The sequence below is a fragment of the Pseudophryne corroboree genome, chromosome 3, assembly GCF_028390025.1.
Source record: "Pseudophryne corroboree isolate aPseCor3 chromosome 3, aPseCor3.hap2, whole genome shotgun sequence".
Taxonomy (NCBI): domain Eukaryota; kingdom Metazoa; phylum Chordata; class Amphibia; order Anura; family Myobatrachidae; genus Pseudophryne; species Pseudophryne corroboree.
Window position 1 is genome coordinate 337,078,477 of NC_086446.1, and position 121,530 is coordinate 337,200,006.

General features: G+C 46.2%; 2 protein-coding genes across 2 annotated transcripts; both read left to right on the top strand.

Annotated features, from left to right (window-relative positions):
- The first annotated feature begins 1,252 nt into the window (after positions 1 to 1,252).
- On the top strand, positions 1,253 to 27,944 carry LOC135057258 (uncharacterized). Its single transcript, XM_063963150.1, has 8 exons — positions 1,253 to 1,507; positions 16,927 to 16,956; positions 18,156 to 18,247; positions 20,828 to 20,974; positions 23,483 to 23,617; positions 24,809 to 24,832; positions 26,883 to 26,960; positions 27,794 to 27,944. Exons 1-8 carry the CDS (start codon positions 1,253 to 1,255, stop codon positions 27,801 to 27,803), a joined length of 771 nt encoding a protein of 256 aa, XP_063819220.1. The 3' UTR covers positions 27,804 to 27,944.
- A 17,554-nt stretch (positions 27,945 to 45,498) lies between these two features.
- On the top strand, positions 45,499 to 99,267 carry SNF8 (SNF8 subunit of ESCRT-II). The gene is made up of 8 exons (XM_063959595.1): positions 45,499 to 45,682; positions 48,935 to 48,985; positions 65,522 to 65,660; positions 72,882 to 72,986; positions 87,066 to 87,138; positions 87,213 to 87,354; positions 87,679 to 87,753; positions 98,685 to 99,267. Exons 1-8 carry the CDS (start codon positions 45,629 to 45,631, stop codon positions 98,820 to 98,822), a joined length of 777 nt encoding a protein of 258 aa, XP_063815665.1. The 5' UTR covers positions 45,499 to 45,628; the 3' UTR covers positions 98,823 to 99,267.
- The last annotated feature ends 22,263 nt before the right edge of the window (positions 99,268 to 121,530 follow it).

Genomic DNA, 121,530 nt, shown 5'->3' on the forward strand with positions numbered 1-121,530 from the left:
AGTTAGGAAAAAGTGGGAAAACTCGCCGATTGTTGACGCATCTGTATCCAGACTCTCAAAAAAGATAGTTTTACCTGTACCGGGTTCTACCGCCTTAAAGGAGCCGGCAGATAGGAAAATTGATAATACTCTGAAATCAATGTACACTGCTTCGGGGGCCATATTACGTCCCACTATTGCTAGTGCATGGATTGTAAAGGCTATAGTGAAGTGGTCGGCTGCCTTAATTGAGGATTTGGATACGATGGATAGGGATGACGTTGCATTGTATTTACACAACATTCATGATTCTGCAGGCTTTATGGTAGAATCCATGAAAGACCTGGGTTCCGTGGCTGCAGGGATTTCTTCCATGTCTGTTTCAGCTTGTCGGGGGCTGTGGCTCCGCCAATGATCGGCCGACGCAGAATCCAGAAGGAGTGTGGAGTCGCTACCCTATACAGGTCAGGCTCTCTTTGGGGAAGCCCTAGATGCGTGGATATCTACCGCTACAGCGGGTAAGTCTCCGTATCTTCCCTCAGCAGCGCCTGCTCCGAAGAGATCCTTCTCCTCAGCTATGCAGCAGTTCTTTCAGCCTAACAAGACCAGAAAGGCCAGATCATCCAATACCTTCTTCAGGGGAGGTAAGGTTAAATCCAAGAAGCCTGCCGTTGCAGGTTCCCAAGAACAAAAGCTTGCTCCGCATGAGGGTGGACAGGAAGGCCCGGAGGTGGGGCCTGTGGGAGCGAGACTCAGACAGTTCAGTCATGTCTGGGTATCGTCCGGCCTGGATCCCTGGGTGGTAGATATTGTATCTCAGAGATACAGGCTGGAATTTCAAAGTCTCCCTCCTCATCATTTTTTCAAGTCGGGCTTACCGACTCTGTTGGAGGACAGCACAGTGCTTCAAGACACTGTCCAAAAGCTGGTGGAGGCACAAGTCATTGTGCCAGTACCACCGCACATGCTGACATATTGGAACCTTTTCGTTGTACCGAAACCAGATGGTTCGGTCAGGCCCATTCTGAACCTAAAATCATTGAACCCCTTTCTAACGGAGTTCAAGTTCAAGATAGAGTCTCTCAGGGTGGTGATATCAGGTCTGGAAGAGGGGGAATTCCCGGTATCACTGGATATCAAGGATGCGTACCTTCACATTCCAATCTGGCTGCCGCATCAGGCTTATTACCGCTTCGCATTGCTGGACTGTCATTTTCAGTTCCAGGCCCTGCCATTCGGCCTCTCAACAGCACCGAGGGTGTTTACCAAGGTGATGGCGCAAATGATGATGCTACTCCGCAAGCAGGGTGTGAACATCATCCCTTATCTAGACAATCTCCTGATAATGGAATCGCCCAGGGAGAAGCTGCTGCAGTCCATTGTTCTCACAACGCGGCTGCTTCAGAGTCATGGGTGGATTCTGAATTTTCTAAAGTCACATTTGGAACCAACCCAGAGATTGTCATTTCTGGGAATGATCCTGGATACGGAAGTGCAGCGGATGTTTCTTCTGCGGGACAAGGCGTTGGTGATCCAATCCATGGTCCGGGATGTCTTGAAGCCACCCCGGGTGTCGGTGCATCAATGCATTCGCCTATTGGGAAAGATGGTGGCCTCCTACGAGGCTCTCCAGTACGGGAGGTTTCATGCTCGGACCTTCCAACTGGACAAGTGGTCGGGATCTCACCTCCACATGCATCAGAGAATTTGTCTGTCACCAAGGGCAAGGATTTCACTCCTCTGGTGGCTCCAATTGCCTCACCTCCTGGAAGGCCGCAGGTTCGGGATTCAGGACTGGGTCCTGCTAACAACAGATGCGAGCCTCCGGGGCTTGGGAGCAGTCACTCAAGGGGTGACCTTCCAAGGACAGTGGTCAAGCCTGGAAGCCAGCCTGCCCATCAACATTCTGGAACTAAGAGCCGTCTACAATGGTCTTCTTCAGGCGGCCCCTCTTTTAAGAAACCGGGCCATTCAAGTACAGTCGGACAAAGTAACAACAGTGGCTTACATAAACTGACAGGGTGGAACGAAGAGCAGAGCAGCAATGTCAGAGGTCACAAGAATACTCCTCTGGACGGAAAAGCACGCGCTGGCACTGTCAGCCATCTTCATTCCGGGAGTAGACAACTGGGAAGCAGACTTCCTCAGCAGACAAGATCTCCATCCAGGAGAGTGGGGTCTCCATCCAGAGGTGTTCAAGGAGGTAACAGATCTTTGGGGTCTACCCCAAAGAGACATGATGGCCTCTCGTCTCAACAAGAAGCTTCGGCGTTATTGTTCCAGGTCGAGGGACCCACAGGCAGTGGCAGTGTACGCCCTGGTGTCTCCGTGGGTGTACCAGTCAGTGTACGTGTTTCCACCTCTCCCACTAATCCCAAGAATCCTAAAGCTCATAAGGAGAACAAGGGTTCAAGCAATTCTCATTGCCCCAGACTGGGCAAAAAGGGCTTGGTACGCGGACCTTCTCAATCTACTGCAAGAAGAGGCCCCTTCCTCTTCGGGAGGACCTGCTACAGCAGGAGCCATTCGCCTATCAAGACTTACCGTGGCTACGTTTGATGGCATGGAAGTTGAGCGCCTGATTCTTGCTCGGAAGGGTATTCCGAAAGAGGTTATTCCTACCCTCGTACAGGCTAGGTGTCAGCGTCCGGAGTCTTACCGGTACGCTGGGGCCGCGGGGCTGGCTTCCTTGGCGTTGTGTGGGCAGCGGCGGAGGTGGGCTGCTGCGCCGGATCCGTGGGCAGCAGTAGCCGAGGTGAGGGGGTCCGCTCGTGGCGGCGGGACGCCGCTACAGCGGGTCGCTCTTGCTGAACCGTTGCTTGGAGACCAGGGGCAGTGAGCAATGTGGCTTTGCAAAAAGGTCTGCATTACTGGGCGCCGCCATGTTGGAGACCAAGTTTTAAGCATAGTTCCTGTTTCCTGTTTCTTCCAGCCAATCCAGGGGAAGCTCTCCCTATAAAAGGGGGCTGGTTTAGGACAGGGATGCCAGTGCTTCAAGTTACAACCCTGTTGTAGGTGCTTTAGCCTGTGCTCCCAGGATTCCTGCTGTATCTTGGTTCCTCCTGATCCTGCTTGGTCGGTTCCCTGTTGCTGCTGCAGCCCTGCCGTTTCTTGCCTGCTACTGCCTGTGGAAGCGCTCCTGGAAAACCCGGTCCAGTAAGACTCTTTCAGCACAGTCAGCCCCGGGTCTTCTGCCTCGTCTTGCAAGCCACACTCTACAGATCTCCTTCACCAGCCACGCCTTTGTACCACTGACCACAGCCTGCAGATTATTATCTTTAAGCCTCATTTACCACAGTCCACAGTCCTTGTCTCCAGCCACGTTTTCAACTACCATCCACAGTTCCACAGTTCATCATCTACAGTCTCGTCTTTCAAATCACAGTCCGCAGTTCTTCACCTCCAGCCACGTCTTTAACCATTGTGCTTCAGCCTCAGTTCCCTACCTCAGCCCAGTACATAATAAATACTTTCCATTGACTCTCAAAACCCGCCTACATTCTTCATTGCTCCGTGTCCCATGCAAAGGAACTATATCCAGCCCCCTCATCTGGTTCATTCATAGCCTGCCACCTCCTCGGGCAAATCTCAGCTGCCGGATCCTCAAACCCTGCCAGACGTGACAGTAAGCACTGGCCCAATGGATTCGACGGGTGATCAGGCCTCAGGAGGGGATTCAACTGCAGATATCTGGTCTCGCTTAAGTAAGCAGGAGGCCACACAATCTCAAATCGTGCAGTTCATGCAGAGTATGTCCGAACGTCTCGATTCTCTCTGTGTTGCCATGACGGCACCTCAAGTATCTACAGCTGCTACCACATTGGCACCTCCGGTCCTGCTTCCTCCTGTACCAGTACCACTTCCACGTTTGCATTTGCCACCTCCCAGTAAATTTGATGGGAATCCAAAACAATGCCGCGGGTTTCTTAACCAGTGCGAAATCCAGTTCGAACTACAGTCGGCCAACTTCCCATCAGCACGAACCAAAGTAGCCTATATAATTTCTTTACTTACCGGGCAAGCGTTGGAATGGGCTTCACCTTTGTGGGAGAGGATGGATCCCATCTTATCTAACTATCCAGAATTCATGGCCACCTTTCGAAGAATCTTCGACGAACCGGGCAGGACTTCTGCCGCCCCATTGTAGATCCTGCGCCTGCGTCAGGGCACGCGTACGGTCAGTCAGTACGTGATCCAGTTTCGCACCCTTTCCTCAGAACTGAACTGGAATGAGGAGGCTCTCATTGCAGCTTTCTGGAGCGGTCTCTCCGAAAAAATCAAAGATGACCTCGCAACTCAGGACGTACCTGATAAGTTGGATAAACTAATTTCTTTATGCAATAAGTTAGATCTAAGGTACAGAGAACGCTGTATGGAGAGGTTGCGGTCAGATCGCCCTAAGCCTAGAGTTGTTCTTCCACCAACACCATCATCACCAACTGTGGAAGAACCCATGCAGATTAATCGCTCCCACCTCTCCAATGAAGGACGTCAGAGACGGCGACAAGGGAACCTCTGCCTGTATTGTGGTGCATCTGATCACTTTGTTAAAACTTGCAGTCTACGTCCGGGAAACGCCCGCTCCTAGTTTGTGCTGGAGAGGTCAAGCTAGGAGAATTCTCAGAATTACATACCAAGAAAGAGTCTGTCCTGTTAACCCAATTTGAGCTCCCTTCTTCTTCTCTTCTCATCCCTGCACTACTTGACTCCGGAGCCGCCGAAAGCTTCATTACGTCAGCTCTGGTCAAACAATCTGGAATACAAACGGTTCCTTTGGATCGTACCATTTCTGTTACCGCAGTGGATGGAAGTTATATCCCAGAGGGTATTATATCCTTTCGTACTATTCCTCTCAAGATGAAGGTCGGAGTTCTCCATTCAGAAAAAATCTCTTTCCTTGTAATTCCTAAAGCCTCTCATGAACTAATCCTAGGGTTTCCATGGTTAATCAGACACAATCCCCACATAGATTGGCAAACTATGGATGTTCTCTCTTGGGGACAAGACTGCTTTCAGAACTGTTTACCTTCAGTTAGACCTCTCTGTTCTTCCAACCCTTCCAGCCTTCCTGTGGAGTACCAATCTTTTCAAGATGTTTTCAGTAAGCATGGGGCGGACACCTTGCCTCCGCATCATACTTGGGATTGTCCCATTGAGCTAGTACCCGGTAAGACTCCTCCCCGAGGTCGAATTTACCCTCTCTCACTTCCCTAGACACAGGCCATGTCGGAGTATATACGGGAGAACTTGGAGAAAGGGTTCATCAGGTCTTCTACATCTCCGGCCGGAGCAGGGTTTTTCTTCGTCAAAAAGAAGGAAGGGGGGGTGCGGCCCTGTATTGACTATAGAGGTCTCAATGACATAACAATTAAGAACAGATATCCGTTACCTCTGATTCCAGAACTGTTCGACCGTGTTAAAGGAGCTACTGTATTTACTAAGTTGGACTTACGGGGGGCCTACAATCTTATACGTATTCGCCCAGGGGACGAATGGAATACGGCATTTAATACCCGCGACGGCCATTACGAATACCTGGTAATGCCTTTTGGCCTATGCAACGCCCCAGCCGTCTTTCAAGAGTTCGTTAACTAAATCTTCAGAGATCTCCTCTATGACTGCTTGGTAGTGTATCTGGATGACATCCTCATTTTTTCTAGGGATCTGAAGACCCACCGGGAACAAGTCAAAGAAGTGTTAACTCGTTTACGAAGGAATCAGTTATTCTGTAAGTTAGAGAAGTGCACCTTTGAAGTACCCACGATTCCATTCCTCGGTTACATTCTTTCAGGGCAGAGGTTACAGATGGACCCCGCTAAAGTCCAGGCGATTCAGGATTGGGCACTTCCAGCTACCCTTAAAGGAATTCAACGTTTCCTGGGGTTTGCTAACTTCTACCGAAGATTCATTCAAAATTATTCTTCTGTCATAGCTCCTATAACCGCATTAACTAGGAAGGGAGCTGATCCTGCCAAGTGGTCTCCGGAGGCTTTGGAAGCTTTTTCATCTTTAAAGGAGGCCTTCACGACTGCTCCAGTTCTTCGACAACCCGATCTCAGCCGTCCATTCTTGGTGGAGGTTGATGCCTCTACTGTAGGAGTAGGAGCAGTATTATCCCAGCTTTTCGAGGACAAGAATGTCCATCCTTGTGCATTCTTCTCGCGAAGATTCTCCCCCGCTGAACAGAATTACGCTATTGGGGAACAGGAATTACTGGCAATTAAGTTGGCGTTTGAGGAGTGGAGGTATTTGTTGGAGGGAGCTCAGCATCCAATTTCGGTGACCACGGATCACAAGAACCTCCTGTATCTACAGTCAGCCCAATGTCTGAACCCACGCCAAGCAAGATGGGCACTCTTCTTTACCCGTTTTAATTTTAAACTCAGTTACAGACCAGGTTCCCTCAACAAAAAGGCAGATGCATTATCTCGCTCCCTAAGTTCAGAAGAACCCTCTGACCGTTCAAAAGAGCAATTTATCCTGGAATCCACCTCTTTTTTTGCAACTAATACCTCTCCACTTCCTCCTCCAGGGAAGATCTTCGTTGCACCAAATCTTCGCAAAAAACTTCTTACATGGGCTCACTCCTCCTCCTTCATGGGCCATGCGGGCGGTCATAAGACACTTAAATTCATTCAACGCTCCTACTGGTGGCCTCATCTCAGGACTGACGTTCAGGAATTCGTAGCTGCCTGTCCAAAATGTGCCCAGCATAAAAGTCCCAAAGGTCCACCAGCCGGGTTACTCCATCCTTTGCTGGTACCACTAAGACCATGAACTTTATTACAGATTTACCTATGTCTGGTGGGCGGAACACCGTATGGGTCATAGTTGACCGATTCTCTAAAATGGCACACTTTGTTCCTCTGGTTAATCTTCCATCTGCATCCCAGTTGGCAAAATTGTTTATAGCAGAGATCTTTCGACTCCATGGTCTACCCCAGGAGATCGTGTCTGATAGAGGTCCTCAATTTGTGGCCAGGTTTTGGAGATCCCTATGTTCTGCTCTTGGCGTGTAATTAAACTTCTCCTCAGGATATCATCCTCAAACGGATGGTCAAACAGAGAGAGTGAGCCAGGATCTGGAGACTTTTCTGCGTTTATTCATGTCCTCCTCACAGGACGACTGGCTGGACTTCCTCCCGTTCGCAGAATTTGCCCATAACAATCTTTATCACTCTGCCACAAAATCTTCTCCATTCTTCATTAATTATGGTTACCATCCAAGAGTTCCTGACTTCCAACTTCTGCCTACGCTCGAGGTTCCGGCCGCAGAGTCAACACTTCGTCAATTTACTGAAGCCTGGAAACAAGTTCACAAGACTTTGCTCAAGACATCCAAGAGATATAAGACCTATGCAGATCTGAAACGAAAAGCTGTACCAAGCCTTAAGGTAGGAGATCGGGTTTGGGTTTCCACACGTAACCTAAGATTAAAGGTTCCTACAAAAAAGTTTGCTCCCAGATTTATCGGGCCTTACCCAATCGAAAGAGTGTTGAATCCTATGGCTTACAAAGTGAAATTACCTCCGCAGTTAAGAATTCCTAATGCATTTCATATTTCTCTCTTAAAACCACTGGTACTTAATCGGTTCAGAGCCACTCTGCCTAAATCACCCAAGATCCAATCAGCACATGGAGATGAATTTGAGATTCACAAGATCCTCGATTCTCGCAGACGTTATGGTCGCATCCAGTACCTTGTTGATTGGAAAGGGTATGGGCCAGAGGAGAGATCTTGGGTAGATGCAGAGGATGTCCATGCTCCAAGACTTCTTCGGACATTTCATGCCAAGTTTCCTACTAAACCACATAGGTGTCCGGAGTCCACCCGCAAAAAGGGGGGTACTGTCAGCGTCCGGAGTCTTACCGGTATGCTGGGGCCGCGGGGCTGGCTTCCTTGGCGTTGTGCGGGCAGCGGCGGAGGTGGGCTGCTGCGCCGGATCCGTGGGCAGCAGTAGCGGAGGTGAGGGGGTCCGCTCGTGGCGGCGGGACGCCGCTACAGCGGGTCGCTCTTGCTGAACCGTTGCTTGGAGACCAGGGGCAGTGAGCAATGTGGCTTTGCAAAAAGGTCTGCATTACTGGGCGCCGCCATGTTGGAGACCAAGTTTTAAGCATAGTTCCTGTTTCCTGTTTCTTCCAGCCAATCCAGGGGAAGCTCTCCCTATAAAAGGGGGCTGGTTTAGGACAGGGATGCCAGTGCTTCAAGTTACAACCCTGTTGTAGGTGCTTTAGCCTGTGCTCCCAGGATTCCTGCTGTATCTTGGTTCCTCCTGATCCTGCTTGGTCGGTTCTCTGTTGCTGCTGCAGCCCTGCCGTTTCTTGCCTGCTACTGCCTGTGGAAGCGCTCCTGGAAAACCCGGTCCAGTAAGACTCTTTGGGCACAGTCGGCCCCGGGTCTTCTGCCTCGTCTTTCAAGCCACACTCCACAGATCTCCTTCACCAGCCACGCCTTTGTACCACTGACCACAGCCTGCAGATTATTATCTTCAAGCCTCGTTTACCACAGTCCACAGTCCTTGTCTCCAGCCACGTTTTCAACTACCATCCACAGTTCCACAGTTCATCATCTACAGTCTCGTCTTTGAAATCACAGTCCGCAGTTCTTCACCTCCAGCCACGTCTTTAACCATTGTGCTTCAGCCTCAGTTCCCTACCTCAGCCCTGTACATAATAAATACTTTCCATAGACTCTCAAACCCCGCCTACATTCTTCATTGCTCTATGTCCCATGCAAAGGAACTATATCCAGCCCCCTCATCTGGTTCATTCATAGCCTGCCACCTCCTCGGGCAAATCTCAGCTGCCGGATCCTCAAACCCTGCCAGACGTGACACTAGGAAAGGGGTAACGTCAAAACATTACCATCGTATTTGGAAGAAATAAGTTGCTTGGTGTGAGTCCAAGAAGTTTCCTGCGGTGGAATTTCAACTGGGACGTTTCCTCCTCTTCCTGCAGGCAGGAGTGGATATGGGGCTGAGGTTGGGATTCGTGAAGGTCCAGATTTCAGCCCTATCCATTTTCTTTCAGAAGCAATTGGCTGCCCTCCCTGAGGTTCAGACCTTTTTGAAGGGAGTTCTGCATATCCAACCTCCCTTTGTACCGCCTACGGCGCCATGGGACCTTAACATGGTGTTGCAGTTTCTCCAGTCGGATTAGTTTGAGCCTCTACAGGAGGTGGAGCTCAAATTTCTTACATGGAAGGCGGTCACTTTGTTGGCCTTAGCTTCTGCTAGGCGTGTCTCTGAGCTGGTGGCTTTGTCATGCAAAAGCCCTTACTTGATCTTCCATGAGGATAGAGCTGAGCTCTGGACTCGTCAGCAATTACTTCCAAAGGTTGTGTCGGCATTTCATATCAACCAACCTATTGTGGTACCAGTGGCTACTGACTCCTCGATTACTTCAAAGTCCTTGGATGTCGTGAGGGCTCTGAAGATTTATGTGACGAGAACCTCTCGTCACAGGAAGTCGTACTCTCTGTTTGTCCTATACGATCACAAGAAAATTGGGTGTCCTACTACTAAGCAGTCTGTTTCTCGCTGGATTAGGTTCACTATTCAGCACGCCTATTCTACGGCAGGATTGCCGTGTCCAAAATCTGTTAAGACCCACTCTACTCGTAAGGTGGGGTCTTCCTGGGCGGCTGCCCGGGGTGTCTCGGCAGTACAACTTTGCCGAGCTGCAACTTGGTCAGGGTCGAACACGTTTGCCAAGTTCTACAAGTTCGATACTTTGGCCTCTGATGACCTGAAGTTCAATCAGTTCTGCAGGAGCCTCCACGCTCTCCCTCCCGTTCTGGGAGCTTTGGTACATCCCCATGGTACTAATGTGGACCCCAGCATCCTCTAGGATGTAAGAGAAAATATGATTTTGGTACCTACCTGTAAATCCTTTTCTCGTAGTCCGTAGAGGATGCTGGGCGCCCGCACAGCGCTTCGTTTTCCTGCTGTTGTTATTTGGTTCAGTACCACTTTGTTTAGTTGAGTACTGCATTGTTACTTGGTAAGTAATGGCCCTCATTCCGAGTTGTTCGCTCGCAAGGCGAATTTAGCAGAGTTACACACGCTAAGCCGCCGCCTACTGGGAGTGAATCTTAGCTTCTTAAAATTGCGACCGATGTATTCGCAATATTGCGATTACTAACTACTTAGCAGTTTCAGAGTAGCTCCAGACTTACTCTGCCTGTGCGATCAGTTCAGTGCTTGTCGTTCCTGGTTGACGTCACAAACACACCCAGCGTTCGCTCAGGCACTCCCACTGTTTCTCCGGCCACTCCTGCGTTTTTTCCGGAAACGGTAGCGTTTTCAGCCACACGCCCCTGAAACACCGTGTTTCCGCCCAGTAACACCCATTTCCTGTCAATCACATTACGATCGCCGGAGCGATGAAAAATCCGTGAGTAAAAATACTTTCTTCATAGTAAAGTTACTTGGCGCAGTCGCAGTGCGAACATTGCGCATGCGTACTAAGCGGATTTTCACTGCGATGCGATGAAAAATACCGAGCGAACAACTCGGAATGAGGGCCAATGTTTCAGCCGTTGCTGAATAGTTTAAGCTAGTTGTCTTGACGTGCCTTGTATGTGTGAGCTGGTATGAATCTCACCACTATCTGTGTTAAGTCCTTCTCTTGAAGTATATCGTCTCCTCTGGCACAGTTTCTAGACTGAGTCTGGTAGGAGGGGCATAGAGGGAGGAGCCAGCCCACACTCTTAAACTGTTAAAGTGCCAATGGCTCCTGGTGGACCCATCTATACCCCATGGTACTAATGTGGACCCCAGCATCCTCTATGGACTATGAGAAAAGGACTTACCGATAAGTACCCAAATCCTATTTTTTTATGCTTCTACAAGAATTTTGTACATGGTGTGATTTACTTTCACTAGCTGTGGGGAATCTGGGATTTTATAATAATTACAAGACAACAATTTTTAACTTGAGCTATTTAGAGTATTGTTCCCAGTTTATGTAGCAAGGAGTGTTGAGCCCTTTTTCTTTTTTTTCTTTTTTTTTTACATTTCTCCAGAATTTATATGAAAGCAATGCAAACAATTCCACAGCGCAAGTATAATAATCTGCAAAGGAATACAGGGCTGTAACTATCACTGGGCAAACCTATGCTGTTGCCTAGTGCACCAGTAGCTAATGAACACCAAAAACACCTAATGAGGGGACTTCCATTCTCGGCGGCACATCACTTAGAACATGCGTACATCTCAGCCAAATATGCGCTGCAAAAATATCTTTTAAGATATTGGAGAGTCTCGTACAAATATAACAAAAGTGGTAGACACAGTGTAGGAGACAACTGTAGCTGTATATGAACCTGCACAACTATGCTGAGATGCTGTAGATTCAGATGAAGCATCTGGAAGTCTGGGAACATTTCTTACCATTTCAAATGCACCTTACCTATATGGTGGTTTCTCACAACCTCTGAAGAAATATATCCTCCCTGGTCAGACAGCGTCTTCAGTCGGTATTCACTATTCATGTAGGAAATCACATAGTCCGAAATATGCTTGTTTGTGTAGGAATACAACCAAAGTCATCGTCATACAGAGGATCAACCAGACTCACCGTCTTCTCTTCCCTGCATCTCTCAGCCACACCATCATCTCCTCCCCATGACTCTCAGCCACACTGTCATCCCCCACTTGCATCTCTCAGCCACACCATTATCTACTCCCCATGTCTCTCAGTCACACTGTCATCTCATGCTTGCGTCTCTCAGCCACACCATCATCTCCTCCCCATATCTCTCAGCCACACCATAATCTCCTCCCCATGTCTCTCAGCCACACTGTCATCTCCCACCTGTGTCTCTCAGCCACACCGTTATCTCCTCCCCATGTCTATCAACCACACTGTCATCTCCCGCCTGTGTCTCTCAGCCACACTGTCATCGCCTGCCTGCGTCTCTCAGCCACACTATTATTGTTGTTATTATTATCCTTTATATGGCGCCACAAGGGTTCCGCAGCGCCCAATTACAGAGTACATAAACAAATAATCAAAAACAGGAAAACAGCAACTTACAGTTGATGACAATATAGGACAAGAACAGGGTAAATAACATAGCTACATCAGCAGATGAAACTGGAATAAGTATCAGGTGGCAGAAGACTGCTGGATTTGGTGCAGTTGAAGATTATTAAAGTAAGAAAAAGGATAAGCACATGAGGGAAGAGGGTCCTACTCGTGAGAGCTTACATTCTAAAGGGGAGGGGTATACAGACAGGGGTGACACTATCATCTCCCGCTTGCATCTCTCAGCTACACCATCATCTCCCGCCTGCGTTTCTCAGCCACACTCTCATCTCCCACCTGCATCTCTCAGCCACACGTCATCTCCCTCCTGCTACTCACAGCTTGCCCCCTTTAAATCTGTGTCTCTCAGCCTGCCCACCATTCACTGTGTCTCTCAGCCTGCCCCCCTTTAATCTGTGTCTCTCAGCCTGCCCCCCCCCCCCCCCCCACCACCCATAGAGGGGAGAGTAGGGGACACAGGGGGGAGAGCAGGAGACACAGAGGGAAGACTAGGACCACAGAGGGAAGATTGGGACCACAGAGGGGAGAGTAGTAGAAACCAGAGGGAGAGTGAGGCTACAGAGGAAAGTTTGGGGCCTCAGAGGGAAGACTGGGGCCACAGAGGGGAGAGTAGAGGCAGTATGGTGGTATGGGGCATTACGGCAAACCATTAAGAGATTGCCAGCCGGTACGCCATTCCTGCTCGACAATGGCAGGCTGAGCTGGGGGGCAGGTCACAGCTGCTCTGAACACTGTCTTTGTCAACCAGCGGCCTGTTACCATGGTAACAGCCGCTGATTGGATTTAACAGAAGCACGAGGTGGGGAAGCAGCGCTGTCCCTGGCTCTGCCTGTCCTCCACTGCCCTGCATGCTCTCTCCTTCCCCTGCTCCTCTTGCTGTGCTTCCCGGCTCTCTGCGGTGCTGGCACAGCTCGGGACCTCTGTGTGATTCGTCTGGCTTGGAGCTGCCACAGGGGATTTGTCTGCAGGGATGGTGCTGCTGCTGCTCCTCTCGGTGCACGGCCAGTGTTGCAGGTGAGTGCCTGCGTGGCTGCGTCACTCCACAGTGTTCTCCCTGTATGGTGCCGTGATCCCTGCTGTCTCCTACTCTCCCACTTTGCCCCCTTCTCTCCCCTCTGTGGCCCCATTCTCCCCTCTGTGGCCCCACTCTCCACTCTGTGGCCCCAATCTTCCCTCTGTGGCCCCACTCTCCCCCATGTATCCCCTACTTTAGCCTCTGCGGCCCCACTCTCCCCTCTGTGGCCCCTATTTTCCCTCTGTACCCCCAATCTCCCCCCTGTAGCCCCTCCTCCTCCTCTTTTTGCCACCACTCTCCCCTCTGTGGTCCCACTCTAACCCCTTTTGACTTTCTTAATATATGTATAAGGGGCTCTGCTGTCTGGCATAATGTGTATAAGGGGCTCTGCTGTCTGGTGTAACGTGTATAAGGGGCTCTGCTGAGAGACACAGAGTGAAGGGGGGTGGAGGCTGAGAGACACAGAATTAAAGGGGGCAGGCTGAGAGGCACAGAGTGAAGGAGGGCAGACTGAGAGACACAGTGATTGGGGGGCAGGCTGAAAGACACAGATTTAAAGGGGGCAAGCTGAGAGTAGCAGGAGGGAGATGACGAGTGGATGAGAGACATGGGGAGGAGATGATGGTGAGGCTGAGGGATGCAGGGAGGAGATGACGGTGTGGCTGAGAAAGTCTGGTTGAACATCTGTTTTATGATGATGACTTTGGTTACATTCCACCACAAACAAGCATCTTTCGGACCACGTGATTTCCTACATGAATAGTGAATACCGAGTGAAGACTCTGTCTGACCAGGGAAGATACATTTCTTCAGAGGTTGTGAGAAACCATAAAGGTAAGGTGCACTTGGAATGGAAAGTAATGTTCCCAGGGTGACGAGAAATGGATGGTGTGTTGACACGGCCCAATTTTTCATGGCCATGCCCCTTTTTTGCACGCACACTGTACCACTGAAGAATTTTTGTCTACTTGCACCACTGAGTAGGGGACACAGGGGGGAGAGAAGGAGACAGTGGGGATCACGGCACCATACAGGGAAAACACTGTGAAGCTGCGCAGGCACTCATTTGCAACACTGGTTGTGCACCAGGGGGAGCAGCACCATCCCATGTGGCAGCTCCGGAGTCGGGAGGATCACACAGGGAACACAAATAACTCGAGCAGTGCCAGCACCACAGAGAGCCGGGATGCAGAGCACGAGCAACGGGGGAAGGAGGAAGTACGCTTGGCAGTGGAGGAAAGGCAGAGCCGGGGACAGCGCTGCTTCCATACCTCGTCCAATTAGCTGCCATCACCATAGTAACAGACCGCCAACTGGCTGAGAAACAGCGTTCACAGCAGCTGTGGCCTGCCCCCCAGTTCAGCCCGCCACTGTCGAATGGTATGGCGTACCAGCTGCCAATCTCTTAACGGTTTGCTGTACCGGCCCGTACCGCCATACTTTCACCACTGCCTGGAACACTAACAACTGGTTATCATACTGGGAATATAGCACAAAGCTCCTTAGCAGAGACAGAAACACTACACACCTCGAGGACTCGCACAAGTGCGCAGTCAGTTCAGCGCCTGAGAATATAACAATCATACAGTTTTTATAATATTAAATTTAAGGTACACAATGGCTCTGAAATCAATATAAGAGGCAAGTGTGAAAGAGTTTGAAAAACACGACCATTCCTGTAATAAATATTGTTCCTGATAGTGTTTTGTAGGCTCCAGTATGGAGGGCCGTGATGTGAATGATTAAATATTCTCTGTGAAATACTGCATAACATGAAGTCACGACTGTAACTAGTGCTGACACCCAAGGGACAATGCTGAGGGGTAGCACCATTGCTGTTACTTTGGCAACTGTCTCCAGCTTATAGAGTGCCAGGAAGGACACTTAGCTGTTTGGAGAGACACCTAGCACCACCTTTGAACAAACTCGGTGCTCAGCAGTGGCGGATCCAGGGGGGGGGCACTCGGGCCTGTGCCCCCCCTGTCATTAGTGACTAGTGAAATCGGAGCACAGCATGATTCCGCAGCACTGTGTCTCCGATTTCACAAGTACACCCGTGGCCAGCCAGCGCTTGCCTCCGTTCCGCCTCCGCCGGCCCACCTTGTCCAGGCACTGCAAGACACCGGCGGAAGCTGCGGCCGTCTGAAGGAGGAGGCTGGCGTCTCTCTCACAACTCTGGTGTGCGCCGCCGCTGCTACAGGCCGCCTCCTCCAGTCCCCCTCCATTGCCTCCAGTAGCTGCGGTGCGTCTGTCTCTACTGAGTCCGGCCACATGAAGCAGAACACCGAGCAGCCCGAGATCAGTGAGGTAGGCGGACAGCTTCTACCTGTGAGTGAGTTTTGTACTGCAGTGCAGCGGACTCACTAGCCACAAGGTTGTGCAGGCAATCAGTATGTGTGTGAGGCACCCAGTGTATGTGGGGTGGGGGAGGCATCAAGTGTGTGTGTGTGTGGCACCCAGTGTGTGTGGGGTGGGGGAGGCATCAAGTGTGTGTGTGGCACCCAGTGTGTGTGGGGTGGGGGAGGCATCAAGTGAGTGTGTGGCACCCAGTGTGTGTGGGGTGGGGGAGGCACCCAGTGTGTGTGTGTGTGTGTGTGTGTGTGTGTGTGTGTGTGTGTGTGTGTGTGTGTGTGGCACCCAGTGTGTGTGTGTTTGTATGTGGCATCCAGTGTGTGGTACCCAGTGTGTGTTTCACACACTGAGCAAATCATCTTTTCTTATTAAGAATGCCCGCCAGATGGACATGAAGGGGAGGGGCTAGGGTGTGGCTGGGGGGTGAGTTCCCCCACCTCTCTTGTACCACTTTAAGCACTGCTCTCGCGGGATTTCAACTGTTCTCACCGCCACAGCCACTGGGATTTCTGTGACGTGCAGGAGCCGAGAGATTAGGCGGCGCCATTTTCACGCTCAGATCCTTCCTCAGAGGCAGCGTAGCGGTGAGTGAGGCTCTGGCTGGCAGCTGGCGGCTCTGCATTGTGTGGCGCCACCCAGATGCTCCTATCGCTACTTCCCCCAGCAGCTGCAGGTGGCGATGTGTTGAGTTACCTGGCTGGACATACTAATTATTATATCACACAATAATATATATACTCAGCATCCCGCAAGTTTGTTGTCCAGGTCCCCCACAAACCTTAATCCGGCCCTGGTGGGAACACACCCCTTTTCTGGAAGCGCATGCGCTGAAGGTGCACGCAAATGTACTTGCCCCTTCCATGATGCCCCCCCTGTCATTTTCCCCTGGATCCGCCCCTGGTGCTCAGCATAGTAGCCTATACCCCCATATCTCTGCTGTCATGATGTCTGATGTGCTGGGGCAGTGCGGGTGATGCAGAACATATTGGTGCTATATAGATAACTGTTAATAAAAATGAAAGTCACTTAATGGTTGATGACCCAATGTGTTTCTGTAAAGATATAGGGATATAATTACTGTGCATGCACAATATATTTTTCCATTATGACTTTAGTAATTTTAAAAATATATCTCTTGTCTACAGTATGTGACATTTTATGCTTTGCTCTATATGACTGGCTGTTGGGGACAGTGCAAGCAAGTCTGATGTAATAACCAGCTCTTATCTGTACAATGAAGTGCACATATTTATTATCCATTGATTAGTGGGCTGGTACAATTAGGAGACCTTTTTTCTTTTAATATGCAAGTTTTGAATCACCCCTCTATAAATCTCACACAATCTTCATGCAATTAACTCATTTACATTACCTTAATTACTGTACATCACACGCCATGTTTATGGCAGATTGACTCAATTGGCCCTAATGAAGTGGAAATAAGGAGTTTAGTCCTTATACAGCTAGCGTGTTTCTGGGCAGCCAACACGGCTACATCACAGAGTATATAAAGTTGTGCCACTCACCAGGAAAGTCAGAAGTGCAGGACACCCACTATGGTAAGTGGTATATTGCCTTTGTGTTTTATGGTTTGGGTTATATCTTAGCTGTAGCTCTTTTGCTTAGGTTTTCTAAATACGCTGCTTATTCATAGGTTAAAGAAAATAACTTTTCAAAAATAGTCCTGTTATTGGTTCCAGGGACATGTTATACAGATCAAAATGTAAATATAACAAGATAAAGGCACACAACTATCTACAATTTCATAAGGGTTCATAAAAGAGTTGTTATAATTCTAAAGAACCATAAATAAGTGAATAATGAAAAGTTCTTTGCTTTTTCAGTTCACAGGCACTAAATAATGTGCATATAATAGGGTGTAAATGTGCTTTGTTTATAATTTTAGAACTATCAGATAAAAAAAATTAATTTCAGAAAAATAAAAGAAAATTGTGCTCAACTTTCATAGATAGTTTATAACAATAGTTTATAATAACTAGTTGCATGCATCAAATGGAAGGATCATACTTCGCATTAGAATGGTAGACATATGCCTTCTAACAGATAGCAACAGAAATGACTCCTCAGAAATAATGAGTCATCAATTCAGGTTATAATGTCCGTACTAAACTTACTGGATCTCATCAGCATACCTCCCAACATGACCCTCTCCAGGAGGGACACAATGCTCTGCTCCTGGACTTCCCTCTTAATTTATGATTGCCAGCACCTGTGGTGAAACACCTTTCTTATCCATGAACCTGTTCAACACAGGTGATCATACATTAAGAGAAAAGTCCTGAAGCAGAGAATTCTGTCCCTCCTGGAGAGGGTCATGTTGGGAGGTATGCATCGGTACAAGATATGGTTCTATGGCTTTTGCAGTGTAAGGCTTGGAGACAACTCAAAAAATCCACCCCTCAGGTTTATAATGTAGTAAGTACTTGTCTCCGTAAATTAAGCCCTGGGAGTGGAGTCTGGAGGAAAGGGCGATTTAAAAAAAATAATATTAGTTTTCTGTTTACTGTTTTTTTTTTAAAGGCCAAAAATATGCAAACATTTGCATATCGTCCATGTTTGCAATCTTTTTTATGTTTATCCTTTACAGTATATCTAATATTGATTACCTTTTATAATACACAACAAAACGGATTATAACAGAAACCGTGATGAGTATAACAGTGTAGAAACTGCATAAAATGAAACCCTCCTAAGTAATAGATTGTCTTGTGTACTCATTTTTCCTTCTTTCTTATAGCTCACAAAGAAAATGATGGCTCCAAAATATTTTGCTTTCTTCTTCACTCTTGTAGTGTTCAAAACTGTAAATGGTGAAGAAACGAATACAAGGTAGTGGAGAAATTCTATTTGATTCCTAAAATACTCAGCAAAACAATGGTAGATAGTTACATGCTAGGCACTGATGCTGAAAAAAAACTTACAGATGAATTAGACTTTATTGCAAATTGTGAGTGCACAATAATGCTTGTCATATTGATGCCATCTGCACCAGTGATCTATGTAAATCTAGCTGGTTATCGGACATATGGGAAGGTTTGTTAAAGACCTAAAAGCCCTATTGCTAGTGAAAATTGGTGTTTTCACCAATCACAGCACTTTGGGGGTTATTCAGGTTTGTTAGCAAACCAAAAAAGTTAGCAATTGGGCAAAACCATGTTGCACTGCAGGTGGGGCAGATTTAACATGTGCAGAAAAATGTAAATTTGGGTGGGTTGTATTGTTTATGCGCAGAGTAAATACTGGCTGCTTAATTTTTACACTGCAATTTAAATTTCAGTTTGAACACACCCCACCCAAATCTAACTTTCTGTGCACATGTTACATCTGCCCCACCTGCAGTGCAACATGTTTTTGCCCAACTGCTAACTTTTTAAGTTTGCTAACAACTCTGAATAAGGCTCTTTGTTTGTAATGTCCTATACTTCATATTGTTCCCGTTGGGCTACGAATGTATGGCTTCCGCTGGGAGTTACTTTCTCTGTGCCTTTGCATGGGAATGTCTAATTAACATATCTGAATGGTGATAACATAAAAAATTTTTTTTAGAAAAAATGCTTTATTCTTTAATAAAGCATTTTATTGTATTTTCAAAGGTTTTTACGAATTTATTTTTATTTTTTTTATTTTTTCTAACTATATTTAACATTCAGTCTTATCGCTGCTACTGGTTACCTGTTGATAAATAGGCCCAAAGTGACTGCAATATGTCCTACAGATGACAACAAAGAAGGGCTAACAATATCAGGAAGTACAGTTCTAGGGCTTGTAAAATCGATAGGCAATACGTATTAAGCTAGGAAATACTGTAACTTAAATTCAGATACCAATACTAGGACTAGAGAAAAATACTGTGAAATGCTTATGTAGGATAGTAATTCACTACAGGAGGTGTTAGATAGAATATCAAACTGGACTGGAAAATTGAAGATGAAATGTAACATAGACCAGTGGTGCAAATAGAATTTTTTTCTTATTGGTACTGATAGTAAAAATGGGCGGTCACATGTCATGAGGGGGCGTGGTCATATGAAACTAGGGGAGTGGCTACATGACAAAAGGGGCATGGCCACATTATGCCACACACCGTAATGCCCCTTACACATTATGCCAAACACCGTAATGCCCATTACACATTATGCCACACACCATAATGCTTATTACACATTATGCCACACACCGTAATGCCCATTACACATTATGCCACACACCATAACAACCATTACACATTATGCCACACACCATAATGCCCATTACACATTATGCCACACACTGTAATGCCTTACATATTATACCACACATTTTAATGCCTATTACATATTATGCCACACACAGTTATGCCACTGACACCATTTTATATCCCACATACAAAAATGCCCCTTATAAATTATGCCTCAGTGGTGGGCTGGTGGTACTGAGTACCACCACCATATTTCTTAATGGTACTCCGTACCACCCCGTACCACCCTACTTTCAGCACTGACATAGACATAGGTACCGAGTCCATGGAATCAATTGCACTACTTACACCATACTTGTCTACTCTCCCTGAATGTCTGGGAGAGTCCCAAATTTCAATTATGACTTTTGAAGAAGCAATTGACGGCGAATGGTGTAATTATGGCTCTAGAGCAAAGGATTTAATTGGAGGCAAGTTTGTGTTACACATTAATGGTATAGGGGTACTATATGGTAAAGTTGAGGCTGGATAAGATATAGTTACCAGAACTGAATTGACAGCACTTGATGCTGGGTAGTTGCTGCTAAGGTGGATAAAATCCTTGGATTTACAAAAAGGAGGATAAATGCATATGATGCTAATAGAGTTTTAACACTCTATTAGGCACAAGTCAGGCCAATCTCCAATATGAGATACATTTTCGGACACCTGTCCATTAAGAGGACACTGAGGAAATTTAGCATGTTTAAAGGCAAGGCTATAACATTACAAAAAGGGGAATGGAGAGGTTAAATTAGGTGGTTAGAAGGTATAGGTCAACTCATACCTTTAAGGTACCTTAAATAATATTATGATAATGTGTGTGTGTGTGTGTGTGTGTGTGTGTGTGTGTGTGTGTGTGTGTGTGTGTGTGTATGTATATATATATATATATATATATATATATGTGTGTGTGTGTGTATATATATATATATATAGTGTGTATATATATCTATATATCTATATATATATATATATATATAATATACATACACACACACAAGGCAAATAAGAATAGGGAATGGAACCAGTTACAAACCCATGAGAACAATGGTGGATAAGTCAACTGGGCTCTACAGATGTCCCAATCTAGGACCTTATAGGTCTATTGGCCTTGCAAACAACACACTTTATGAAGGGTAATCTGATCATCTAAATGTTTACAACTTTTGATGACATCCTGTCTCTTCCAGATCATCACTGAGCAGTGAGGTTGCAGAGCCCGTGCAGAGACGATACTCAGAGGCTATTCTCGCTAGTGACTACAGTAGATCAGTTGATAACATGCTCAAAAAGAATTTTGTGGACTGGTTGCTGGCCCGAAGACAGAAGAAAAGCGAGTATGTTGCCCAGTTTTCATTTTATACAATAAATATACCATATACTAGGCATTCAGGGTCTGGTTCTGAGCTGGAAGCAAAGCAAAGGAGGAGCAAGTAACTTTGCACCTGGACAAACCATGTTGAAATGCAAGGGGTGCAAATACATTTATTATTTTTTGCATGCATAGTAAATACTGGCTGCTTTTGCATGAAGCCCTTATAGAGATGCAGTCACCTTGTCGACATTCAAAATGCCAACACCACAATGTCGACAAATGGTGACATGGAACATGTCAACATCTGCAGAATGTCAGCAGTGGAGGGTTAGGTTGTGGGACAGCAGGGTTAGGCACTATGGGGAAGGTTAGGGTTAGAGTTAGGCTGAGGGGGGAGGGTTAGGATTAGGGGCTAGCATTACACGCCTCCAGTAACCACCACCTGACCACTGGATCCAGAACATACCGCCAGAGCCACGGGAGATATACTACCAGGTAGGTAATCGCTGCACCGATTCACACTATTATGCCGATATTCTAAACATGGCGACATTTCATCAGTAACATACCAAGCATGTCAACATTATGACCATGGGGCATATTCAATTATATTCAGTTACTAGCTTACACCCACATGTATTTAGTATTTTTAATGCAGTCCACAATGTTACTGAAGAGCCTCCCTGTGTACAATATTTGTTGTTTGTACTGACTCAAGAACAGGCTACATAAAGCTGACCATGCAATAAGCATCCAGATGTCAGGTCCACCCCTACTTTACGTAGAGTCCGACCTTGTGGCTTGTTAATTGTCATAGCAAAACAGACATTTACTGGGAACTGAAGTCTCTTACACTTGAAGGAAAGGTTATTTGTAATTAAAGGAATTCAAGGAATATATAAGTTTTCACCTTTACCGCATCCTGTCAATATAGTGGCCTCTATAACGTTTCTTTGAAGAGATTTCACTTTCAGTCACCATTTAGGCGGATTCAACTTTTCATCAGTATTATTGGCACACCAACTTTATGCGTGGAAAATTTTGACACTGATAGATTATGTAGGGATCTGGTGGATAGTGCACTGCATCTTCTACATTCATGAGTGTTTCTAGAATTGCAAACTCTCATCTCCCCTAGAAACCTCTCCAATATATAATTTCTAATAGAGTGAACTTGCTCGTTCTGAGTCGCCATGTCTTGCATTGATGATGCTAATACATTTTGGTCTTGTTATTGCACAGCTTTAACTTGACAGATCACGATGCAGTGCAGTTTATTTCTAAGGGGCCCTACACACTGGCCGACCCGCCGCCGAGCTGCCCGACGGCGGATACGGCCGACGAGCGACCCGGTGGCGGGGGGGCAGTGACGTGGGAGTGAAGTTTCTTCACTCCCCCCGTCACGCGGCTCCATAGAACTGCAGGCAAATATGGACGAGATCATCCATATTGGCCTGCATGCACAGCCGACGGGGGACCAGCGATGAACGAGCGCGGGACCGCGCATCGTTCATCGCTGGAGCCTCCACACTGAAAGATATGAACGAGTTCTCGTTCATTTATGAACGAGATCGTTCATATCTTTCAAAAAATCGGCCAGTGTGTAGGGCCTATAAGAGTTTCCACTGCAAAACCATGCACTTTTCATGAAAAACGGTCCAGTAGTTTTTGCAACAACTCGCAACAACGTTATTATAATATTGGTATAATTAAATCTCCCCCATATGGTTTTACCAAGGTGCAAAGTTATTTGCTTTTTCTGCTTTATGCTTGCCTTCAACCCAGAATTGGCCCCCAATCATAAGTCATAAATAATAAACCACAACTGATTTAATATGGTCTCACTATTCAGTATGTATTGTGTATTTCTCATCTTCACCATAATTTTGGTTCTCTCCTCATAGAGCTTCCTGTCCCGATTTTGGCGGGACAGTCAAGATTTTCTGGAACTATCCTATCAGCGGGTCGCAGTGTCCCGTGGAGGGGGGGTGCAGTTAGGAGACCTCTATCACCACCCAGTGAATAGACGCTGTGCACACAGTGTCTATTCACCGTAAGAGAGGGTCTGGGGGCATGCCATCAGCTCTCGGAGCGCTGGTCATTCCCCACATCAGCAAAAACAGGGCGTAGCCTGCAATCACAACACTTCCCGCGAGGCCATACCTAATTTCGGACACGTGCCTTCGCTGTGTGTCTGTGTCCCGCCTCCCAAGTTAACTTTAGACAGTTGGAAGGTATGGAGATGTGATAATCTTCTCATAATACAATAACTGAGGTGCATGGTCATATGGCAAGGAATATGTGAGATGCCATCAGGGTGGTGTATATCAGCAATGACATAGCAGGCACAATGTCCATAGCCTGTACAAAAGGATAACATAAAAGTATATCTTGCATATTTCTTCAAAAGTCTTTTTTTTATTTTTTTATTATTTGCAGTAAAGTCTGTGGAGCCTATTAATTGCTTTGTTCACTCTATTCTAATGAATCACCTCTGTATTGACTAACCAATAATAATATTGTTCTATAGCAATATTTCTGATCTCAAAAAGAGGCAAATGGACTTCCAAGTTCCAGACTACAGTATGGACAAAGACACAATGGATGAGCCTGAAGGAAACAACAACTTTATGCCCTGGCTGTTAAAAAACAAACACGTGAACAGGTAAGGCAGTAAGAAGGCTTAACCCCAACATACAGGGAAATGAGGAGTTGTGTTTTTAATAGATGAAGAGTATCAGACATTTTTTCTGCTAAGAACATGTGAAATGCTAATTTATGGCCCAGCACAGAAACAGCAAACATAGAATTAGTAAATGGATGACAGTGGGAGTGATCAGTGACATAACTAAAACTTCTGGGATCTGGATTTTAACATCCCCACACACCCACACCCATAATAACAATATCGATAGATTAGAGACCCCAGCAGTAAATAGATGCTGTGTGCCCAGAGCACTGTGCATGCCCCCACGGTGACAAAAACATGTATCTGCCTCTCTTGAATTCCTAGGCCCCCAGAGAGGCCAGGACCCAGGAACGTTGTATTTGCTCCTTATATCTCGACAGCCCTCAACGTCATCTCATTCTTTAGGGCCAGATTCAATTACCCAGCTTCCAGTGGCTCTGTGGGATGTGTCTATCTAGCTGGCAGCCTATGAAGGAGCGACTAGCTGTCAGGCTACCGTAACTGCGATAATGAATGGAAATGATAGGCAAAGGGCTTCCTCTAGAGTTAGGTCTAATCATTTAGATTTGGATGCTAAAAGGGGGGTCTTTTGTGGGTTGTCTATTCATACAGGTTGAGTATCCCATATCCAAATATTCCGAAATACGGAATATTCCGAAATACAGACTTTTTTGTGCGAGAGTGAGATTGTGAAACCTTTGTTTTTTGATGGCTCAATGTACACAAACTTTGTTTAATACACAAAGTTATTAAAAATATTGTATTAAATGACCTTCAGGCTATGTGTATAAGGTGTATATGAAACATAAATGAATTGTGTGAATGTACACACACTTTGTTTAATGCACAAAGTTCTAAAAAAATATTGGCTAAAATGACCTTCAGGCTGTGTGTATAAGGTGTATATGTAACATAAATGCATTCTGTGCTTAGATTTAGGCCCCATCACCATGATATCTCATTATGGTATGCAATTATTCCAAAATACGGAAAAATCCCATATCCAAAATACCTCTGGTCCCAAGCATTTTGGATAAGGGAGACTCAACCTGTATTACTTTTTTATGATTTCTGTTTACATTGCTGCTTGATTTGTAAAGTAGTAAATGATTTTGTACCTCATTACATTTTAGACATACTTACCAACTTTTACATTTTCCTCTCCAGGAGATCACCGGAGAGGAGAAGCAGGTGGGTGGCGATAGGGGCGGGGCAGAGTTAATTGTGTCATTAGGCCCCACACCCTCACGGAATAGCTACAGTGATTGGCCAGTATTTTAATAGGGGTTGGGCTAAAATGACGCAATTAACATATAACTGCATCATTAGGCTCCAACCCCTTCGCGGGGACAGCAAATTGCTGGTATTTAGCCCCGTATTCTACCTACTTCACTTCAAAGTGGGTAGAATGTGGGATGGGTGCCCACTGTCGGGGAATACCCTAATAATCAGGTGTCTCCCGCAGAAACTGGGAGAGTAGGCAAATATGATTTTAGATGGTAAATGATCCACTTTCATCAATATCATTTTCATGACAATGTTTTCTCTTGTGTATGTGACACTTCATTACAATATTGTATAGTGTACAATTAGAGAAATTTGACTTTATAATTTGCCACTACCACTGTCAAGCAGCATCACTGCACTATCGTGGGCAGTAAAAATATGCATTTCCTTGACTGTCTGAGCCTGATGCAGAAATATTGCTATGTTTTTAAAGAAGTATATCATACAGCCCAACAAGAACCTTTGCGAATCCAGCTGGACCTTTATGCAATAGGTAGCACCAGTGGTGGTTGCTCCACGAGGCTGCAGCACACACCACAAATAGCAGAGGGAGGCCGATTAATAGATAACTCTAAGTGTTCCTTTAATATTGTTTTTAACATCTGCGGGTATCTGCCTGTCCCCAGAGATCAGCGTCATGTATCATGGCTGCTGCACTCGGGACACAGCAGTCAGTATCTCCTTTCTGTGTATCTACCCGCCCCCCAGAGTCCCAATGTCTAGTCACACAGGAATCTGGGGAGTGGGAACATATAGGAAGGAGATGCCGACTGCTGTGTCCTGGGCGCAGCAGCTGTGAAACACGGTACTGATCCCTGGGGACAGGCAGGAACAGACAGACACCCGCAGGTTTAAAAAACAAGATAAAGGGTACACTTAGGCATACTTGCCTACCCTCCGAAAATGCCTGGGAGGCTCACAAAAATCGGATGGCCCTCCCTGCCCCCGGGAAAGGTGGGCAAATCTCCTGCTTTCCCTGGCAGCCCCCCGCATTCCCCCTCGGCCGCCCACAGTAGAGAACAAGTAGGCAGTCTGAGGGGATATGATGACACGATTCTTCTGAATCGCTTCATCGTAACTCCGACCCGCTCTACAGTGCCTGTTTTCTCGGCACTGTATAGCTGGGGGCGGGGCCACGATGACGCGATTGTGATGCCATGCCCCTGGACTACCCACCTTCCACACTACACATGCCCCCGGACAGCCCACCTTGTCACCATCCACACACCCATTAGCCTGCCACGCTGCCTCCTCCCGGAGGAGGGTGCAGCAAGGTAGGCAACCATGCACTTAGGGTTATCTATTAAGCACCCCGCGCTGCTAATTGTGGTGTGTGCTGTAGCAAAACATACTATACACGTGTAATGCAATGTTATTGCTATGCTAACAGTGCACGAAACTCTAAAAGAAATTCAAAGAGAGGAATGCTCAGGGGGCTTAACATTAGATGGCACTTCCACTAACAGGTCTGGTTTCTATGCCATCTAGGTCCAATCATAACTACACTACACTGCTTCTAGGTTAGGTTTGCACCCTTGCAGCCCTGCCCTGGAAGACAGGAGATTCCAGCTCTCCATTCACACATCACATTCCACAAATGTATAGTCTACATAGAGTCTAAAGGTGCATACACACGGTGTTGACTATATAGTCAAAATCGTAAGGAAAGTTAGTGCAAATCGCACCATGTGTACACAGCTTGCGATACCGATGCGCGGTCCTGCAGAATCGGTACTGCAAGAAAAAATAGACTGTACAGGCAAGTCAATCTTGTCTATCTAGTTCAAAGTATGACATAGCCAAAATCGCACCATGTGTGTATAGACAATATCGGTGCTTCTGGGCTCTGGGGGAGTTCAAGGGAAATCGTATAGTCAAAATCAGGCATAGACAATATCTCACCATGTGTATGCACCTTATCTGCCTTCTTACTGTTTTGTTTACTTTTGTGCAGCTTCCACAATGATGTGAAAGTAGCAGTATGTCAAGAGACCTTGGATCTACTCATGGCAATGGATTTGTGCACTGCTAGGTGAATTTCAATTAACATAGATACATTTCTATCAAGTTTTAATATAATCCAACACTAGATAAGTAATCTGAGGAAAGATCAGTTGTAAAGTGCGTTGAAAGTGATTTCCAGGTAAACCAGACTTCACTTCTCTGTGAACTGAAATAAAATGTGTGAGGTGGCTTTTGGCTGAAACGAGTGAGACAGTGGCATACCGAAGGAAGCCTCATACAACATTTTGTCCAGAAATAGTCCTGCTGATGATTTTGACAAATTAGTGACACATACATAGACAACATATATGTATATATTATATGTATATAATGTATGGGGACATTGCAGTAGTGCAATTTCACAAGCTCAGAAAAAAAATGTTTTCGGAGATAGTCTGCTAACGCCACTGAAGTTGACGTGTCCCAATTATCTCTATGGAGCAGCCAGGCTGGAGAAAGACAGTGTGATCCCTCTATGGAGGCTGCAGCTGAACACAATGCCCATTGATACTACTACGTACTCCAAATATGTGGCAGGGACAGCAGAAGCTGTAACTTTATTTCTTTTAACTGGGACACTATCAGAGACCATGATACATACCCCCCAAAAATATTATTTATTGCTGTAATATGCGGCGATAAGGAATATTTATTTTCCATAGGAGATCACATTTTCTATGATCCCGCTTTAATACAAAAAATTATTTTATTTACCTTTCCTTATAAATTAATAGTTAAAGGACTTCCCATTTTTCTGCTTTCATTCTACACATCATATTATCACCTATTTGTAGAAAGGAAAGTATGTTGAGTATACCAAAGCCTTTCTTTGTTTCTGATAAAATGATTTTGTTTCCACAGATTCCCATAATTATTGAAGATAATAATAGCCACAGTCATCGGACTTAAGTATTGTCAGCTGAAGAACCTGTACAAATGTTTAAAACTCTAGTAGCAACCAGCATTCAAAATGTATTCACAATGCAAACAATAAAACATACATGAGAAATAATTGTGTTTTCTTTTGTATTTCTTGAAGAGTACAGCACAACGCTATAGAGAATGAGGAGGGGGTTCCAAAGCAAAAGAGACTGCATTAACTAATTCAGTAGAGCCAGCCATTATGGGAGCTGAAGTAATAGTATACTTCTAGCAATGCAGTTTGTCAAGTCACTAAACAACATAAGCCTTCACAGGTTCTCCATGTGACAGAAAATGAGTCTGACTCAACTGTCATGAAATAAAGTAAGATTTATCCTGTCTTAAATGACAAAACATAATGGCAGCAGAGTGCCAAGTAAATTGTGTCACCCCTGAGGTGACAGGAGTTAAGTTGAAAAAGCAACTGGACATGGGATCCATCCTCTCAGATACTAGAGCAAAAAGGTTTTACAAGTTATTTGTGGAAATTCTATCACAAAAATATCTGTTTTGTTGAAGACATACAGTATACTGGAGAAAAAATGTCTCCTCTAGGAAAAGTTGAGAAAGTGAGAAAACATAGACTTTATATTTAGATCTATATGTTAGTGTATGAGTGCTTCATTACATGTTCATCCATGCTTGGACTGGCCCACAGGGGTACAGGGGAAACCACCGGGCCTGGGGGCCCACCTCCTGCTCTAAGGATCAGGTTCTAGACTGTGCACTTGAATTATACATTATACATTTTCTACAGTGTATTGCTGTTATTAATCTGGTACATTATCATGCATGCAGCAGCTGAATTTACTGTATATATTTATGAAGGGGCCCAGACGTTGCACTCTCTAATGGTTAGTCAAACCAAATGAGGTGGCAGGCCACACTTCCTCAGTGGACTGGCCACATCCCTACAAATGGGCCCCTACCACTGCATTTCCCCGGTGGGCCCTACATGCCCCAGTCCGACACTGTGTTCATCATGGTGTACTATATGTATAAATATGTGTGTATGTATATGTATATATATATATATATATATATATATATATATGTATATATTTATACGGTGAGGCAGATGTTAGGCTTGTGTTCCAGTATAGTTATGTTATATTCACGTGTTCAGAGTACAGGGCTTAGCTGCTGTTACTCACATTTCCAAATGGCCAGCGGATTTAATTAAAAACTACAAACATAACAAAGAGGGAAAAGTCATAAGGGCCATTACCCCTCACCCTAATGTTAATAAGACTGTGACTTTCCCCTAGATCACAGTTTCCCAAACTCCACCATTACAGTCCAGGTATTACGGATATCCATGCTTGAGCACAGATTAATTAATTAGTAACTCAGTTAATTAGATTTAGCCAACTGGGCTCAAGCATGGATATACTTAAAACCTGGACTGTAATTGGGAGTTTGGGAACCCCTGCCCTAGATCAATTGAGAGCAGAGGGTTTGTCTTTGCCTTATCTGCCACAATCTGCTATAGAGATGACAGAGTTTTCAGATCTTTTGTGTCTTCTCTGTGGAGTCCTAGGCTATCATGGCTTTACTACAACTGTCCTGTGAGTGTTTTCTACTCTCAAGTCAAACTACTTGAGATTGGAAAGTTGGAAAATAATATAAATATGCCTTAATAACATACTTGCCTACCTGACCCTCTCCATGAGGGAGAAAATGCTCTGTTCCTGGACTTTCCTGGTAATGTATGATTGCCATCACCTGTGGGGAGCTAGTTAATTGATAACAGGTGATGGCAATCATACATTAGCAGGAAAGTCAAGGAACAGAGCATTTTCTCTTACGTCCTAGAGGATGCTGGGGTCCACATTAGTACCATGGGGTATAGACGGGTCCACCAGGAGCCATTGGCACTTTAAGAGTTTGAGAGTGTAGGCTGGCTCCTCCCTCTATGCCCCTCCTACCAGACTCAGTTTAGAAAATGTGCCCGGAGGAGCCGGTCACAGCTAGGGGAGCTCTACAGAGCTTCTTTAGTAAAGTTTTTTTTAGAGTTTATTATTTTACAGGGAGGCTGCTGGCAACAGCCTCCCTGCTTCGGGGGACTAAGGGGGGGAAGTAGTGTCTGCCCTGCGGGGTCTGAGCCACTATCTCCGCTGACAGGACACTGAGCTCCTGAGGGGATAGATCGTTCCCCGCCACGGGGGATCGCTCACCCCAGCAGCATGCCGCCACCCCCTTACAGAGCTGAAGATCAGTGGTGAGTGAGTCACCGATCCCCCTAGCAAGCGGTGGGGCGGTGTGAAGATGGCGGCAACAGGGTAGGAGCGCAGTACTAACTGCGCTCCGGAGGCTCAGCGGTAATTAGTGCGGCGCTGTAAGGGGCGCCCTGAGCCAGCGCCTGAACCCTGCACTGGTCAGCAAGCCTGTCGGGGTCCGTGGATCTCAGCCAGCAATTTACCTCAGGCCAGTATAATCCTTGTGAAGAGCGGGAAGACAGCGCCATTTTGGGGGTGGAGCTTCTCCTCAGAGCGGACCCAGCAGCAATTCAGCGCCATTTTCCTGCCTGCACAGCACTGTCCAGGAAGAGCAAGTCCCTCCACAGCAACTCCAGCTATCTCTCACGGTACAAGGGGGTTGTAGAAGGGGTGGGGGGGGGGGGGGGGGGCTGCATTATGACTGTGTAACCTATTAAGGTGCACAGTCAGCGCTGGTTGGGGGGTCTCCCTATACCTTAGGAGCGCTGTGTGTGGGTTGGCTCCAATCTCTGTGTCTCTCTTGCCATTCTTGGGGGTGAAACTGTGTGTGTGTGTGTGTGTGTGTGTGTGTGTGTGTGTGTGTGTGTGTGTGTGTGTGTGTGTGTGTGTGTGTGTGTGTGTGTGTGTGTGTGTGTGTGCGCGCGTGTGTAGTGTCTATGGTCTCCATTAAACAATGTCCAGGGACTCTGTGTCATATGCTGCAGAGGATATGTCCTCTCAGGATGATTCCATTCCATGTAATCAGGATTGCACTGGTTTAGCACAGATACCAGCAAGGAAGCCTGAGTGGCTATCCTCTATCAAATCTATGATTTCTCAGATTTCAAGTAGGGTTGCAGAAAATGAATCTGCAACTCAGGCTTTACAGAACTCTATGGCAGTCTGGCCCAGTTCTGGTACCTCAGGGATCCCCGCTGTATATTCACATAAACGTACTCTTGCGCAGATCATGCAGGATGATACGGATACCAATTCTGACACTGCAGACGGTGACAGGGATGCGTTGTGGGGGGCAGCATCTCTTGCTAAAGGGGTGCAGTTGATGATAGAGGCTATTAGAGATGTGTTGAATATTGCTGATTCAACACCTGAGCAGGTTGAGGAGGCTTACTTCACTGAAAATAAGAAAGCCTCGCTAACCTTCCCTGCATCAAAGGAATTAAATGCTATTTTGTGAAAAGGCTTGGGAAAACCCGGATAAAAAAAATTCCAGATACCTAAAAGGGTTCTGGTGGCATTTCCTTTCCCGGTAGAGGATAGAAAAAAATGGGAAAAACCGCCTATTGTTGACGCGTAAGTATCCAGACTTTCAAAAAAGGTGGTTTTACCTGTTTCAGGATCTACTGCCTTGAAAGAGCCGGCTGATCGTAAGATTGATAATAAGCTTAAATCCATGTACACGGCTTCTGGGGCAATACTATGTCCCACTATTGCCAGTGCTTGGATTGCCAAAGCTATAGTAAAGTGGTCAGACACGTTACTTGAAGACTTGGATACTATGGAGAAATGTGATGTTGAATTGTTTTTACGTAACATTCAGGATTCGGCAGGATTTCTGGTAGAATCCATGAAAGACCTGGGTACCATGGCTGCGGGAATTTCTTCCATGTCTGTATCAGCTCGTCGAGGATTGTGGTTGCGCCAGTGGTCTGCCGACGTGGAATCCAGGAGAAGTGTGGAGACCCTACACTACACAGGTCAGGCTCTCTTTGGGGAAGCATTAGATGCATGGATCTCCACGGCTCCGGCTGGTAAGTCACCTTTTCTTCCCTCAGCTACACCTGCTCCGAAAAAAAACTTTTCTTCAGCTACATCACAGCCCGTTCGGTCTACCAAGCCAAGAAAAGCCAAGCCATACAACACTCCGCATGACGGTGGACTGCACACCACGGAGGTGGGGCCGGTGTGAGCGAGACTCAGGCATTTCAGTCACATCTGGGTGTCATCCGGCCTGGACCCCTGGGTGCAAGAGATTGTGTTTCAGGGGTACAAGCTGGAATTTCAAAACCTCCCTCCTCGCCGATTTTTCAAATCAGGCTTGCCAGCTCTGCTGGCAGACAGGACTGTCCTGCAAGAAGCCATCCAGAAGTTGGTGCAGGCACAGGTCATTGTGCCAGTACAACCTCATATGCAAAACAAAGGTTACTATTCAAACCTATTTGTGGTACCAAAACCGGATGGTTCAGTCAGGCCCATTCTGAACTTAAAATCACTAAATCCCTTTCTGAGGGAGTTGAAGTTCAAAATGGAGTCTCTAAGGGCAGTGATATCAGGTCTGGAGAAGGGGGAATTCCTGGTATATTTATAAAGCTGAAATTGTTATCCTGCACCCGATACTTGATATCTATTGAACATTGTTTACTGAAAACCAGCTACTCTTAGTACTAAGGACAATCCTATCTAAGTCATAAACAGGCTGGAGGTGCTCCTGGAACTATGAGAAACTCACATTCAAAAATGTTGTGGGGACTAGCCCCAAAGAAAATTCCTTTTTTGGAGCACTCTTTTGAAATGATTGGTGGTATGTTGTATAAAGGATTAATAAATAGTATTAAAACTTAACTTTTAGTTCTCACCTATCTAAAATAAAAGGGAGAATGTTCAGAACGTCTACAGTCAGACACTGAGGTGATTATCACTCGTATTCAGTGAATGTCCCTGTCTCCCGTAATGTCAGAACGTGAATAAACAAATATGTTCATACTATTACTTTTTTTATTATTTTTTTAATATTTTTCTTTTTACTTTTGCTTAAAAATAAATTTCAAAACACTATGGTTGCTAATGAAAACAATACATGTTTAGTATGTGTCTTTAAGGGTGTGTACACACGGTGAGATCCCTGCTATGTTCGATTTTGACTATGCGATTTCCCTTGAACTCCCCCAGAGCCCAGATAGCACAGATAGGACAGATTTTGACTATCTGTGCTTGAGATTTTGTCTATGTACGATTTTTGACTAAGTGCCAATTTTGACTATACTTTATACTACATAGTACACTAGATAGTCAAGATTGACTTGCCTGCACAGTCTATCTAGCCTTAGGATACCGACCCCACGGGAGCGCGCATGGGGATCGAATCTGTATCGCAAGCTGCCTAGCACCATGAGATATGCACTAACTTTTCATAAGATTTTGACTATATAGTCAAAATCTTACAGATTTATCTCACCGTGTGTACACACCCTTAAGGTGCATACACACGGGGAGATTTTGACTATGAGAGATTTTGACTGAGAGATTTCCCTTGAACTGGCAGTAGGAGATTTTGACTAACTTTACCAGAGATTTTGTCTAACTATGCAGAGATTTTGGCTATGGGAGATTTTGGCTATGGGAGATTTTGACTATCTCATTTAAATAAGGGGATGAGTGGGGGAGTGTCATATATAGGACGATTTTACAGGGTGGCTGGTATTTAAATAGCTAAAAGTAAAAAAAAAAAATTGCGTGGGGTCCCCCCGCCTATGTAAAACCAGCCTCGGGCTCTTTGAGCCAGTCCTGGTTGTTAAAATACAGAGGAAAAAATGAGTAGGGTTCCCCCATATTTAGACAACCAGCACCGGGCTCTGCGTCCGGTCCTGGTTTAAAAAATACGGGGGACAAAAGACATAGGGGGTCCCCCGTATTTTTTAAACCAGCACCGGGCTCCACTAGCCAGGGAGATAATGCCACAGCCGGGGGACACTTTTATATTGGTCCCTGCGGCCGTACCATTACCCCCCCCAACTAGTCACCGCTGGCCGGAGTACACTGGAGTGAGGACCCCTTAAATCAAGGGGTACCCCCCTCCAGCCACCCAAGGGCCAGGGGTGAAGCCCGAGGCTGTCCCCCCCATCCGTGGGCGGTGGATGGGAGGCTGATAGCCTTTCAAAATGACATAAAAAAGAATATTGTCTTTTGTTGTGGAACTACAAGTCCCAGCAAGCCTCCCCCACATGCTGGTACTTGGAGAACCACAAGTACCAGCATGCGGGGAAATAACAGGCCCGCTGGTACCTGTAGTTCCACAACAAAAGAAATACTCAAAAACACAACTCACACACCGTGAAAGTAAAACTTTATTTAAACACACTTACACACTCACACATACTTACCTACATCCCACGCCGAGAATCACGTCCACTTGTCCAGTAGAATCCAATAAGGGTACCTGTAAAAATGAGAGACAGATTACTTACCTACATCCCACGCCGAGAATCACGTCCACTTGTCCAGTAGAATCCAATAAGGGTACCCGTAAAAATTAGAGACAGATTACTTACCTACATCCCACGCCGAGAATCACATCCACTTGTCCAGTAGAATCCAATAGGGGTACCTGTAAAAAACAAACAAAAAAAACCCTCACCTATTATCCGGTGAAGTTCATTCCACATAGTGTTTAATATTACATCATCCATACACAGCGTAGGCACCCACCACACACAGACAGCGCAGGCCCCCCCCCCCCCCCCCCCCCACACACACACACACACATACAGACAGCACAGGCTCCCTCCACATACAAATAGCGCAGGCACCCCCCCGCTCCCTCCACATACAGATAGCGCATCCACCCCCACCCTCCCTCCACATACAGACAGCGCAGGCACCCCTTCCCCCTCCCTCCACATACAGACAGTGCAGCCAACCCATACCCCAGCAACCCCCCCCCTCCATATACGGACAGCACGGGCACATAATTGCCCCCCCCCCAGCAACCCCCTAGCCTCTATAGATATACAGCCACAGCACCATTATTCCCCCCAGCAACCCCCCCCATAAACAGACAGCACAGCTACCACCCCACCCCCTCCATAGACTACACCCCCCCCCTCCATAGACAGCACAGCTACCCCCCCCATCCCCCCCCCTCCATAGACAGGACAGCACCATCATTCCCCCCCTTCCCCATAGACTGACAGCACAGCACTATCATAAACCCCCTTCATGTACCTTGGTCCTGCTCCACGGACACAGAGTAAGTCAGATGCCAGAGTAATGATCTAAGCTGCAGTGCCGGTACAATGACGCTGTGCCAGCGGCTCTCACAGCACTTCAGCCTCAGAGGGGGAACACACTCCGCGGACCTGACGACACTAATGTGCGCGGCCCGGCTACAGTGACACATTCAGCGCCATCTCTCCCCCCCCTTCCCCCGGCCTGACACTGCAGACTCAGAGCGGCATCTCCCCCCTCTCCCCACCTCCCCTCCCAAACCAGTAGCCAGGCTGAGGAGAGGAGCTGTGTGCATACTTACTAGAGATGAGCGCCTGAAATTTTTCGGGTTTTGTGTTTTGGTTTTGGGTTCGGTTCCGCGGCCGTGTTTTGGGTTCGAACGCGTTTTGGCAAAACCTCACCGAATTTTTTTTGTCGGATTCGGGTGTGTTTTGGATTCGGGTGTTTTTTTCAAAAAACACTAAAAAACAGCTTAAATCATAGAATTTGGGGGTCATTTTGATCCCAAAGTATTATTAACCTCTAAAACCATAATTTACACTCATTTTCAGTCTATTCTGAATACCTCACACCTCACAATATTATTTTTAGTCCTAAAATTTGCACCGAGGTCGCTGTGTGAGTAAGATAAGCGACCCTAGTGGCCGACACAAACACCGGGCCCATCTAGGAGTGGCACTGCAGTGTCACGCAGGATGTCCCTTCCAAAAAACCCTCCCCAAACAGCACATGACGCAAAGAAAAAAAGAGGCGCAATGAGGTAGCTGTGTGAGTAAGATTAGCGACCCTAGTGGCCGACACAAACACCGGGCCCATCTAGGAGTGGCACTGCAGTGTCACGCAGGATGGCCCTTCCAAAAAACCCTCCCCAAACAGCACATGACGCAAAGAAAAAAAGAGGCGCAATGAGGTAGCTGTGTGAGTAAGATTAGCGACCCTAGTGGCCGACACAAACACCGGGCCCATCTAGGAGTGGCACTGCAGTGTCACGCAGGATGTCCCTTCCAAAAAACCCTCCCCAAACAGCACATGACGCAAAGAAAAAAAGAGGCGCAATGAGGTAGCTGACTGTGTGAGTAAGATTAGCGACCCTAGTGGCCGACACAAACACCGGGCCCATTTAGGAGTGGCACTGCAGTGTCACGCAGGATGTCCCTTACAAAAAACCCTCCCCAATCAGCACATGATGCAAAGAAAAAGGTTAGGTGGTATACAATTATGGACGGACTGCCTGCCGAGTGCAGACACAGAGGTAGCCACAGCCGTGAACTACCGTACTGTACTGTGTCTGCTGCTAATATAGACTGGTTGATAAAGAGATGTCGTAGTAGTATGTATGTATAAAGAAGAAAAAAAAACCACGGTTAGGTGGTATACAATTATGGACGGACTGCCTGCCGAGTGCAGACACAGAGGTAGCCACAGCCGTGAACTACCGTACTGTGTCTGCTGCGACTGGATGATAAATGATATAAAAAATATATATATATCACTACTGCAGCCGGACAGGTATATATTATATATTATATAATGACGGACCTGCTGGACACTGTCTGTCAGCAGAATGAGTTTTATTTTTATAGAATAAAAAAAACAACAACACACAAGTGAAGTCACACGACGAGTGTTTAACTTTTTCAGGCAATCACAATATAAGTATACTACTAACTATACTGGTGGTCAGTGTGGTCAGGTCACTGGTCAGTCACACTGGCAGTGGCACTCCTGCAGCAAAAGTGTGCACTGTTTAATTTTAATATAATATTGTGTACTCCTGGCTCCTGCTATAACCTATAACTGGCACTGCAGTGCTCCCCAGTCTCCCCCACAATTATAAGCTGTGTGAGCTGAGCAGTCAGACAGATATATAATATATATAGATGATGCAGCACACTGGGCTGAGCCTGAGCAGTGCACACAGATATGGTATGTGACTGAGTCACTGTGTGTATCGCTTTTTTCAGGCAGAGAACGGATATATAAATAAACTGCACTGTCTGGTGGTCACTCACTATATAATATTATGTACTCCTGGCTCCTGCTATAACCTATAACTGGCACTGCAGTGCTCCCCAGTCTCCCCCACAATTATAAGCTGTGTGAGCTGAGCAGTCAGACAGATATTATATATAGATGATGCAGCACACTGGGCTGAGCCTGAGCAGTGCACACAGATATGGTATGTGACTGAGTCACTGTGTGTATCGCTTTTTTCAGGCAGAGAACGGATATATTAAATAAACTGCACTGTCTGGTGGTCACTCACTAGTAAACTCTCTGCACTCTCTACACTTCTACAGTACTCCTCCTAGTCCTAAGCTCCAGTAAATCTCTCTCTCTTATAATCTAAATGGAGAGGACGCCAGCCACGTCCTCTCACTATCAATCTCAATGCACGTGTGAAAATGGCGGCGACGCGCGGCTCCTTATATAGAATCCGAGTCTCGCGAGAATCCGACAGCGTCATGATGACGCTCGGGCGCGCTCGGGTTAACCGAGCAAGGCGGGAGGATCCGAGTCTGCTCGGACCCGTGAAAAAAACCATGAAGTTCGGGCGGGTTCGGATTCAGAGAAACCGAACCCGCTCATCTCTAATACTTACCCGAGTGTATGGAGCTCCTGAACGCTGCTTGCTGTGCTGCTGGCTTGTCCCTCTTCAGCCTCCGCGAGGTAACACAATGGGCGGCGGGGGGGTGGCTATAGATCGCTATCGCTGGGAAAAATCGCTAGGGACAAAACACAGGAGCAATTTTAACTAACTTTTGCAGCGACATAGCCAAAATTGACTTGCCTGCACTGACTATTTTTCCCAGCGATAGCGACCTGGCGGGGACGCGCATCGCTATCGCTGCCTGTGTACACACGGAGCGATATGCACTTACTTTCTGAGCGATTTTGACTATATAGTCAAAATCGCTCAGTTATATCGCTATATCGCTTATATATATATAAGCTGAGAATGTGCTCAGGAGCATTGCAGAGCTGATATAGTGATGGGTAATATGTAAATTGTGGTTAGGAAGTGGCTTAAAATCAAATGCCACTGCATGATGTGTATAAAACCTTTTTCCTCTGCAATTTAACCAGATGACATGTGTATGGTTACACGGAGTGTTTACCTTAACAATGATTGATAGTCTTAAAAACACATACTAAACATGTATTGTTTTCATTAGCAACCATAGTGTTTTTAAATTTATTTTTAAGCAAAAGGAAAAATAATAAAAAAATAATAAAAAAAGTAATATTATGAACATATTTGTTTATTCACGTTCTGACATTACGGGAGACAGGGACATTCACTGAATACGAGTGATAATCACCTCAGTGTCTGACTGTAGACATTCTGAACATTCTCCCTTTTATTTTAGATAGGTGAGAACTAAAAGTTAAGTTTTAATACTATTTATTAATCCTTTATACAACATACCACCAATCATTTCAAAAGAGTGCTCCAAAAAAGGAATTTTCTTTGGGGCTAGTCCGCACAACATTTTTGAATGGGAATTCCTGGTATCCCTGGATATCAAGGATGCGTACCTCCACATTCCGATTTGGCTGCTGCATCAAGTTTATCTTCGATTCGCACTGTTGGACTGTCATTTTCAGTTCCATGCCCTGCCATTTGGCCTCTCCACAGCACCGAGGGTATTCACCAAGGTGATGGCAGAAATGATGATTCTCCTCACCGATTTTTCAAATCAGGCTTGCCAGCTCTGCTGGCGGACAGGACTGTACTGGATGAAGCTGTCCAGAAGTTAGTGGAGGCACAGGTCATTGTGCCAGTACCACCTCATATGCAAAACAAAGGTTACTATTCTAACCTTTTCGTGGTACCGAAACCGGATGGTTCGGTCAGGCCCATTCTGAACTTAAATTGCTAAATCCCTTTCTGAGGGAGTTCAAGTTCAAAATGGAGTCTCTAAGGGCAGTGATATCAGGTCTGTAGGAGGGGGAATTCCTGGTATCCCTGGATATCAAGGATGCATACCTCCACATTCCAATTTGGCTGCTGCATCAAGCTTATCTTCGATTCGCACTGTTGAACTGTCATTTTCAGTTCCATGCCCTCCCATTCGGGCTCTCCACAGCACCGAGGGTATTCACCAAGGTGATGGCAGAAATGATAATTCTCCTCCGCAGACAGGGGGTGAACATAATTCCATATCTGAACGATCTGCTGATAAAAGCATCGTCCAAGGAGAAGCTGTTATGGTCAATAGCTCTCATGACCCAGCATCTCAGGGAACATGGTTGGATCCTGAATCTTCCAAAATCACATTTGGAACCAACCAGTAGGTTGTCTTTTCTGGGAATGAACCTCGACACGGAAGTGAAAAGGGTGTTTCTTCCAGAGGAAAAAGCGTTGGTGATACAAACAATGGTCCGGGATGTCCTGAAGCCACAGAAAAAGAAAAAAACACAGACAGCGCTAACAGATTTCTTATTAAAATACTTATTTATTCAATTTATTACTTCCTATAGACCTTCTCATCTCTAAGGCTAATTTGCATGCATTAATATAATTAATCATTAAAATACTGGCCTAATCAATAAACAATCAGAACATGATTTTCTATTCTCTATACCAATTGATACTCCCTTGCTGCATATATCTCCTAGCTTTAATCAATCACCTCACACTGTTTCACTTCAATATTAGATGTAACAATTATACAAAGAATATCACCTCTGAAAAAATTTCTCTATTCCACTCCAGATGGAGACATGCAGTTCTACTGATACTTTTGTAGCGGAAGAAACACTTGCTTCAAATCCCCTGTATATTCGGTAGTTGTTTACTTCCCACAGTTCATGTGAAGTGAAGATATTCAAATAGCTATTTGTTTTCTCTTATAGAATCAATATTGATTTTATGCACAACCAATAACTATAGGTGGTCGATTGGTTGGTTGAATATGCATGCATATAAAAACTGGTCTCAAAGCAGCAGAGTTAGTAAACTGTCTCAGCGGACATTTTAAAACATGGCCATGTTAAAATCCCATTTTTTACCGCAATCAATCCTGGGTTCCGTTATACCAAGCTCCCGGCTTCTGGTGCCAAATACCTTTATCCAAAGCCTTATCCGGAGATTAGAGTTCTTTCCCAGCACAGCAGCCGTCTCGCTGCGTGACGATTACGGGTTTCACGGGTATAAAAGACGCGTTTCTCCGCCTATCGGCATCGGCGGCTTCCTCAGTCAGATCTGCGGAGAAACGCGTCTTTTATACCCGTGAAACCCGTAATCGTCACGCAGCGAGACGGCTGCTGTGCTGGGAAAGAACTCTAATCTCCGGATAAGGCTTTGGATAAAGGTATTTGGCACCAGAAGCCGGGAGCTTGGTATAACGGAACCCAGGATTGATTGCGGTAAAAAACGGGATTTTAACATGGCCATGTTTTAAAATGTCCGCTGAGAAAAATTTACTAACTCTGCTGCTTTGAGACCAGTTTTTATATGCATGCATATTCAACCAACCAATCGACCACCTATAGTTATTGGTTGTGCATAAAATCAATATTGATTCTATAAGAGAAAACAAATAGCTATTTGAATATCTTCACTTCACATGAACTGTGGGAAGTAAACAACTACCGAATATACAGGGGATTTGAAGCAAGTGTTTCTTCCGCTACAAAAGTATCAGTAGAACTGCATGTCTCCATCTGGAGTGGAATAGAGACATTTTTTCAGAGGTGATATTCTTTGTATAATTGTTACATCTAATATTGAAGTGAAACAGTGTGAGGTGATTGATTAAAGCTAGGAGATATATGCAGCAAGGGAGTATCAAGTGGTATAGAGAATAGAAAATCATGTTCTGATCGTTTATTGATTAGGCCAGTATTTTAATGATTAATTATATTAATGCATGCAAATTAGCCTTAGAGATGAGAAGGTCTATAGAAAGTAATAAATTGAATAAATAAGTATTTTAATAAGAAATCTGTTAGCGCTGTCTGTGTTTTTTTCTTTTTCTGTGGTAACTATCAATTCCAGGGGGTGGAGAGGTCCCCCTGTTTTACAGTGAGCTGCATCAGATTTATATTTTCGCTTGGGACATATACATTCATTATAATTAAATTTAATTATTGATTAGTGCCAGGGGACTACTTGATTGTAGGTGTTTGTTTCTGTGGTGTCCTGAAGCCAACCCGGGTGTTGGTTCATCAGTGCATTCGCCTTCTTGGGAAAATGGTGGCCTCTTACGAGGCCCTGCAGTACGGGAGGTTTCACGCTCGGTCCTTCCAACTGGATCTCCTGGACAAGTGGTCAGGATCCCATCTACACATGCACCAGAGAATACGTCTGTCACCAAAGGTCAGGATTTCAGTCCTCTGGTGGCTGCAACTGCCTCACCTTCTGGAGGGCCGCAGGTTTGGGATTCAGGACTGGATCCTTCTAACCATGGATGCAAGTCTCCGGGGCTGGGGCGCAGTCACTCAAGGAGAAACCTTCCAAGGAAGGTGGTCAAGTCTGGAAGCTGGCCTGCCGATAAACATTCTGGAACTAAGAGCCGCCTACAACGGTCTTCTCCAAGCGGCCCATCTTCTGAGAAATCGGACCGTTCAAGTGCAGTCGGACAATGTGACAACAGTGGCATACATAAAATGACAGGGCGGAACGAAGAGCAGAGCTGCACTGTCAGAGGTAACAAAAATCATCCTCTGGGCAGAAAAACACGCGTTGGCACTGTCAGCAATCTTCATTCTGGGAGTAGACAACTGGGAAGCAGACTTCCTGAGCAGACACGATCTCCATCCAGGGGAGTGGGGTCTCCATCCGGAGGTGTTCAAGGAGGTAACAGATCTTTGGGAGGTACCCCAGATCAACATGATGGCCTCTCGTCTCAACAAGAAGCTTCGGCGGTATTGTTCTAGGTCGAGGGACCCACACGCAGTGGCGGTGGATGCCCTAGTGACTTCGTGGGTGTTCCAGTCGGTGTACGTGTTTCCTCCACTTCCACTCATCCCAAGAGTTCTAAAGCTCATAAGGAGAACAAGGGTTCAAGCGATCCTCATTGCTACAGACTGGCCAAGAAGGGCTTGGTACGCGGATCTTCTGGATCTACTGCAAGGAGAGCTGAGGCTTTTTGAGGACCTGCTGCAGCAGGGGCCGTTTGCCTATCAAGACTTACAGTGGCTACGTTTGACGGTATGGATGTTGAACGGCTGATACTGGCTTGAAAGGGCATTCCGAACAATAAACCCTAATACAGGCTAGGAAAGGAGTAATGTCTAAACATTACCATCAAATTTGGAAAAAATATGTATCTTGGTGTGAGTCCAAGAAATTTCCTGCGGCAGAGTTTCAACTGGGATGGTTTCTCCTCTTCCTACAAGCCGGTGTGGATATGTGCCTGAGGTTGGGATCTGTGAAGGTCCAGATTTCGGCACTATCCATTTTCTTCCAGAAACAATTGGCTGCCTTCCCTGAGGTTCAGACCTTTTTGAAGGGAGTTCTGCACATCCAACCTCCCTTTGTACCGCCTACAGCGCCTTGAGATCTTAACGTGGTGTTGCAGTTCCTCCAGTTGGGCTGTTGCGATCCTCTACAGGGGGTTGAGGTCAAATTTCTTACATGAAAGGCTGTCACGTTGTTGGCCTTAGCTTCTGCTAGACGTGTGTCGAAGTTGGGGGCTTTGTCCTGTAAAAGCCCATACTTGATCTTTCACGAAGATAGAGCTGAGCTCCGGACACGTCAGCAGTTTCTTCTGAAGGTTGTGACGGCATTTCATATCAACCAACCTATTGTGGTGCCATTGGCTACTGACTCCTCAATTTCATCAAAGTCCTTGAATGTTGTAAGGGCTCTGAAAATCTATGTAAAGAGGACTGCTCGTCACAGAAAATCGGACTCTCTGTTTGTCCTGTATGATCCCAAGAAGATTGGATGTCCTGCTTCTAAGCAGACAATCTCTCGCTGGATCAGGTTCACTATCTAGCATGCGTATTCTACGGCAGGATTGCCGTGTCCTACGTCTGTCAAGGCCCACTCTACTCGTAAGGTGGGGGTCTTCCTGGGCGGCTGCCCGGGGCATCTCGGCTTTACAACTTTGCCGAGCTGCAACTTGGTCTGGATCGAACATGTTTGCAAAGTTCTACAAGTTCGATACTTTGGCCTCTGATGATCTGAAGTTCAGTCAATCAGTTCTGCAGGAGCCTCCGCGCTCTCCTTCCCATTCTGGGAGCTTTGGTACATCCCCATGGTACTAATGTGGACCCCAGCATCCTCTAGGACATAAAGAGAAAATAGGATTTTGGTTACCTACCGGTAAATCCTTTTCTCGTAGTCCGTAGAGAATGCTGGGCGCCCGCCCTGCGCTTCTTTTTCCTGCTATCGTTATTTGGTTCAGTACAACTTCGTTTTAGTTGAGTACTGCATTGTTACTTGGTAAGTAATGTTTCAGCGGTTGCTGAGTTTTCAAACTCATTTAGAGTGATGTGCTTTTTATGTGTGAGCTGGTATGAATCTCGCCACTATCTGTGTTAAATCCTTCTCTGGAAGATGTCCGTCTCCTCGGGCACAGTTTCTAGACTGAGTCTGGTAGGAGGGGCATAGAATGATGAGCCAGCCCACACTCTCAAACTCTTAAAGTGCCAATGGCTCCTAGTGGACCCGTCTATACCCCATGGTACTAATGTGGACCCCAGCATCCTCTACGGACTAGGAGAAAAGGATTTACCGGTAGGTAACCAAAATCCTATTTTCTCCCTCATGGAGAGGGTCAGGTAGGCAAGTATGATTAATAATATGGTCCTCAACTGTATCCTGCAATATCCTGTAAACTCAGCAGCATTTGCATTTATGTGTCTGCTGTTTCTTGGATTCCATTTAGTAGAGATGGCCATCGGTGTGGCCTCCATCAATGGTTACCATCGATGGCAATGGAGGCACAGACCATCGATGGTAAGTAACTCTTTTGTCTGGTACCATTGATGGTTTTACCAGCTGTTTTCTTGTGTATGCACAAAAGAGAGTCAGCATGCATATGCATGGCAGCTGTTGCTGCTGCTTCTGTGCAACAGGACGGGCATGGCTGTGACAGTGAGCCTGTCAAGGAGGCAGATCATTCCATTTCTGGCACAACACACTTTCTGTAAGAGCTGGTGGTGGCGCAGGGCTGCTGGCTGAGAGCTTAGCAACTCTGTGCTGCAGCAGCAAAAAAATGGCAAAAAAAAAACTATTGGGCCCACGTCTACCATCAACGTCGAGAAACCATCTGGTTCCCCGCCATCAATGGTAAAAGTGTTCGACACTGGCCACAAACATCGACGGTGTAGTATTAGCAATGGTCAATGGCCATCTCTACCATTAAGGGAACACTCAAAGGGGTCCTTCATAGCAGTTGTACCCTGATTTTTATCTGGTAATAAGCTACAAGCACTGAGGGTAATTCAGACCTGATCGCTGGGCTGCTAACTTTGCTGTCCTGTGTTCAGATAGTCGCCGCCCAAGTTGGAGTGTAAATTCACCAGTGCAAGTGTGCGATCGCATGTGTACTCCGAGCTGCAAAAATCCAGTGTGTGCATTCTGCAGGCTGCCCAGGACTTAGTCCTACAGTGCAGTGAGAATAGGCTGATCAGGACTAGAGCTGACGTCAGACACCCTCCCTGAAAATGATTGGACACGCCTGCGTTTTTCCTGACACTCCCAGTAAACGGTCAGTTACCACCCACAAACGGCCTCTTACAGTCAATCACCTTGCAAACGCCCATGCGATTGGAATTTTCGCCCCAGCCTGTTGCTGGTCGGCGATGCCTGTTGTTGCATACCCTCCAACTGTACCTTTTTAATAAGTACAGTACCTTTTTTTTATGGTCTGTACCGATTTTTGGCTCTCCAAACTTCCATTGAAAGTATAGGAAAAGCACTTTAGCCGTGGCCACGCTCCCTTTTCTCATTTGTACCGATTTTTATGTGTAAAATGTTGGAGGGTATGTTGTTGTTTGGCGACACGCGTGCACATTGCGGTGCATACACATGCGCAGTCTATTGCTATTATGCGCAGCAGTGATCAGATCTGAATCACCCCCTCTGAGAACTCTTCTCCATCACATCCTCCTGGCACCATTACAAGTCACACCCCAAAATACATTTGTTTTTTAATATTATATAACATATATCACTTTATTAGAACTGAAAATGAATGTGCAAATCTAAAGGAGGCGGCATAGCTGGCATCATTTGATCTCAACCTTATCCCTCAGACCTGAGTAAATCCACATTATATTTAAAAAAAAAACCGTTGATCCTAAACACTCTGCTCCATAACAGTGATTTTCTTTCAGTGAATTCATTGAATTCAGTGAATTCCATTCAGTGAATTTCATTTAGCTGCAGCACCGGTGTCACAATTTCTGGGGACTACAACAGTCATTCACACTTCTAGTAATAACGAGGGGGTCTCCTAAAATATGGCCGCCACGATTTAACTACATTAGCATCGTAGCAGATATTGTTCGTCAGCATTTCCTCCTAGTGCTGAGAACGAGCATAGCGTGAAGCAGTGGGAGGGTGACACTGTGACAGCGGCCCTGAGCGGCGTCGCAGGTCGCACGCTGGTGACGTCAAATCGCGGAAGTGCTGCTGCTGTGGAGCTCAATCATGCACCGGAGAGGGGTGGGAGCGGGGGCGATAGCCAAGAAGAAGCTGGCGGAGGTGAAGGGGCTGCCCATAGTTGGGGGGAGGGGTGAGATTCATGTGAATGAGTCTCTTGATTTGCCCTGTGTTTTACAACAGCACCTTCCCAGTGATGGGGGTATTCTTCCCGAACTGCCCTGGTGCCCACTCATTAGTCATTCACCACTGTCTACCTCAGCATGGGATTGGCCGCAGGGCATGCTGGGACATGTAGTAGCACACGTGCTGGGTCGTTGCACTAATAACACCACAGTGTGGATAATTCTTACAACAATGCATACTTGCCCTGTTTCGCTTTCATAATCATAACTTTACATCTTTAACAATTGGGGAAGATGATGTAAAAATGGTGCACAGTAGCCTGTACAGGGAGGGGTGTTATTTAGCCCTGCAAACCCGGCTCTGTGCAGACTGTCAGATTAGCTGCGGCATGTACCAGGGAACATTAGGGAACACTAGGGGTACATGATAACATGGATGCTTAGGTGGACAGTCTGAATTGGCATACTTGTTCACATTGTGTAAACAGTTTGTATCTCCTAGTCACATATGTAAAAGTGAGAGCTGATTGGGAAAATGACATTCAGGGGTTAGCATTTTGTGACTTTTACCAGATTGCAAATTCACAAATGACAGTAAGAGAAGATGCACTAATATTTGCCATATATGTGGCTGTTTCCTGTTTCTGAGTGATGTAGTTAGCTTGTCGACAAGCTAAATATGGACCCCGGAATGTAGACTCCATTATGTCAACCACAGTAAAATGCTACTTAAAGCATGTTACTCAGTGGTGGCAATACAACTGTAATCATCATTTACAATCATGTTTACAGTTGTGCTGCTGCCAATTGCAAAAATGCTTTAGGCAGGATTTTACAGTGGTCGACATTAGGTTGTCTGTGCCAAGGAGCTATGTTTAGCTTGTCAACAAGCTGTACTGTGTGTTTCCCATTTCTGATGGTAAGGAAAGGTTGGGAATGGGACTGTTGACTCACACACTAGCGGTCAGTGACTAGGGTATAGGAAGAATGGCTTCCATTCCACTACAGAAACCTCTTCAAACTCCTCACCCTCACGTACAAGGCCCCCTCTAACTCCACTGCTGCCTACATCTCCTGCTTCATCTCCCTACACACTTCTTCCCGCCCACTACGATGGTCACTGCATCCCATGCACGAATCCAATATTTTACCCATGCTGCCTCCCTTCAGTGTAACGAGCTCTCTCACTCTATTAGACTCTTCCCGAACTTGCAAAGCTTCAAACGGGCACTGAAAACCCACCTGTACACCAAAGTCTACCCTTCAGCATAACCTACTTTCGATGCCACTCTACCAACCCCCTGCCTCATGCCTTGGCCATCTATGCCTCACTTCCTACCATCAGGCTGCCTTTCGCTTGCTCACATCTCATGTCACCTGTCTGTCACCCTCCACCCCCTAGATTGTGGGCTCTTTGGAGCAGGGCCCTCTTCCCTCCTGTTTTCACAACCCTCTTCTCTCACACATCAATTACAGCCTACATAGTGAATGTCTATACCTGCATCTCCTCTCACTCATTACAGTTTATCTCTTCCAGTGGCTGCCTGCCCCTAGTAGTATGACGACTACTCCTTTACTTCCTTTCATCTCGGTTGTAGTGTGTACTGAGAACTGTGTTGCTAAGTGTTACCTGTGATCTTTTACTGTAATGTTAAGTTCTGTGTACCCTGTATTGTTCTAATGTTTGCAGTATGTATGGCGCTGCAAAATACTTGTGGCGCCCTATAAATACAATGTAGTAATAATGTCTTTTAAAAAATGAATAATTACAAGGTGGTATAGGTCAGGTTTGCTCCGGACTAGTGGCTAAGCTACTTTGACCCTGCACTGATATTTATGCCACTATGGGGGTAATTCCAAGTTGATCGCAGCAGCAAATTTTTTAGCAGTTGGGCAAAACCATGTGCACTGCAGGAGGGGCAGATATAACATTTGCAGAGAGAGTTAAGCCCAGTACCCACGGGCCGATGCAGGAGAGATGTGTGCTGAGCGGTTCGCTCAGCACACATCTCTCCTGCCGCTCAGCACAGACGAGGGGGCCGCTCACTTCACCCAGCGGGTGAAGTGAGCGACCCGCTAGATTGGCCTGCATGCAGGCCAATCTAGCAGCAGCGATAGCGATGTGCGGGGCCGCGCATCGCTATCGCTGAGGGGGCTACACACGGAGCGATCATGCTGATATTCTAAGCAATCTAGTCAGATTGCTTAGAATATCTAGTCAGATTGCTTAGAATATTGCTCCGTGAGTACCCCCCTTTAGATTTGGGTGGGTTCTTTTGTTTCTGTGCAGGGTAAATACTGGCTGCTTTATTTTTACACTGCAATTTAGATTGCAGATTGAACTCACCACACCCAAATCTATCTCTCTCTGCACAGGTTATATCTGCCTCCCCTGCAGTGCACATGGTTTTGCCCAACTGCTAACAAAAATCCTGCTGCGATCAACTTGGAATTACCCCCTATGTACATTGTATAATTAAGCTTCTTTCAAATCTGTTTTGCAATTTGGAAATTGCAAGTTTACAGCAAATTAAATAATGTTTTACTTTAACAAGCAGTTGGCAAAATGTGTAACAGACGTAGAAGAATAGCTAAAATGCCAGACAAGCCTGCTTTTCTAACCCCAATCTACACTGCTGGAGAGATCTATTATGTCCTGATCTTGGAATGTAATTTAACCCGAAGAAATACATAATTTAACTTTCTCATCACTCCTTTGCAATGTCCTTTTTCATATGTACAAGAGTTAAAAATTCCATAAAAAGTATTAATAAATAAGTATATGATAATAAATTAAATATTACTCGTTAAAAGTATTAGTCATATTATCAATTTCATGCAGCAAAAATATTTAGTATTGCATGAAGAGTATGGCTGTACCGGGGCTGCGTATATACAATATTGGCCTACCTTGCTGTACTACTTACCTATCCAGTGCCGTGAGATAGGTCCATATAAAACGATGTAATTCCAGAACCATGTGGACTATAATAACAGATATTACATGTGATGAGCTGCTGCATGCCATAAATTGAAGATTCAGGTATTAACTTTGGATTGCAAAAACATTGGCATTTTAATGTGTGTTTTTTTGTTTTTAAATCTTAACATATCTACTAGTTTGCATTGGTTTAAACAACCCTTGAAGCATTGTAAGAAAGAAAGTGACACTCATTTTGCTTATTGATTGCACACAACAATGGTCATTTGAATGTCGTTCTCATTTCAGGCTAAGTACAAGGAGCGAGGGACTGTCTTGGCGGAGGACCAGCTTGTGCAGGTGAATGGGACTGCAGTTCATTGAAATGTGTCCAGTCAGTTTTTATTAATCCCTTCCATTGTAATGTATACAGATAACCTAACTGCTCAGAAAGCGATAAACAGGATTTTAACACCAATATTTTAGAATCTAGGAGCTAGCATAAACATTTAGGGACAGGAAAAATCACTTTAATATGGTGTCTGCTAATAAATTTCAGACCACAACTTTTACACACATCTTGCGTCTCTTACATTACACATTCTGCAGTCTACATCATAATTGTTCTCTGTCCCATCTTATGCATGTCTTATCTATCCATCTTCAAGTCCATTCTCTGTGCTTATCATCAATGGCTTACCCCATTCCTCAGCATCCACATTGCCTAACCAATCTCTATTTCACCCCATTGATTCCCTCATCAGCCACCTGTCCTCATAAAACTCTAACCTCCTTCATCAACCTGCCATCCTTTTAACTCCCTTTATCACTCACTGTCATGCTGTTCCTCTACATTTATTCTGAGGGACACTGATCATACAGTAGTATAGCTGAGTACTAGTGTGCCCCTACAGAACCATAACTGCTTCATCAGAAAGGAACGTGTCTGTCTTTAGTTCCCTGGTAAAGATGTATAAATTTGGGGCGTGGCCACGGCGGCAAGAGACTAGGCAGCAGGATCGAGGAGCTCCCTGGATATTAATCCTGAATACATCCTGGGGCTCTTTCTGTGGCTTCCCCTCGGCTCCTCTCCCGTCTAGCAGCACTGGGGAGGCGGCGGGCATCGCTGGAGGACCCCTACAAGTGCTCCCGGCTCGCGCCAGTGGCCGCCCGGATATCGGGCCTATGCCGCCAGCAAGTCCCCGGCCTCAATTTCCGGGGCTCCGCCGGGCGCGCGCAAACGGCTAACACGGCTTCCTACAGCACCTGAGGTGAGCGGCACCCCCCTCCTGCACCCCCAGAGTACCATACCGGCCCAATCCTGCTCCCCTGGTGCCAGATATTGAGTGTGCTGGATAGAGGAGGGGAGAGTCTGTGTGCTCGGCGGCCATCTTGACTGCAGCTTCCTGTGTCCCTCCTCGCTGCTTGGAGCTGTGTATATGAAGTTAATGTTGGGCTGGAAGAATTGAGCTGGTCCCCGCTGCCCTGCCTTTTGCTGCTGGACTATCCTACAATATATATATATATATATATATATATATATATACATACATACCACTGGATCCCTCTGGTCCCCCCTTCTGTATTATTGCTGGATGTCCTGGACCCTGGTGTGCTGTTGATATTACATTCATCATCCACTGCTGTACTCCCTGACACTGAATATTAGGACTTTGAGCACTGCTTGGGCCTTGATACGATGGTGAGGGGCGTCCAGAGTGCGGCCGCTGCTAAATTGGAGAAGTCTGCTCACCAGCCTGTTACCCAGCCGACGCAGTCACCTCCTAAGCCCTCCCCTTCTACCAGAATGGATCCCCCGGCCGGGGCCGACTCAGGAGCGAACGTACAGCCATCTGCTCCTTCCATTCAACAGGTCCTGGAGGCCATAGCGGCCAGCGAACAACGCCTGTCGGACAAAATGGAGAAGGTGCAGTGCGATCCATCATTGCTGCGTCAGGACGTCCAGCGGGTCCGGGAGAGGGTGGGTGAAACCGAGACGCGGGTCTCTATTCTGGAGGACCTCAGCGGCCCTCTGCAACGATCTGTGTCTGCGGTTACACAACAAGTCTCGACACTGCAAACTAAACTCCTGGATATGGAGATTCGTGGGCCTACCTGAAAAGGTGGAGGGGGCACATCCCAAAGATTTCCTGGAGTCCTGGCTGAAAGAGGCATATGGCGTTGAATCCTTTACCTCCCAGTTTGCAGTGGAGCGGGCTCACCGAGTACCTTTCCGACCTTTGCCCCCAGGCGCCCCGCCACGAACATTTATTGCAAAATTCTTGCACTATGAAGACCGGGACTCTGTCTTGCGCCTGGGGCGCGCGAAGGGCCCCCTGCTTCGGAACGGAGTCCGGGTGTCGGCATTTCCGGATTTTGCAGCGGACGTCCAAATAGACCGGGCCCAGTTTCTTCCCATTAAGCGACGTCTTTGTGACCTGAATCTCCCCTACTCGATGCTGTTCCCCTCCAGGTTGCGTGTGGTGGCGGATGGGGAAACCAAGTTCTCCAGCTCTCCGAGGGAGGCGGCTGCCTGGCTGGACAGATATGCTCCAGGTGTCCGCCAACTGGCTCCGGACTAACACCCGGTCTCCCTCCTACATGGGCCTACAATATGCAAGTATAAGTCCGGGGAGCTTCCTCTTGTTTAGTGGTTCTGGACTTTGCTGAGAAGAGTTATATACGTATAGGGTTTTTGTGTTGGGGTTGTTTTGGATCTGTATGCCAAGTATAGCGTTGCCGTAGGCTTTCGGATCTCCAGGGGTAGAGTTCTGTTAGGGATATGTGTATGCCACAGTTCGGGGAGGTATACGGGGTGGTGGGATGTTATGGGGCTGCTGTTGGTTTCTCAGCAGTTTTTTTGTTCCTTTTTTTGGTTTCTATATATTTGTCTATCAAACAGTGAGGTGATGTTGTGCTATTTCATGGGGTTTGGCTTGGGAACCAGGGCCTGCGGACGATATGGTTATAGGAGTGGAGCACCGTACGGGCGGGTAGGCGCCCGGATAGCGTTAATAATGGTATTTCCTCTTCGCCTTCTGGTATCTATGAGTGATGTGTCCCAGTTGGTACATTGGCCGACATGTCTCCCTTAAAAATCTTGGCGTGGAATGTCCGGGGCATTAATAACAAAGTAAAGCGATCCCTAGTATTTAAAATTATTAATTAAGAAATATGGCCTCGACATTATTTGCCTGAGCGAAACTCATTTAGAGGGAAATAGACTGTTGTCGCTCCGCAGGCCTTGGGTGGGTTGGCCATATCATTCCTCGCACTCCTCCTCTTCCCGAGGGGTGTCGGTCATGATAAAGAGGACTGTACAGTTTTGAGCTGATCACGGTAAATACGGATCCATATGGTAGATTTGTGTTTCTAGAATGTAAATTGAACTCCCGCAATTTCTTCCTATTGTCTGTATATGTTCCTCCCCCATTCTCATATGATGTCCTGCAGAAGGCCGCCTCATTTATTGCTTCTTCCCCTCACACTCCTGTCATCTGTCTGGGGGACTTCAACAATGTGTTGGATGTCTCTCTGGACAGATGGAGGTCATCTCGGGATTCAGGGGCGGGGGGCGACCCGAATTCATCTAAATCTAAGTTTGCGGATTTTCTAGATAGTATGCAATGAGTGGATGTTTGGAGGACTCGGTATCCTACGCTTCGGCAATACTCCTGCTTCTCTAGTACGCACGGCTCCTTCTCCAGAATCGACCTGGCTCAGGTGAGACCTGGCCCTGGTCTCACCTGAGCTCTTGCCTAGTATAAAAGATGTTCACTGCGAGGCACGGGGGGTGTCTGATCACTCGCCCCTGATGCTGTCTCTGGATGGGGAGTGCCAGAGGGGACAGTCATACTGGAGGTTGCATCCGTCTTGGTTGACCCAGCTGGGCGACTGCCCAGATTTAACGTCCATGTGGGAAGGGTTTTTTGCGGATAATGTGGGCACGGCCCCGGCCCCGGTAGTTTGGGACACATTCAAAGCTTATTTACGTGGTACATTGATTGGCAAAATTGCTGCCTGCAAGGTGGCACGCAGGGCGACGGAGAGACAGCTTGAATTTGAGTGCAGGGATCTGGAGACCCGCTATCTGACCGAGGGTACCTCTGCGCTAAAGGTTCGCTGGCTGTTGGCTCAGGAGGCCTGGCTGGCTCACCGTTCGGACAAAAATGCACGCTCCCTTCTGTTCAGGGCTACTAATATATATATGCAGGCGGACAGACCAGGTAGTTTACTGGCCCATTTGGTGCATTATGACCGACTTGGGACTACGATAGCGCAGATGTCTGGCCCGGACGGTTCCATGGTAGATAACACCCCTGACATTGCACAGATGTTCCTCTTATACTTTAGGGAGGTTTATGATACTCAGCTGACATGCTCCATGGAGGACTTAGACCTGTACCTGACAAAAATACCTCTTTCCAAACTTTCCCCCGAGGCTAGGGACGCTTTGGATGCGCCTTTGACTCTGGAGGAGGTGACGGTGGCGGTGGAGATGTCTCCCAGTGGCAAGTCCCCGGGTAGTGACGGTATTCCCACTGAGCTGTACAAACAGTACATACAGTTCTTTGGCCATAAGCTGCATGAAATATATGCTGATATATTTACCACTAATCACCTTCCTCCCTCAATGTCCGAGGCCGTCATTATAGTGCTCCCAAAACCCGGTAAGGACCCCAAACTTTTGGAGTCCTACAGGCCGATCTCTCTCATCCCTACCGATGCCAAGATCCTGGCGCAAATTCTTGCAGTCCGGCTCAACTTAGTTATTGAATCTATAATACATCCGGATCAATCCGGCTTCATGCTTGGGAAATCCACGTCCATTAATTTGCGCAGGCTGTACACTATTTTGCAGGCTCCTCATGACTTCCCCTCGGACGCGGTTGTGGTCTCATTGGATGCGGCCAAGGCATTCGACAGCGTCGAGTGGCCCTACTTGTGGGGAGTCATGGGAAGCATGGGCTTTGGCCCTAATTTTATACAATGGATCAAATTGCTATATCAAAGTCCACGCGCCAGGGTCTTGGTCAACGGCTACATTTCTTCCTCCTTTCCTTTGACACGGGGCACCAGACAGGGTTGCTCCCTTTCTCCTGCCTTGTTTGCCATAGCCATCGAGCCTCTGGCCTGCTGGGTTCATGCACTGACAAAATAGCCCTTTATGCGGATGACTTGTTGTTATTCCTCCATGATTACGTGGTGGATATGCCTACTGTGTTGCAGGTCATAGAGACATTCAGTGGTTTTTCTGGTCTCTGTATAAACTGGTCCAAATCATTTATAATGCCCATTATGGGCTCTCCCCCGAAAACATGTTTGTGTATCAGATATTGGTGTAGGTGATTATATCAGTGTGCTTAGGTCGGAGATGTGTGCTGCTGTGTACAGTCTGCAATGCTCTAAGGACACATGTTCTGATTCATGCAAGGCACAGATCCCCAGTGTCAGGCATCATTGCCCAATTTTTAAACCCTGTTTCTCTGACGTCCTAGTGGATGCTGGGGACTCCGTCAGGACCATGGGGATATAGCGGCTCCGCAGGAGACAGGGCACAATAATAAAAGCTTTAGGATCAGGTGGTGTGCACTGGCTCCTCCCCCTATGACCCTCCTCCAAGCCTCAGTTAGATTTTTGTGCCCGACGAGAAGGGTGCAATCTAGGTGGCTCTCCTGAGCTGCTTAGAATAAAAGTTTAAGTTAGGTTTTTTATTTTCAGTGAGTCCTGCTGGCAACAGGCTCACTGCTACGAGGGACTTAGGGGAGAGAAGAAAACTCACCTGCGTGCAGGATGGATTTGCTTCTTAGGCTACTGGACACCATTAGCTCCAGAGGGAGTCGGAACACAGGTCTCACCCTGGGGTTCGTCCCGGAGCCGTGCCGCCGACCCCCCTTGCAGATGCCGAAGTTGAAGAGGTCCAGAGGTCCAGAAACAGGCGGCAGAAGACTTTGTCTTCATAAGGTAGCGCACAGCACTGCAGCTGTGCGCCATTGTTGTCAGCACACTTCACCAACAGTCACCAACTGTCACTGAGGGTGCAGGGCGCTGGGGGGGGCGCCCTGGGCAGCAATGTATAATACCTTTTTATGGCTAAAATACATCACATATAGCCCTTGAGGCTATATGGATGTATTTAACCCCTGCCAGATCTCACAAACTCCGGGAGAAGAGCCCGCCGAAAAGGGGGCGGGGCCTATTCTCCTCAGCACACGGCGCCATTTTCCTGCTCAGCTCTGCTGTGAGGAAGGCTCCCAGGCTCTCCCCTGCACTGCACTACAGAAACAGGGTTAAAACAGAGAGGGGGGGCACTTATTTGGCGATATGATTACATATATAAAAATGCTATAAGGGAAAACACTTGTATAAGGGGTTGTCCCTGTATAATTATAGCGTTTTTGGTGTGTGCTGGCAAACTCTCCCTCTGTCTCCCCAAAGGGCTAGTGGGGTCCTGTCCTCTGTCAGAGCATTCCCTGTGTGTGTGCTGTGTGTCGGTACGTGTGTGTCGACATGTAGGAGGACGATGTTGGTGAGGAGGCGGAGCAAATTGCCTGTATTGGTGATGTCACTCTCTAGGGAGTCGACACTGGAATGGATGGCTTATTTAGGAATTACGTGATAATGTCAACACGCTGCAAGGTCGGTTGACGACATGAGACGGCCGGCAAACAAATTAGTACCTGTCCAGGCGTCTCAGACACCGTCAGGGGCTTGTAAAAACGCCCATTTACCTCAGTCGGTCGACACAGACACAGACACGGACACTGACTCCAGTGTCGACGGTGAAGAAACAAACGTATTTTCCTTTAGGGCCACACGTTTCATGTTAAGGGCAATGAAGGAGGTGTTACATATTTCTGATACTACAAGTACCACAAATAAGGGTATTATGTAGGGTGTGAATAAACTACTTGTAGTTTTTCCTGAATCAGATAAATTAAATGAAATACGTGGGTTTCCTCCGATAGAAAATTATTGGCGGTATACCCTTTCCCGCCAGAAGTTAGGGCGAGTTGGGAAACACACCTTAGGGTGAATAAGGCGCTCACACGCTTATAAAAACAAGTGGCGTTACCGTCTCCAGATACGGCAGCCCTCAAGGAGCCAGCTGATAGGAAGCTGAAAAATATCCTAAAAGTATATACACATATACTGGTGTTATACTACGACCAGCAATCGCCTCAGCCTGGATGTGCAGCGCTGAGGGGGCTTGGTCGGATTTCCTGACTGAAAATATTGATACCCTTGACAGGGACAAGATTTTATTGACTATAGAGCATTTTAAGGATGCATTTCTATATATGCGAGATGCGCAGAGGGATATTTGCATTCTGGCATCAAGAGTAAATGTGATGTCCATATCTGCCAGACGACAGTGGTCAGGTGATGCAGATTCCAGACGGCACATGGAAGTATTGCCGTATAAAGGGGCGGTCCATCGGACCTGGTGGCCATGGCAACAGCTGAAAAATCCACCTTTTGTTACCCCAAGTCACATCTCAGCAGAAAAGGACACAGTCTTTTCAGTCTCAGTCCTTTCGTCCCCATAAGGGCAGGCGGGCAAAAGGGCCAGTCATATCTGCCCAGGGGTAGAGGAAAGGGAAGAAGACTGCAGCAGGCAGCCCATTCCCAGGAACAGAAGCCCTCCACAGCTTCTGCCAAGTCCGCAGCATGACGCTGGGGCCGTACAAGCGGACTCAGGTGCGGTAGGGGGTCATCTCAAGAGTTTCAGCACGCAGTGGGCTCACTCACAAGTGGACTCCTGGATCCTACACGTAGTATCCCAGGTGTACATTGGAAATTCGAGACGTCTCCCCCTCACAAGTTCCTGAAGTCTGCTTTACCAACGTCTCCCTCCGACAGGGAGGCAGTATTGGGAACAATTCACAGGCTGTATTCCCAGCAGGTGATAATCAAAGTACCCCTTCTACAACAAGGGAAGGGGTATTATTCCACACTATATTGTGGTACTGAAGCCAGACGGCTAGGTGAGATCTGAAATATTTGAACACTTACATACAAGCGTTCAAATCAAGATGGAGTCACTCAGAGCAGTGATAGCGAACCAGGAAGAAGGGGACGATATGGTGTCACTGGATATCAGGGACGCTTACCTACATGTCCAAATTTGCCCTTCTCACCAAGGGTACCTCAGATTCGTGGTACAGAACTGTCACTATCAGTTCAGACGCTGCCGTTTGGATTGTCCACGGCACCCCGGGTCTTTACCAAGGTAATGGCCGAAATGATGATTCTTCTTAAAAGAAATATGGACGCTTTCCTGATAAGGGCAAGGTCCAGAGAACAGTTGGAGGTCGGAGTAGCACTATCTTAAGTAGTTCTACGACAGCACGAGTGGATTCTAAATATTCCAAAATCGCAGTTTTTTCCGACGACACGTCTACTGTTCCTAGGGATGATTCTGGACACAGTCCAGAAAAGGATGTTTTCTCCCGGAGAAGAAAGCCAGGGAGTTATCCGAGCTAGTCAGGAACCTCCTAAAACCAGGAAAAGTATCAGTGCATCATTGCACAAGGATCCTGTGAAAAATGGTGGTTTCTTACAAAGCGATCCCATTCGGTAGATTTCACGCAAGAACCTTTACGTGGGATCTGCTGGAAAAATGGTCCGGATCGCATCTTCAGATGCATCAGCGGATAACCCTGTCTCCAAGGACAAGGGTGTTTCTTCTGCGGTGGCTGCAGAGTGCTCATCTATGAAAGGGCCGCAGATTCGGCATTCAGGACTGGGTCCTGGTGACCACGGATGCCAGCCTGAGTGGCTGGGGAGCAGTCACACAAGGAAAAAATTTCCAGAGAGTGTGATCGAGTCTGGAGACTTCTCTCCACATAAATATACTGGAGCTAAGGGCAATTTACAATGCTCTAAGCTTAGCAAGACCTCTGCTTCAAGGTCAGCCGGTATTGATCCAGTGGGACAACATCACGGCAGTCGCCCACGTAAACAGACAGGGCGGCACAAGAAGCAGGAGGGAAATGGCAGAAACTGCAAGGATTCTTCGCTGGGCGAAAAATCATGTGATAACACTCTCAGCAGTGTTCATTCCGGGAGTGGAAAACTGGGAAGCAGACTTCCTCAGCAGGCATGACCTCCACCCGGGAGAGTGGGGACTTCATCGGGAAGTCTTCCACATGATTGTAAACCGTTGTGAAAAACCAAAGGTGGACATGATGGCGTCCCGCCTGAACAAAAAACTAGATATTGCGCCAGGTCAAGGGACCCTCAGGCAATAGCGGTGGACGCTCTGGTAACACTGTGGATGTACCAGTCAGAGTATGTGTTCCCTCCTATGCCTCTCATACAAAAAGTACTGAGAATCATAAGAGGGAGATGAGTAAGAATGATACTCGTGGTTCCGGATTGGCCAAGAAGGACTTGGTACCCGAAACTTCAAGAGATGTTCACGGAAGACCCGTGGCCTCTACCTTTAAGAAAGGACCTGCTCCAGCAGGGGCCTTGTCTGTTCCAAGACTTACCGCGGCCGCGTTTGACGGCATGGCGGTTGAACGCCGGATCCTGAAAGGGCATTCCAGATGAAGTCATCCCTACCCTGGTCGAAGACAGGAAGGATGTAACCGCAAAACATTTTCACCGCATTTGGCGAAGATATGTTGCGTGGTGTGGGGCCAAGAAGGCCCCTACAGAGGAATTCCAACTGGGTCGTTTCCTACATTTCCTGAAAACAGGACTGTCTATGGGCCTAAAATTAGGGTCCATTAAGGTTCAAATTTCGGCCCTGTCGAATTTCTTCCAGAAAGAACTGGCTTTAGTGCCTGACGTTCAGATGTTTGTAAAAGGGGTACTGCATATACAGCCTCCTTTTGTGCCCCAGTGGCACCTTGGGATCTCAATGTGGTTTTGAGTTTCCTAAAGTCACATTGGTTTGAACCACTCACCACTGTGGACTTAAAATATCTCACATGGAAGGTGACGATGCTATTAGCCCTGGCTTCAGCCAGGCGTGTGTCAGAATTGGCGGCTTTATCATATATAAAGCCCTTACTTAATTTTTCATTCTGACAGGGCAGAATTGAGGACTCGTCCTCAATTTCTCCTTAAGGTGTTTTCTGTTTTTCACATGAACCAACCTATTGTGGTACCTGCGGGTACTAGGGACTTGGAGGACTCCAAGTTACTTGACGTTGTCAGGGCCCTGAAAAATATGTTTCCAGGAAGGCTGGAGTCAGAAAATCTGACTCGCTGTTTAGCCTGTATGCACCCAACAAGATGGGTGCTCCTGCTTCTAAGCAGACGATTGTTCGCTGGATTTGTAATACAATTCAGTTTACACATTCTGTGGCAGGCCTGCCACAGCCAAAATCGGTAAAAGCCCATTCCAAAAGGAAGGGGGCTCATCTTGGGCGACTGCCCGAGGGGTCTCGGCTTTACAACTTTGCCGAGCAGTTACTTGGTCAGGGGAAAACACGTTTGCTAAATTCTACAAATTTGATACCCTGGCTGAGGAGGACATGGAGTTCTCTCATTCGGTGCTGCAGGGTCATCCGCACTCTCCCGCCCGTTTGGGAGCTTTGGTATAATCCCCATGGTCCTGACGGAGTCCCCAGCATCCACTAGGACGTCAGAGAAAATAAGATTTTACTTACCGATAAATCTATTTCTCGTAGTCCGTAGTGGATGCTGGGCGCCCATCCCAAGTGCGGATTGTCTGCAATACTTGTACATAGTTATTGTTACAAAAATCGGGTTATTCTTGTTGTGAGCCATCTTTTCAGAGGCTCCTTCGTTGTTATCATACTGTTAACTGGGTTCAGATCACAGGTTGTACGGTGTGATTGGTGTGGCTGGTATGAGTCTTACCCGGGATTCAATATCCTTCCTTATTATGCACGCTCGTCCGGGCACAGTATCCTAACTGAGGCTTGGAGGAGGGTCATAGGGGGAGGAGCCAGTGCACACCACCTGATCCTAAAGCTTTTATTATTGTGCCCTGTCTCCTGCGGAGCCGCTATATCCCCATGGTCCTGACGGAGTCCCCAGCATCCACTACGGACTACGAGAAATAGATTTATCGGTAAGTAAAATCTTATTTTTATAACACAGATTAAAAATACAGGCCAGGACAGTGTTATATTAGACTAAATGAAGTGCTTCCTGCACTGTATATGAGAACCTCTGGACTGTGATTGGTACTTAAGGACTGATGGGAGACACTGGCAGGTCTTGCTGGCACATGTATTTTTATAGACATTGGAAAAAGAAAGCTTGCCCAAACCTGATATGCATAACTAGTTTAATTATTTACTTGTATTTCCAAAGCCAATTTTCTTTAGATAATAAATTCTACTTTCTCTATCGTCCTAGTGGATGCTGGGGTTCCTGAAAGGACCATGGGGAATAGCGGCTCCGCAGGAGACAGGGCACAAAAAGTAAAGCTTTAGGATCAGGTGGTGTGCACTGGCTCCTCCCCCTATGACCCTCCTCCAAGCCTCAGTTAGATTTTTGTGCCCGGCCGAGAAGGGTGCAATCTAGGTGGCTCTCCTAAAGAGCTGCTTAGAAAAGTTTAGCTTAGGTTTTTTATTTTACAGTGAGTCCTGCTGGCAACAGGATCACTGCAACGAGGGACTTAGGGGAGAAGAAGTGAACTCACCTGCGTGCAGGATGGATTGGCTTCTTGGCTACTGGACATTAGCTCCAGAGGGACGATCACAGGTACAGCCTGGATGGTCACCGGAGCCTCGCCGCCGGCCCCCTTGCAGATGCTGAAACGAGAAGAGGTCCAGAATCGGCGGCAGAAGACTCCTCAGTCTTCTTAAGGTAGCGCACAGCACTGCAGCTGTGCGCCATTTTCCTCTCAGCACACTTCACACGGCAGTCACTGAGGGTGCAGGGCGCTGGGAGGGGGGCGCCCTGGGAGGCAAATGAAAACCTTTTTTGGCTAAAAATACCTCACATATAGCCTCCGGGGGCTATATGGAGATATTTAACCCCTGCCAGAATCCGTTAAGAGCGGGAGACGAGGCCGCCGAAAAAGGGGCGGGGCCTATCTCCTCAGCACACAGCGCCATTTTCCCTCACAGAAAGGCTGGAGGGAAGGCTCCCAGGCTCTCCCCTGCACTGCACTACAGAAACAGGGTTAAAACAGAGAGGGGGGGGCACTAATTTGGCGTTAGAAATATATAAAAAAGATGCTATAAGGGAAAACACTTATATAAGGTTGTCCCTATATAATTATAGCGTTTTTGGTGTGTGCTGGCAAACTCTCCCTCTGTCTCTCCAAAGGGCTAGTAGGTCCTGTCCTCTATCAGAGCATTCCCTGTGTGTGTGCTGTGTGTCGGTACGTGTGTGTCGACATGTATGAGGACGATGTTGGTGAGGAGGCGGAGCAATTGCCTGTAATGGTGATGTCACTCTCTAGGGAGTCGACACCGGAATGGATGGCTTATTTAGGGAATTACGTGATAATGTCAACACGCGCCAAGGTCGGTTGACGACATGAGACGGCCGACAAACAATTAGTACCGGTCCAGACGTCTCAAAAACACCGTCAGGGGTTTTAAAACGCCCGTTTACTTTAGTCGGTCGACACAGACACAGACAGGGACACTGAATCCAGTGTCGACGGTGAATAAACAAACGTATTCCTTATTAGGGCCACACGTTAAGGGCAATGAAGGAGGTGTTACATATTTCTGATACTACAAGTACCACAAAAGAGGGTATTATGTGGGATGTGAAAAAACTACCGTAGTTTTTCCTGAATCAGATAAATTAAATGAAGTGTGTGATGATGCGTGGGTTCCCCCCGATAGAAAATATGGGCGGTATACCCTTTCCCGCCAGAAGTTAGGGCGCGTTGGGAAACACCCCTTAGGGTGGATAAGGCGCTCACACGATTATCAGAACAAGTGGCGGTACCGTCTATAGATAGGGCCGTCCTCAAGGAGCCAGCTGACAGGAGGCTGGAAAAATATCATAAAAAGTATATACACACATACTGGTGTTATACTGCGACCAGCGATCGCCTCAGCCTGGATGTGCAGAGCTGGGGTGGCTTGGTCGGATTCCCTGACTAAAAATATTGATACCCTTGACAGGGACAGTATTTTATTGACTATAGAGCATTTAAAGGATGTATTTCTATATATGCGAGATGCACAGAGGGATATTTGCACTCTGGCATCAAGAGTAAGTGCGATGTCCATATCTGCCAGAAGATGTTTATGGACACGACAGTGGTCAGGTGATGCAGATTCCAAACGGCACAAAGGTGTATTGCCGTATAAAGGAAGAGGAGTTATTTGGGGTCGGTCCATCGGACCTGGTGGCCACGGCAACTGCTGGAAAATCCACCGTTTTTACCCTAAGTCACATCTCTGCAGAAAAAGACACCGTCTTTTCAGCTTCAGTCCTTTCGTCCCTATAAGAGTCATATCTGCCCAGGGATAGAGGAAAGGGAAGAAGACTGCAGCAGGCAGCCCATTCCCAGGAACAGAAGCGTTCCACCGCTTCTGACAAGCTCTCAGCATGACGCTGAGACCGTACAGGACCCCTGGATCCTACAAGTAGTATCCCAGGGGTACAGTTTGGAATGTCGAGACGTTTCCCCTGCGCAGGCTCCTGAAGTCTGCTTTACCAAGGTCTCCCTCCGACAAGGAGGCAGTATGGGAAAAAATTCACGAGCTGTATTCCCAGCAGGTGATAATTAAATTACCCCTCCTACAACAAGAAAAGGGGTATTATTCCACACTATATTGTGGTACTGAAGCCAGAAGGCTAGGTGAGACCTATTCTAAATCTAAAAAAATTTGAACACTTACAAAGGTTCAAATCAAGATGGAGTCACTCAGAGCAGTGATAACGAACCGGGAAGAAGGGGACTATCTGGTGTCCCGAGACATCAGGGATGCTTACCTCCATGTCCCAAATTTGCCCTTATCACTAAGGGTACCTCAGGTTCGTGGTACAGAACTGTCACTATCAGTTTCAGACGCTGCCGTTTGGATTGTCTACGGCACCCCGGGTCTTTACCAAGGTAATGGCCGAAATGATGGTTCTTCTTCGAAGAAAAGGCGTCTTAATTATCCCTTACTTGGACGATCTCCTGATAAGGGCAAAGTCCAGGGAACAGTTGGAGGTCGGAGTAGCACTATCTCGGATACTGTTACAACAGCAGGGGTGGATTCTAAATATTCCAAAATCGCAGCTGATCCCGACAACAAGTCTCCTGTGCTTAGGGATGATTCTGGACACAGTCCAGAAAAAGGTGTTTCTCCCGGAAGAGAAAGCCAGGGAGTTATCCGAGCTAGTCAGGAACCTCCTAAAATCAGTGCATCATTGCACAAGGGCCATGGTAAAAAATTGGTGACTTCCTTCGAAGCAATTCCAGTCGGCAGATTTCATGCAAGAACTTTTCAGTGGGATCTGCTGGACAAATGGTCCGGATCGCATCTTCAGATGCATCAGCGGATAACCCTATATCCAAGGACAAGGGTGTCTCTCCTGTGGTGGTTACAGAGTGCTCATCTTCTAGAGGGCCGCAGATTCGGCATTCAGTTTTGGATGTTGGTGACCACGGAGGCCAGCCCGAGAGGCTGGGGAGCAGTCACACAAGGAAAAAATTTCCAGGGAGTGTGATCAAGTCTGGAGATTTTTCTCCACATAAATATAGCTAAGGGTAAATTTATAATGCTCTAAGCTTAGCAAGACCTCTGCTTCAAGGTCAGCCGGTATTGATCCAGTGGGATAAAACATCACGGCAGTCGCCCACGTAAATAGACAGGGCGGCACAAGAAGCAGGAGGGCAGTGGCAAAAACTGCAAGGACTTTTCGCTGGGCGGAAAATCATGTGATAGCACTGTCAGCAGTTTTCATTCCGGGAATGGAAACTGGGAAGCAGACTTCCTCAGTAGGCACGACCTCCACCCGGCAGAGTGGGAACTTCATGGGGAAGTTTTCCACATAATTGTAAACCGTTGGGAATTACCAAAGGTGGACATGATGGCGTCCCGTCTGAACAAAAAACGGGACAGGTATTGCGCCAGGTTAAGAGACCCTCAGGCAATAGCTGTGGACGTTCTGGTAACACCGTGGGTGTACCAGTCGGTGTATGTGTTCCATCCTCTGCTTTTCATACCTAAGGTACTGAGAATTATAAGACGTAGAGGAGTAAGAACTATACTCATGGCTCCGGATTGGCCAAGAAGGACTTGGTACCCGGAACTTCAAGAGATGCTCACAGAGGACTTATGGCCTCTGCCGCTAAGAAGGGACTTGTTTCAGCAAGTACCATGTCTGTTCCAAGACTTACCGCAGCTGCGTTTGACGGCATGGCGGTGGAACGCCGGATCCTAAGGGAAAAGGCATTCAGGAAGAGGTCATTCCTACCCTGGTCAAAGCCAGAAAGGAGGTGACCGCACAACATTATCACCACATGTGGCGAAAATATGTTGCGTGGTGTGAGGCCAGGAAGGCCCCACGAAGAAATTTCAACTCGGTCGATTCTTGCATTTCTTGCAAACAGGAGTGTCTATGGGCCTCAAATTGGGGTCCATTAAGGTTCAAATTTCGGCCCTGTCGATTTTTCTTCCAGAAAGAATTGGCTTCAGTTCCTGAAGTCCAGAAGTTTGTCAAGGGAGTATTGCATATACAACCCCCTTTTGTGCCTCCAGTGGCACTGTGGGATCTCAACGTAGTTCTGGGATTCCTCAAAACACATTGGTTTAAAACCAGTCAAATCTGTGGATTTGAAGCATCTCACATGAAAAGTGAACATGCTCTTGGACCTGGCCTGGACCAGGCGAGTGTCAAATTGGTGGTTTTTTTCTCAAAAAAGCCCATATCTGTTTGTCCATTCGGACAGGGCAGAGCTGCGGACTCGTCCCCAGTTCTCTCCCTAAGGTGGTGTCAGTGTTTCACCTGAACCAGCTTATTGTGGTGTCTTGCGCCTACTAGGGACTTGGAGGACTCCAAGTTGCTAGATGTGGTCAGGGCCCTGAAAATATAGGTTCCAGGACGGCTGGAGTCAGGAAAACTGACTTGCTGTTATCCTGTGTGCACCCAACAAACTGGGTGCTCTTGCTTTTAAGCAGACTTTTGCTAGTTGGATGTGTAATACAATTCAGCTTGCACATTCTGTGGCAGGCCTGCCACAGCCAAAATATGTAATGCCCATTCCACAAGGAAGGTGGGCTCATCTTGGGCGGCTGCCCGAGGGGTCTCGGCTTTACAACTTTGCCGAGCGGCTATTTAGTCAGGGGCAAACACGTTTGTAAAATCCTACAAATTTGATACCCTGGCTAAGGAGGACCTGGAGTTCTCTCATTCGGTGCTGCAGAGTCATCCGCACTCTCCCGCCCGTTTGGGAGCTTTGGTATAATCCCCATGGTCCTTTCAGGAACCCCAGCATCCACTAGGACGATAGAGAAAATAAGAATTTACTTACCGATAATTCTATTTCTCGGAGTCCGTAGTGGATGCTGGGCGCCCATCCCAAGTGCGGATTATCTGCATTACTTGTACATAGTTACAAAAATCGGGTTATTATTGTTGTGAGCCATCCTTTCAGAGGCTCCGCTGTTATCATACTGTTAACTGGGTTCAGATCACAGGTTGTACAGTATGATTGGTGTGGCTGGTATGAGTCTTACCCGGGATTCATAAATCCTTCCTTATTGTGTACGCTCGTCCGGGCACAGTACCTAACTGAGGCTTGGAGGAGGGTCATAGGGGGAGGAGCCAGTGCACACCACCTGATCCTAAAGCTTTACTTTTTGTGCCCTGTCTCCTGCGGAGCCGCTATTCCCCATGGTCCTTTCAGGAACCCCAGCATCCACTACGGACTCCGAGAAATAGAATTATCGGTAAGTAAATTCTTATTTTTTTACTAATTTGTACTTATTTTTGTCTCTCTTGTAGATGTCCAAGCAGTTAGAAATGTTTAAAACAAACCTAGAAGAATTTGCTAGCAAACACAAGCAAGAAATTCGCAAGAATCCCCAGTTCAGGGTTCAGTTTCAAGATATGTGTTCAACAATTGGAGTGGATCCTCTGGCCTGTAAGTTCATTGACTTTTTCTCCAGTTCAAAAGGGGATTTGTTTTTAAGAAATGATCATATAACCCTCCGTCAGGCGCACCTCTGGGACTCCCGGGTTCAGTATGCCTGACAGGCGCCTTTTAGAAAATCATCATTAGCACCTAATTAACTCAATTATAACGCTCTTAAAGTGATCAGTGACCTTCATTAGGACATACAAAGAGAGAATATTCGAAATCTGATTAAAAAAAACCCTCAAAGTAAGTAATACAAAAAATACTGAAATTTGAAGGCGCAGTGTGCCTGAGAGGCCACCCTGAACAAACCTACATATTTCCGCAAAATATCCACAACCTTTTGTAATTTTCATTCATAAAATGAGCAAAATAAAAAATTAGTAGATGAAAATAAAAGGAAATATGAACCTTCAAAAGTCGGACGAGTTTGGGCGCAATGGGCCTGAGAGGGCAGGAGGGTCACTACTGCACGCCATGCAGGCGGCGGGAAACTGACTAGGGGGATTTCGAACAGCACCTAGAGATAGAAGGTACTAGGAGGGACAGGCCCCTGCGCTCCCTTGGGGCAGAGAGGGGAGCGAGAACAGCTTTGCGGCGCCTGTCGGGCCAGATGCACCTGACTGAGGGTTAACCTAGTCATTGGCTGTAGTCTGTTCAGTTTATGTGGGTTTCCACACGTCACAAACTTATGGCCCAAACTTTTTGTTATTAAATGAGTAGGAGCAAAGTTGGTAAATATCCAGATTTTAAGCTAAAAATGTTAGGACTAATATCTGAACCTCTGATATGCCCCCAATGATAGTAAAGCATTTAGAAGGTTTTAAATAGTCAGATCTGGCTAATAAAAGACATGTCACTTTTGAGGCGATTTTCTACAAAAAGCTGAATAATGGATGAAAGGATGTGGGTCAGGTATGTGGAGGTGCTGTATAGAAGAGACATTAACTTTTCAACTTGCAGCTGGGAGTACATGTGTTTTTTTAACAATATTTTCACAAAGGCTTCAAATTACATAAAAACCACCTTACAGGCATGTTTAGGTTCCCCAAATTTATTACTCTCTTTAATTTGGTCATTAACACTTACCTAATACAGGTTGAGTATCCCATATCTAAAATGCTTGGGACCAGAAGTATTTTGGATATCGTATTTTTCAGTATTTTGGAATAATTGCATACCATAATGAGATATCATGGCGGTGGGACCTAAGTCTGAGCACAGAATACATTTATGTTTCATATACACCTTACACACAGGGGTATATGCAATTGCGGGCGAATCGCGGCAAATTATCGCCGTTTTTTTTAATTCGACACAATTCGACAGGTGAATTCCGGCAGGTGGCTGCCGGAATTCACCATATTCAATGAAAAACGGATTCGACATTGCCGCGGGCGAAAAACGGACGATTTGCCGGATTTTGCCGCGAATTAAAAAAACGGGGAAAACCCGGGAAAAAATGGCGTGGGGTCCCCCCTCCAAAGCATAACCAGCCTCGGGCTCTTCGAGCTGGTCCTGGGTCTAAAAATGCGGGGGAAAAATTGATAGGGGATCCCCCGTATTTTTAAAACCAGCACCGGGCTCTGCGCCTGGTGCTGGCGCAAAAAATACGGGGGACAAAAAGAGTAGGGGTCCCCCGTATTTTTTACACCAGCATCGGGCTCCACTAGCTGGACAGATAATGCCACAGCCGGGGGTCACTTTTATACAGCGCCCTGCGGCCGTGGCATTAAATATCCAACTAGTCACCCCTGGCCGGGGTACCCTGGGGGAGTGGGGACCCCTTCAATCAAGGGGTCCCCCCCCCCAGCCACCCAAGGGCCAGGGGTGAAGCCCGAGGCTGTCCCCCCCCCCATCCAAGGGCTGCGGATGGGAGGCTGATAGCCTTGAGAAAAATGTCAGAATATTGTTTTTTTCCAGTAGTACTACAAGTCCCAGCAAGCCTCCCCCGCAAGCTGGTACTTGGAGAACCACAAGTACCAGCATGCAGGAGAAAAACGGGCCCGCTGGTACCTGTAGTACTACTGGGGAAAAAATACCCAAATAAAAACAGGACACACACACCGTGACAAGTACAACTTTATTACATACTGCCGACACACACATACTTACCTATGTTGACACGCCGACTGCCACAGTCTCCGACGATCCGAGGGTACCTGTGAAAAAATGATACTCCCCTTCCAGCGTCCAGAGATAAATCCACGTCCAGAGTATAATCCACGTACTTGTTAAAAAAACAAACCGCATACCCGACCATGCCAAACTGAAAGGGGTCCCATATTGACACATGAGACCCCTTTCCCCGAATGTGCCGGGACCCCACGTGACTCCTGTCACTGAGGTCCCTTCAGCCAATCAGGAAGCGCTACTACGTGGCGCTCACCTGATTGGCTGTGCGCTGTCTGTGCTGTGACAGCGCATCGCACAGCTCTCTCCATTACTTGCAATGGTGGGAACTTTGCTGTCAGCGGGGGGGTTACCCGCGGTCAGCCGCTGACCGGCGGGTGACCCCACCGCTAGCCGCAAAGTTCCCACCATTGAATATAATGGAGAGGCTTTGCGATGCGCTGTCTGAGCTCAGACGCGCAGAGCCAATCAGCAGAGTGCAAGGACGTTGCACTCGCTGATTGGCTGAAGAGACCTTTCAGTGACAGCTGTCACGGAGAGGTCTCTGCATTCGGGGAAAGGGGTCTCATGTGTCAACATGGGACCCCTTTCAGTCCGCTGGCACGGGTTTTTGCGTTTTGTTATTTTGCCAAGTACCTGGATTATACTCTGGACGTGGATTTATCTCTGGACGCTGGAAGGTGAGTATAATTTTTTCACAGGTACCCTCGGATCGTCGGAGACTGTGGCAGTCGGCGTGTCAACATAGGTAAGTATGTGTGTGTCGGCAGTATGTAATAAAGTTGTACTTGTCACGGTGTGTGTGTCCTGTTTTTATTTGGGTATTTTTTCCCCAGTAGTACTACAGGTACCAGCGGGCCCGTTTTTCTCCCGCATGCTGGTACTTGTGGTTCTCCAAGTACCAGCTTGCGGGGGAGGCTTGCTGGGACTTGTAGTACTACTGAAAAAAACAATATTCTGACATTTTCCTCAAGGCTATCAGCCTCCCATCCGCAGCCCTTGGATGGGGGGGACAGCCTCGGGCTTCACCCCTGGCCCTTGGGTGGCTGGGGGGGACGACCCCTTGATTGAAGGGGTCCCCACTCCCCCAGGGTACCCCGGCCAGGGATGACTAGTTGGATATTTAATGCCACGGCCGCAGGGCGCTGTATAAAAGTGACCCCCGGCTGTGGCATTATCTGTCCAGCTAGTGGAGCCCGATGCTGGTGTATAAAATACGGGGGACCCCTACTCTTTTTGTCCCCCGTATTTTTTGCACCAGCATCAGGCGCAGAGCCCGGTGCTGGTTTTAAAAATACGGGGGATCCCCTGTCAAATTTTTCCCCGCATTTTTAGAACCAGGACCAGCTCGAAGAGCCCGAGGCTGGTTATGCTTTGGAGGGGGGACCCCACGCCATTTTTTTCCTTGATTTTACCGTTCCAGCTATAAAAAAAAAAAAAAAAAATATATATATATTTTAAAAAATATATAAATAATACTTGTGCCTCCAAAAAAGACAAACCAAGTACCTAATCCCTTCTAATATAAATAGATATGCTATTACCAAAAAAAAAAAACACAAAAAAAAACATGTTTTAATTTTTTTTTATTGGTTTCACCCTCCAAAGTGTGGCGGATTGAAAATGACGAATTTACTGTCTAAAAGCACTGTTGTCGAATTTCCAAACTTGAATTGAATACACTTTGGTCGAATTGCAGCACTTGTATCATTGCAGAAAAGTCGAATTTGACAAAAGTCGAATTTCAAAAAGTCGAATTTTGAAAGTCCGTTTTTTTGACGGAAAGCACTGAATTGCATTGACGATTTTTTTTTTTTTGGGGCGAAAAATTCCTGAAATTCGACAATTTCGGGAATTCGAGCGCAATTGCATATACCCCACAGCCTGAAGGTAATTTTTGCCAATATTTTTAATTACTTTGTGCATTAAACAAAGTTTGTGTACATACATACAATTAATTGTATGTATCATATATATATACCTTACAAACACAGCCTTAAATACAATAGTCATAATAACTTTGTGTATTAAACAAAGTTTGTACATTGAGCCATCAGAAAACAAAGGTTTCACTATCTCACTCTCACTCAAAAAATTCCGTATTTCGGAATATACCGTATTTTGGATTATTTGGGTATGGGTTACTCAACCTGTATCCCTTTCCCCAGTGATCGCGCTGAGCCCCCAAAAAAGTGGGTCCCATGGACCCCTCACTTTTAGAAATTGGGGTCCTACCGGTCTTTTTCTGGGTCCCATCGGAATAAAGGTTCGTATTAATCTTAATCTTGTTTGGACACTACAAAAGTGTTGCAAGGTGGGGGGATGGGGTGACAGTGCTGCTGGGCTGTGTAGCATGCAGGACACCCTGCACCAGAGCTGTAACGAAACATTTTGGTGCCCTTAGGCAGAAAGTGAATTAGTGTTCCACCCCCTAGCTAGCAAAGCACAGGCGGCGCGCGCCAAAGGCGCGTTGCTAAATTTTAGGGGCGTGGCTTCATGGGGACAGGGTGTGACCACATAATAGTGCCAATTCACATTACACCACACAGTGGTGCCGCTTATACACATTGCACCAGGTAGAACCTCCTATGCACACTGCGCCAGGTATAGCACGTTATACACTTTGCGCCAGGTACAGCACGTTATACACTTTGCACCAGGTACAGCACGTTATACACTTTGCACCAGGTACAGCACGTTATACACTTTGGGCCAGTTAGAGCACGTTATTATACACATTGCGCCTGTTAGAGCACGTTACTATACACATTGCGCCAGGCAGAGCACGTTACTATACACATTGCGCCAGGCAGAGCACGTTACTATACACATTGCGCCAGGCAGAGCACGTTACTATACACATTGCGCCAGGCAGAGCACGTTACTATACACATTGCGCCAGGCAGAGCACGTTACTATACACATTGCGCCAGGCAGAGCACGTTACTATACACATTGCGCCAGGCAGAGCACGTTACTATACACATTGCGCCAGGCAGAGCACGTTACTATACACATTGCGCCAGGCAGAGCACGTTACTATACACATTGCGCCAGGCAGAGCACGTTACTATACACATTGCGCCAGGCAGAGCACGTTACTATACACATTGCGCCAGGCAGAGCACGTTACTATACACATTGCGCCAGGCAGAGCACGTTACTATACACATTGCGCCAGGCAGAGCACGTTATTATACACATTGCGCCAGGCAGAGCATGAGTGTGGTACTACCCCGCTAGCCCAAGTGGCATTATACCTTTGTGCAGATATGCCAAGGCAGTGCAAATAGAGGGTACTGCATACATGAATTGCCAAATATAGCTGATGGGTTCCCACTTCTTGGCAACCAGATTTTAAGTTAGACACCTCTGGCTTTAGTTTAAAAACACACACACACACACACACACACACACACACACACACTCCTATACATACAGACACACACATACTTATCATAAACAAACATCGACACACACGTATATATACAGACAATAACACAAGCTGCCCATCCCTGTTACCGGGTTGCTGGGTGCTGAGAATAGCCGGGAACAGAGCTCTCTCCACTCCGCGTCTCCTGCCGCCCGCCCCCAGGCTCGCGCTCCATAGACACTGTGCCTGACAAAGCCGTCTCCCCCCCCACCGCCAGGTAATCACTGCTCCGTTATAGCCGCCGCACTCTCTGCTGTGTCGGGCCGTCTGTGAGTGAGGGGAAGCGGCAGCAATGTCTGTCAGTGACCAGGGGGGAGGCTTGGGGGGGGGGTTCTCGGGGAGTAGCTCTCGGCAGCTATTGCAAGGGGACGGGGAGGCGGCACCAACCATGCGGCACCCTCCCTGTCTATCAGTGACGGGGGGGGGGGGCTCACGGCAGCGCAGCACCAATTGGAAGGGGACGGGGAGGCGGCACCAACCATGTTCCACCCGGGCTCACGGCAGCGCAGCATCCATTGGACGGGGAGGCGGCAGCGACTATGCTCCGCCCTCCCTGTCTATCAGTGACCCGGGAGCGTAGCAACGGTAGCATCAATTGGAAGGGGACGGGGAGGCAGCAGGAGGATTTACTGATCGCGGTGTGCAGCGCTCGTCACAGCGCGTCCTGTGGGACCCGCTGATTTTTGAAAACCGGGTCCCTTACTGCTTATAGCGCGTAAAATACGCGCTATAGCGAGTATTTGCGATCACTGTTTCCCACTGTAATATAATAATGCATTGAAAAAATAACCATTTGACACGTTATAAGAGCCCAAATACTTTATGTATAGCCACTAATGACTTTCTATACTACACTGCCAGCTTATTGACTTTGGGTGTTCAGGGTAATGTCCTCACTTGTTTTTTTACCTCACACTTAGCACAGCGAAAGCCATGCAGACGTACTTCCGTGAAATGCATTTTCTAATTGAATAGTGAAGTCACAGGAGCCTGTATGCTGAAAATAGGCTGCAATATGTGTGGTTATGTAACCCACAGTAAAATCTGCACTTAATGTGGCTAATTGAATCTGCACCATAATGATGTTGCTTTGTCGCAAAATGTATAGGCCATATCACTGCTGCTGACCATGTGAGCTGCTCTGAAAGCCTGCGTTCAATCAGGATTTCCAACTAATCCTTCATAATGGAATAGTGTGTAGCTGTATCTGAGAATAGTAAGAACTGGTTATATAATTTGAATACTTTGTAAGCAACATAATAGAGGCAGCCATTTTGTGCACTTATCCAGTTTTTCATTACTTACTATTAGTTAATTAGAACTAATGATTTGATAATAGACATTGTTATGAATATTGGTTCAATCCACAAAATAGCTGCCTCTGCTATGTGTAGTGAACAGTTACACTATACAAAGAGCATTATTGTAAGGCGTAATATATAACTTTAACTTTATCCACCATTCCTAGTGGGAATTACAACCTGCTATTCAATTGCAAACGTTGGTTAGGGAATCATCCCTATTATGTATTTTTACCTCACCAAGAATCAGAGGTTTGAATAGGAACCAGAAAAAAAATGTATGAAATATATTAATTCCCAATTCTTATCACTAACATTTTGCACAAAACAATTCCTAAATTTTGCTATTTGCTTTCTCAGCTGGTAAAGGATTCTGGTCAGAAATGTTGGGTGTTGGAGACTTTTATTATGAGCTTGGAGTACAGATAGTTGAAGTTTGCCTGGCACTAAAACACCACAATGGAGGTGAGTGTAGGGGTCTAGATTTGCAATGCAAAACTATTATTACTTGTTTTACTGTAGAAACACAAATAGTGCACATGTATGAAAGATAAACACATACGTTTTTCTCCCAACTACTGATTACTCATATTTAAGCTGTGTACACATTGTAATATATATCCCATGCAGATCAGAACAATATATTGTACAGATCATAAAGTGTGTATTTCCAATCCGTTGTTCCTGGCCGTCGTTCATTGAATCGTCCCATTGGATGTTCTTCAAGTCCAACGGGACGATTCCACGGCTAACATGACGGTGTTACATGCAGCATGTAATGCTATATCTCGGCGGATCATTTAGTGTGTACGGCGATTGCGATATAGCGTTACACTGCGTTGCAGGGTCGCACTGTCGCATGTTGTGTACCCGTCTGTAGTGGTGGTCTGTTTATTATTATTTATTATTATTATTATTTCTCTTACGTCCTAGAGGATGCTGGAGTCCACATTAGTACCATGGGGTATAGGCACTTTAAGAGTTTGAGAGTGTGGGCTGGCTCCTCCCTCTATGCCCCTCCTACCAGACTCAGTTTAGAAAATGTGCCCGGAGGAGCCGGTCACAGCTAGGGGAGCTCTACAGAGCTTCTTTTAGTAAAGTTTTTTTTTTTTTTTGAGCTCATTATTTTACAGGGAGGCTGCTGGCACCAGCCTCCCTGCTTCGTGGGACTAAGGAAGAGGGGGGAGTAGTGTCCGCCCTGCGGGGTCTGAGCCACTATCTCCGCTGACAGGACACTGAGCTCCTGAGGGGATAGATCGTTCCCCGCCACAGGGGATCGCTCACCCCAGCAGCATGCCGCCACCCCCTTACAGACCTGAAAATCAGTGGCGAGTGAGTCACCGACCCCCCCTAACAAGCGGGAGGGAGGGGGGGGGGCGGTGTAAAGATGGCAACAGGGTAGGAGCGCAGTACTAACTGCGCTCTGGAGGTTCAGCGGTACTTAGTGGGGCGCTCTGAGCCAGGGCCTGAACCCTGCACTGGTCAGCAAGCCTGTCGGGGTCCGTGGATCTCAGCCAGCATTTTACCGCAGGCCAGTATAATACTTGTGAAGAGCGGGAAGACAGCGCCATTTTGGGGGCGGAGCTTCTCTGAGCGGACCCAACAGCGGCTGGCTGCCCGGGGTGTCTCGGCTTTACAACTTTGCCGAGCTGCAACTTGGTCTGGGTCGAACACGTTTGCAAAGTTCTACAAGTTCGATACTTTAGCCTCTGATGACCTCAAGTTCAGTCAAGCAGTTCTGCAGGAGCCTCCGCGCTCTCCCTCCCGTTCTGGGAGCTTTGGTACATCCCCATGGTACTAATGCGGACCCCAGCATCCTCTAGGACGTAAGAGAAGATAGGATTTTGGTTACCTACCGGTAAATCCTTTTCTCGTAGTCCGTAGAGGATGCTGGGCGCCCGCTCAGCACTACGTTTTCCTGCAATCGTTATTTAGTTCAGTACAACTTCGTTTTAGTTATGTACTGCATTGTTACTTGGTAAGTAATGTTTCAGCGGTTGCTGAGTTTTCAAGCTCATTTAGAGTGATGTGCTTTTTATGTGTGAGCTGGTATGAATCTCGCCACTATCTGTGTTAAATCCTTCTCTGGAAAATGTCCGTCCCCTCGGGCACAGTTTCTAAACTGAGTCTGGTAGGAGGGGCATAGAGGGAGGAGCCAGTCCACACTCGCAAACTTAAAGTGCCAATGGCTCCTGGTGGACCCGTCTATACCCCATGGTACTAATGTGGACCCCAGCATCCTCTACAGACTACAAGAACGCTAGGCTGTTTCAGCAGGGCGCCATGACCTGCCTGATTTTTAAAAGGCAAAATGCACCCTGCCCTTTTAGTGGCACCCTGCTAAAATATCCTGCTCGGTGCTTTGCTGCAGCTGTGTGAATAGATGCCATGCTTTGGGGCATCCTCAGCACCTTCGTAAGTGGTGGACACACACCCTTTAATGACGTTGATGCTGGGGCATACACCCATTATTGACTTCAAAAGGGCCGCACCTCCCCCAATAGTGATGCTGGCGAGGTAGCGCTGCCCGGCCCGGCTCGGCTCTCCTTCCTTTTATATATACTGTTAATAAATATATAAATAAATAAAAAACACAGTGGCATAATGCGTTTGAAAACAACCAAGCACATTTGGATATGTATCTCTTATTGCAACTGTTAGTACGTTTTTAGCATCCTTGAATCAGTAACTCATACATATTATTATAATGTATTAATAGTGACAAAACATATAAGCTATGAATTTCTCAAAGTCATAAGATGTACGCTGCTTATTCAAATAGTCGCTGTGACATTTTATTTGTGACAAACTTATAGTTCGTTATTATAAATTGTCATAATAAACTAATTATGCATTTTAATTATACAGTGTTCTCCACAAGAAAATTTTGCCAGCCGGGTGGGGGCAGTGGCATTTGGATGGGCACTGATATCATTTTTAAAGACTCTTTGCAGGTATTGCCCACTTGCTGGCTGTGCACAGATTTTTTTTTTCTGTGTCCAGCTATGGCGTGACAATTGGAGTGCGGGCTGCACTCAGGTGTTACCCCCCCTAGGTGAGACACCAAAGTGCCAACTCCTCTTCACTGACAGCAGCCAGGTGCTGCACTGTGACATTACATGCAGCACCCAGCTCCTGTCATTGTGCAGGAGCCAGCACTGCAGGGGGGCAGCCCTCATCTCTTGGAGACGAAACGGGGTTTGGGTCGTGAGGCTACATACTACCCACAAGACCACTCCACCTTTTTTGTCCGGGTGTGCAGACATTAAATGCACCAGGTGTCACCACTATTAGTGACGCCCCTGATGTCCAGCAATGCATGCTGAGACACAGTGCACTCTGTCTACCCTCTCTGCAATTTTTCTGCTGTCCAAACCATGGGGGTGATTCAGAGTTGTTCGCTCGCTAGCTGCTTTTAGCAGCATTGCACACGCTAAGCCGCCGCCCTCTGGGAGTGTATCTTAGCTTAGCAGAATTGCGAACGAAAGATTAGCAGAATTGCGAATAGAAATTTCTTAGCAGTTTCTGAGTAGCTCCAGACTTACTCAGCCATTTTGACCAGCTCAGTCCTTTTCGTTCCTGGTTTGACGTCACAAACACATCCAGCGTTCGCCCAACCACTCCCCCATTTCTCCAGCCACTCCTGCGTTTTGCAACTCGAACGCCTGCGTTTTTCCGCACACTCCCATAAAACGGCCAGTTTCCGCCCAGTTTCTGAGCCTCATTTTGACTTGTTTTAAGGACATAACATCAAAGTTGGATCAGCCTGTAGTGTGTTTTTCCACTTTAATTTTGAGGGTGACTCCAAATCCAGACCTCCATGGGTTAATAAATTTGATTTCCATTGATAATTTTTGTGTGATTTTGTTGTCAGCACATTCAACTATGTAAAGAACAAAGTATTTAATAAGAATATTTCATTCATTCAGATCTAGGATGTGTTATTTTAGTGTTCCCACACGCGAACCTGGCACTCCAACAGGGCAGCTGGACCCCAAATACTTTATCTTGCTTTTGTGTCCTCCTGGGGTATTGTAACCCCCTGCATATGTAGAAAAACGAGGCGGTACTCCAAGGCTCGTAAGGCAAAGACAACTTTAGTGCACACACATCAGTGCAAACACTTCAACGTTTTGGGGAATGATAACCCATCATCAGGATATCGTGCAGGTGAAATCAAACAACTTTATACTTACAATTCCCTCTGATCCTGCTCACCGCCGGACGCTGTCCCGTGACTGACAGCGGAAGTGACGTCATCGCCGGAGCAGCACCGGGGGCAGGCTGGGGAAGGAGAACACAGGACTGGTTACCAAGGTAACAGTCTGTACAAACAAACACAATTGAAACCAAGTGACAGCAGTGTTAAGGTGTAGAACATAGCTTCTACACAGATGTGTAATAAAACTTAGTGAAAATAAGTTAAATAAAATATAAATGCACAACATAGCATAAAAAGATCAAACACATATAACCATACAGGGTAAGTAAATCGTTGATAGAGATCTGGCTGTATACATAGGTAATAGAACAATAATGAAGCTAGAGGGTTCCATAAATACATCTTGCATGATGTTATTCTTTCTTTGTATAACCCTTGTCCCTTTGCCATGCTGTTGATGCAAGGTAATTTACCATTATTGTTCTATTAGGTTTATAACCGAAAGGAAAAAAAAAACAAAAGGCTGAATAATAAAACTAAACACGGAGACTGGGAGTCTTGTTGAGGGAGAGAATGTTATAGCAGATCATCTTAATAATTATTTTTGCTCAGTATTCCCTACTGAAAGAGAGGGGAAGGGGCCACAGTTAAGTTGCAGGGATATTCTATAGATTGTAAGCTTGCGAGCAGGGCCTTCCTACCTTTGTGTCTGTCTGTTTTTGCCCAGTTTTGTTCTATTACTGTCCTAATTGTAAAACGCAACGGAATATGCTGCGCTATATAAGAAACTGATAATAATAATATAATCAGGAAAATGAAACAAGTACATTTAAGAGCGTAAAGAGGTGCTGGTAGCACCATTAACATAATTATACAACCAGTCATTAGCTACAGGAGTTATTCCAGAGGACTTGAAAAGAGCGAACGTAGTCCCATTGCACAAAAGTGGAAGCAAGGAAGAGGTAAACAACTACAGACCAGTGAGTCTTACATCAGTAGTAGGGAAATTGATGGAAACACTCTTAAAAGAAAGAGTTATAGATTATCTCAATCCAGCAATTTACATATCCCAAACAGCATGGATTCACTGTGGGCAGATCATCTCAAACAAACCTTATTGACTTTTTGACTGTGTGATAGATAAAGGTGGAGCTGTGGATATAGCTTATCTAGACTTTAGTACGGCTTTTGACACTGTTCTACATCGCAGACTGCTAAATAAACTTGAAAGCTTGGGATTAGATACTAAAATTGTTGAATGGTTGCAGGATAGAAAACAGAGGGTTGGAGTAAATGGAGTGCATTCACAGGAGAGAAATGTTACCAGTGGAGTACCCCAGGGATTTGTACTTGGACCAGTGCCTTTTAATATCTTTATTGGTGACATTGCAAATGGCATTAAAGGCAAAGTATGCCTTTTTGCAGATGACACAAAGGTATACAACAGGGTAGACACATCAGGAGGGGTAACACAAATGATTGAGGATCTAAGTAGACTAGAGAAATGGTCAAGAGTGTGGCAATTACAGTTTAATGCCAAAAAATGCGAAATCATGTACTTGGGTCTCAGAAATCCAAAGGCTAAATATAGTATTAATGGCACTATACTAGAAACTACTCAGGAGGAAAGGGATGTAGGAGTCACTATTTCAGGTGGCTTAAAGGCAGGTAAGCAATGGAACAAAGCAATGAGGAAGGCTAGCCAGATGCTTGGCTGCATTGGGAGAGGAAGCAGCAGCATAAAGAAAGAAGTAATAATGCCACTGTATAGGTCATTGGTACGGCCTCATCTAGAATACTGTGTTCAGTTCTGGAGGCCATATCTTCAAAAGGATATTAATACATTAGAGACTGTACAAAGAAGGGCAACTAAAATGGTGCATGGCCTACACCACAAAACATACCCAGAAAAACTAAAAAAATCTCAATATGTACAGTTTGGATCAGAGAAAGGAAAGGGGGGACATGATAGAAACTTTCAAATATATCAAGGGTTTTAACAAAGTCCAGGGGGGAAACATTCTTCAAATGAACAGAAGCAATAGGACACAAGGACATGCACTGAAACTGGAAGGAGGTAGGTTCAGGGGAAATTTGAAGAAAAATTACTTCACAGAAAGAGTAGTGGATAAGTGGAATAGCCTCCCATCAGAGGTGGTAGAGGCTAAGACAGTAGAGCGATTTAAACATGCATGGGATAGACATAAGGATATCCTTACAAAGAAATAAGGATCAATTACAGTTTGAGATAAAAAATATGGTAAAAAAAAAGGGGCAGACTAGATGGGCCAAGTGGTTCTTATCTGCCGTTACATTCTATGTTTCTATGTAACACTAGTACTTCCATGAACCCCCTCTCTCCCAGTGGGTAATAAGTGGGTTTTGTCCTCCAAAAATGTATCTGGCCCCCATTTAAGGGCTGAGATTTGGGTTAATGCCGGGAGGAATGGGTTAATCAGAGTCTGCCCCAGAACACAAGTGGAAACCTTCACAGATCCTACGTTAACAAGGTGAGGCGTGAGCAGTGACTGTAGGTGATTAGTTTCAGTGCCTTCACCTACATAAGTAGCAAATGCCGGGTCTGGGTCAGGATGAGGATCAAATGAAACCTTGGAATGATCTACGCCCTGTTCCTGTGTAGCATGGCAGACTGGGTGGTCAGAACAAGGTCAAAAGAGGACATTAAGCAGTCAAATAGTTAATCTAACTCAGGCAGTAGTAGTTTCAGCAAATCTGTCGCCAGTGTTTTGGCGATCAATGTACTATGAAACATTGACATGTTGGTACACAGAATGAATCAGACTCAGTGAGTAAATGAATCAGAAAATATAACAACACCTATATCCAATATTGTTGACACCAAAATATTACATGTAATATTAATGTGCAACACTAGGGGGCAGTATTGCAACATAAACGTTAGAATTTCCCAAGTAAGAAAACTATGTAATGCAGATTTTACAAAGCACTGTAAATGAACAGTACAGAAACTGCCTTGACATGCTATTGGCAATACACATACAAAAGGAGAAGCATTTAAAATTAAATATACTGCAGTACACAAGTTATGATACTGCAAAACAGAAGTAAATAAAATCGATCAGTGGCACACTAAGTGGGATAATTACCCAGTTAGTCAGCACTGATCAGCAATATGGCAGAGAATAGGGGTGCAGGGTCACTGTGAGGAATGGCAAGACAGTGAAAGTATGGCATGGCAGAGGGGAAAAAACAGGAAGAGGGCAGGGAAAGGCTATGGAAGGAAGACCAATACTATGGTGATTGGGAGTAATGCCTCAAAGAATGAGTCCCTGACAGGAGATGCTGAGATAAGTTCAGCAGATGATGGGCAGCAGGAGTTCAGCAACTGTCACAATAGCCCTCCATGTAGGTACCGACAGTGAGGTAATGTCAAAAATCCAAAGTCACACCCACTGCAGGACAGGGAGAAGGAAGGCTGGCACTACAAGACATACATGTGGACTCCAGTCAGGAAGATCCACCCAGAGATGAGTGGAGAGCCTGCGCAGAACACAGCGGCGGATGGAGTGGGACGGTCCAAGTAGCCACTGGGATAGGCAGAGAGAGGCACAGATGCCGTACACAGGAAGCAACGAGGATCCTATGTACAGGGAACAGGCACCAGAGGACAGCAGCCGCAACCCTGAGAATCCAGAAGCCAGTCTGCAGGGTGAACCGCCCAGTAGCCATCCACCCAGAGCGTCCAGCGCACCAGCAGGTAAGCTCTATGGATGCAGAGAGTAAAGGTAGTGGAGAAGAGATCACAACAAGGCCTGTAACGCCTCTGACTCGCCTCACAGCTCTCCTTCTATTGCAGGAGAATCACAGAGAGTCAGCACGACACGCACACTAGTGAGAGGCAGTAAGTTTCACCCCAGCAGAGGCAGAATAGCCTATGCACTCTATTTTCGCACCAACAGGATGTTGGCGGTTATGCAGGCAGTCCACGCTGATGACCAGACTCCGATGGATAACAGTCCCTGAGGTCCAAACAGGTCTCATCACACTCCCCTACCACTAGGGAAAGCAGTGGAGTAGAAATTAGCTCTCTAGAGGTAGATAGAGAGTAGGATTGAGAGAGATTCTACTCAGGAGCTCAGCTAAAATGCGGCCCACTGTAAATCATGGCTTATATTTTTAAGAAATGTTAACATTTTAATTCTAGTGCCGTATTTATTACGACTAGAGGAGAGTTTGGGAAACAACAAAAAAATGAAAACGTAAAATGAAATAACAGAATAGTAATAAGACACGTATTACAAACCTTTTTGCATGACAGTCTTCCAGGATGTTACTGTGTCACACATGTATGCAGAATGAAAGTGGTCGGATTTCCAAGCATTTATCACCCCAGCTTTTATAATGTGGTTGACACAGACTATCCCCCTTTTCTCTGACGTCCTAGTGGATGCTGGGGACTCCGTCAGGACCATGGGGATTAGCGGCTCCGCAGGAGACAGGGCACAAAAATAAAGCTTTAGGATCAGGTGGTGTGCACTGGCTCCTCCCCCTATGACCCTCCTCCAAGCCTCAGTTAGGTTTTTGTGCCCGTCCGAGCAGGGTGCAATCTAGGTGGCTCTCCTAAAGAGCTGCTTAGAAAAAGTTTTTAGGTTTTTTATTTTACAGTGAGTCCTGCTGGCAACAGGCTCACTGCAACGAGGGACTTAGGGGAGAAGAAGCGAACTCACCTGCGTGCAGGATGGATTGGCTTCTTAGGCTACTGGACACCATTAGCTCCAGAGGGATCGAACACAGGCCCAGCCATGGAGTCCGGTCCCGGAGCCGCGCCGCCGACCCCCTTGCAGATGCCGAAAAGTGAAGAGGTCCAGAAACCGGCGGCAGAAGACTTTTCAGTCTTCATGAGGTAGCGCACAGCACTGCAGCTGTGCGCCATTGTTGTCACACACTTCACACCAGCGGTCACGGAGGGTGCAGGGCGCTGCAGGGGGCGCCCTGGGCAGCAATGAGAATACCTTGTTCTGGCTAAAAAATACATCACATATAGCCCCTGGGGGCTATATGGATGTATTTAACCCCTGCCAGGTCTCAGAAAAACGGGAGAAGAAGCCCGCCGAAAAGGGGGCGGGGCCTATTCTCCTCAGCACACAGCGCCATTTTCCCTCACAGAAATGCTGGTGGGAAGGCTCCCAGGCTCTCCCCTGCACTGCACTACAGAAACAGGGTTAAAACAGAGAGGGGGGGCACTTATTTGGCGATATGATTATATATATTAAGATGCTATAAGGGAAAAACACTTATATAAAGGTTGTCCCTGTATAATTATAGCGTTTTGGTGTGTGCTGGCAAACTCTCCCTCTGTCTCTCCAAAGGGCTAGTGGGGTCCTGTCCTCTATCAGAGCATTCCCTGTGTGTGTGCTGTGTGTCGGTACGTGTGTGTCGACATGTATGAGGACGATGTTGGTGAGGAGGCGGAGCAATTGCCTGTAATGGTGATGTCACTCTCTAGGGAGTCGACACCGGAATGGATGGCTTATTTAAGGAATTACGTGATAATGTCAACACGCTGCAAGGTCGGTTGACGACATGAGACGGCCGGCAAACCAATTAGTACCTGTCCAGGCGTCTCAAACACCGTCAGGGGCGTTAAAACGTCCTTTTACCTCAGTCGGTCGACACAGACACGGACACTGACTCCAGTGTCGACGGTGAAGAAACAAACGTATTTTCCTTTAGGGCCACACGTTACTTGTTAAGGGCAATGAAGGAGGTGTTACATATTTCTGATACTACAAGTACCACAAAAAAGGGTATTATGTGGAGTGTGAAAAAACTACCTGTAGTTTTTCCTGAATCAGATAAATTAAATGAAGTGTGTGATGATGCGTGGGTTTCCCCCGATAGAAAATTATTGGCGGTATACCCTTTCCCGCCAGAAGTTAGGGCGCGTTGGGAAACACCCCTTAGGGTGGATAAGGCGCTCACACGCTTATCAAAACAAGTGGCGGTACCGTCTCCAGATAGGGCCGCCCTCAAGGAGCCAGCTGATAGGAGGCTGGAAAATATCCTAAAAAGTATATACACACATACTGGTGTTATACTGCGACCAGCGATCGCCTCAGCCTGGATGTGCAGCGCTGGGGTGGCTTGGTCGGATTCCCTGACTGAAAATATTGATACCCTTGACAGGGACAGTATTTTATTGACTATAGAGCATTTAAAGGATGCATTTCTATATATGCGAGATGCACAGAGGGATATTTGCACTCTGGCATCAAGAGTAAGTGCGATGTCCATATCTGCCAGAAGTTGTTTATGGACACGACAGTGGTCAGGTGATGCAGATTCCAAACGGCACATGGAAGTATTGCCGTATAAAGGAGAAAAAGACAACGTCTTTTCAGCCTCAGTCCTTTCGTCCCCATAAGGGCAAGCGGGCAAAAGGCCAGTCATATCTGCCATGGGATAGAGGAAAGGGAAGAAGACTGCAGCAGGCAGCCCATTCCCAGGAACAGAAGCCCTCCACCGCTTCTGCCAAGTCCTCAGCATGACGCTGGGGCCGTACAAGCGGACTCAGGTGCGGTGGGGGGGTCGTCTCAAGAGTTTCAGCACGCAGTGGGCTCACTCGCAAGTGGACCCCTGGATCCTACAAGTAGTATCCCAGGGGTACAGATTGGAAATTCGAGACGTCTCCCCCTCGCAGGTTCCTGAAGTCTGCTTTACCAACGTCTCCCTCCGACAGGGAGGCAGTAGTGGAAACAATTCACAAGCTGTATTCCCAGCAGGTGATAATCAAAGTACCCCTCCTACAACAAGGAAAGGGGTATTATTCCACACTATATTGTGGTACTGAAGCCAGACGGCTCGGTGAGACCTATTCTAAATCTGAAATATTTGAACACTTACATACAAAGGTTCAAATCAAGATGGAGTCACTCAGAGCAGTGATAGCGAACCAGGAAGAAGGGGACTATATGGTGTCCCGGGACATCAGGGATGCTTACCTCCATGTCCCAATTTGCCCTTCTCACCAAGGGTACCTCAGGTTCGTGGTACAGAACTGTCACTATCAGTTTCAGACGCTGCCGGTTGGATTGTCCATGGCACCCCGGGTCCTTACCAAGGTAATGGCCGAAATGATGATTCTTCTTCAAAGAAAATGGACGATCTCCTGATAAGGGCAAGGTCCAGAGAACAGTTGGAGGTCGGAGTAGCACTATCTCAAGTAGTTCTACGACAGCACGGGTGGATTCTAAATATTCCAAAACCGCAGCTGTTTCCGACGACACGTCTGCTGTTCCTAGGGATGATTCTGGACACAGTCCAGAAAAAGGTGTTTCTCCCGGAGAAGAAAGCCAGGGAGTTATCCGAGCTAGTCAGGAACCTCCTAAAACCAGGAAAAGTGTCAGTGCATCATTGCACAAGGGTCCTGGGAAAAATGGTGGCTTCTTACGAAGCGATTCCATTCGGCAGATTTCACGCAAGAACTTTTCAGTGGGATCTGCTGGAAAAATGGTCCGGATCGCATCTTCAGATGCATCAGCGGATAACCCTGTCTCCAAGGACAAGGGTGTTTCTTCTGCGGTGGCTGCAGAGTGCTCATCTACTAAAGGGCCGCAGATTCGGCATTCAGGACTGGGTCCTGGTGACCACGGATGCCAGCCTGAGAGGCTGGGGAGCAGTCACACAGGGAAAAAATTTCCAGGGAGTGTGATCAAGTCTGGAGACTTCTCTCCACATAAATATACTGGAGCTAAGGGCAATTTACAATGTTCTAAGCTTAGCAAGACCTCTGCTTCAAGGTCAGCCGGTATTGATCCAGTGGGACAACATCACGGCAGTCGCCCACGTAAACAGACAGGGCGGCACAAGAAGCAGGAGGGCAATGGCAGAAACTGCAAGGATTCTTCGCTGGGCGAAAAATCATGTGATAGCACTGTCAGCAGTGTTCATTCCGGGAGTGGACAACTGGGAAGCAGACTTCCTCAGCAGGCACGAGAGTGGGGACTTCATCGGGAAGTATTCCACATGATTGTGAACCGTTGGGAAAGACCAAAGGTGGACATGATGGCGTCCCGCCTGAACAAAAAACTGGACAGGTATTGCGCCAGGTCAAGAGACCCTCAAGCAATAGCTGTGGACGTTCTGGTAACACCGTGGGTGTACCAGTCGGTGTATGTGTTCCCTCCTCTGCTTCTCATACCCAAGGTACTGAGAATTATAAGACGTAGAGGAGTAAGAACTATACTCGTGGCTCCGGATTGGCCAAGAAGGACGTGGCACCCGGAACTTCAAGAAATGCTCACAGAGGACTCATGGCCTCTGCCGCTAAGAAGGGACTTGCTTCAGCAAGTACCAGGTCTGTTCCAAGACTTACCGCGGCTGCGTTTGACGGCATGGCGGTGGAACGCCGGATCCTAAGGGAAAAAGGCATTCCGGAAGAGGTCATTCCTACCCTGGTCAAAGCCAGGAAGGAGGTGACCGCACAACATTATCACCACATGTGGCGAAAATATGTTGCGTGGTGTGAGGCCAGGAAGGCCCCACGAAGAAATTTCAACTCGGTCGATTCCTGCATTTCCTGCAAACAGGAGTGTCTATGGGCCTCAAATTGGGGTCCATTAAGGTTCAAATTTCGGCCCTGTCAATTTTCTTCCAGAAAGAATTGGCTTCAGTTCCTGAAGTCCAGAAGTTTGTCAAGGGAGTATTGCATATACAACCCCCTTTTTGTGCCTCCAGTGGCACTGTGGGATCTCAACGTAGTTCTGGGATTCCTCAAATCACATTTTAAACCGCTCAAATCTGTGGATTTGAAATATCTCACATGAAAAGTGACCATGCTGTTGGCCCTGGCCTCGGCCAGGCGAGTGTCAGAATTGGCGGCTTTGTCTCACAAAAGCCATATCTGATTGTCCATTCGGACAGGGCAGAGCTGCGGACTCGTCCCCAGTTTCTTCCTAAGGTGGTGTCAGCGTTTCACCTGAACCAGCTTATTGTGGTACCTGCGGCTACTAGGGACTTGGAGGACTCCAAGTTGCTAGATGTTGTCAGGGCCCTGAAAATATAGGTTTCCAGGACGGCTGGAGTCAGGAAAACTGACTTGCTGTTATCCTGTATGCACCCAACAAACTGGGTGCTCTTGCTTCTAAGCAGACGATTGCTCGTTGGATTTGTAGCACATTTCAACTTGCACATTCTGTGGCAGGCCTGCCACAGCCTAAATCTGTCAAGGCCCATTCCGCAAGGAAGGTGGGCTCATCCTGGGCGGCTGCCCGAGGGGTCTCGGCATTACAACTCTGCCGAGCAGCTACGTGGTCGGGGGAGAACACGTTTGTAAAATTCTACAAATTTGATACCCTGGCTAAAGAGGACCTGGAGTTCTCTCATTCGGTGCTGCAGAGTCATCCGCACTCTCCCGCCCGTTTGGGAGCTTTGGTATAATCCCCATGGTCCTGACGGAGTCCCCAGCATCCACTAGGACGTCAGAGAAAATAAGATTTTACTTACCGATAAATCTATTTCTCGTAGTCCGTAGTGGATGCTGGGCGCCCATCCCAAGTGCGGATTGTCTGCAATACTTGTACATAGTTATTGTTACAAAAAAATCGGGTTGTTATTGTTGTGAGCCGTCTGTTCAGAGGCTCCTACGTTTGTCATACTGTTAACTGGGTTCAGATCACAAGTTGTACGGTGTGGCTGGTATGAGTCTTACCCGGGATTCAAAATCCTTCCTTATTGTGTACGCTCGTCCGGGCACAGTATCCTAACTGAGGCTTGGAGGAGGGTCATAGGGGGAGGAGCCAGTGCACACCACCTGATCCTAAAGCTTTATTTTTGTGCCCTGTCTCCTGCGGAGCCGCTAATCCCCATGGTCCTGACGGAGTCCCCAGCATCCACTACGGACTACGAGAAATAGATTTATCGGTAAGTAAAATCTTATTTTTACACTAAAGCCTGATTTCTTCCATCTTAACAGGCTCATCTCAACATTTAGAATCTATATTTGGTCATCATTATTATCTTTTATTTTTAAAGTGGCAACATAATCGGAATAGTTGAATGGTGAAGCTCAGTGTTTGCAGATTGTGTAGTAATTTTGAAGCATGCAAATATTGTTGGTCACTGTGACACATCTGGAGGGTAAGATTTATTACAATGATGTTCATCCTCGTGTACCGTAGATGAGAACAAGGTGTGTAGCTCTGTGGTTGGTTAATTTGCTATTGTTAAATGATGGTCAAATTCTCAATAAAAATACGTTCAATAAATAAAACGACCCTTCTACAAATATCTGGATTCGTGTGGAAGCAGTGGTTTCTCTTAGTCATGTTAAATAACCATACGAACCTTCACAAGGATGAGTCTATGGTGCTCACTTGTAACCTCTCACTCTTCATTTCCAGGTCTGATAACGTTGGCTGAGCTCCACCAGCAGGTTTTGAAAGGAAGAGGAAAGCTCGCTCAGGATGTTAGTCAGTGAGTATCTGTTAGGTACCAGGTAGCTGTAACTCGCTGATGCAGTCGTCTCATGGTCGTCATTTTTGTTTTAGAGATGACATCATCAGGGCAATCAAAAAATTAAAAGTCCTCGGTAGTGGTTTCGGTATCATTCCTGTGGGTGGATCTTACCTGGTGCAGTCAGTTCCTGCAGAACTGAACATGGATCACACAGTGGTCTTACAGCTGGCAGAGGTTGGTAAATTGTAAACCATTGTCTCTCCCAACAAAGAGATGCTTAAAAACATGCAGCAGTCAAGGTATTAGTAGGCTGCATTTCTGTATTTACTGGCTCAGCTCATAACATTGCTACTTCACATGTATAGGCAAGAGGTGCACATTAAATATCTGCACCTTACACGGTGTATTGCAGTATTTGTGCACAAGTGTTTACGCGCTGCTCAGAAACTTGTGCAGATTATGTAGCCCGCTCAGGAAAATAATCTAGTTGACATTCTGCATTTCAAATAGGTTTAATATTTTTAAGTGACTTGCTGGTCTTTTCTTTTTGTCCTGCAGAAAAATGGTTATGTGACAGTCAGTGAAATTAAATCAAGTTTGAACTGGGAGAAAGAAAGAGCTATACATGTGCTGGTGAGTGTAAGATTCTTTGTTCAACAATAGACATTAAAATATGGTGCACAAAGACAAGTGTCATAAGTAAGTTACCGTCTAAACCCAAGCCAGTATGGCCATTCTTTTTTACTATGCCACACGAGTGCAGCTGATTCCCTCCTCTCTCTTCTTTTATTACGGATGCTGCGTGAAAAGATTTGTTTTAAAATAATACCTTAATATAAAAGATAGCACTGGTACTTCAGCATACCTAAAATAATGTAATAGTTATTCTCATATTCAGATGTCTGCTCCCATTTAACCCTTCAACCTTTCCTCTGTCTAACCTGGTTATATATTAAGTCCAGAGAATGCCAGGTATTCATACCATCAGGGTTTCAGTAATCAAAATAATCAAGGAAAAACCTTGGTTGTTTTTAACAATATTGAATGTGATGGGCACTGAAAAGGCGGCCACTTTTCAAATATCATTTTTCAATGTCTGACTGCATTTCCACCTTTCAATAGATGTTGATCAATAACTGAATTTTATATATGGGTCATTACACACCAAATCAACACAGGTTTCAAACTGACCGTTTGTAGTGGTCCAGAAAAATGTAAAAGACGGGCCTATTCAACACAATTGAAGTGTCTTTCCACTTAAGTTTGTGCACCTGCGCAGAAGTAGGAGCAGGCACTGCCTGTAGAATCTCATCCTCAAACACACCTGAAGAGGATTGTGCATTCCTCTAATTTAGTGAACTCGAAAAAAATATTGTTGTGTTGATTTTTTTTTTTCAATACAGTTTTCATGAATCACTCAAAAATGAAAGCTCTTATAGCAAGTTATCCCGTCATGGGGATCTGGTCAGAATCTTGGCAGTCAGGAAACTGACCCCGGAATCCCGACGCTGCTCGGTATACAAACGCCCCATCATGATCCAAACTATAACTTTGGGGATTTATTAACAGTATGAACAATTTTTTTTATTATTTAGAATTTTTTATATCGATTTTGATTTAGAATTTTTTTTATTTCTAATGTTTGTACTGTTTGGTGTAATTTACCCTAGTGTGCTTTGTTCACATGTATCTATAAGCCCTGTGATCCACGCAGTTTGAACTGAGCTGGAAGTTAAAAAAATGAAACAAATATATTTACTGCATATATACAGTACTGTGAAAAGGTTTTAGACAGTTATGGAAAAAATGCTGCAAATGCTTTCAAAAATAGAAGTGTTTAAAGTTTATCAAGTAACAAAATGCAAAGTGAATGAACAGAAGAGAAATTTAAATCAAATCAGTATTTAGTGTGACCACGCTTTGCCTTCAAAATAGCATCAATTCTTCTAGATACACTTGCACAGTTTTTGAAGAAACTTGGCAGGGAGTTTGTTCCAAACATCTTTGAGAACTATTCAGAAAACAGGTAACACAATCAAATACTCTTGCGCTCACTGATTATTCACAGTCATATGACATTATATCAGACAGAAAAAAAGTTTATTTCTGCTGCGGGGTACACTGGGCTCCACAAGGATTGGACAATGGGGTGTAGAATAGGATCTTGATCCGAGGCACCAACAGGCTCTAAGCTTTGACTGTTCCCAGAATGCACAGCGCCGCCTCCTATATCACTCCGCCTCCCAGCACAGGAGCTCAGTTTTGTAAGTTGGTGCTGCAGTAAGCAGGCACTTAACAGAGGGGCTGCTCCAAGCAGCCCTAAGAAAAGCTTTTTATGAGGTAAAAAGTGAAGAGTTCAAGGGCAGCATCGGTGGTAAATGTCTTGTGACATTCACTGCTGCAGCTCCAGCTCTCCCCAGCAGCGCTGTACACTCCCGAGCCCTGGTTGCCGGGTACCTACAGCGGAGCCTCTGGTTTTCTTCACGTTAGACACACACGGCAGGGGCTCTCCAGGATCGCGTGGCCGCGCTTCAGGAGGTGGTAAGTGGGTCCCGCTTGCGGGACTCGGTCTTTATCGCGATCCGGTGCGGTCAGTGGGAGGCGGGCCGCACGCGCTGGCGGTGGACACTGTGGCAGTACAGGCGATCCCACTAGATCACCAGGGCATGGGTGCAGGTCAGGTTTTCTCTCTAAACCAATTCTTATATCGCCCACAGTACCCGGTGGTTTTGCCAGCAGAGGGGATAAGGCTTAGACCTGAAGCCCCTCCCCCAGCCCCAGGGCGCCATTTCTAGCAAGTGTTCCCGCCCTGGAGCTACATATCTGTCTTTTCCTCACTCCCAGTCAGTGTCTGCGGCGCCATTATTCCTCAGCTCACTGTTCCTGGGACTGCTTGGGCAAATCCTCCTATGTAAAGCCGCCTGGTTGTCAGCGCTGTGCCTTTACATGACACTTAAGTATTCTACCTGTCTTTTTAGACAGTGATAGTTAAGAAAGAGTGCAATTAGTCAGGGTTTTATAGTACAATTACCCTGTGATATACATCCAGTTCTTACTGTGTAGTGTTATATCTATTGTTATATAGCTGTGTAAGCTAGTCCAGTGCAGTATTATTGTCAGTGATAACCTCTGCATTGTACAAACTGTGACTATTTGTGTGTGCATTGATAGCTGAGTGGTGTCCATTTCATGTCTTTCACTCATCTTGCTATCCCTATATTCCATAACCTGAGGGGGCTTGGTGCGTCAGATGTTATCTAATATAGGATTTTCACAAAGATATACTGTGTTACGTATTTTTCTCTGATTTAGTCACCATATCTCTCCTTTATCTCTGCTAGTGCTGACTACACTGCGCAGGGGTTTGGGTTTAGAGGTATAGTGCTGCTGATAATTGTACTGTGTTACCTCATACTGCAAGTTATATCATGTCTGCTTCTGAGGGTAACCGTTCTGGGGCGGAACACACTGCTGGTGTTGCTTGAAGCCACAGACAAATATGAGGAGAATATAGCAGCTGTGGGCTCTGGTTCTGGGGGCTCCTTGCCCCCCAGTGGGACTGTGGCAGCGGAGGCACATACTGACCCACCGTGGTCCGCTTTTTCCACGCTTCTGCATACGCTAGTTCATAAACTAACACCCCCTATGGGACTCCCAATGCCGGTACAACCGTATGTGGTCCCTGCAGCTAACCCGCCGTGGGCGGACGATTTATCTGCTCAATTAAAGAAGTTGAACCAGTCCTTGACTACTAAAAAGTCTGACCAACGCTCGCCTAAGTCCAAGAGGTCCTCTAAGCGAGCGCTTGTGTCCTCACAATCCACTGCCGTCACTGACACCTCGTCTGATGAAGACGGCACATATACTGACCCCACAGGTTCTGACTCAGATACGGCTGATGGGGAGGGTAGTTCACATGTGGATGTTCCTGATCTTTTGGAGGCTATTAAGTTAATTCTGCAGATTACGGATGATCCCGAGCCATCCGTCCCTCCTAAGAAACCAGATAGGTTCAAGCGTCAGAAGGTGGTTAAACAAGTTTTACCTCACTCTGATCACCTAGTGGATATACGTCAGGAACCCTGGGAAAACCCGGGTATGAAATTTGTGCCTCAAAAGAAGATGCTGGCTCGCTATCCCCTCGCGCCAGAGCTGTCTAAGAATTGGGAAACGCCTCCTCCAGTGGACTCACATGTGGCTAGGATGGTGGTTTCCTCAGCTCTACCTGTCACTACCGTCACGTCTCTAAAAGAGCCTACGGATAAACGTGTGGAGGGTTGTCTGAAAGCGATTTACACCCTCACGGGTGCTGCACAAAGGCCCACTATTGCAGCTACATGGGCTGCAGAGGCTATTGAAGCATGGGTCTTGGAGTTAGAAGCTGAAATCTCCTCTGACCATGCTAGACAATGCTTGTCATATATTGTCACAGCTTCTCGATATATTAAAGAGGCGGCTTCTGATGCCGGTATCCTAGCAGCCAAGGCCTTTACTACGTCAGTCCTGGCTCGCCGGATATTGTGGCTGAGATCCTGGTCTGTGGATCTGGACTCTAGAAAAACCCTGGAGGTACTCCCTTTCAAGGGAGATATTCTGTTTGGGGAGGACTTAAATAAGATAGTGGCTGACTTTACTACTGCCAAAACTGCCTGTCTGCCTAATACCGCTCCTTCTGTGTCGAAGGCTAAAGGTACGTCTTTTCGCCCCTTTCGTCCTTCAGGTAAAGCAAAAGTTCAGGCGTACCATAAGCAGGCCCGCACTTCCAAACCTGGTAAGCCGAAGCCCAAAAGAGCCTGGGCTGCCCGTCAGCCAGCTGCCAAGACCGATTAGCCTGCCGAATGACGGGGCGGGCCTCCCCCTGGGGGATCCCAGGGTGGGGGGCCGGCTTCTAGGGTATACCCAGGAATGGTTGAAGACCACTTCAGATGCCTGGGTACGGGAAGTCGTCACTCGAGATTACGCCATAGCCTCCAAAAACCGACCCCCTCATCGATTTAGACAGACAGACGTCCCTTTGGACCAGACAAAGGCAAAAACTCTACACTCGGTGGTACAGACCCTCCTGCATACAGGAGTCGTAGTACAAGTGCCTCTTGCTCAGAGGGGCCGGGGGTACTATTCTCCGCTGTTTCTAGTCCCGAAACCGAATGGCTCCTCCCGGCCCATTCTCAACCTCAAGGCATTGAACAGGTTTGTGAAGATTTCCAAGTTCCATATGGAAACTCTTCGCTCTATAGTTCTGGCCTTGGAACCTGGGGACTACATGGTCTCCCTGGACATACAGGATGCTTACCTGCATATTCCTATAGCAGTGTCACATCAACAATACCTGAGGTTTGCTATTGGCAACATCCATTACCAGTTTCGGGCATTACCTTTTGGTTTAACAACAGCTCCGCGAGTCTTCACCAAAGTTATGGCGGTGATGACCGTGGTACTCCGCCGTCAAGGGGTCAGGATACTGCCGTATCTGGACGACTTGTTAATCCTGGCAAATTCCCCAGATCTTCTCCTGCGTCATCTGGATATGACGGTCCGGTTTCTACAAGCCCACGGGTGGCTCATCAACTGAAAGAAATCCTCCCTGGTCCCTGCTCAGAGCATGGTGCACCTGGGAGCGCTGTTGGACACTCACAACCAGAGGTTGTTCTTGTCTCAGGAGAAAGTCCTGAAGCTTCAGGACAGGATTCGTTGCTTCCTTTCTCGTCCGCAAGTGTCGATACATTCGGCAATGCAGGTGCTGGGCCTCATGGTATCAGCATTCGACATGGTGGAGTATGCTCAATTTCACTCTCGCCCCCTCCAGACGGCCTGCCTCACCGGATCAGATCTCAAATGATCTTATTGACTCCGGAGGTCCGTCTGTCGCTGCTTTGGTGGCTCCGGGACCAACAATTGTGCAGGGGTCGTCCCTTCTGGATATCCAACTGGGTCCTGTTGACGACAGATGCAAGTCTAAGAGGTTGGGGCGCGGTGCTGGAGCAGCACTCCCTTCAGGGTCGGTGGACCAAGGAGGAATCTCTCCTCTCGATCAACATTCTGGAATTGCGGGCGGTCTTCAATGCGTTGAACCTGGCCCAGCATGTAATTCAGAACCGTCCTGTTCAAGTACAGTCGGACAACGCCACCACAGTGGCTTACATAAATCATCAAGGCGGCACTCGAAGCTGTTTGGCAATGAATGAAGTCTCACGGATTCTACGTTGGGCGGAACGCCATCTACCGGCCATATCGGCAATATTCATTCCGGGAGTCCTGAATTGGGAAGCAGACTTTCTCAGTCGTCAGGACGTACATGCCGGCGAGTGGGGCCTCCATCCAGAAGTGTTTCAACTCCTAGTGGAAAAGTGGGGTCTTCCAGATGTAGATCTGATGGCGTCTCGACACAATCACAAGGTTCCGGTCTTCGGAGCAAGGACAAGGGATCCTCAAGCAGCATTCGTGGATGCGCTGGCGGTGCCGTGGAGGTTTCGGCTGCCGTACGTGTTCCCTCCAGTGTCACTCCTGCCCAGTGTAATTCGGAAGTTCAAGCAAGAAAGAGGAAATCTGCTTCTCATAGCTCCGGCGTGGCCCAGACGGCACTGGTTCTCAGACCTGCAACCACTTCTACTTCCACAACGCCCAGACCTCCTCGTTCAGGGCCCCTGTGTCTACCAGGACCTAGCCCGGCTATCTTTGATGGCGTGGCTCTTGAAGCTTCCGTTTTGAGGGCTAAGGGTTTTTCTGAAGAGGTCATTAAAACTATGTTACGGGCCCAGAAACCGGCTTCTGCTCGGATTTATCATAGGGTACTTTGTTTGGTGCGCATCTAACAATTATGACGCTTCCAAGTTTTCTGCAGCAAGGCCTAGATTTAGGCCTGCGCCTGGCCTCCCTCAAGGTTCATATTTCTGCCTTGTCGGTGTGGTTTCAGAGAAAAATTGCGACTTTACCTGATGTTCATACTTTCACTCAGGGTGTGTTGCGTATCCAACCTCCCTATGTCCCGCCTGTGGCTCCTTGGGACTTGTCGGTGGTTTTGGAGGCGTTGCAGGAGCCTCCATTTGAACCCCTTGGTTCAGCTGACCTTAAGTGGCTTTCCCTTAAGGTGGTGTTCTTGCTGGCTATTGACTCTGCTAGAAGAGTGTCGGATCTGGGTGCCTTGTCTTGTAGTTTCCCATATCTGATTTTTCACAGTGACCGGGCGGTTCTTAGGACTCGTCCCGGATATTTACATAAGGTGGTTTCTTCGTTCCACCTTAATCAGGAGATTGTGGTTCCGGCCTTTGTCTCTCCTGATTTGTCTCCCAAAGAGCGGTCTTTGGATTTGGTATAGGCTCTCCGTATCTATGTGAAGAGAACTGCTTCTATTCGAAAATCTGATTCTCTCTTTGTTTTGTTTGGATTTCACAAACGTGGCTGGCCTGCTCACAAGCAGACCCTGGCCAGATGGATTAGAATAGTGATTGCACATGCTTATGTGAGGGCTGGTCTGTCTGCTCCTGCTCACATTACAGCCCATTCTACTCGGTCTGTTGGACCTTCTTGGGCGGCCCAACGTGGTGCGACCCTTTATCAGTTGTGCAAGGCGGCTACGTGGTCCTCAGGGAACACATTCATAAGGTTCTATGCCTTCGATACTGCCGCTTCCCAGGATGCTTCCTTTGGACACCGGGTTCTTGTGCCAGCTACAGTGCGTCCCCTCCCATAAGGAACTACTTTAGGACACCCCCATTGTCCAATCCTTGTGGAGCCCAGTGTACCCCGCAGCAGAAAATGAGTTTTATGGTAAGAACTTACCTTTGTTAAAACTCTTTCTGCGTGGTACACTGGACTCCACAAGGCGCCCACCCTGACGCACTTAGCTTCTTTGGGTTGGTATGGCATTAGCCGCTGACACTTCTCCTGTCATGAGAGTGTGGTGTATGTGGCTACTAACCGTTGTCGTCTCTTTTCCTGCTACTGCATTGGGCTGGTTAACTAAAAACTGAGCTCCTGTGCTGGGAGGCAGGGTGATATAGGAGGCGGCGCTGTGCATTCTGGGAACAGTCAAAGCTTTGACCCTGTTGGTGCCTCGGATCAAGATCCTATTCTACAGCCCATTGTCCAATCCTTGTGGAGCCCAATGTACCTCGCAGAAAGAGTTTTAACAAAGGTAAGTTCTTACCATAAAACTCGTTTTTTGAAATACTTAGAGGGATGTTGGGAACATGCGCTTCCCTCCGGAGTGGTCAGATATTCCTGGATTTTCTAGATGTATCAAAAACAGAAAAAACAAGAAGAGCAATATAGTGTAGTATATTTTAAAACCGTAGTTGAGTCATATAGACAAAAAGGCAGAGGTGTTTCACAGAAGACTTTTCTTCCACCGGTAGACGTATGGATAAATGAGCGTACTGTTCTTTACGGTCCACCACCACCCGTGGTCTCTATATATCTCTCTATTCCCAGAATAGGCCCGACAAGTGATGGCAACACATGGAATGGATGAAATGGATAACGTACCCAACTTACAGCTTGATAAACTTTAACTTGCACATAAAGGTTTATTTTCCTATTATTATTATTATTATTACCAGTTATTAATATAGCGCACACATATTCCACAGCGCTTTACAGAGATAACACGGTTCCTTTTTATATATTCATTCAAAGGACTCACTCTCAACACTGTGATAACATGATTCTGAAAGACATTCTAGTAACCCAAAATAAAGAAGGAATTTGAAATAAAGCCAAGATAGCAGACAAAGGGAAGAAATTAGAGTTTTCATTTATTCCTGCATATCCCATCATTGGTATGGTGAGCTGTAAAGGAAGTACAGAATGAATATATGAAATGGAACCGTGTTATAGGAAAAGAAACCTTTATGTGCAAGTTAAAGTTGATGAAGATGTAAGTTGGGTACGTTATCTATTTCCATGTGTTGCCATCACTTGTTGGGCCTATTATGGGAATAGAGCGATATATAGAGACCACGGGTGGTGGTGGACCATAAAGAAACCTTTATGAGTGAACCTTACTTCACTTGTGTGTGACTACTGTACGATAATTTATCCATACGTCTACCGGTGGAGGAAAAGTCTTCTGTGAAACACCTCTGCCTTTTTGTCTATATGATTCAGCTATGGTTTTAAAATATACTACACTATATTGCTCTTCTTGTTTTTCTGTTTTTGAGTACACGATACAGAGGAACTTTCATCTAGAATATCCAGGAAAATTTGACCACTCCGGAGGGAAGCGTAAGTTCCCTACATCCCTCTAAGTATTTCAAACAGAGACTTTTTACTATTTGATATAATGTCATATGAACATGAATAATCAGTGAGTGCAAGAGTATTTGATTGTGTTACCTGTTTTATCTGAATACTGCTTATTTGTATGTTAGGTGAACATACGTACACTATTATTCTTTTGTAGCTCCTAGTGTGCGCAGTGATAGATATCCAATTTTTGTTAACCATCTTTGAGAACAAACCACAGATCATCTGTCGATGTAGGCTTGATCAAATCCTCTGTCTCTTCATGTAATCCCAGGCAGGTACTTATCCATCATGCAGTACCATCAGGTAGGCGTCTGGTTCCAAATTTATTCTGCAGCAGGACAAATTGATAAAAATAAATTAACACTTCTATTTTTGAAAGCATTCTTATTTTGCAGCATTTTTTCCACACCTGCCTAAAACTTTTGCACAGTACTCTACATAGATTGTTTGTACTGTTCTGTGCACTGTACCCCAGTATGCTATGGCAGTGTTTCATATATGTGCTATAAACTGCCACTCGCTTTTGCCACTGCTCTGTCTCTTAGTAACCAGGGAGCTTGCTGCAGCCTTTCCCCAATATTGGTGAAAACAATATTGGCCCTCATTCCGAGTTGATCGGTCGCAAGGCGAATTTAGCAGAGTTACACACGCTAAGCCGCCGCCTACTGGGAGTGAATCTTAGCTTCTTAAAATTGCGACCGATGTATTCGCAATATTGCGATTACTAACTACTTAGCAGTTTCAGAGTAGCTTCAGACTTACTCTGCCTGTGCGATCAGTTCAGTGCTTGTCGTTCCTGGTTGACGTCACAAACACACCCAGCGTTCGCCCAGGCACTCCCACCGTTTCTCCGGCCACTCCTGCGTTTTTTCCGGAAACGGTAGCGTTTTCAGCCACACGCCCCTGAAACGCCGTGTTTCCGCCCAGTAACACCCATTTCCTGTCAATCACATTACGTTCGCCGGAGCGATGAAAAAGCCGTGAGTAAAATTACTTTCTACATAGCAAAGTTACTTGGCGCAGTCGCAGTGCGAACATTGCGCATGCGTACTAAGCGGATTTTCATTGCGATGCGATGAAAAATACCGAGCGAACAAATCGGAATGAGGGCCATTGTGAGCTGTGAGGTGGTCAAAATTTACTGGAAATTAATTAAATTATTGTGGTTAATAATACTCTAGGAACAAAAAAAGGCCCAAATCCAGCAAAAATGGTCTGGTGCATATCTCTACTTTAAAGGCATATAACTTCAGAACCAGTTTGCATACCAGCCTAAGATTGCAATGGCAGCATTTCTAACACCAAATGTCATTGCAATCTGAAACTGTCAGTTTGAAACCTGTATTTAGGCTCGAGGCACACTGATTTTGTTATTATCTTTTTTGTGATGATCTGGAGAATTTAGATGTACCCTGGTACTGTAATACACTTGTTAATCTTAAACTGGGTACACACTGGAGTGATGTCTGGCCGATTTGCCGTCTCTTAAAGACAAATCGCCTACATCACTCATTGTGTATGGGTTGTTGCACTCTCCTGCGGTCGCTAGCAACGGTTGCTAGGTTTGATGTGCTGTACATCAAACCTAGCGATAACACTAGCGACCTAGTTTATGCTACTGAAGGACAGTCCATGATGTTCCCTCCTTCAGTAACTCGTTCTACTTTGTATGGGCAATCCCCGCTTAAGGGCATTTATTTTGATTTCAGAACAAATGCCTGTCGCTCCAGTGTGTACCAGGCTTTAGAATCCCAGTGCATGACTGAAGCAAATGAATGCTGTGGCTTCCCGCATACCTCTACCAATTACCTTTCATTGTTTATACTCAAAAATGTTGGAGGACAGTCATGAAAAATGTTCTGTAGGTAATTGTGCAAAAAGGTGGTGCTGATCATAGCAGCCAATTTCTATATTATACTGGAAGTATTATAGTTGGAACTATTTGGGGCAACACCTCCTTTTTTTACAGGTTGTTTTATTTTCCTTAAGAAAACAATTGTTAAATGTCCCCTATTGTGTTTAATCAGTCTGCATGACCCTAATGCTAATACAGCGACTAGCTGCTTGTTTGCCTTTCTCTACACACAAATATTTGTTGCAGATTGTTAATCCTCTATTGCTGATTCTGTGTGGGGAGTCTGAGCTTTTACTATGTGTGTGTAATGCTAAATGAATCCAGACATTTTTCTAAAATAGTTACATCCACAAAATACAGGCATGTAATTGTAATGGAATGCAAGGTGATTGCACATCCAGGTGTTAATTTGTGGCTGGTGAGAAATGGAGCAATGATTACTATTTGTGTGATTATACAGGAACATCTACTGAAAGAAGGCTTGGCATGGCTGGACTCACAAGCTGCAGGAGAGGCCCAGTATTGGCTGCCAGCTCTTTTTACTGAACTTTATTCTCAACCAATTATCCCAGAGGAGTCCAGAGAGGGACCTCCCTGACACCCGTGGCCAATAAAGGAAGTCTCTACTACCTCAGACTAATCTGTCTACAAAAAAGCCTCTGAGGGAAAGTCATTTTATTTTGTGTTGGGTTATTTCTGATTCGGACTGGAGAACTTATATTTAACATGTATTTCCTGCCTATTATTTAGTTCTTCTGTCCATCATTTCTGAATTGTCCACTTCAACCTCAGCCAAATATCAGCGTCTCTCCAACTGTGTAAAGAGTACAGTGGGACAGACTGAGTTTGCAGAATATCTGAAGTTTTCCTTCTTGTTATCGAGTCTCCAGGGACACACATGCACAAAATAATGGGCTATGTATGCAATCCAACATGGAGTTATGGGGCATATAACAGAAGTGGTTCCCATCCGTCTGGACAAAGAGCAGATCTTGTTTATTAATATATTATACTTTCTACCAATAAAGTTTTGGAATATTTAAGTATTTTTGTGGATCAGTGAAATTCAGTTTGCTGTATCAGGTCCATTGCTAATCTGAGTAGCATAATCACAAGTTTTAACTACCAATGTATGATCATTCAAACCAGGAATTGAACTTCGTTATATCATCATACATTTTATCCTTCAGGGTTTGTATAAAGCAGGTATTGTCTGTAATATCCTGGGGTAAAACTACCCTGTAGTCACCACAAAATGTGGCAGAATAGTAGGACGTCCTTCCCTGACTAGTACTCGTGCCTTCTTGTGTCCTATTATTCCTTCATTATAACCTCTTGTCACAGTGATTATCTGGCATAAGTACTTCATAACTACAATCCATTCAGTTGGGGGGTTTTTGTGACAGACCCAAACAAAAATAATAATGTAAGTTGTTTTTTTTTTGTTTTTTTAAAGATAAGATGTACAAAACATACATTGTGTGTAATTCATTTAACTTTGAGGTTCCACCAGAACCCTGTGCCCTAACATTACATGGGATATCCACGCAGGAAAACCATGTTTGTTTTTGCATGCACCCCACAGAGAAGTGGACAAAAGACAAGATTTTCTGCGTGCAATTACCTGCTATGTGCCACCCATCACGCATTGTTCCACTGAGATTTTCCCCATTTTTTATTTGTTTTTTCAGAAGTTGATTTCAACCAGTGCCGTAATATAGTGTATAGCATTGACTACTGAGTTTGTTTGAATCTATAACCATGTATTTTAATAGTAAGCTCGTTTCTCTTCTTCTCTAAAGGGGGGGTACTCACGGAGCGATATTCTAAGCAATCTGACTAGATTGCTTAGAATTTAAGCATTATCGCTCCGTGTGTCCCCTCTACAGCGATAGCGATGCGCAGCCCCACGCATCGCTGCTGCTAGATTGGCCTGCATGCAGGCCAATCTAGCGGGTCACTCACTTCACCCACTGGGTGAAGTGAGCGCCCCCCCCGTCTCCCCCCGCACGCTCAGCACACATCGCGCTGCGCTGAGCGGCGGGAGAGATGTGTGCTGAGCGGTTCGCTCAGCACACATCTCCCTCACATCGGCCAGTGAGTACTGGCCTTAAGGACTAATCAAGCAATTGTAAGCTTCATATTAGCTTTATTAGTCAGTTATGATCACCTTCCAAAGCGGTGTCTTCTCCATCGTTGAGATCTGGGTATTCTGCAGCAGCAATGAGTGTAAAGTGTGTGTATGAGTGTCTGCAAGTATATGTGTGTGCGTGACCCCCCCATGTGAGTGTATTCCCCCCCATGGAGGCAGCAGCTGGAATACCACCGGACGGCGGAGTATAATTTTTTTTCTTTTTCTCCCACTGCAGGGTGTTCAGAATTGAACACCCCACAACCATTTTTTAAAATTGAATACCACAGATATAAGGAGCATGCATACCCGCAGCAATCCACAATTGGGCGCGAGGTCTGCAAGATTTTTTACCTTGCTAAACCTCGCACCCATTTGAAGTCCCCCCCCATAGGGTGTTATGTGCAAACAAGGAATAATTTGTTCATAGAACAAACGTTTGCAATGAATGGTGTGCAAATGTATTTGTTTTTTGCATGCAGGGAAAATACTGCTTTTGTATGTAGCGAACAACTGTTTTTAAACTGCAATTTAGATTTAAGCTAGGACACGTCTTCCTGTAAACCTCTGCACATTTTAAATATGCCCACTTGCAGTGCATTATGGTTTTGCCAAGCGAAAAGTTGCTCCTTTTTCTGAGACATGTATAGAGCCATGTATGGACAATGCTTTCCACCCATGACAATGACAAGTTGGTTAGGTGTCACATTAAACAGCCAGGGGGCATTTAAGTATTCACAATGATGTGTTACTGATACACATTATCTCTGATCTTTGAAGTGGTAAGAAATGATGAACGGTGTAATACACAGAGGGTCTGAATCAGAGTTGCATAGAAAGTGGTCGCAATTCCATCCACTTTCCTTGCTTGGAAATAATTGCAGATTTCCATCTGTATTCTGAATCTACAGCATCAAAACAGCCCCATATATCCTCTGGTGAAAGTATCCCCATCAGCACACATTTGTACCAGCCCTATACCTATACCAGCCCTATACCTGAAATCAGCCATATCTCCGCATATGCTCACCTCTTAATAGCCCACAATTCTGTCAGCACGCACGTAGCAAACTTATCCCACATGTGAGTGCCCAGTAAGACCTAAACCACAGTGGAGATGGCATCGCACACTGACGCAGTGGCTGTGAGCTCTCTCAGACTTCATAGAGCAGACAAACTTCTTATTACAATGTTTTTGTTTCTAGGCGTTGGTAAAAACACACTGTATCATATGTACTATACACAAGCATTAAGCAAGTTTCTAAAGCTCCTACTACTCCACTCCCTCTCCTCTTGATCCTATACCCTCACAAGTCAGTAAAACTTTGTCTCCTGTGCTTATCCCAAACTTATCTAAAATCTGTAATCTCTCTACTGGTATCTTTCCTTCTCTGTTTAAACATGCAGTGATTACTCCCATTCTAAAAAAAAACACAACTCTGACCCAAACACACACTCTAATTACTGTCCCATTTCTCAGCTACCATGTCCCTCCAAGCTACTTGAGAAACTTGCCTACACTCGCCTTACACACTTTCTTAACTCCCACAACTTATTGGACCCACTTCAGTGAGGCTTTCGTGCCCAACACTCCACAGAGACTGCACTGACCAAAGTGGTGAATGATCTAGTCACTGCTAGATCGAAAGGCCATTACACACTTATTCTTCTAGATCTCTCTGCTGCTTTTGACACTGTTGACCACTCTCTTCTCATACAAACACTACAATCCCTAGGTCTTCAGGACACAGCCTTTACTTGGTTCTCATCCTAACTATCTAATCGCTCTTTCAGTGTTCACTTCTTTGATTCTACCTCTTCTTCTCTACCTCTATCAGTTGGAGTACCGCAAGGCTCCGTCTTGGGTCCTCTGCTGTTCTCAATCTTTACCTCATCTCTTGGTAAACTAATCAGCTCTTCGGATTTCAGTATCATTTGTACGCTGATGATACTCAAATCTACCTATCCTCCCCAGATTTATCACCATCTGTATTGGCTCGTGTCACTGGATGCCTGTCTGCCATTTCATCTTGGATGTCATCTCGACACCTCAAACTCAACATTTCCAAAACACAGTTATTTTCCCACCAGCCAAGAGTAGTTACCAACCTGATATCTCCATAACTGTTGACAATGCGACTATCCATCCAACCCCACAAGCTCGCTGCCTGGGTGTCACCCTTGACTCTGAACTGTCCTTTGTTCCACACATTCAATCTGTCTCTAAATCATGTTACATGCACCTAAAAAACATATCCAAAATACGCTCTTATCTTACACAAGACACTGCAAAAACTCTAATCCATGCACTCATCATCTCCCGAATTGATTATTGTAATAGTCTCCTTACTGGTCTTCCCAAACATAGGCTCTCACCACTACAATCCATTTTAAATGCAGCTGCTAGGCTAATCTTCCTCGCTAGACGTTCTTTGTCTGCTGATCCTCTCTGTCAGTCCCTCCATTGGTTACCAGTATTCTACCGTGTTAAATATAAAATACTTTTACTTACATACAAGGCTAGTAACCAAACTGCACCATCATACATCTCCTCATTCATCTCAAAATATCTCCCTACCAGATCTCTCCGCTCTGCACAAGATCTGCGTCTCTCATCCACATGTATTATCTGTTCCCACTCAAAATTACAGGACTTTACCCGGGCTTCACCCACTCTGCCCTCCCACGCACAATAAGACTCTCCTCTAGTCTCCAAACCTTTAAACGTTCCCTGAAAACTCATCTCTTCAGACAAGCCTATCAAATTCCAGACCCACCCACATAACCTTCAATGCTACCCTATCCAATTACATCCTCTCTGTACAGTCCACATAACCTCACATATTTTGTCTTCCAATATTGCTGGGTGATCATATCATACAACCCATTAAGAACCTAGCAATCTGGTGGACCATTATGCAACAGGTAGCATCTATCCTTGTGTATCAATACCTATTTCCCTGTAGATTGTAACCTTGCGAGCAGGGCCTTCCTACCTCTATGGCTGTCTGTTTTTCCCAGTTTTGTTCTATAACTGTTCTAATTGTAAAGCGCAACGGAATATGCTGTGCTATATAAGAAACTGCTAATAAATAAATTAAATAAATAAAGCTGTTACATGGGCTCATAATGGCAGTTGGCCCATTTAGCATTGATTCTTGTGCTGTTGTATAAGCTTATTGTCGAACGTGTCGAATCTTCTGTTAGATCTATCAGTGTCTGGCTTGTGAGCAATATATGGAAGTTGCTATACTACTTTCAGTTTACCAGTTGGGGATTGTTTGTTCAGAAGGTTATGGAGGATTCCTGTATTAATGTTGAAACCCTTGCGTCTGCTGTTCTTCATGTCAACTGCTGTGTCAATAATGTGACTTTGCAAAAGTCTCTACAGCTGTTTCCAAATGAAAAGCCATGGATGAATAGTGAAGTACGATCCCTGCTCACTGCATAGTACAAATCATGTAACCATAACTAAATCATATAATCATAGAAAATAAAAATAGTGATGAAGGCAAACCAGATTAACAAAATAAACTCTAAATTCTTGAGAATCTTGTAGCATGTGGCAAGGTATATAAAGCATTACTGATGATGGAGTCAACAACGCTTTTAATGGTAGGTCTTTTGTTAAGGAACTCAATGAACTGTATACAGTTGTGCTCATAAGTTTACATACCCTAGCAGAATTTGTGATTTTCTGGCCATTTGTCAGAGAATATGAATGATAACTCACAAACTTTTCTGTCACTCATGGTTAGTGGTTGGTTGAAGCCATTTATTGTCAAACAACTGTGTTTACTCTTTTTAAATCATAATGACAACAGAAACTACCCAAATGACCCTGATCAAAAGTTTACATACCCTGGAGATTTTGGCCTGATAACATGCACACAAGTTGACACAAACGGGTTTGAATGGCTACTAAAGGTAACCATCCTCACCTGTGATCTGTTTGCTTGTAATCAGTGTGTGTGTATAAAAGGTCAGTGAGTTTCTGGACTCCTGAAAGACCCTTGCATCTTTCATCCAGTGCTGCACTGACGTGTCTGGATTCTGAGTCATGGGGAAAGTAAAAGAATTGTCAAAGGATCTGCGAGAAAAGGCTATTGAACTGTATAATACAGGAAAGGGATATAAAAAGATATCCAAGCAATTTAGAATGCCAATCAGCAGTGTTCAAACTCTAATTAAGAAGTGGAAAATGAGGGATTCTGTGGAAACCAAATCACGGTCAGGTAGACCAACAAAAATTTCAGCCACAACTGCCAGGAAAATTGTTCGGGATTCTTGGAGGCTTTTTGCCAAGAAGAATGGGCAGCTTTACCATCTGAGAAAATAAAGAGCCTCATCCACAACTACCACAAAGACTTCAAGCTGTCATTGATGTTAAAGGGGGCAATACACTATATTAAGAACTGGGGTATGTAAACTTTTGATCAGGGTCATTTGGGTAGTTTCTGTTGTCATTATGATTTAAAAAGAGTAAACACAGTTGTTTGACAATAAATGGCTTCACCCAACCACTAACCATGAGTGAAAGAAAAGTTTGTGAGTTATCATTCATATTCTCTGACAAATGGCCAGAAAATCACACATTCTGCTAGGGTATGTAAACTTATGGGCACAACTGTACCTGTTTTGGCAGAGAGCACAATTCTCCAGCTATAAAAATGTATACTCCATCTGAGGATACGCTGTTTATGATGGATTAGATGGAAGGAGGAGACTATATAGAATTAAAGGTGAAAGGCTCCTGGCCCCTATGGTGTACAGATCAATTAGCAGAGTATTTTAAAAAGATTTTTAATCTATTCCTGACAACGTTGTTCCAAGGTGATTTAAAAGCATCTATCGTGTGATAACTCTTGATTGTTACAGGCATTAAGTAAAGGTGAAAATGGGGAAATATGCCTGTACACCAAAAAAAAGACAAATATAGGATAACCGTATAGAAGTCTATTATTGGCAATAAAAGTATTTGTGATTCTTAAAATGTGTACAAAATAAATGCTCTACTTAAATTTGGTGTACATAAAAATGAGTAATATTATATATTTGGATTATTTTAAGCAACTTTTTTTTTAAAGTGCCAGAAAACCAGAACTCCCACCTGCAAGGCTAAAAACACCTGTTCCACTCATAAAGCACACCCGTATACCTGTCCCATACCTTGTAACCCAATTTCCTGCATTTTTTCACCCCAAAAATGATGTAATTAGTGGCACAAAAAAAATAAGATTTTACTTACCGGTAAATCTATTTCTCGTAGTCCGTAGTGGATGCTGGGGACTCCGTAAGGACCATGGGATAGACGGGCTCCGCAGGAGACATGGGCACTTTAAGAAAGAATTTAGGTTCTGGTGTGCACTGGCTCCTCCCTCTCTGCCCCTCCTCCAGACCTCAGTTAGAGAAACTGTGCCCAGAAGAGCTGACAGTACAAGGAAAGGATTTTGGTAATCCAGGGCAAGATTCATACCAGCCACACCAATCACACCGTATAACATGTGAAAACAACCAGTTAACAGCATGACAAACGACAGAGCATCAGGTCAAACCCTGATGCAACCATAACATAACCCTTATTGAAGCAATAACTATATACAAGCATTGCAGAAGAATTCCACACTTGGGACAGGCGCCCAGCATCCACTACGGACTACGAGAAATAGATTTACCGGTAAGTAAAATCTTATTTTCTCTAACGTCCTAGTGGATGCTGGGGACTCCGTAAGGACCATGGGGATTATACCAAAGCTCCCAAACGGGCGGGAGAGTGCGGATGACTCTGCAGCACCGATTGAGCAAACAAGAGGTCCTCCTCAGCCAGGGTTTCAAACTTGTAGAACTTTGCAAAAGTGTTTGAACCTGACCAAGTAGCCGCTCGGCAAAGTTGTAATGCCGAGACCCCTCGGGCAGCCACCCAAGAAGAGCCCACCTTCCTAGTGGAATGGGCCTTAACTGATTTTGGCAGCGGCAATCCAGCCGCAGAATGAGCCTGCTGAATCGTGTTACAGATCCAGCGAGCAATAGTTTGCTTTGAAGCAGGAGCACCAAGCTTGTTGGATGCATACAGGATAAACAACGACTCTGTTTTCCTGACCCTAGCCGTTCTGGCTACATAAACCTTCAAAGCCCTGACCACATCAAGCAATTTGGAATCCTCCAAGTCAGTAGTAGCCACAGGCACCACAATAGGTTGGTTTATATGAAAAGATGAAACCACTTTCGGCAGAAATTGTGGACGGGTCCGCAATTCTGCTCTATCCACATAGAAAACCAGATAGGGGCTTTTATGTGACAAAGCCACCAACTCTGACACACGCCTAGCCGAAGCCAAGGCTAATAGCATGACCACCTTCCACGTGAGATATTTCAACTCCACCGTTTTAAGTGGTTCAAACCAGTGGGATTTCAAGAAACTTAACACCACGTTAAGATCCCAAGGTGCCACTGGAGGCACAAAAGGAGGCTGAATATGCAGCACTCCCTTTACAAACGTCTGAACTTCAGGTAGAGAAGCCAACTCCTTTTGAAAGAAAATGGATAGGGCCGAAATCTGGTCCTTAATGGAACCCAATTTTAGGCCCAAATTCACTCCGGACTGTAGGAAGTGAAGGAAACGGCCCAGCTGGAATTCCTCCGCAGGAGCATTCCTGGCCTCACACCAAGCAACATATTTTCGCCATATACGGTGATAATGTTGAGCTGTCACATCCTTCCTAGCCTTTATCAGCGTAGGAATGACCTCATCCGGAATGCCTTTCTCTGCTAGGATCCGGCGTTCAACCGCCATGCCGTCAAACGCAGCCGCGGTAAGTCTTGGAACAGACAGGGCCCCTGTTGCAACAAGTCCTGTCTTAGAGGAAGAGGCCACGGGTCCTCTGTGAGCATTTCTTGCAGATCTGGATACCAAGTCCTTCGTGGCCAATCTGGAACAATGAGGATTGTTCTCACTCCTCTTTTTCTTATTATCCTCAGCACCTTGGGTATGAGAGGAAGAGGAGGAAATACATAGACTGACTGGAACACCCACGGTGTGACCCGGGCGTCCACAGCTATCGCCTGAGGGTCTCGACCTGGCGCAATACCTCTGTAGCTTTCTGTTGAGGCGGGATGCCATCATGTCCACCTGTGGCAGTTCCCACCGACTTGTAATCTGTGCGAAGACTTCCTGATGAAGTCCCCACTCTCCCGGGTGGAGGTCGTGTCTGCTGAGGAAGTCTGCTTCCCAGTTGTCCACTCCCGGGATGAACACTGCTGACAGTGCGCTTACGTGATTCTCCGCCCAACGAAGAATTCTGGTGGCTTCCGCCATCGCCACCCTGCTCCTTGTGCTGCCTTGTCGGTTTACATGAGCCACTGCGGTGATGTTGTCTGACTGAATCAGAACCGGTTGGTCGCGAAGCAGGGTCTCCGCTTGACGTAGGGCGTTGTATATGGCCCTTAGTTCCAGGATGTTGATGTGAAGGCAAGTCTCTTGACTTGACCACAGACCTTGGAAATTTCTTCCCTGTGTGACTGCTCCCCAACCTCGGAGGCTTGCGTCCGTGGTCACCAGGACCCAGTCCTGAATGCCGAATCTGCGGCCCTCGAGAAGGTGAGCGCTCTGCAGCCACCACAGGAGTGACACCCTGGCCCTGGGGGATAGGGTGATTAACTGATGCATCTGAAGATGTGATCCGGACCACTTGTCCAGTAAGTCCCACTGAAAGGTCCTCGCATGGAACCTGCCGAAGGGAATGGCCTCGTATGATTCCACCATCTTTCCCAGGACTCGAGTGCAGTGATGTACTGACACCTGTTTTGGTTTTAATAGGTTCTTGACCAGTGTCATGAGTTCCTGAGCTTTCTCTATCGGGAGATAAACCCTTTTCTGGTCTGTGTCTAGAATCATGCCCAGGAAAGGCAGACGAGTCGTAGGAACCAACTGCGACTTCGGAATATTCAGAATCCAGCTGTGTTGCCGTAACACTTCCAGAGAAAGTGCGACGCTGTTCAGCAACTGCTCTCTTGATCTCGCTTTTATGAGGAGATCGTCCAAGTACGGGATAATGGTGACCCCTTGCTTCCGCAGGAGTACCATTATTTCCACCATTACCTTGGTAAATATTCTCGGGGCCGTGGAGAGACCAAACGGCAACGTCTGAAATTGGTAATGACAATCCTGTACCACAAATCTGAGGTACGCCTGATGAGGTGGATAAATGGGGACATGAAGGTATGCATCCTTTATGTCCAGAGACACCATAAAATCCCCCCCTTCCAGGCTTGCGATGACCGCTCTCAGCGATTCCATCTTGAACTTGAACCTTTTCAGTTATATGTTCAGGGGTTTTAAATTCAATATGGGTCTGACCGAACCGTCCGGTTTCGGGACTACAAACATGGTCGAATAATAACCCCTTCCCTGTTGAAGGAGGGGAACCTTGACCACCACCTGTTGAAGATACAATTTGAGAATTGCAGTTAACACTATTTCCCTCTCGTGGGGGGAAGCTGGTAGGGCCGATTTGAGGTATCGTGAGGGGGCATCTCTTCGAATTCCAGCTTGTATCCCTGAGACACAATTTCTATCGCCCAGGGATCCACCTGGGAGTGAACCCACTTGTGGCTGAAATTTCGAAGACGTGCCCCCACCAGGCCTAGCTCCGCCTGTGGAGCCCCAGCGTCATGCAGTGTATTTTGTAGAGGCCGGGGAGGACTTCTGTTCCTGGGAACTAGGTGTGTTGTGCAGCTTCTTACCTCTGCCCCTGCCTCTGGCAAGAAAGGACGCACCTCGGACTTTTTGTTTGAGTCGGCATCACCTGTCCATTGCCGAGTCCACAGGACCCTTCTGGCAGAAATCGACATAGCATGTATTCTAGAACCCAGTAGACTAATGTCTCTTTGAGCATCTCTCATATATAGGACAGGGTCTTTAATATGCCCCAGGGTCAACAATACAGTATCCTTGTCTAAGGTATCAATTTCCTCAGATAAGGTATCCGTCCATGCTGCTACAGCACTACACACCCAGGCCGACGCGATTGCCGGCCTCAGTAAGGTACCTGAATGTGTATAAATGGACTTCAGGGTAACCTCCTGTTTGCGATCCGCAGCATCTTTGAGGGTAGCCGTATCCTGTGACGGCAGGGCTACCTTCTTGGATAAGCGTGTTAAAGCTTTGTCCACCTTAGGGGAGGATTCCCAGCGTAACCTGTCCGTTGGTGGGAAAGGATACGCCATAAGAATCCTTTTGGAAATCTGCAGTTTTTTATCTGGAGATTCCCAAGCCTTTTCACATAACTCATTTAGCTCGTGTGAGGGGGAAAAGGTTACCGCCGGCTTCTTTTCCCCATACATATGCACCCTCTTGTCAGGGACTGGGGTTTCCTCTGTGATGTGCAACACATCCTTAATTGGTATAATCATATAACGGATGGATTTAGCCAATTTTGGCTGTAACTTTGCATCATCGTAATCGACACTGGAGTCAGAATCCATGTCGGTATCTGTGTCAACAGTTTGGGATAGTGGGCGCTTCTGAGACCCTGACGGCCTCTGCGACATAGGATCAGGTACGGGTTGGGACCCTGACTGTCCCGAGGCTTCAGCTTTTTCTAACTTTTTATGCAAGGAATTAACATTATCATTTAAAACCTTCCACATATCCATCCAATCAGGTGTCGGCACCGTCGGCGGAGACACCACATTCATTTGCTCCCGCTCTGCTTCCACATAGCCTTCCTCATTAGACATGTCGACACAAGCGTTCCGACACACCACACACACAGGGAATGCCCTCTCTGAAGACAGTTCCCCCACAAGGCCCTTTGGAGAGACAGAGAGAGAGTATGCCAGCACACACCCCAGCGCTATAAACCCAGGAATAACACAGTAACTTAATGTTAACCCAGTAGCTGCTGTTTATATTGCTTTTTGCGCCTAATTATGTGCCCCCCCTCTCTTTTTACCCTCTTCTACCGTGTATCTGCAGGGGAGAGCCTGGGGAGCTTCCTCTCAGCGGAGCTGTGGAGAAAAAATGGCGCTGGTGAGTGCTGAGGAAGAAGCCCCGCCCCCTCGGCGGTGGGCTTCTGTCCCGCTTAAATATGCAATTTTTTGGCGGGGACTCATACATACATACAGTGCCCAGCTGTATATATGCTTAACTTTGCCAAAAGAGGTCCCAAATGCTGCCCAGGGCGCCCCCCCGCGCCCTGCACCCTTACAGTGACCGGAGTATGTGTAGGTGTGTGGAGCAATGGCGCACAGCTGCAGTGCTGTGCGTTACCTCGGTGAAGAACACGGAGTCTTCTGCCGCCTGTGAAGTCTTCTTTGCTTCTCATACTCACCCGGCTTCTGTCTTCCGGCTCTGCGAGGAGGACGGCGGCGCGGCTCCGGGACCGGACGGCGAGGGTGAGATCCTGCGTACCTATTCCTCTGGAGCTAATGGTGTCCAGTAGCCTAAGAAGCAGGACCTAGCTTCAGAGAGTAGGGCTGCTTCTCTCCCCTCAGTCCCACGATGCAGGGAGTCTGTTGCCAGCAGAGCTCCCTGAAAATAAAAAACCTAACAAAATACTTTCTCTCAGCAAACTCAGGAGAGCTCACTGAAAAGCACCCAGCTCGTCTGGGCACAGTATCAAACTGAGGTCTGGAGGAGGGGCATAGAGGGAGGAGCCAGTGCACACCAGAACCTAAATTCTTTCTTAAAGTGCCCATGTCTCCTGCGGAGCCCGTCTATCCCATGGTCCTTACGGAGTCTCCAGCATCCACTAGGACGTTAGAGAAATAATTAAAAACTTTTCAGTGCCTAATTAGTCATTAAAGGGGGGTGTTCCAGTCGTTCTGAACCAAGTCTCAACATTTTTACCTTAAAATAGGAATTTTCCCCACCCCTCCCCCATATCCTTTTATATAATCATGCTGCAATCTGCGGATTTATAAAATATTTGATTCTATGTGGAGGCCTTTTTGGTAATTACACATTAGAGGAAACAATTCATCCCTGATCTGGATTTAATCTGTTTCTTACATATACCTTTATATGATATTCCATCACACCTGGTGAACAACCCCCTACTGATGTCAGCATAGTCTACATGACATACTGTACATAATAATTTTAATATTCATACTTCCTACTCGTTGCATCTTCCTCTGTTGGTTAGTACAAATTTTCAGGAAGGTTATGCCAATCATCCATTTCAATTGTGGAATTCTAGGGGCCTACGGAAAGTTAGACATTTCACCAATGTCTTGTTGAAATGACCTCTAACATTCGCAGAGGCACATACACGCTCTGATTTCTTACAGACTTGCAATCTGGCTTTTCTACAAGCACAGCATTACACAAGTAAAGTTCTATCTTTTCTATCTCCTGCAGATTATGACAACCAGTTGGATGCTGCTTTTCTGGCTGAGGGTTATGCCCACAGAGCTATTGCTTTTTTTTCTACCGCATAATGCATATACCTCACTTTACGGGAGCCTTACGGGTCTCACAAAATGGCAGACACATTTTCCAGATCTAATGGAGGCAGTTAAATTGCGTACTTTTTACTGTTCTCTACAAATTATCTCTGCCAATACCTAAAGAGAAATGTTCTATAGATTATTGGGCTTGCAGATTCTTCGCCCTAAATGTGCTCAACCTGAGGCATCCCTATATCATTGTCTGTGGGATTGCAGTGTAATAAAGAAATTTTGGATTGAAGTAAAAAGATTTGCGCTAGCAGATCTAGTTAATTATTTACCACTAACCCCAGAATATGCAGTGTTGGGATATCTCCCAGGGACTACCGCAATCACTAAAGGTTGCAAAAAATTACTTTTAATTCTATCTGCTGTAGCCAAGAAATGTATGTCGGAGCCCCCCTCTTTAACCATGTTTAAATTAAAATTATTTTACATCTTAAGGATGGATTGGATAGAATCGTCCCTCCATAAGTAAGCAATTTGGGAAAGCGTTATTGATACATTGCAAGATGAAATCAAAAGGCAAATACCAAAATGTTTTAAATCGACCCAATGGTATGAAACTAGATTGTTCTTACAAGACCCCCAAGTTGTTATCACTAGCAGTTGTGATGGTGTGGGGTCTGCGTATGCATATTTCTTCTCCCCCTCCCCCTTTTTCTCTCTCTTGCTTTTTCCTCTTTTCTTTTTCTTTCCTTTTCTTCATTCTTTTGCTCTTATTGAAATCATCGTTATATACTATTTACTGTTAATGGTTGGGAAAAGTGAAAAGGTAGTTGAAGTCCTTGATCCGTCAGCATGAATAGGGAATATATACCAGATTCCTAGTAAAAACTGGACTATTTTGAAACTCACTGTGTCCTGGTTTACATGAACATTGTTATAATGATACTTACATGTGACATGATGTGTTGTAAATTTCTTGTGACTTCAACAACAACAAAAATTTTATTTTATTTTTTAAATAGGGATTTTCCAAAACTTTTCACCTGCCCAGTAGATGGTGAAAAGAAATCCCTGTTAAACCTATGGAGAATTATTGCTGGAAAACGTTTTGCGAATAATCGTGATAAAAGCCCGTATTAAGCTCGAAAACAGGTTTTAAAGGCTAATTGAATTTCCCTCAGTATTTTTCGCTATTGGAACAATCAAAGGTAATAGCGCTTACCAGGGGCGTAGCCAGAACTGTATGGGCCCCCGTAGCAGCATTTTGAAGGGGCCCCTGTCCTTCTTGACAGACACTTCTCCACAGCACGTGTTAATTTTATGCACCATAATACTGCCCTAAGTCATTTCCTGAACCATAGTAGTGGGAGGCATACACACTGCAGATCCGTGCTTAAAATCTAAGCAATCTAGTCAGATTGCTTAGATTTTAAACACGGATCTCTCCATGTGTACCCCCCTTTAGTTAATGTTAAGTAACATTGTAGGGCTGCCAGTACATATTATGCAACAGTAATCCCAATTCACGTTATGACATGCAGTGTCCCCAGTTCCTGTTATGTCACATTACAGTACCCCCTGTTCATATTAGGTAAAATGGTAATGCCCTCCAGGTCATTGTATACCATATTACAATGAGCAGGTTTAGGGTCAAACGTTTGTATGGGCCCTTATGTATCACCCAGTGGTGAAAAATGTATATAAACCATGTAAATTTGACAGGGAAGGTTGACCCATCTCAGCTCTGGACCCCATAGCAGCTGCACTCCCTGCACCAATAGTAGCTATGCACTTGTATATTACACGTAAATGTGACAGGGAAGGTAGGACCCCTCAGCTCTACACTCCCTGCACCTATGGTAGCTACGCCCTTGGAGCTTACCCTACTTATAATGAAATCCTTTGAGAGATTTGTTATGGGGTCTATCAGAAATGTTTTCCAGCTGACTCTGATCTGAACCACTTTGCCCATAGAGCAAACAGATCGATGGATGATGCAGCACTTTGTACTCTACTTTGTTCTGCTCTGCTCTGTGCCATTAATTTAAAAATTAAAAAAACACCTATGTTGGGTTATTTGTTGACTGTAGCTCAGCATCCCTCCACATTAGTGTCAAAATTGTTTTTATGAGTCAATCTATAATTAGATATTATACTTTTTAGCAGACTGGCCACAATCCGTTAAATTAGGAAATTTTATCTCTAATGAAATTATGTTAATCACTGGTGTACTATAGCGATAAGCCCTAAATGCAATACTATATTCTTTCTTCATTTACGATTATGTGTCTAGTGTCTAGTTCCAATATAATAATGACATTTTCAGATGACATCATCATAGTTGGCTTAAGTGATTAGTATGAAACTGAAACAGCACTATTCGCCTACTCATGATTCCTTTATGGGGCCCATATACATGCAGGAAAATAGTGTTTCCACATGTGTAATGTAATTAATTCATTATTAAGGTCTGATGGGGACACCTAAACTGAAAGTTTTCATAGTTTGCCAGTGGGAACCAGCTCCATCTTCAGATGGTGTTTGTTCCTGACATCTGCTCCTTTCTGTTGGAAGAGGGTTCCAGTCGAACTCGGGTCATCCATGTGCAGTTGTCTGGACTGGTGGGGTTAGTAACCCTGCGACTTTGGCAGCAGTATTAGGGATCAAGGGGATAGCGTAGTAGTTAAGGATCCATCGCCACAATTCGGTGCGCCTTTGATGCTTAATTGTAAATTGGCCATGAATGCTCTAAGATGCACATGCAGGTCCCCACACATACACAGCCCGCTAAAAATGGTGAGATCCAAATGCAGATGAAATTTCTTGTAACTGAGTCTCAGTGAGAGCTTGTCTAACAGCAGATGGCAATATTAATAGGCCGCCGATTGAAGATATAAATGTCTTTAATAGATGTTATGTTTTAACACTATGTTAAAGATACCTATTGTAAATCTAGGCTGGACTGCGTGTTGCAAGGACAATATTAGGAAAACCGTTGCTAAATAACTTTAGAATATTTTTGAAGTTTTTCTTTTGAATCATTTGGATTTATTTGAAAGTTGTTGTATATCACTATACTGTAGATTTATAAACTATGGAACATATGGAATCTGATCTTTTTCTGTTTTGTGAATCATGAATTTGATATGTATCTGCAGGGGCGGATCCAGAAAAAAATTACAGGGGGGGCACCATAAGCAGCAGCACCAGGCCTATGTCCTCACCACTTGAGACCCCCCAGGCATAGGCGTGCGCAGCTAATTTTATTAGGGGGTGCACCGCCTTTTGGGCATGTCTAGAACCACCTTTTTCGGTGTGCCTAGCACCACCCAGGAACATATTTAGCACTATTTTACATTCAGTAGAACCACATGGCTTAATCTAATTTCTCCCTAGTTCCTAATAAAGTATATATAATACACCCCAGAGAAATTAAATGAAACATAATGCTGTGACCACAGGCCAGTATTGACTGTCCACTATGGCATAACTCTGAGTCATAGCGTCCACTGCACCCTATCGCTGCTTACACTTCCCCAGCCTATCCCTGACCCAGTGGCAGAACTAGAGTGTGGTGGACCTAGGTGCATGTACATTCCTCTCCCCACACACACACCCCACCCCTTGCACCCCCCAGCATCTACACCCTGATTTTGAGTGGGCCACTCTGCAAAGTATGGGAGATTAAAGGGGCTGAACTTTTGAGTTTTAATATAACACAAGTAAAAGTTAAAAAAATCAGAGCCACATCTGCCTCTATCTAAGCCATCAGACCCCACCTCCGCAGGACACCAGCATTTGTTACACATGTCCCCGTGCTCACCAGCTACTGGCAGTAGTGCTCCTTATTCACATTACAGCATATAGTAGGAGTCAAAATGCACATTATGCCACAGTATGAGCCAAAATTCATGTTACGTCACACAGTATGAACCGAAATTCACACTATGCGTTACGCTACACAGTATGAGCCAAATTCACATTACGCCACACACCATGAGCCGAAATTCACACTATGCATTACGCCACACAGTATGAGCCAAAATTCACATTACGCCACACACCATGAGCCGAAATTCACACTATGCATTACGCCACACAGTATGAGCCAAAATTCACGTTACGTCATACAGTATGAGACGAAAATCAGATTACGCCACACAGTATGAGCTAAATTCACATTATGCTACACAGTATGAGCTAAATTCACATTACACCACACAATATGAGCCGAAATTCATATTACGCCACACGGCATGAGCCGAAATTCAAATTACCCCATACAGTATTAGCCGAAATTCACATGACACCACACAGTATGAGATAAATTCACATTACGCCACACAGTATGAGCCGAAATTCACACTATGCATTACGCCACACAGTATGAGCCAAAATTCACATTACATCACACAGTACGAGACGAAATTCAGATTACGCCACACAGTATGAGCTAAATTCACATTACACCACACAGTATGAGATAAATTCACATTATGCCACACAGTATGAGCCGAAATTCACATAACCTCACACAGTATGAGCCAAAATTCACGCTACCCTGACAGTATGAGCCAAATTCACATTACGCCACACAGTATGAGCCAAATTCACACAACGCCACACAGTATGAGCCAAAGTTCACACAACGCCGAACAGTATGAGCCGAATTCACATTACACCACACAGTTTGCCCCCAGCAGTGACAGATACATGTAATGACCCCAGCTCAGGAAATTACACACTGCTTGAATCAGCTATTATGTTTATGTAACCATTCTTCTCTTTTTTATTTTATTTTCTGTGTGCACCCAGAGATCTAATTTTTTTTTTTTTTTGGGGGGGGGGTAACTTCAACTCATGGATGTTAGTCCCCCTGACCTGGCCTGGCCCCACTCTTTTCCCTGCAGCAGGGGCAGGCTCAGCTGCAGGCTGCAATGCTGAGCGGTGACTTACTGTATCAGCAGCGGCGCTGAGGATTGAGAGCGCTGAGGGGAGAAGAGAGAGTGCAGTCCAGCGGAGAGGGAAGGCATGCGGTGTGACATCGTGTCACATCGCAAGGCAAATCCAAGAGTATGTTTTAGTCTCCCTGAGTAAATTATACACACTATATGACAGCCGTCCTGACTGGGCTGTGGGAGCAGCGGGGTAGCGGTGGGTGAGACACAGTCAGTGACTGTAATTAGCTGCAGGGCGGCGCGATCATCACCCTGGGCAGCATTTGGGACCTCTTTTGGCAAAGTTAAGCATATGTACAGCTGGGCACTGTATGTATGTATGAGCCCCCGCCAAAAAAATTGCATATTTAAGCGGGACAGAAGCCCGCCGCCGATGGGGCGGGGCTTCTTCCTCAGCACTCACCAGCGCCATTTTTTCTCCACAGCTCCGCTGAGAGGAAGCTCCCCAGGCTCTCCCCTGCAGATACACGGTAGAAGAGGGTAAAAAGAGAGGGGGGGCACATAATTAGGCGCAACAAGCAATATAAACAGCAGCTACTGGGTTAACATTAAGTTACTGTGTTATTCCTGGGTTTATAGCGCTGGGGTGTGTGCTGGCATACTCTCTCTCTGTCTCTCCAAAGGGCCTTGTGGGGGAACTGTCTTCAGAGAGGGCATTCCCTGTGTGTGTGGTGTGTCGGTAGGCTTGTATCGACATGTCTGATGAGGAAGGCTATGTGGAAGCAGAGCGGGAGCAAATGAATGTGGTGTCTCCGCCGACGGCTCCGACACCTGATTGGATGGATATGTGGAAGGTTTTAAATGATAATGTTAATTCCTTGCATAAAAAGTTAGAAAAAGCTGAAGCCTCGGGACAGTCAGGGTCCCAACCCGTGCCTGATCCTATGTCGCAGAGGCCGTCAGGGTCTCAGAAGCGCCCACTATCCCAAACTGTTGACAGATACCGACATGGATTCTGACTCCAGTGTCGATTACGATGATGCAAAGTTACAGCCAAAATTGGCTAAATCCATCCGTTATATGATTATAGCAATTAAGGATGTGTTGCACATCACAGAGGAAACCCCAGTCCCTGACAAGAGGGTGCATATGTATGGGGAAAAGAAGCCGGAGGTAACCCAATAGCCCTAGGTTGGTTCATATGAAAGGATGAGACCACCTTAGGTAGGAATTGAGGACGGGTCCGCAATTCCGCTCTATCCATATGGAAAACCAGATAGGGGCTTTTATGTGATAAAGCCACCAATTCCGAAACTCGCCTAGCTGAAGCCAAGGCTAACAACATGACCACCTTCCAAGTGAGATATTTCAACTCCACTGTTTTAAGTGGTTCAAACCAATGTGACTTAAGAAAACTTAACACCACGTTAAGGTCCCAAGGCGCCACCGGAGGCACAAAAGGAGGCTGAATATGTAGTACTCCCTTCACAAAAGTCTGTACTTCAGGCAGAGAGGCCAATTCCTTTTGAAAGAAAATGAATAAGGCCGAAATCTGAACTTTAATGGAGCCTAACTTTAGGCCCAAATTCACTCCAGTCTGTAGGAAGTGAAGAAAACGGCCTAGATAGAATTCTTCCGTAGGAGCATTCCTGGCCTCGCACCAAGAAACATATTTTCGCCATATTCGGTGATAATGTTTAGATGTCACGTCCTTCCTAGCCTTTATTAGTGTAGGAATGACCTCATCCGGAATACCTTTTTCTGCTAGGATCCGGCGTTCAACCGCCATGCCGTCAAGCGCAGCCGCGGTAAGTCTTGGAACAGACAGGGACCCTGTTGCAACAGGTCCTGTCTTAGAGGAAGAGGCCACGGATCTTCTGTGAGCATTTCCTGCAGATCCGGATACCAGGTCCTTCGTGGCCAATCCGGAACAATGAGTATTTTTCTCACTCCTCTTTTTCTTATTATTCTCAACACCTTGGGTATGAGAGGAAGAGGAGGAAATACATAGACCGACTGGAACACCCACGGTGTCACTAGGGCGTCCACAGCTACCGCCTGAGAATCTCTTGACCTGGTGCAATACCTTTGTAGCTTTTTGTTGAGATGGGAAGCCATCATGTCTATTTGGGGCAATCCCCACCGACTTGCAATCTGTGCGAAGACTTCCTGGTGAAGTCCCCACTCTCCTGGGATGCAGGTCGTGTCTGCTGAGGAAGTCTGCTTCCCAGTTGTCCACTCCCGGAATGAACACTGCTGACAGTGCACTTACATGATTCTCCGCCCAGCGAAGAATTCTGGTGGCTTCCACCATCGCCACTCTGCTCCTTGTGCCGCCTTGGCGGTTTACATGAGCTACTGCGGTGACATTGTCCGACTGCATCAGCACTGGTCGGTCGCGAAGAAAGGTCTCCGCTTGACGTAGGGCGTTGTATATGGCCCTCAGTTCCAGGATGTTGATGTGAAGACAAGTCTCTTGACTTGACCAAAGGCCTTGGAAATTTCTTCCCTGTGTGACTGCTCCCCAACCTCGGAGGCTCGCGTCCGTGGTCACCAAGATCCAATCCTGAATGCCGAACCTGCGGCCCTCTAGAAGGTGAGCACTCTGCAGCCACCACAGGAGAGATACCCTGGCCCTGGGGGACAGGGTGATCCGCTGATGCATGTGCAGATGTGACCCGGTCCATTTGTCCAATAGGTCCCATTGGAAAGTCCTTGCATGGAACCTGCCGAAGGGAATGGCTTCGTATGTCGCCACCATTTTTCCCAGGACTTGAGTGCAATGATGCACTGACACTTGTTTCGGCTTCAACAGGTTCTTGACTAGAGTCATGAGTTCCTGCGCTTTTTCTACCGGAAGAAAAACACTATTCTGGTCTGTGTCCAGAATCATGCCAAAGAAGGACAGGCGAGTCGTAGGATTCAGCTGCGACTTTGGAATATTGAGAATCCAGCCGTGTCGCTGTAACACCTTCAGTGAAAGGGATACGCTGTTCAGCAACTTCTCCCGTGATCTCGCTTTTATGAGGAGATCGTCCAAGTACGGGATAATTGTGACACCCTGCTTTCGCAGGAGCACCATCATTTCTGCAATTACCTTGGTGAAAATTCTCGGGGCCGTGGAAAGCCCAAACGGCAACGTCTGAAATTGGTAATGACAATCCTGTATCGCAAATCTCAGGTACGCCTGATGAGGAGGATATATGGGAACATGCAGGTATGCATCCTTTATGTCCAGCGATACCATAAAATCCCCCCCTTCCAGGCTGGCGATGACCGCTCTGAGCGATTCCATCTTGAACTTGAACCGTTTTAAGTAAAGGTTCAGGGATTTTAAATTCAAAATGGGTCTGACCGAACCGTCCGGTTTCGGGACCTCAAACAGGGTTGAGTAGTACCCCTTCCCTCTCTGAAGCAGGGGAACCTCGGCCACCACTTGTTGAAGACACAATTTTTGAATCGCATGTAACACTATCTCCCTTTCCAGGGGAGAAGTTGGTAGCGCCGATTTGAAAAACCGGCGAGGAGGCACCTCTTCGAATTCCAGCTTGTATCCCTGGGAAACAATCTCCATTGCCCAGGGACCCACCTGTGATTGAACCCAGATGTGGCTGAAAAGTCGAAGACGTGCCCCCACTGGAGCGGACTCCCTCAGGGGAGCCCCAGCGTCATGCGGTGGATTTTGCAGAGGCCGGGGAGGACTTCTGTTCCTGGGAACTAGCTGTGTTGTGCAGCTTTTTTCCTCTGCCCTTATGCCTGGCAAGAAAGGACGATCCACGTACTCTTTTGCTTTTATTTGAACTAAAGGACTGCATTTGATAATGAGGCGCTTTCTTAGATTGTGAGGGAATATAAGGTAAAAAATTCGATTTACCTGCCGTAGCTGTGGAGACGAGCTCCGAGAGGCCCTCTCCAAACAATTCCTCACCCTTGTAAGGCAAAAACTCCATATGCCTCTTTGAGTCGGCATCCCCCCTCCACTGTCGGGTCCATAAGACTCGCCTAGCAGAAATGGACATAGCGTTTATTCTGGAACCCAGTAAACAAATGTCTCTTTGAGCATCCCTCATATGTAAGACAGCATCTTTTATATGCCCTAGGGTCATTAAAATGGTATCCTTATCTAGGGTCTCAATATCCGCTGATAAAGAATCTGTCCATGCTGCTACAGCACTAAAAACCCAGGCCGACGCAATTGCCGGCCTGAGTAACGTACCAGAATGTGTGTAAATGGACTTCAAGGTAACCTCCTGCTTGCGGTCAGCAGGATCCTTGAGGGTAGCCGTATCTTGGGACGGGAGCGCTATCTTTTTTGATAAGCGTGTCAAAGCTTTGTCTACCTTAGGGGAGGATTCCCACCGTATTCTGTCCTGTGACGGGAAAGGATACGCTGTTAGAATACTTTTGGGAATCTGCAGTTTTTTGTCTGGAGTTTCCCACGCTTTTTCGCATAACTCGTTCAGCTCATGTGAGGAGGGAAAAGTGACCTCAGGTTTCTTTCCCTTATACATGTGTACCCTCGTGTCAGGGACAGGGGGTTCCTCAGTAATATGCAAAACATCTTTAATTGCGATAATCATATATCGAATACATTTAGCCACCCGTGGCTGCAATTTTGCATCATCGTAGTCGACACTGGAGTCTGAATCCGTGTCGGTATCTGTGTCAACTATTAGGGATAGTGGGTGCTTCTGAGACCCCGAAGGTCCCTACGACATTGGAACAGACATGGGTTCACTCCCTGACTGTTCCTTAGCTTCAGCTTTGTCTAATCTTTTGTGCAATAAATTAACATTAGCACTTAAAACATTCCACATATCCATCCAGTCAGGTGTCGGCGCTGCCGACGGAGACCTAATATTCATACACTCCCCCTC

Bases quoted from the DNA above. Each gene is read 5' to 3' on its own strand.
- SNF8 (XM_063959595.1), top strand. From the start codon at position 45,629: ATGCACCGGAGAGGGGTGGGAGCGGGGGCGATAGCCAAGAAGAAGCTG. The intron at 45,683-48,934 runs GTGAAGGGGCTG...TTCTCATTTCAG, and splicing joins CCAAGAAGAAGCTGGCGGAG to GCTAAGTACAAGGAGCGAGG. The intron at 48,986-65,521 runs GTGAATGGGACT...TCTCTCTTGTAG, and splicing joins CGGAGGACCAGCTTGTGCAG to ATGTCCAAGCAGTTAGAAAT.
- LOC135057258 (XM_063963150.1), top strand. From the start codon at position 1,253: ATGGCGCAAATGATGATGCTACTCCGCAAGCAGGGTGTGAACATCATC. The intron at 18,248-20,827 runs GTAGTGGAGAAA...TGTCTCTTCCAG, and splicing joins GGTGAAGAAACGAATACAAG to ATCATCACTGAGCAGTGAGG. The intron at 24,833-26,882 runs GTGGGTGGCGAT...ACTTTTGTGCAG, and splicing joins TCACCGGAGAGGAGAAGCAG to CTTCCACAATGATGTGAAAG.